The sequence below is a fragment of the Uloborus diversus genome, chromosome 2 (assembly GCF_026930045.1).
Source record: "Uloborus diversus isolate 005 chromosome 2, Udiv.v.3.1, whole genome shotgun sequence".
In the NCBI taxonomy this organism is placed as follows: domain Eukaryota; kingdom Metazoa; phylum Arthropoda; class Arachnida; order Araneae; family Uloboridae; genus Uloborus; species Uloborus diversus.
Window position 1 is genome coordinate 13,529,442 of NC_072732.1, and position 144,179 is coordinate 13,673,620.

The window sequence follows — 144,179 nt, forward strand, 5'->3', positions numbered from 1 at the left end:
TCAGTGCAAAACTTCAGCCCCGTAACATCTTTCATTTTAATGAATTTAAACAACTGAATCATGTCCCCTCGGTCTCTTCTTTGCTCAAGACTGTACATTTTTAGCCTTCTCAGCCCGGAATCATAGTCCAAAGGAGGAAAAGTCCATTTATTAGCCTTGTAGCCCGCCTTTGAACCCTTTATAGCATTTCTTGGCTAAATATTTCAGAAAGCCAAGACTGACCACTTTTTCTTTTGATAGAAGAGATTAAAACTCTTTCCATATATATATAAAAGTTTGAGAGCAAAAGTAAATATTTAAAGGTCAATGAAGTGTGAAATATCTATAAAGAGCATTTTCTACATGTGACGAGTTATTTTTTTTTTTCAAAAAATAGCTGCTATGGCTACCTATTTTAGTGGTTTTCCATCTTTGGGGGGTCTTAAGTGACGATAAAGTTTGAAATTCATTAGCAGACTTGACATCAGCTTGTAAAAACTGGCTCTTCACAATAGACAATCAAATATCGAGGTCATTTTTGCTCGAGAGCATATAAGGTAGCTTACAAACATGCCGAGGTTCGTCTTTTGTTGTTTAGGGGCGTGGGGGGGATGTTGGAGCATTTTGTGCGGCAAGTTGAAATTTTTTTTTCAACATGTCCCTGCCAAAGTGTTTCAACATGCTCCGTATGTTTGTTTATTTGTTATTTTCGATCCCATATAACTGTGGCAACATGAAAATATCTTCCATGAAAGAAAAGAGACTGTTTTTCAAAGAATAAGACAGTATAATTTCAGATCAGATTAATATCATATTTACAAAGTAAATCAATATTTTGAAGAAAAAAAATAGAAAAAAAAATTAATTTGAATTTTGACTTCTTAAATTCAAATTATGTTTTCCGCCATCATGAGTGTGTGTGTGTGTGTGTGTATGTAGGCGTGTGTATTTATGTGTGTGGGGGTGTGTGTGTTTGTGTGTAGGCATGTGTGTTTGTGTGTGTAGGTGTATGAATGTATGTGTTTGTGTATGTGTGTAGGTGTATATATGTGTGTAGGTGTATATATGTGTGTAGGTGTGTGTATATGTGTGTAGGTGTGTGTATGTGTGCGTGTGTGTGTAGTTGTGTATGTATGCGCGTGTGTGTAGGACATGGACGTAACCTGGAGACGGCTTTCGCTATAGGAGCAGCATCGTGAGGAGCCGGTCGACGGCGATGGTGCGGAGGGTGGCAGTGGGAAAACAAAATGATAGCACGCCAAAAACAATCAAATGAGAACAATAAGCAATCGTGATTGCTCAAAAAACCTTGCTTCAAATTAAAAATGCGACCAAGTTGAAGACCTATATTTGGGGCGAACTTAACCTGCCAGCGTTGTAATGTTGTGATTTGGATCTGCGTACCTTTTCAATGCTTCCAGATTAGGTTTTTCCCAACCATAGAATCCTCAAAACAACAGTGATGCAAGCAATACTTCAGTTACATCAGATAAATAAAACCAGAATTATCTGCTGCTTTGAAAATTAAATATTTCAAGATGCCCCCACTCTCCCCTACTTAAACCGTCAACATGTTCGTGGATTTTCCTGCATTTCCCTATTTTGATTACGAAATCATTTACTCAATTGACATTAATTGTCTGTAAAATGAACTACATCTTTAAAAAATACAAAATGCGGCCATTTGAAATCCAATTGCTTTTCTTAATGAATTTTGCAATGAAATTTCGAGTAATGCGTCAAAACTGTTTACTGCAACATTGGAGCATAAGCACAAATAAAAAGATTTGGATTATTCTTTGAGGTTTTCACTATAACTCTTATTGTAAGGAACATTTTCCTTTTTCTTTTTTTCAATAAATCCGTTGCAATAAGGAAAAAAGAAAGCATTTTGTTTTTACCAAAACCTAATTAACCTTAGCTGAAACAATTATTTTTAAAGTTCTCCTAGAAGCTAACATTTTTTCAAAGGTTTATCTGAAAATAGACGCCGAAAAAAAAAAGAAAAGAAAATACTTTGTTAGTGCAAATCTTTCATTTTCAATCAAAAAAAAAAAAAAAAAACAGTGAAAAATATGGATTGCAGTTATTCTCTAAAAAGTACTTTTCTGGCTTCGGTGCATTGAACTATCAGGGGTTTTTTTTTTTTTTCTTTTTGTGATTTAAAAGTTAGAAAATGCTTAATCATGATTTATTCACTATTTTTTAGAATTTCTGGAGAATAATTACTCCACTCTACAACACCACTCTACACTCTACAACACTGGTACGCAACCTACGGACTGCGATACTGATCCATATGGCGTGGCCAGTTGTTTTGTTCAATGTTACAAATCAAAAGCAGGAAATTTGGTTAAAATTTCTGACAATGTCACAAATTTTAACCAAATGTTCGGAAATTGGGTTCTGAAAAACATGCATAAAGTTAGCATCGATTATTGATAACAACAATTTTTGGTTTGTTATTTTCTTTCCTTCTGCACAATTTTCGATGTTATTTATAAAAGAATAAAATATTTTGAAATTTTATATGTGTTCTAGTCAGCTAGAAAGATTTTAATATCAGCTGCAGCTTTCGGCTAGAAAAAAGATGAGCACTCCTGCTCCACAACATGTAATTTTTAGAGGTATATTAACTGGTCAAAAAAAGATCCTCGTATTTTTAATGCTACCTTTATATTCATCGACGCAAAGCATGTATTTGAAAGATAGTTAAAAAAATACCTTAATATGTACAAAAATAAGCATGATGTACATTTGTAATTTTTATGAACTTGAATAAAAATATAATTTTTACTTGTCTTGTGTTTTTTGTTTGAACTGCTCTTTGAGTTTTGCGACATACATACACACATAGAAACATACGCGCATACATACGTACATACAGACGTCACGAGAAAACGCGTTGTAATTAACTCGAGGATCGTCAAAATGGATATTTCGGTTGTCTGTACGTTCCTAGGCACATATCCACGTGTGGTCGGGTTGAAAAAAAACTCAACATTCATTTTGGGGTGAGTAAAATGGAAATTAAGGCCGATTTTTGGGTGAAAATTTTTTCGCGAATACAATACTTCCTTTTTTGTAAAAGGAAGTAAAAATGGACCTTCGATCCAATTAAGTATAAACAATGAAACCACCCAAGCCGAATCAAATAACAACGTTGCAGGTATTAATATTAATAGATCACAATTTTCGTCATAACTAATCACAATTTAATCATTAATTAAGCACAACTTAATTTTGATATTAATTATTTAATATTAATTTAGTAATCACAATTTGAGGTCGCGCTTGCCTAACTGATAACAGACTAGCACAAGGTGCTGCAATCTTTTAATACGGACAAGTATTACGCTTGATTGGAAATGCTCAGCCAGTACTTCGCTCCGTTATTTTATTTGTGACCTACCTTCGAGTTAGAAGTGGCAAATTCAAATTTGGATATGCGCCCTTTTGATATGAAAGTGAATGAGTGGGTACCGACAAATAAGGGATAAGTTCCACTTTGCTGTAAAAGACTTGAAGAGAAATAAGGGGAGGATATACACCGTTTAGGTGGTAAAACCAATATTTAAGCATTTTTTAACAGTTAATATATAAAAAAATCAGGGGTGTATAGGGCTTATATTAGAGATTCTGAAAACGAAAAAAAAAACTTTTTTTCATCCCTCTGCCGGCTGCTTGGTTGTCCGACAGAAGCTCGAATCGGCTGGTGTATGTGATTGATGCGCCAATAAAAGTCGTACCTTCTCGGAAAATCAAAATATGATTTTTACTTTCTTCTATATCTAATATATAGAAGAAAGTATTGGATTCGTGCAAATTTTCGAATTTCGAATTTTGACGGATTCGAACGTTTTGAGGTGTGCTGAGTCCATTTCGACCATTTTTGGAAAATGTCTGTCTGTCTGTGTGTGTGTGTGTGTGTATGTATGTATGTGTGTGTGTGTATGTGTGTCACGTCTGTGTGTGACCAGTTTTTTGTGGCCGCTCTACAACAAAAACTACCGCATGAAATCGAACGAAATTTAGTACACATATGTGCCCCTATGTGAACTTGTGCCCATTAGTTTTTGGCGCGAATTCCTCCAAGGGGGGTGGAGCAATGGGACGTTTTTCGAGTTACGCGTGCTTGCTATTCCTCAGGAAGTAACTGGCGGAATCAAACAAAATTTGGTCCATATGTTGGTATTAACAGGAACAGGTGCTGATTCAATTTTGGTGTCAATAACTCAAACGGGGGTTGAGCTATAGAACGTTTTTTGTCGTCAATTGTGACTGCTGTATCTCAAGAAATAATGAACGGAATGAAAGAAAAATTTATCGGCAAGCAGCCCTTAGTGGGTATAAGAACTGATTTTATTTTTGTGTCAACAGCTAAAAAGGGGGTAGCGCAATCACCCGTTCTTTTTTTCCATTTTGAGTGCCCTATCTCAAGAAGTAATGCTACGTTCTGGTTGAAATTTGGAATATATGTGAATCCATATGTAAACAGGCTTTGGTTCAATTTTGACGCCGATCGCTCCAAGAGGTGTTGATTTTTTTTTTTTTTTTTTTGCGAATAAAAATATTTTTATTAATGCAACAATAAGAAAGATAAATCGTAATAGATTGTCGTCTGCGTATTTCCCGTGATTTTAATTGTATGGAAATGATCGGAAATATTATCTCAATGATTTAAAATTTTTAACTGTTGCCATCTTATGTTTGTTAACAAATAAAATATTTGTAATTCATTCAAGCAAGGCTTTTAAAATAACTTTCAGTTTTCGCTCTTTGCTTTACTTTTGCAATAATTCAGACATTGGGATGGTCGTCAAGTTTTTGCATGTGTAATTTTGTTTTTGTTGGGAATATTGCTTCCTCGTCAAGCATGGGGAGGGATCAGAAAAAAAAAAAAAAAGAAAAATATAGAAGAAAGTTTCGTGATGGCCACAACATACTAGTTTGCAATGGTATGACAGTCTTCTCCAAGTTTCTTTTTAAGCAAGGTGTGTTTTTGGAATAGGCAAATTTATGAATCTCTTGAAGGGCTTGGACCAAGTCCAAAAATTTTGTCTGAAATCATGTAACCAAGAATGGCTTGATATATTTAAGAGAAAAGGAGCATTTAACATTGCTAACATTCAATTTCATGACTGAGGAAAAAAAAATCTGAGTTTTTAGCATAATCTTGATTTTTTCCATGAAAACTGACTTCATCTAAGTATTTGTGTCATTTTCCCATTATATGCAGTTTTAATGTGATTCAATAGTTTACTTTCTAAATATCACCAACAGTGGACAAATTGAAACCAGATTTTAAAAAAAAATTAAAATAAAAATAATTAATTTGAATTTTGACATCTTGAATTCAAATTATGTTTTTCGCAATCACGAGTGTGTGTATGTAGGCGTGTGTGTTTGTGTGTGTGGGGGGGGTGTTTGTGTGTACGGGGTAGGTGTGTTTATGTCTGTGTGCTGGCATAAGTGTGGGGGGTATGTGTATGGGTGTGGGGGGGTATGTGTATGTAGGCATATGTGTTTGTGCCTGTGTGCAGGCAGGAATGTGTGGGTAGTTGTGTGTATGTGTGTGTATGTATGCGTGTGTGTGTTTGTATGCGTGTGTGTTTGTGTGTGTATGTGTTTGTGTGTGTAGGTGTATGTGTGTATAGGTGTATGTGTGTATGTGTTTGTGTGTATGTGCGCGTGTGTGTGTGTAGTTGTGTATGTATGCGCGTGTGTGTAGGACATGGATGCAACCTGGAGACGGCTTTCGCTATAGGTGCAGCATCGTGAGGAACCCGCCTGTCCACGGTGATGGTGCAGAGGGTGGCGGTGGGAAAAATCAAAGGAAAATCGCCAAATTTTTCGCCAAATTGTCGACAAAACTTGGCGACCAAAAGACTGGTGACATATCGCCAAGTGTCCGCCAAGTTATAACACCACTTGAGTTTACTTTGAAATTAGCAATGATTTCCACACAAAAAGGGGCAAAAGACCCCCTTTGGAGCATCCGAATGCAACCAAACTAGAGGTGCACAACTAGACCCCACTAGGAGTCTAAGTACCGAATTTCAACTTTCTAGGACATTTCGTTCTTGAGTTATGCGACACACATACACACATACGCACATACATACGTACATACAGACGTCACGAGAAAACTCGTTGTAATTAACTCGAGGATCGTCAAAATGGATATTTTGGGCGTCTGTACGTTCCTAGGCATATATCCACGTGTGGTCGGTTTGAAAAATAAACTCAACATTCATTCGGGGGTGAGCAAAATGGAAATTAAGGCCGATTTTTGAGTAAATTTTTTTTCGCGAATACAATAATACTTCCTTTTTTGGAAAAGGAAGTGAAAATAGTCCTTTTTAAAACTAACTTTGTAGTTTTTTCTATGTCTTTAGCACTAAAAAGACGAACGAGGCCTCTGTGACTCCTTTGGTGATTTGTTACTTAATAAAGCAAATAATTACCAGAGAAACTTAATGCAGCTTTCTGACTTTACATAATGTAACCGTGTTTGAGTGCTTATTTAAGAATTTAATTATTAACCTCATCACTGTGTACATATTAAACCTCACGCTTAAAAAGGAAGGAGGGTGCACGATGACCTCTATACTGCCGTAAGTTAGTCAGAAACAAGTTGCAGATCTAAGACAGCCAAATGGTACGTCCCACAGCGTATCTTATCGATCAGCAGTTGATATTTCTGCGCAATTACACACAAAATTTCTCATGTGTTTTGCATAATACGTCATTTTTACTTCCTTTTACAAAAAAAGGCAGTATTGTATACTCGAAAAAATTTTCACTCAAAAATCGACCTTAATTTCCATTCTGCTCGCCCTTGAATGAACATTGATTTATTTTTCAACCCGACCACACGTGGATATATGCCTAAGAATGTATAGATACCTGAAGAATCAGTTTTGGCGATCCCCGAGTTAATTACAACGAGTTTTCTCGTGACGTCCGCATGTACGTATGTATGTGCGTATGTGTGTATATATCTCGCATAACTCAAGAACAGTACGTCTTAGAAAGTTGAAATTTGGTACATAGACTGTAAGTGGGGTCTAGTTGTGCACCTTCTCTTTTGGGCTGCATTCGGATGTTCCAAAGGGGGTCTTTTACACCTTTTTGGGGTAAAATCATTGTTAATTTCAATGTAAGCTCAAGCGGTGCTATAATTTGGCAAATACTTGGTAATATATTATTGGAAATTGGTTCATAATATATTACCAAGTATTTGCCAAATTATAGCACCGCTTGAGTTTACATTGAAATTAACTCAAGCGGTGCTATAATTTGGCAAATACTTGGTAATATATTATTGGAAATTGGTTCATAATATATTACCAAGTATTTGCCAAATTATAGCACCGCTTGAGTTTACATTGAAATTAACTCAAGCGGTGCTATAATTTGGCAAATACTTGGTAATATATTATGAACCAATTTCCAATAATATATTACCAAGTATTTGCCAAATTATAGCACCGCTTGAGCTTACATTGAAATTAACAATGATTTTACCCCAAAAATCATTGTTAAAATATCGCCAAGCTTTTGGTCGCCAAGTTTTGTCGCCAACTTGGCGATGAATTTGGCGGGTTTTTTTTTAATTTATTTTTATTTTTTTAATCTGGTTTCAATTTGGCCATATTTAGAGAGTTAACCATTGAATCACATTAAAACTATCAATGTTGAGAAAATTTATCTGTATAAAACGTTTTCTTAGCTTCGGTTCGCAACAGACTTGGGGTGAAAATATTTAAAGTGTTTCTTTGCTCACTCCGAGGCACTATTATCTTTAAATTGGAGTAAAAGGAAGTCACGTGATGCACACATCAGCTCGTTTAAACTATCATCCAATATTCAACCTTGAAAACATGAATACAATAACCACTTGTCTATTATTTCTAACTAGTGGCACCCGCACGGCTTCGCCCGTAATAGAAAAATTAAAGGTCTTTTGGTTTGCCTGTATATTTACAAAATAATGTATGGTGAATTTTCTCGCCAATTGGCTTGTACCGACGTTACAGTTCCGCGTTATGATCATTTCGTATCTCGCCAATTGGCTTGTGCCCCTGTTACGGTTCCACGTCATGATAATTTCGTAATTTATAATAGTTTTTTTTCTTAAAATTGGAATAAAAAAAGAACCACATCGAATTTTCGAAAAATCGCTTCGAGGTGCACACCCCCATGCTACATACTAACTTTGTGCCAAATTTCATGAAAATCGGCCGAACGGTTTAGGCGCTATGCGCGTCACAGACATCCTACAGATATCCAGACATCCAGACATCCTCCGGACAGAGAGACTTTCAGCTTTATTATTAGTAAAGAAACTACAGGATTTTATTTAGAACTAGTGGCACCCGCACGGCTTCGCTCGTAATAAAAAAATTAAAGGTCTTTTGGTTTGCCTGTATATTTACAAAATAATGTATGGTGAATTTTCTCGCCAATTGGCTTGTACCGACGTTACAGTTCCACGTTATGATCATTTCGTATCTCGCCAATTGGCTTGTGCCCATGTTACGGTTCCACGTTATGATAATTTCGTAATTTATGATAGTTTTTTTCTTAAAATTGGAATAAAAAAAGAACCACATCGAATTTTCGAAAAATCGCTTCGAGGTGCACCCCCATGCTACATACTAACTTTGTGCCAGATTTCATGAAAATCGGCCGAACGGTTTAGGCGCTATGCGCGTCACAGACATCCTACAGACATCCTACAGATATCCAGACATCCAGACATCCTCCGGACAAGACTTTCAGCTTTATTATTAGTAAAGACAACAAATGAGGAGCACCAAAAGTGCATATAAAAGCAAGCATGACTTTTCCGTGACTGCAAAAAAAATGTGATTTGTTAAACCGAAAGGGCTGTTGTCAAGGTCTAAAGACGCATTAAAACATCTTAATGACTCAGAGAAAGCCGCTAATCTTTATTCAAAACTCTATTTGCGTGACATGGGCTTTTATCTTATAATATCCATCAAACCTTCAGCCCAGGAGAATCCATGCGTGACGGAATGACATATCTGACGAAAGAAAAAAGTTTAGGTTATTACAGGGAACTTATTTTACATTAAAAATCATATTCTTTCGTTGTATTTCATCGTTAACATATAAAATATGGGAAAAGAAACAGTAAAAGAAAAAATAATTGCTTAATTTTTATTTATTTATTTATTTATTTATTTATTTTATTTTTTTTTTATTTTTTGAGCAATCACGATTGCTTATTGCTTTCATTTCACTGTTTTGGCGTCCTATCATTTTATTTTCCCACCAGCACTTTCTGCAGCACCACCGTCCGTCGGTCGGTTGCCTCACGATGCTGCTCCTCTAGCGAAAACCGTCTCCAGATTGCGTCCATATATACTACACACACGCGCATACACACATACACACACACACATACACACATACACAAACACATACACACACATACATACAGACACCTACACAAACACATACACACACATACATACAGACACCTACACATACACACACACAAACACATCCACACACATCCACACAACTACCCACATATTCATGCATGCACACAGACACAAACACACATACCCCCCCCCCCACACACACAAGCACACACGCCTACATACACACACACACACTCGTGATTGCGAAAAATATATTTTGAATTCAAAATGTCAAAATTGATTTTTGAGCAATCACGATTGCTTATTGTTCTCATTTGACTGTTTTTGGTGTCTTTTGATTTTTCCCACCGCCACCCTGCGCACCATCACCGTCGACGGACTCCTCACGATGCTGCTCCTATAGCGAAAGCCGTCTCCAGGTTGCATCCATGTCCTACACACACGCGCATACACACACACACACACAAACACATACACACACATACACCTACATACACCTACTCACACATACACAAACACATACAAACACACAACTACCCACACATTCATGCCTGCACACAGACACAAACACATATGCCTACACACATACACATACCCCCACACACACATTCATACACACAACTACCCACACACTTATGCCAGCACACAGACACAAACACACATGCCTACACACATAGACATAACCCCTACACACAAACACATACCCCCACACACAAACACACACGCCTACATACACACACTCGTGATTGCGAAAAACATAATTTGAATTCAAGATGTCAAAATTCAAATTAATTTTTCTTTTTCTTTTTTTTTTCTTTTTTTTTTTTAAACATCGTGACGGAATGACTTTCTTGTCACCAAAGTTTTCGAATTCCTTGGTACAAAACGAAATTTCTCTAAAGTTTGTAAAAATTCCTTCTTCCAACTGATACTTTCAGAACTTAATTTGAACGATTTTTCACGCAGTGGATTAAAATAATTTAAGTACATCCGCGTGTGTGTGCGTTGTCATGGAATGACTAGTCCATTTATTGCAATAAAAGTTACCATTATTTTTGTTGAATAAAATAAAAAAAAAACTTTCTACATTTGGCTCAGATAAAACTACTGAATGCAGTAAAGGGAATGGAATAATTTTTAAACCATTCCAATAAAATTAGAAAAAAAAACAATATTTTCATTAAAAAAAAGTTGCCATTCTCATGGAATTGTCCTTAGTCTAAAAAGATTTCAAGGTCTAAACACTCATCAAAATCTCCCAATGACCCAGCAGAAGCAGCAATTCTTTCCGTAAAATGTCCATTAGCGTGGCTATTTTATCTTTTGAAATCCGTCAAAAATTTAGCACGCATTGTTTCCTGCATCATCGTGTTTAAGGACAGCAGATAAGATATTCATTGAACGCGTCTTCGCTTATCACCGCTGCTTCGGTTCTTTGATCTCCTCAATTTTTCCCGACTTGAATGAGGAATACTTGATTAGATTATTTGGCAGTTTTCAGTGTAAAGGAAACATTAAAAAAAAACTTGGAAAAATGGAGCGCTGGCAGGGTCGCGTGGCTTTGGTGACTGGGGCGTCTGCTGGGATTGGTGCCGGAATTTGCAGAACCCTTGTCAAGCATGGAATGGTCGTGGTGGGTTGCGCGAGGAGCGCCCACCGAATTGAAGCCCTCGCTCAGGAAGATGACGTCAAAAGTGCCCCTGGAAAGTTGCATGCTATCAAGTGAGTAAAATTGTGCTTATTTTTAACTTAATTTGGTATAAAAGCTAGCTTAAAAGAGCAATTTTTCAAAAATAAGTTTGAAATTTTTGAAAAGCACGAAAAACTGCATTTTCTACGGAAATATAGGGGGAGAGGAAATTAAAAAATATTTAAAGATTGAGTTAAAGGGGCCGTCACACATTCATTGTGTTTTCAAAAACAACACAAAAATCGTCAAATTTTGCTTTTTTTTTTTTTAAATCGTGTAAAACAGTCGTTGCCAAAATTTAAGCTCAGGTATTTGTGTTTAGATTTATGAACCCACCGAATTGAAGCCCTCGCTCAGGAAGATGACGTCAAAAGTGCCCCCGGAAAGTTGCACGCTATCAAGTGAGTAAAAATGTTTCGAACTTTGACCTTCTTTGTTACGAAAATTCGTTTGGAAGTACAAAATTACGAAATGAGCTTATTAACTTTCAAAATTGCAAAAGTTACTAAAATTTAATCATTTTTCTTGACTTTGTACTACTTGAAAATATACCATTAGGCTTAGAGTGAAAAAAAATCAGTTTTGAAGCAAATTTGCTGCGCACCAGCTTTCTCAAAGAACTTTTTGATAAAAATAGAGCTCTAAAAGATTTTTACGAAGAGAAAAATATTGATTTGATCATTCTTAAGTTACCTTTGAATGTCTCAGAGATTTAGCTTCAGCAGGGAAAATTTGTAGATATTTTGCGAGTGGAAAACATGCCCCTTAACTCAAGTTGTCTCGTATCATTTCAGGTGCGACCTGACAAAGGAGTCCGAAATCCAGCACATGTTTGAGGAAATTCGCGAGAAATTCGGTCGCATTGATGTCTGCATCAACAATGCGGGATTCAGTTACAGCTGTCCGCTACTGACTGGAGAGATGAGTCAATGGAGGGAAATGCTCGAGGTACGAAATGTTACATTTTTCTTAACCTTGAACCAATACAAATAAAGTATTGCCAGTATTAAAATTTATAGTTCAAAACTTAATTCCTAATTTCTAAAATCTAAAATAAAAAAATTGCCCTCATTCTGACATTTATTTCGAATAGATAACTTTTTATTTGAATTATGACCACTTTAACCCACCAGACCCTAATATATATAGTGGAGCATCGAAAATTAACTTAATACATCAGTTTAAGTGTGTTTGTTCTTAAGAAGCTCACCTTGGAAAAAATGCATAGTGTCACAATCTTCATGAAGTAAAATAATTGCTCTGTTAGATTTAGTAGACTTCAAGTGATCTAAAAGAAATGCGCATGCGGATAAGAAGAAATAATCTTTCAGAAAACGTATCTTACGTATATATGTATAACTCAAAACTCTAAGAATGTAAACTCACTTCCATTAAAATATGTTCTTAGCCGGAAGTTTGAACTATTCTTTCTCAAAAATGAAATCATTGCATACAACGGTTGCCAATCAAAGTAAAGGCTTCAAATTCAGCCATTTGAACTGCAGATATATATTTACTACGCATTACTGCCACTTTGCGATAAAAACCAAAATTAATTCTACTTTTTGGAGGAACTTAAACCTTAGGAACACTGGCCATCTTTGATTCACCAACCTTATGTCTTCAATAGAAGTTTCCGTCGAAACTTTCTGATGCATACCTAATAGTCCATAGTTTGTTTTTGTCTAAATGGCGACAATCTGCAAACCAGCAACCATTTATGTAGGTGGAGATGCAAAATCGAAGAGACAGAAAATGAATTTGAAACGTGATTGGCTAAGCAATGGTGCCCAATATAAAGTCCGGGGGTGACATCCGGCCCGTGATACGTGTGGCCCTTTGATTTGCTCTGTGTTACAAATCGAAAGCAAGATTACTGACATCGTCACAAATTTGGAACCAAATAGTCAGAAATTGCTTTCTGAAAAACATGTATTTAATAAAATGAGCATCAAATAGTTGATGACAACAACAACTGGTTTGTAATTTTCTTTCCTTTTCCATATTTCCCTATGTAATTTGAAGAGAATTAACTATTTTGAAACTTTATATGCGTTCTGGCCCGAGAGAATGATTTTAATATGAGGTGTGGCCCTCGGGCAGAAAAAGATTGGGCACCCCTGGGCTAAAGAATGATAGTAAATTCCGCAAGAAGTTACACTTGTATTCACTCATTTAACCACCACAGCAGATTATAAACACAAAACCTTTAGTCTATCGCAATTTGACAGAAGTTAAGAGATTAAAACACTATGTTAAAGAGAAGGAAATAAGCCATTGAGAATCCCATTAAAGTAACTGCTAAACATACGAATGTATCGTTTCATTAATTTAAAACAAATTATCACTATCCGGTAAAAAAAAAAAACTGCAAAATGCTTCTGACTAAATTGCTGCTGATTCTTATGTAAAATAACTCCCTGGATCCAAACATGACCACCATTCCACAGCCCCCCCCCCTACACGTACCACTTTTTGGAAATAGCGCCCCCCCCCCTTTTTCTTTTCAGTTTTCGACAGCTATTATTTTTATTTGGAGATAAAAGTACAGTTATTTTAGCCATTAACACTTTTCTGAGGGACTGGGTAGGGGGCTAAGTTCAAAATCATGAATATTTCGACGAAGTAGGAAGACTCATGGGTTATTCCCCCCTAAAATATTTTTTTAATCACCAAAACAAATATCTTTTTCTAAGAGTTTGTTTTACAATATTTTCACTTACTTTTCGGTATAAAACCATAGTATAGGACTCACTCCTTTCAGCCCCATGTGAAAAAAAAAATCCCGTCGTAAAAATGTTTTGAAAAAAGTACTGAAAACTTCGTGTTTTGCATAGTCAAAGTCGCATCGCAGATCTTCAGTTTTGAACTTTCCCGAAGTATTCAACTTGAACTCCCAGATTTAATTATGATTAAAAATGAACTTAGGTGTGCTTATACTATAGCAATATTGAATATTTATATTTCTGGGGGTGCACTGCTCCCATTGTTTCCCACTATATCAAGACGTAATTAACAATAGAGCCAGTGCAGTCCCAGAAATATAAATATATACATTAATGCTACTATACAAGCATACCTAAGTTTATTTTCAATCTTTACTAATAATAAAGCTGAAAGTCTGGATGTCTGTGACGCGCATAGCACCTAGACCGTTCGGCGATTTTCATGAAATTTGGCACAAAGATAGTTTGTAGCATGAGGGTGTGCACCTCGAAACGATTTTTCGAAAATTCGATTTTGTTCTTTTTCTATTCCAATTTTAAGAACATTTTCCCGAGCACATTATCACAACGTGGAAAAGTAAATTACCAAATTATCATCACGTCGAACCGTAACATGGGCAAGCAAATGAGCATAGCCAATTGGCGAGAAATTCATCATCCATTATTTGTAAATATACATGAGAACCAAATGGCCTTTGAATTTTCTACTACGGGCAAAGCCGTGCAGGCACTACTAGTCATAAATATATCTGGGAATGCAAGTTGAATTAAACGGGGAGGTTCTTTACGGAAGATCTGCGATGCGACTTTGACTATGCAAAATGCGATACTTCCAAATTTTTTATTTATTTTTTTACTATACGTGAAAGTGTTTCCAGACATGGGGCTCAGGGGAGTGAGTTCTATTTATACTCTAGTTTTATGCCAAAAAATTAGTGAAAATTGGTAAAATAAACCACTAGGAAAATTTTTTTTTTTTTGGTGATTTTTGAAATATTTTAGTAACGAATACCCTAATGGGTCTCCCGCCTTGGTCTAAATGTTCATACATTTGAGCTTTGGGGGCCGTGGTAGCCTGATCGGTAGAGTGTCGGATTCGGAGCCGGAGGGTCCCGGGTTCGAACCTCGATGGTCGAAGACCCACCGTCGTCATTAAAGGGGACTGGGCGACGTTAAATATGCTCGTGGTCTCAATGTCCTCCGAGTGAAACGATACCTCTGGGGGTGCTAGTACTAGGTAGCTATTACCTCCTGGACTAGTTCTAAATTCTCATTAACTGTTCGATCCGGTGATGGTGCTGCCATCTATCGGTATATAAAATAATAGAGGCAAGGCACTTAGTATGCAGTCCTCGACATAAATACAGTTGTAGTCAGTTGTGACTCTGAATAGGAATATGAATAGGAATTTGAGCTTTGCCTCTCTCTAGCCTTTCAGAAGAGTGTTAATGGCTACCTTTATGCTCCCTTCCCCTCCGAATAAAAACAATGGCCGTGAAACTGACGAAACTGAAAAACGGGGGGGGGCGCCATTTCCAAAAAGGGGGACGTATAGAAGGAAAACGTTGGTCGTATTTGGATTCGTTTTACATAAGAATCAGCAAGAAGTATATCAGAAGCATTTTAAAGGTTTTTTTTTTTTTTTGCTTTTTTGCCGAACAGTGTTACTGGCTGTTTTAGTCAATCCTAAGATTTCTTTCCCTTCTCCTGTAGAATTTATATTTTATCACTGAATTCCTCTTTAAGACCGTCTCCTCAATTGTTGTTTCTCCGTACATTGTTCAAGTGGATTGATTGTTGGTATGTTGGTGCATGGTTCGTGGAGTGTGGTTCTCTCTTGCCTGATAGGTCAATCTAAAGAAGTGTTTTTTTTTTCCCATAGCAATGCTCAACTGTGTCAGATCTTGTTTCTGGTTTAAAAAATTCGATTTATCCGACTAATCGTCATTCTCGCCAAAAGACAACTATATTGTTCAAGTGGATTGATTGTTGGTATGTTGGTGCATGGTTCGTGGAGTGTGGTTCTCTCTTGCCTGATAGGTCAATCTAAAGAAGTGTTTTTTTTTTCCCATAGCAATGCTCAACTGTGTCAGATCTTGTTTCTGGTTTAAAAAATTCGTTTTATCCGACTAATCGTCATTCTCGCCAAAAGACAACTATATTGTTCAAGTGGATTGATTGTTGGTATGTTGGTGCATGGTTCGTGGAGTGTGGTTCTCTCTTGCCTGATAGGTCAATCTAAAGAAGTGTTTTTTTTTCCCATAGCAATGCTCAACTGTGTCAGATCTTGTTTCTGGTTTAAAAAATTCGTTTTATCCGACTAATCGTCATTCTCGCCAAAAGACAACTATTTTATTCTGGCTGCAGCATAAAAATCAATGAAATGGGTGTTTCATCGATGATATCGTTGAATTCATCCAACGGACGATACTTTTCAGGACTAAAAAAGAATTCGATTGCTTGATGCAAAAATAAGAAAAGTGTTTTTCAGGATGTCAGCTGGACACAAATGCTTAATTCATAGTCTCTGTTCTTACCGGGACCACTAGCGCAGACAGAAATACCTTCTGCAGGATTTTCTTTTTTTTTTTTTTTGATCAAAAATACCATTTGGGAGGAGGTTTTGATCAAAAATACCATCTTGAAGGGGGTTTTGATCAAAAATACCTTCTGGAGGTATTTTGATTCTGGGGTTTATTGATCAAAAATACCATCTGGAAGGGGGTTTTGATCAAAAATACCGTCTGGAGGTATTTTGATTCTGGGGTTTATTGATCAAAAATACCATCTGGAAGGGGGTTTTGATCAAAAATACCTTCTGGAGGTATTTTAATTCTGGGATTTATTGATCAAAAAATCTTCTGAAGGGGATTTTTTGATCGAAAATACCTTCTTCACGAGGGGATTTTCTGATCAAAAATATCTTCTGAAAACATTTTTTGATCAAAACAGCCCTTTCATATGCATAAACTACTGTGTTAGAATTTGCATTTATGTTAAAACCAATGCCCCTGGGGGTGTGTTTTCACCCTCCCCCCCCTTCGCTGCGACACTGACCGGGAAAATCACAATCACAAATATAGCCATTGTTTTAACCAATCAATTCACGAGTTCAGTAAGATTATCGGTAAAAATATCCATCTTTATTGCTTAAACTCTTTGCCCGTTGATAACTAACGGTTATCGTCTGCAGAATAAGTTTAACTAAGTCACTCTCAAAAAAAAATTACAAATTGTTTTTCTTCAAACACTATGTCAACTATGTAACTATGCCATGCCAGTTAATTTGTTTACAGTTATTAATTAATTAAGAGTAAAATTTGTTAGAATTTTTTTCCTACAGGATATGAAAATACTGAACTAAGTAAACTGCCTAAAATACGCAGAATGAGCACACCCTATGCAAAGAGTATTTGTCCTCTGTGTACTCTAAATGTTAAGTTATCACTTCACATTAATAACACTTGTAAATCACTTGTATTTGTATAAGGCAGCCGTACCAAATAGGAAATCAGATTTATTCCGCTTGTTCCACGCAGAACGCGCCAACCATTCGTCGTTGATGAGTCACGTGACTGGGAGTCTTTGGGTCGACAACCCCTGGGAAGGCCGACGCATCCGCCATTTTGGAGCAAGCGTACAACAGGGAAAGCTACCTTTATTGGCAATTATTCGCCATACATTGAACGATAGAGTCAGAGAGCGAAGCTGAACATCGGGGAAATTTTGGAACCGGTTGGCGTCGTTTCCAGGCTGCCAGTCACTTCGCGGGTTATTAATTATCCATTTCTTTTCTCTTTCTGCATCTGCTGGAAATCTGATGAGCTGAAATCCTTTTTTGTAGTTGTTTGCACAATTAACAGCCGAACAACCATCTATTTGACTCAATTTAATCGATGCTAAAGAAATGTAAACATCAGCAGCAATGCTATCGATACGAAGCACTGGATCAAGTTTGCTCAAAATGGCCGATGCGTCAGCTCCTCCACTATAGGGGCCTTATTTGGGTCAGTTTTTTCTAAGCCAATGATTAGACTTGCTACCTCCATTCATTCCTGCTCTAAACCAATAAAGCTAAACCCCTTTTTCTACGAACGATAGAAAAAAATTGCTAGATCGTAGTTTTATCATCATCCGAAAGAATAACTGATGATAAAGCGTTCTCAACAAGCAGTTTATTATAAAAAGACAAAATTGCAGCAACAGCTGTTGAAAAAGAGTCTTGTAAAAATTGACCGATTTTATTTTACAGTAAGTTTTGTTTTCATGGTTCACTAGAGCTTTCTAGCATAAAAAAGGTGTTTGTTTAGGAAAACCGAAATTATGTACCTGACGAATTCTAAAAAAAGAAAAATGTTGCTGTGAACAGTCACTTATTCCTATGATGTGAGAACCCTAGAAAAGTAGACAAGTCGAACAAGGCCATGATTGGCATTATTAGTCCTCCGGTGTCTTTATTAAGGCAGCGAAATATCGGGTGGTTGGAGGTCGGTTGGAGGATATGATCCAGAGCTGCATATGGGCATATGCTGCTGTGAACTTATCTTACTGTTAAGGGGGGTCCGGGACACATTTCGAAATTTTTTTTATTATATACTTTAGAGTTTTTATCTTTTTTCTACACTGATTCACCATCTAATTAATAAGCAAAATCACAACATAAATATGAAAAAAAAAAATTTTTTTTTAATTTAATTTGTTTTTTTTTAAATGGGGTTGCTTTAAATTGCTATAACTTAAAATATTGTTCGTCAATTTTCAATTTTTTTTCAAAAAAGTATGCGCAAATATCTTAGCTTTAATTTTTATTCGGCGATTTTTAAAATATTGATTCAATAAAAAAATTTAAATATTTGAAGAAAAATTTCGAACATTCAAAGATACTTTTTTTTATAAAAAAATCATATTTTTTGCAGTAAACGTTTTTTTTTTTCAAAATCGCCGAATAAAAATTAAAGTAAACTGTTTGAAAAAGACATGCTCCAAATTTCATTACTTTATCTTCATTGGTTCCTGACTTATAAGAGTTTGAATGCAAGAAATGGGGAAAAATTGCATCATGGAGAAAAACGCGTTTAAAGTTTTAAAGTTAAATACACATTAGTTAGGTGCGGCCGACAAAAAGAATTATATCTTTTGTTCTAATAAAGATAGAAACACGATTCAAACGTCCTTTTAAGCAGAAAAACAGAGTAATGTTTTAAATGATTAAAAAAAAATTGCAAAATTTGACGATTTTTGTGTTCCGGACCCCCTTAAATCAAAATTGCTGCATTTTCATCGAATTATAAATTTACTCTAAAACCTTTTTAATCTGATTGTCGAAAGAAGAAAATACATAGTATGTTTTTCCAGGTAAACATACTGGCCCTCTGCATGTGCACCCGGGAAGCTGTAAAACTAATGCAAGAAAATGACATAGATGACGGACAAATAATTCAAATCAGCAGGTGTGTATATTTCCTATATTTATTTTAAGCGTGAGAGAAAAACCAATTTAGTTCTTACATGTTACAGAAATGAAAAGACATACAACATTCACAAACTCTATTGTTCAACTATTGCTTCTGCTATTTTCTTCACTTTAATTGATATAAACGATATAAACGATACTTCACAAAAAAGACCTTATAAACGGAGTGACCTTATAACCGATTCATATATATATTTATTGATAAATAAGGATGTATTTACAAGGATGTATACATTAATTCTTTTCAAAATTTAATACGTTCAAAAACATCAGTCAATTAAATTATAATAGTTGAATCGATTTGAACCAATTGAAATTTTTGGAATTAATAAGAAATTTTAAAATGCTTTTTAAAACTTCCATTTGGAGTAAAACTGCATTCAAATATGCCCAAGCAAAGAACTGATGTGCAACTTACCTTACTTAAAATTACATTAATACAGGACTGACGCGTTTTTTCTTTAGTTTAAGCACAATAGTTTCTAAGTATCTTCTGAAAATTTTCTTCGACTTCTAATGACTGGTAAAAAATTGCAATATGTACATACTGAGTGCCCACGTTACTACTTCATATTTTAGTATCACTGTCGTAAAACTCACTTTCTACTGTTAATTTACTACGTTAATAGGATAAATGACTTTTCACTTTTTAAGGTTAGTATATCGCGGAAAATTCTTGGAAGTAAATCTATTAGGCAATGAAATCTTTTAAAGAAGTCAGACAAAAGTGACCTTATAAGCGATTAATGTATTATGACCTGACCATATACCCGATTATACATAACATAGAATTCCTATTCAGCGAGCCGGGACTTTAGAAAAGTGATCTTATATGCGGGGTGACCTTCTAAGCGGGTGACCATATATCGAGGTCTGACTGCATAACAGAGCTTAAATTCTAGCCCATTAGAAAATATTTTTGTGCAAAAAACACCTCGTTACGCAAAAAAAAAAAAAAAAAAACTTTAAGCAAGTTGAAAATACTTTAGATTTTAGCTCTTACAAAATGCGTAAATAGCACTCTCACACTGTTTGGACGGTTCGGAGTAGCTTTAGTTATCTTATTTGATGACATCTTAGATTGTTTTCCGTTATTTTGATAAGACTTGACTTTAACAGTTTTAACGAAATCAATTTTTCACTAATATATTTTGGTCTGCTGGTCAGAATTGTTACACGGGGCTTTCTTATCCTAAAATTTTATATATGTATCAAAGAATACAAGTTTGAACGAAAAAATTCAACTTAGTGTTCATTTTGCATCGTCGTTCAAAAAGCCTTTTCATTAAAATTTAACAGATGGAATTTTAAAGAAGGTTTAACGCCAAGTTGAGTGAAAAATAAATATTTTTTCTCTAGTTTGTATTATTGTGCAGGGCGATTCAAAACCAGTGGCGGTGATTAAAACATGTACAATTCTAAGAGTAAAAATGGTACAAACGTAAACATTTTTTATGCACCCCACTTGAATTATTTTTAAGAGACTCTATGTGCCCCTTCTTCTTGACAGCTTAACGACAAATTCAGACTCCTGCCATACACGCTGCAGCATATCCGCTGTCACAAAAAGAAATTCTGCAGGGGTGCGATTTTTCAGTTCGTAAAGATCAGTAGGAAAAAGGGATACAAATATCGAATCCTTTACATATCCTCACAGGAAAAAAATATCCCCGCGGCTGGTGACCTAGGGGGCAATCATAAAGTGCTGAATCAACTCCCTTGATGACCTCTCCAATTTTGAGGGGGTGCTGTGATTGAAATCGAGTGCTTGTTCCTCGACATGTCAATGAGGCCCCAACTGAAACTTGCACTTTCATTCAAGCTTCATCAAAGACCTGTAGGTTCAATATACTATAGGTTATATGAAGCTACAGTGAAATCTCAATAAGTAGTCGACCGGTTAAGTGGTCACTCCGTTTAAGCGGTCGTTTTTCTTTGGTCCCGACAAGGTCTCATTCACAATAATGTAAAATGACCCTCCTTTACTGGTCACCAAATTTAATTTTAACCGCTTAACTAGTCACTCAAAAGTTGTTTTCTAAAATTCCTTTTCCTTATCGGATCTTAGAAAATAGTGTCGGACTTAGTTGAAAGGCTGTTTGATATTTATTTTCCTTGAAATCTCGATCCTCGGTTCTGGTCATTCAAAGCATAATTCTTGCTGTGACTCTGCCAAGTGCCGAGAATATGAATCTAACTCTTTCCAGCAAGACAGACAAAATCTAATACCTGGAGGAAGTTAGTCAGTATTTAACATCCGTTCACAAGGAACAAAAAACACAAAATTTAAAGCTTGATGTACGTTAGAAGAGATAGTTCTTTTCCGTAAGCAACAACTTCATCAGTCAACATTGAAGGATTGTATTAATGTACCGTGACTACATTAAAATAAGTTGTTGTTATTAAGTAATGTATAAGTAAGAGAAAACAAAACAAAGTAACTATCATTAGTATTTTCCCCCCTTTTTAAAATTTCCTCTAATTTATAGACATTTCTTACATAAGCTATTGTTTTTCTCACAGAATTCTACTGCTATTCATAAATATTTGTAAGGCGCTTTTTTTTCTTCCTTAATTTCCCACTCCACATAAGTAGTCACTCCGCATAAGTGGTCCAAAATTTTTGGTCCCTTGAGTGACGACTTAACGAGGTTTTACTGTATACAATTATTTTTTAATCATTCTGTATGGCAGCCGAATGATTAAGTTTTTTTTTTTTTTTTTTCAAGCGTCGTACGACAATACCCCACAATTCTTTTTGAATCTCCATGTATAATAGCAGACTAATTGTTATTGTTGTTGTGTTGCCGAAAATGTTCAAAAAAAAAAGCACTAGATTACTCCGAAGCTGTCGAAGACAGCCTCGGCGACCTCTACAGCCTTTTCTGAAAAAACCAAGTCATCCGGATCATCCCGGCCAATACTGAGAAGCCTGGCTTGAATTGCAGGGCAGCTGAAGATATGCTGAGGAGACAGTTGAAAATCAGTGCTGTGTGGGCAGTAAATTGAGTAACTTCTGAGTCTTTCACTATAGATTTTCATGCCCTTTACATGTTTTGTTCGTAGCCTGGTTGTTATCGATGCTATTGTGCAATTACAGTTTAAGGCTGGAATAGAAATTTCAAATTACTGCTGATAAGTCTACTGCTGGTCACAGCATTGGCATCAATTAAAGTTGTGAGGTTCGATGATTGGGGTAGGATCTGGATCCTTGGCGAGCGTATCGACTTTCTCAGCACAGTAATTGAAGGGAATTTTTCTTTGACTGTTTTCCAATCTTGTTGGACAATGTAGGTCCTCAAGATGAGCAGGCATTAAATGTTATAGACCAAAACACCATCTATGCCTAACGGTATAAACTTAATTTCTCAACAGGATTGTACGAATTCAAATAAACGTTACAGTATTTATAACTTTGGTACACTGCAAATTATCAGAGACTTTTCTAACACAAACACTTCCCCCTCCCTCTCGAAACACTTTGAAGTTTTCAAAATACTTCTGAAAACAACTAGTTGGTTCATCGCGCTTTTTTAACACATTTGGGGATGCGTTTGAGAACATTTTTTTTTTCGCACTAACACAAGTCTCTTCTTTTAGAGCACTTTATAACACGCTTTTCGCTACACTTTTCACAGCACTTATAGAACACTCCTTTGAATAAACAGTAAAACCTGTGTAAGTTGACAAATTGCGGTGCCGCACTTTGGTGGTCAACTTAGACAGGTGGTCAACTTATAGAGGGTAGTAATGAAAACTTTATTTTTTTGTCATTTATTGTCCCATACATTAATTTTTAACTAATTGGAATACTTTGAACTCACTTTCATTGTTTAACATTACTTTAAAACAATATAAAAAAATGTTGTTTAAATATTTTTAGAGATTATTTACCAGAATGACTCGTAAAGTATCATACAAATTTAAAATTTCTGTGAATCGATCAAAAAAAAAAAAAAAAACGCCTCATTACTAATGAAAAACAACTTACTTGATATTAACAATTCCTAAAAATTCATAAGTCAAAAGTGACTCAAATTCTTCATTTGATTTTTTCTTGAACATTTGTAACCATGGTAATCTACTTTTCAATAAAATAACACCTTATTGAAGTTTGGCGCATTTTCTGGGACATAACATCAGCCTAATGTTTTTCGATGGAAACATATAGGATTTTCTAAAATGTCTGGTTATTTATTTGAGGCATAACTGATGAAACCTTTAGTACAATCCAATGCTTTTGCCTAGTGGTCAACTTACAAAGGGTTTTTTTACAATACTCCAATCCAAAGCTGGTGTATATTAGAGGTCAAGATAGACAGGTGGTCAAGATAAAGGGGTGGTCAAGTTACAGAGATTTTCCTTCATTAAATAAGATAGGACTCATTCCGTTCCTGACAAAAGCGGTCAAGTTAGACAAGTGGTCAACTTACAAAGGTGGTCAACTTTACAGGTTTCACTGTACCAGTAAGTTTTCTGTTCATTTTACAACAACTTCGCGGTGCAGTTGTCAACCACCGTCGAATAATGAACAGCCTTCGCCCAGGAAAGATGCCATCCTTTTTGACGGCTTTCACGACACCAGACAACCGCGATTCATTGCAGCAAAATTTGTAATAATACAGGGTGTCCGAAAAAGAGTGTACCTTTAAAAAAAATTCTAGTTTGTCTGCGGTACTATTGGGATGTTCTTTTAAACCAGAAGTAAGGTTACCCATCAAATTTTTTTGTTTGTACCAAAGTTGTACCTTATAACGATTCAATATGGGTGACTTTCGTGGCACAGCAGATACCATCCGTCCATACTTGTATTAAGATTTCTTTGTATTTGATCTCTTGTAATGGCAACAAAATCATTGTGTAAGGTAACGTTTAAACGTCTTCTTGTCAAGCGGATCGACCGCAAGTTGTCGCCAAAGATTGCGTTGTACTGTGGTTGTCCCGTTGTACAGGATATTTCAAAACTTGAAGCATCTAGTAGCTTTCAGGCGAACTTTAATCACTCTCTACACACTGGGTACCTATTTTTTCTTTTCAAAGGTACATTCTTTTTCGGACATCATGTATTATATTTAGAAATTCTACTGACTGATGGTTAAAGAAAGCTGTTGTAAGATGTTCGCAGGAAAGAAAGCGATGATTTCCCGAGTGTGCCCAAATGTCTTCCCAATCTGTTTTCAAATGTCTTCGCAATCTGTTCCCAAATGTTCCCTGAATCTATTTTCAAATGTGTTGTTCTTGATGTTACTTATGCCACTCGGGAACCCGAGACCGAGTAGCGAGGCTACTCAATTTGAGGCACATAGGTACGGCTTCCGTTTAATCGAGCACCTAATTAGATGGAAGTCCGATTTGGCTCAGACAACCGGATAGATGGCAGCACCATGTATGAACAGTTTGATAATTTAGGACCAAACCAGAAGACAAATAACTCCTTGCCTAGCACCCCCAGAGGTATCGTATCACTTGGAGGACTTTGTATCCACGAGCACATTTAACGTCGCCCAGTCACCCTTTATGAAGACGGTGGATCTTCGGCCCAGGGATCCTCCGGTAACTTACCGATCAGGCCACCACGGCCCACATTCTCAAATGTGCTCTCAAGTTAAAACTTAACAAACATCCTGTGCCATTCGAAGCACATTGCAGTACACTTGTTTTGACGGAGCACATTCGGCACACATTTTAGCGCACGTTTAGGCAACTGGAACACTTTTTCTGGATTAAAGAGTTCTAAATGTGTACTGGGAATTTGCAACGATTTTAATAACAATTTTATTGTATTCTCTTTCAAACAGCATTGGCGGTCACCGTTTAGTACCTGCATCAATGGCTGCGTTCAACTTTTACTGTGGAACGAAATTCATGGTTCAGACCCTTACGGAAGGCCTTAGACGAGAACTAAGAAGCTTAAAGAGTCACATTCGTGTAACGGTAAGTTAACACTTTTTATGATGCATCTTAACTTCAAGTCCACTTAATTATCACGTGATAAGAAAGACCTCCAACACCCACCAGCAAAAATCTATTTTACTTTACCTTTAAATGCATTTTTTTGGAAACACTTTTAACTATGTCCCTTGACTTTAGACTTCTGCTCAAATCATGAGAAAACAACTTTAAACTAGTATGTTGTGGCCATCACGAAACTTTCTTCTATGTATATGTATTTTTTTCTGATCCCGCCCCATGCTTGATGAGGAAGCAATATTCCCAACAAAAACAAAGTTACACATGCAAAAACTTGACGACCATCCCAATGTCTGAATGATTGCAAAAGCAAAGCAAAGAGCGAAAATTGAAAGTTATTTTAAAAGCCTTGCTTGAATTAATTACAAATATTTTATTTGTTAACAAACATAAGATGGCAACAGTTAAAAATTTTAAATCATTGAGATAATATTTCCGATCATTTCCATGCAATTAAAATCACGAGAAATACGCAGGCGACAATCTATTACGATTTATCTTTCTTATTGTTGCATTAATAAAGATATTTTTATTCGCAAAAAAAAAAAAAAAAATCAACACCTCTTGGAGCGATTGGCGTCCAAATTGAACCGAAGCCTGTTTACATATGGATTCACATATATTCCAAATTTCAACCAGAACGTAGCATTACTTCTTGAGATAGGGCACTCGCAATGGAAAAAAAGAACGGCTGATTGCGCTACCCCCTTTTTAGCTGTTCCTATTTCTATCCAAATGAACGTAGGACAATAATAGTCGGTTAAGATGAACCGGGACCCGCTATCTACCCTCCAATATCCGCAAAATCGACCTTAATGGCGCTGGTGGTTTGGCGGTCTGGGCAGGCATCATGTTGGATGGCCGCACTACCCCTCCATGTCTTTGAGAGAGGCTCTGTGACAGTTGCGAGGTATAGGGATGTGGTCTTGGAACCCTCTGCTCACCTCTTGAGGGGCACTGCCAGCCCTGAGCTATTTTTAATGGATGTTAACGCAAGTCCATATAGAGCTCTTCTGGTCGACGAATTTCTGGAAGGGAGGATGTTCTCTGGATGGATTGGCCAAGCAGACCTCTAGACTCCAACCCTATAGAACATATCTGGGATGCTCTCGGTAGGGCAATCGCAAGTCGCAACACCCCTCCGGGGACCCTCCATAGCCTGAGACTAGCGTTAGTGAACGAATGGAAACAATTGCCCTGGGATCTCATAAACAGCTTCATTTCAAGTATGGAGTCACACTGCGAGGCCTATATGTCTGTTAGAGGGGACTACACCACTTACTTACCTATTTTTTGTTCAATTTTGCAACCGCTGTTTCATACCATTCGACTCTAACGAGTGTTTTTTATGATCATGCGTATGTATTTTAAATTTGTGGTGGTTATTTGTTTTGTATGGTTTCAATGTATGTGCATACCAAATTTCATTAAAATCGGTCCAGTAGTTCTGGAGATAATAGACCGAATCTAAAAATTCTCTTAATTTCTTACACCAGTGTAACTTATGCGACACTACTTTCTTGAAATCTTTTTTGGACTGAAAATAATATTATAATTTCCGTACAATGATTGTGGAATATACTGATGTAATGCTTGCTTTTTCAGGCTGTTGGTCCAGGTATGGTGAAAACAGAGTTTGCAAAGAGGGCCTTCGGTGAGGAAGCTGCTCGAAAATTCTCCGAAGACTACCCACCCATAAACACCGCCCTTCAGCCTGAAGACATAGCAAACGCAGTTACTTACGTTCTATCGACCCCACCTCACGTTGACGTCAATGACATCATCATACGCCCGGTAGAAGGAGAATTCTGAGGCTTAATTTCATTATGTTGAAGAAAGAAGTGTTATTATTAGAAAGCATAAAATCATAAAATAAAAATTGTATTAAATATATATTTTTTGATTTCACTTTCGATTCAACGAGTAATAAGTGCCTTGCATTATGCTTTCTTGCATCATATTCAACAAGGGAGGATCCAAAAGTTTCTGAAAGAGGATTTTCTTACTTCTTACTACGTACCTGCTTTATGTATGCTTAGGGGATGGAGGCCTGGCGCCGTATTTTTATCTAAAACAACTAAAATATAGAGATTATTTAACCAAGGAAGTCACCTAACTTGTTTTTTCCTTTTCCGTGAAAGAGGTATTTTAAAATTGCGATTCGGAACTTCAACTTCGTCATAATTCCGTTGGAATGTTTCAAAACCTGCTCCCCACTAGCACCATCGAAGGTCGCCGGTCGTCTAAAATTGCGCTTTTGGGAACTTCAGTTTCGAAAAATTACTGGAGGAAAGTCACTGAACCCATAAAAACTACTGGATCTCTATAATCAATTTCCCATGTCTATAATCAAGCGCGCTTTTAAGACTTACACCTGCGTTTTAATACTTCGATTCGAAAAAATTTGCCGGTGCAGAGTTCCCCAAGGGAGAGGCTATTTGATGCAACAGTTATTGCAAATACGTCTGCTAAAACTCAGTATTTCAATATCTCTACATCGTTTGGCCCTGATAAGTTGAGAACTGTGACCTTCTCTTCTGAACTTTGACATTTTGAAGTAGAACCTCCGACCTCAGCATTGCTCCAAAACTGCTAAAAACCATCGAGTTTTTGTTTTCCCATACTGTAACATCGAAAAATTGCCCGAAGGAAATTTTCCGAACCCCAACCCTTCTAACTTTGCCTAAGATGGCTTACTGTATTGCGTATTTGAGACTCATTTCGAAAAATTTCTAAAAGTTCCAAACTTTCCTCCTTCCCCGTTCGCTACTGTTGTCTAAGATTTCCCCACAATCGTGATTTGGACTCAATTTCAAAAAACTTTCGTTGAGCATACCGCCCCCCCCCCTAGAACACTCCTTTTTCTAACATCACCGAAAGAAGATTAAAAAGAAAAACATTTTCTCTCATTTCGACAAACGGGGGGGGGGGGGGGCGCAAAAGCTTCAGTTCTCCCAGGGCGCTGAAGATTATTGTGTATACTCCTCTGACAGGAACATTAATTTATTTGTTGAGTTTGGTTGATTCGGGGAGGGGGGGGGAGTTACGAAAATAGGATAAGGCGCCGGGCAAGTGTTTTTCCCGGTACACATTTTGGACCCAGTACGCCACTGCTGGCACTTAGTGCAAAAGGGAAGTTGTGTTGGTGTGGACTTAAGCTAGAATACTTTTGTGAAACTACTACAAAAGAAACAGCGCCAATTACTCTTCTAGTATCCCAAAAAAGAGAAAAACATTGCCACGGTCTTAGCTCAACTAACCAGAACCGCAGTATAATGTATAATACAGTGAAACCTGTGCAAGTTGACTATCTGCGGTGCACTATTTTAGTGGTCAACTTAAACAGGTGGTCAACGTACAAAGGTTGATTTATATGATAAGGGCTAATTCTGTGCCTGAAACGAGCTGATGTGTGCATCACATGACTTCCTTTTACTCCAATTTAATGTCATTTTCCCATTATTGGCAATTTTAATGTGATTCAATAGTTTACTCTCTAATCTAGTCTAAATATCACCAACAGTGGTCAAATCAAAACCAGATTTTTTTTTAAAAATCGCCAAATTTGTCGCCAAGTTGGCGACAAAACTTGGCGATCAACAGACTGGCTATATATCGCCAAGTGTCCGCCAAATTATAACACCACTTGAGTTTATATCGAAATTAACAATGATTTCCCTCCAAAAAGGGGCAAAAGACCCCCTTAGGAACATCCGAATGCAACCAAATGGGAAGGTGCACAACTAGACCTCACTAGGAGCCCTCGTATCAAATTTAAACTTTCTAGGACGTATCGTTTTTGAGTTATGCGAGATACATACACACATACATACATACATACATACAGACGTCACGAGCAAACTCGTTGTAATTAACTCGGGGATCGTCAAAATGGATATTTCGGATGTCTGTACGTTCTTAGGCATATATCCACGTGTAGTCGAGTCGAAAGAAAAACCCAACATTCATTCGGAGGTGAGCAAAATAGAAATAAAGGCCGATTTTTGAGTGAAAATTTTTTCGCGAATACAATACTTCCTCTTTTGCAAAAGGAAGTAAAAAGCGGTCAACTTAAACAGGTGGTCAACTTACAAGGGTGGTCAACTTTACAGGTTTTACTGTACTACATTAAAAGGAACGGTTTTAGGTAGTTAACTTACCTTTCACTCACATTTAGCCTGAGTGTAAAGGGAAAAGCGTTTCTTTTAATGAGCATTTAGCAGACATTCTCAAAATTACCAGACTGTCTACTCACACACAGACAGCGTAAGCGTCTTAGATTCATTGAGGTTTTGCAAAAAGAGCTGTTACGTTCTCTAGTGCGAACCCTCAGCTTTTTATCGATAATCCTCATCCCGGTATTCTTTAAAATAGGTGTAAGTAATACAGTTTGCTCTCTGTTTAACGACGCTCTATTGAACGACTTTCTCTATTTAACGACGGTTTTTCACGGTCCCAGATGGTCCACTACAGTGTCAAAAGCATTCTATTTAAGGACGCTTTCCACTTAAGGACGATTTTTTGTGGTCCCTTGAAAGTCGTTAAACAGAGAGCCACCTGTATTAGGTACATCCCCCCCCCCCTCTACCTTCGGGAAAAACTCTGAACACGTCACATCGTCGACGACGAAGGCGAACTCGGTTCAAATTCATGAGCTTGAGTTGATAGATCAGAGCTGCTTAATCGGAGGAAAAATGACCAACTCCAACTCCTAGAATTTTAAAGGTTTCAACTCCGAATCCTTAACCTCAAAATCAGTCCGAAATTCAGATTCGGGGGGAAAATGTCCGATTCAGACTCCGCAGCGCTGTATGTAACTACCTTCAGCTTCTGCAATCTACAAAGACGAAGTTACGAGCATAGAGTAAGCATAATAATGTTGCCTCAGTGGCGAATGCATCTTATGAAATACGTTTGCTACTAAGCAAAAAGAATTATCTACTGTTTATGAATGTGTTCAAAATTTAACTGTGTTGCATATAAGTACATATAAATAAAGCAGAGGTAAAAAAGTTGCCAATTTTTGAAAGAAAAACCTTAAAGAAAATTTTTGGACCTATTCAAGAAAACGTAGTTGCAAAACTCTGTTCAACCATGAAATGTACAAAAAAATAGCAAATTTATAGTTACTGATATAGTGAGATATAAAATGCCTCACGTATTATACTAAACATACTAAACAAATACTGTTTTACGTAGAAGACTGTTTTGTGTTTTTTTTAATCTAGGTCGCGGACTGCTGAAAAAAAATATGCAACTGGGATTACACTTCTTAAAAGTATTGCCAGGTTCATAATAACTGTATATTTTGTTTCTGGAATAGCTGTAACAGAGTAGACAATACGAATCATAGAAAAAGTTGGTACATAAATAAAAGCAATTTCTTTGGGAACGTTTATTTTTAAGTTATTCTACTTCTTTTTTTAATGCGAAATACATAATTGAACTGATAGTACGCTGTTGTTGCATTCCAGTAAAATTTTACATCACATTTTATGTCCCAAAGTTTGAAGCTGGAACACCAAATTCTCCACTTACTATTTCAAAGCAAATTTGTGTGGGAGCTCACGGGAACTCGGCTCCCACACTTCGTTTCGCTTTTAACTGTTTTTTTCAGCAATCACGATTGCTTATTGTTCTCACTTGATTGTTTTGATGTGCTATCATTTTATTTTCCCGCCAGCACCCTCTGCAGCATCACCGTCGACCGGCTCCTCACGATGCTGCTCCTATAGCGAAAGCCGTCTCCAGGTTGCATCCATATGCTACACACACGCGCATACATACACAACTACACACACACACGCACACACATATACACAAACACATACACACACACAAACACATACACACACACAAACACATACACACACACAAACACATACACACACTCAAACACATACACACACTCAAACACATACATACAGACACCTACACATACACACACCTACACACAACTACCCACATACCCATGCCTGCACACAGACACAAACACATATGCCTACACACATACACATTCCCCACCACACACAAACACTCTACACTGATACACACAACTAGCCATACACTCATACCTGCACACAGACACAAACATACATGCCTACACACATACACATACCCCCCCCCCCACACACACAAACACACATGCCTACATACACACACACGCACTCGTGATTGCGAAAAACATAATTTGAATTCAAGAGGTCAAAATTCAAAAAAAAAAATTTTTCCATTTTTGGCGGAGTTCAGGCTATTAGCACATTGACACGAATTTGGCAGACTATAAAGCTCCTATTCTTCTTTTGTTGGAAAATTAAGCCCCGGGAGGTCATTCCAAGCATTTTCTACCTTCGAGTTCGAAACGTTACGTCAGAGCCGATCACGTGACGAGAAATCTCGCAAAGTGGAATTCTGAGATAAAAAAATTCTTATCACGATGTGGCGACGAGTCCAAGTTCCAGCCGCGATGGGGGAGGAAGAGTTTTTCGCCGGTTTTGGCGGCGCGGGGGAGGGGAGGAGGCACGTGATTTCTTCCAACCAATGGTCTTTAGGCGCAGATACTTTTTGTTTTGCTCCATCCGTGCAAGATAAGGCGCGAATTTTGACGATTGGCACGCTAATGGCTCATACTTCAAAGAATACGTTTTACGTTGCAAAGAATCACATCGAAATAATTTTAGATTTTCTAGAAGCAAATCCAGAATTCATAAAAATAAATTCACCGAAAATTTTACAAAATAGTACACAAAGGAAAAATGAGCCGAGGGCTAAAGGTAAGTCATATTTTATGCATACGAGTATTTCAGTATTACAGTGTCTAAAACAAAAATTGAAGAGGGGAAAAAAGCCAATACATATATGAGAAAAAAAATAACCGTACATTTTGTTGATTTATAATATAAAACCATCTATAATAGTAAGAACGTCTTGTATGAAATATATTTTTCCCGAGAAACTATAATCCAAATAATGATAATAATAATAACTTTAGAAAAAATCATGATATCAAAAAAAAATCTTAACTGTCATAAATGCAGACGAAGAAATATTAATAGTCCGTAATCGGGGATTGTATATTATGTTGTTGTCGTGTCTCGTGTCGAATGCGAAAGGTTTAGCTGCATCCAAAAGTCTTGATGAAAAAATCTGGTAATTCAAATTGAATATAAAACACTAAAATGCAGGGGGGGGGGGCTAGGTTATGGCGCTGACTGCGCTATTGAAATTTTTAGGGGATGGTGGTGGTGTTTTGAGGGGCATTTGTTTATTGGGGGGGGGCTCTTGCTTTTGTAGGGGGGAGTCTTTGTGATATTTGGGGGGAGGGGCACCCCTGCAACATGTAAAAGGTTTGTTGGGCTAATTGAGCTTTTGGGGATGAGAGCAGTCATAACAGAGTATACAATCTTCCATATTAGGATTGGTAATGTAAAAAACCAACCTTTCCCCCCGCTCAGTTGTAACTTGTAATTATAGCAACAATCTCAGTATCAAAGACATATTCCAGTTTTTTTTCTCTTTTTCTTTAAAATTATAATTTAATAAGCATATGCTTAAATAAAAAGTTTTTTTTCTTCATTATTCCTTATTTATTTATCCATTTTTTCTAGGTATTGTTTTCCAAGACCCAATCTTAAGATATCTTCAAAACAGTACTTTTTTAGATTTTCTTTTCAAAACAAGCAACTTGTAACTATGATTACATAATTTCATCTTTATCTTCAAGATTAAAAAGTCAAAACAGCAATCTTGGTTATAAGAGCAGTTTAAAATGAATAAATACTCTGCTTCTGTAAATGTATATTGAAAAATATTCATAAAGGGAGTAATATTTTTTAATCATCGTTTCACTTCAGCTGATAAAGAACTTTAAACGTTCAACCCAAAGGAAAGATTCTAAATTGAAGAAGAAATGAAAAAAGGAGCAATCGGGGCGAAATGGAAAATCAAATTTTGGAAACAATTTCTCAGAAATTACCAGGCTTTGTACTTTTTTGTAATTAGTTAATCAATATCAAATTTCAATAAAGAAAAAAAAATTCTTACAAATTAAATTCAATTGAAATTGAATAATGACAGTAGGTAACAAATAAAGAATTTAGGGGAAAAAAGGGGGAGGAGGATTTTACAGCAAAAGAAGACAGAAAAAAAATTACATTCGTCAGTGGTGTACCTAGCATGGGTGACAGACGGGGCGGTAATTTGTGATGTCACCGCCCCCCCCCCCCCCCCGCCTTAAACGCAAAAAAAAAGGGGGATTGTATATTCTGTGTAAACTTCAAATTCATACAATTTTCAGAAACAAATAGTACTTTTGTGAAACAACTAAATTTTAAGTGGGATAATGTACAAAAGACAAATAAAAATTATGAACGCTTTTTATATAATTTGCCCTAGACGCATTTGTGCAGGCCGTCAAGCGGTCAATTCTTGAAAATGGAAGTCCCCGATCCCCCCCCCCCCCCCCCCGCCCAACGTATTTCCTAAGTGATGGATTTGGTTAAAAGAAAATGAAATCCAGGGAAATAAACAACCTTAGCCGAGAATGCATTTTTATTCATAAACTGACATCTTTTGCATTGAAAAAGGAGCTCTTAATGTCTCCAAAACACGTGTCTGCAATTTAATTCGGATATTTGTGTATTATAATGTTGTGAAAGTGGGTTTAAGTCTTTTAAGCATTGAAAATTTGTTGTAAAGCGAGAAATGTTGCATATATACCTATTTTATGTTTGCAGTTATAACTCTCCCCCCCCCTCTCTACCCCCCTGCACCATTTTTGGGGTTGGGCCCCATCCTAATTCGTTTTCTTCGTACCAATACCATTCCTTTTAGAAAAACCAACTCCCGTAGTTTTATTACGAAAATTTCGCCGAAAACCACTTTGCCCCCCCCCCCCCACCCCTTCTTCCCTGCAAAATGTTTTTGCAAAACTCCCGTTTTAGTGTCACAAAAATTGAACGGAAAACCACTTGCCCCTCAGTGCAATTATATGACCCCCCCCCCCTTTTCCCTGCACCATTTTCAGGGTTGGCAATATCCTAATTCGTTTTCCTCGTGCCAATACCTTTCAGAAAAACCAACTCCCGTAATTTTATCAAAAAAATTCCACTAAAAACCATTTGCACCCCCCCCCCCCCTCTGCGCCATGTTCGGTGTTCGCAACATTCAAATTAGTTTTTCTGAAATGTATTGGCAAGCGGAAAACTAACTCCCGTTTTTGCGGCACGAAAATGGAACGGAAAACCACTCCCCCTGTACAGTTACGACCCCCCTTGCCCCCCTGCACCATTTTCGGCGCCGGCAAAATCCTAATTCCTTATTTGTTATCCTCCTGCCAATAAATACCTGTCAGAAAACTTACTCCCGCAATTGTATCACAAATTGAATAGAAAACCACTGCCCCCCCCCGGGGCAGTTTTAACCCCCCCCTCCCCCTTCCTGAACCATTTCCAAAATTGGCATCATCCAAATTCGTTTTCCTCGATCCAATACCTTTCAGAAAAACAAACTCCCATAATTGTATCACAAAAATCGCACAATCTCACCTACTTCGCGGCAGTCGAGATTTCGCTCGCAAGTAAAAGCGCGAAAAGTCACTTTTCCCCCCCCCTTCTTTTGGAGCTTAGAATACGAACTTGCGAGATTTATACTGCGAGACTGCGATTTTCCTTAAAGCGCCATCTAGTGAGACGATCAGAACTAATCTCGCAAGGTGAAATTGCATGAGAAATCAATAAAAAAATATGTATGCTTAATTGGTGATATGATTTTGAAAAATCAAAAGTTTCCGACATGATTTATACTATTTTCGTGAGAATAATTACTTCTACCCTCAATAAGATTTTTTTTTTTTTTTTTTTTTTGGATGTTACATTATTTTTTTTTTGGATGTTACCTTTGTATATTTCAAAGAACACACTATCTCTACTTCTAAGTGAACAATCAAAATTCAATCAAACACGAAGATAAAAATCTACCTATTATCACTTGATAACCATTATTAAGAGCAACCAAAATGTCATACAAAACGCGTTCCTATGACTAAAATGGTATTTTAATAAAGCGAAAGGATGTGGTCAAGGTCTGAAGGCGTATTAAAATGTCCCATTCAGTCAGTAAAAGAAAAGCTGCGTTTCCTGCCTCAAACAAAAATGACTAGTGTATCACTGGGTTGTCTTCTTTCTTCTCATTAAATAGCTCAATAAATACTGCGTTTTTTTTTTTTTTTTTTTTTTTTTTTGCACTTCTTCCTTTTACAAGCACGCAGCAGATAAGATATGTGCTCCACGATAAAAGCTGACTGATTACGATTGTTATTCTTGCTGTCGTCACAAGCACTTTTTTTGTGAAGATAGTAGAAAAATTGGAAAGATTGTTTCAAGCTTTCTCGATTTTGAAGAGAAAAAAGCACGTTCGAATAATGGAGCGCTGGCAGGGTCGTGTGGCTTTGGTGACTGGGGCGTCTGCTGGGATTGGTGCCGGAATTTGCAGAACACTCGTCAAGCATGGAATGGTCGTGGTGGGCTGCGCGAGGAGCACCCACCGAATTGAAGCCATCGCCCAAGAAGATGACGTCAAAAATGCCCCCGGAAAGTTGCACGCTATCAAGTGAGTAAAATTGTGCTTATTTTTAACTTAATTTGGTGTAAAAGCTAGCTTAAAAGAGCAATTTTTCAAAAAGAAGTTTGAAATTTTTGGAAAGCACGAAAAACTGCATTTTCTACGGAAATGTAGGGGGAGAGGAAATTAAAAAATATTTAAAGATTGAGTTAAAGGGGCCGGAACACAAAAATCGTCAAATTTTGCAATTTTTTTTTTTGAGCAATCACGATTGCTTATTGCTTTCATTTGACTGTTTTTGACGTTCCTTTGATTTTTCCCACCGCCACCCTCCGCACCATCACCGTCGACGGGCTCCTCACGATGCTGCACCTCTAGCGAAAACCGTCTCCAGGTTGCGTCAATATCCTACACTTACACGCATACATACACGCACCTTCACACATATACATATATACACCTATACACATACACAAACACACACAAACACACACACACACACACCTACACATTCACATACACGCAACTACCCACACACTCATGCCTGCACACAGACACAAACACATATACCTACACACACATACACATACCCCACACACACCTACACACAACTACCCCCACACACTCATGCCTGCACACAGACACAAACACACATGCCTACACACACACACACATACCTACACACACACACACATACCAACCACACACAAACACACGCTTACATATACACACACTCGTGATTGCGAAAAACATAATTTGAATTCAAGATGACAAAATTCAAATTATTATTTTTTTATTTTTTTTTAAATCGTGTAAAACAGTTGTTGCCAAAATTTAAGCTCAGGTATTTGTGTTTAGATTTATGAAAAAATTTTCAAAATTGACCAAGAATATTTTAAGTTTTAGCAATTAAAAACGACCCGATTTTTTTAATTAATTAAATTTAAACAAAAATTTTGCTTATTAAATAGATGATGAATCAGAGCAAAAAAATTCAAAACTTTAAACAGTTTAATAAAAAAAAATTTCAAAATCCCGGATCTCCTTAATATGTTTTTAAAAATTGAAAATATGCATTGACAGGACAGACGTTTGCATTATTCTAGTGGTCATCCTCCCCACGCTCTCAAATAACTTTTTTCAGATTCAAAAAATAAATAAATAAAATGAATTTTTAAAAATATCAGCTTGGTGCACGTAAAATCTATACTATACACAAATCATTTTAAAAGTGCTATTATTGTGCTTCTTAAAATTTTGCTAGTTGAGTATTTGTATTTTTAACTCTGAATCTGTAAATGACATCCATTTTATACCTTCTTCTACAGCCAGTAGCGGATTTAAAGGGGGGCCCAGGGGGCCCGTACCAAAATGAGAAATTATTTTCACTCACTCGCGAAAGTCTGGAACGTCAAAATGCAAGCTATCAGAATTGGTATTCCATAGTAAACCCAAGATCTTTAAGGTATCATTACGAAGTTCAGCTGTTTCACACATTCCCTTTTCTTCCCACATTTTTCGAAGTTTTGCGGAATTAGTATTAAATTTCCGCAAATTCATTCCAGCTTCTTTAAAAATATCTGAAGCTGTCGATGATATGTAATACACTTCTTTATCAGATTTCGCACCAGATATCAAATCATCTACATAAATGGATGAATCCAAAATATTAACTACTTGGGGATGATTTTCATATTTTTTAATATGATGCTTGATCGTAGAAGCCAAAATAAAGGGGGAACAGCTTACCCCAAAAGCCGCCCTCGAAAATCTCATAAATTTTAATTCACCCCTTTCGTTACTAAACCATATAAATTTCAGGTAATTCCTGTCCTCTTCCGCAATTCCAATTTGCAAAAAAGCCTTTTCTAAATCGGCCCAAAATGCAACATTATGTTTCCTAAAACTAAGTATTATATCAAGAACGTTTGGATTAAGATTAGGTCCGGGGAATAAACAATCATTCAAAGAATTTAAATGTTTCTCTTTTGAAGAAGCATCAAACACCATTCTAACTTTAGAGGTTACCTTATCCTCTCTTACTACTGGTCTATGAGGCATGAAATAACTATTTTCGATTTTTGAATCAGAACATGGTTCTATAACCCCATTACGTTCCTGTTCCAAAACAATAGCTTTATAACTTTCAAATAAATTAATGTCCTTTTCAAGTTTTCTACTTAAATCGTCAAAGCGATTTCTTGCAATTTTGAAATTATTCGCAACTTTAGACTTATCTTCTGAAACATTTTCCCTAGATTGCATAATCCCGAGTGATTCCAATTCCCACAAAAATCTTAAGCTTTCGAGCTCATTATCAGGGCTTAGCTTGCTACTTACGACTGAGAAACTACAAACAGATTTTCTTTCCCCTTTCATTGATCCATCCTCTACAAAAACGCAAAGCGAGTACCCCAACAAACTATCACACAGAAAGAGTGATTTTGTTAACTTTTCAACCGGTCCATAACAGATTTGGTAAAAATAATCCGCACCAATTAATAACTCGATTTGAGAACCACCTACGTTATCACAACTCTAAAACGTGTATGACACTAGTTTAGTCATAACTTCTTTGCTAAGTGGTGGGGAGTGAATACTAAACACTCAAAATCACATCTGTTACTAACGCTTCAATATGAATACAACGCGATTTATCATCTACATGAGATAACTTCAACTCAACGACATCAAAATTTTTAATTTGCGGTTTAAAAGCTCCAAATGAAAATATCTGAAGTCTTTCTTGCCTTAAAACTGGAGGGTTTAATTCTGAAATTAAATTTTCTGTGACATAAGTTTTTTGACTTCCCGTGTCATAAAGAATAAAAGACAATTTAGAATTCGAATCAGATTCCACCTTAACGCATGAAGTTTGCAAAATTACCTCTTTAGTATTTACATTAGTAATATTTTTTCGACAATGAGAAACTGAAGTAATAATTGATTCTCCCCCAGTGTCTCTGTTTACATTTGCGGGTTTGAAAATTTTATTGGTACAAATTGATGTGTGATGAAAGTTACCATTGCATATTTTGCAGCTCTCAGTTTTAAATTTGCAATTTGAGGATAGGTGATATTTACGAAAACAAACATAACATCGCCCAGTCTTCCGCAATTTTTCACGTTTGTCAGAAATAGGCTTCGACTTGCATGATTTCGAATCATGTTCTGTTGAATCGCAAAATATACAAACACTTTTTGAATTTGTAGTTAATGTAGAAGTCGTGGGAATATCCCATTTGTAATTACTAGTCTGATGTTTATTTTTTTTCTTTTTTACTACTTGAAGAATATTTTTCAGAATTCTGCAGATGAATTGTTGCTTCATGAGATTGAACTTCGTTTTTTATAAATGTTAGAAGTTCGTCGATGTCCATATCTGTCATACTTGACCGTTTACGATTGAAATCCAGGGCCATTTCAGTTGGAATTAATTTCAATAAAATAGATGCAAGCAAGTGTCCGTTACTACCGGCTGTAACACCGAGGGAGTTTAAATTTCGAATTTGAACTTCAACATTATCATAAAGTTCCCTTAAGTCCCTTATGTGATAGGAATTTTTCACTGGTTTTAAATTTAACAGCTTACTCCATATGCGCATTAATGACTAAATCATTTCTACCATATCTGTTTTTCAACAAATCTACAGCTGATTTGTAATTTTCTGCCGTAAGTGAAAATCCTGCAACAGCATTATAAGCGCTGCCACCAAGTAGAGATTTCAAATATGAAAATTTGTCGATAGGAGATATACTTTTGTTTTTATCAATGGCATTAGAAAATTGGCCCCAAAACTCCAACCAGCAACTGCTGTCCCCATAAAACTTAAGTATGGTAAGTTTAGGAAGTTTCATACAACGCTCAATTTTGAAGGATTGAGAATTACTTTCATCTTTCGAGATTGATGACTCAAACAATTCCTTTTGACTTTCAGCAGCACGTTCACTTAAAAACTTAGTAATCTTGTACCGAAATTCTATTATTCTTTCGCTATAATGTTCAGAAGTTTCTATTTCATTTTCAAATTCTGACTCGGCAGTCAGATCTTGGATATCCGAATTTAATTTTTTCAAGCAGTCGTACTTTTCATTCAATTGGTCTTTATAAATACTTAAAAGATCAATTTTCTGCTCTGCTGCGATTTCCTCACTTTCTAGTGCTGTATCTATTTTGTTACACAGTTTTGAAGTCTGTGTTCTTAAACCTCCGCGTTTCTTCTTTAGGATTTCTAATGTACTTGTCATTTTCATTCAATGCAATATTTACAACAGGTATAATAATAAACTGAGCTTACCTGTGTAAATTTCAAGACTTTTCACATTCAGCTGATCACAATATCAAATCCTGTCGCGGACGCCAGATGAAACAACTCAGCAGTTCCAATTTTGGAGGTTTTAAAAATTGTTCGTAAATCTGTTCATTTGGTCAAAATGTTACACAAGTAACCACATTACAACCATCAACTAAAACAAAACTAACATTTATTAACATAAACAAAATAAATTTAAACCATAGGAATGGTTCATGCTGGTATTTCAAGGGCCAGCGGCTCCCTTCAAAATTCACATCAATCGAAATCACAAATCCTAAAGCAATCTTTCAATTTAAACTTAAACTTAGGTTTGCTGTAAAACTGGCGAGATATTTTCTCGCCAAAAGAAACTAAAAGGGAGATTCAACATATCCAGAAGAAAGAGAACGATCTTAAAATGAAACATTGTAATTCTGTTTCCCTTTACCTTATGTCTGTGACGTAGCGAGAAATTTTTCATGGGAGAGGTTCAAATGAAATTTTTCGAAATTAAAGGCAGAAAAGTGCAATTTTAGGCCTTTAAATGTGTGTCCATGCATATAATTTCGTTGCTTCATCTGAGGGGGTATAAGTCCCTATCCCCCCTTTGGCTACGCCACTGCCTCAACTGACCCTACTTACTTTCGCTTCATTATTATCGCATGAGTTTTTTGTTCAATTCAATTCATCTTGTACTTTTCCAGATGTGACCTGACAAAGGAATCGGAAATCCAGCACTTGTTCGAGGAAATTCGCCAGAGATTCGGCCGGATCGACGTCTGCATCAACAACGCCGGATTCAGTCACAGCAGCACGCTACTGACTGGAGAGATGAGTCAATGGAGGGAAATGCTCGAGGTACGGAACTTAATATTGTACGTGGAAAATTTTAGCATATTCTTTACTAATAATAAAGTTGAAAGTCCCTCTGTCTGTCAGGATCTCTGTCTGTCAGGATCTCTCTCCGGATCTCTGTCTGTCAGGATCTCTGTCCGGATCTCTGTCTGTCAGGATCTCTGTCCGGATCTCTGTCTGTCAGGATCTCTGTGACGCGCATAGCACCTAGACCGTTCGACCGATTTTCATGAAATTTGGCACAAAGTTAGTTTGTAGCATGGAGGTGTGCACCTGGAAGCGATTTTTCGAAAATTCGATGTGGCTCTTTTTTTATTCTAATTTTAAGAACAAAATTCTCATAAGATGGGTGAGTAAATTACGAAATTATCATTACGTGGAACCGTAACATGGGCACAAGCCAATTGGCGAGAAAATTCACCATACATTATTTGTAAATATACAGGCGAACCAAAAAACCTTTTAAGTTTCTATTACGGGCAAAGCTGTGCGGGTACCACTAGTGTGCATAAATGCACAGAAATCTTCTAGTATATGTTTCTGGTTTCTCCATTTGCCTGATAATTTCCAGAACTGTACACAATTAGCGCAATTGGTTGCACATTGAAAAGGTACTGTCTTGCCGCCGTTTTTCTTGATTATGATTTATTTATTTTTATTTTTTCTTCCTATGCTTCATTCTCAGCTTAAGTTTCTGCTTTACATTCGGCAGATTCATGCAGGAAGTAATTTTCGTAATTGCTCATAATCTTTTAGCATCTGTTCCCGGTTTGTCTGTGTCCTCCGATAATTTCCTGAATTAAAAACAGCAAGGATAACTGAACAAAAATTTGAGGGTATTTTTTGCTCGATTTTTTTGAATTATTTTTTGACTCCCTCTCCCCTTGAGCCTCCCTCAGAAAAAATTATGTTTGAAGTAGAAATTTATTTTTCTACAGTGTGCTTACGGATGATATAAAGTTGGCAAGTTCCATATCCGGGTAAGACGAATCTATTTCGATGAGGGAGTAAATTAAAATTTGATGCGCGTTCTTCGTCAATTTAATGTGACTCTGCTTAATTTAAAGACAAACACACATTTGCAAAAGCTGGCATCCCTGAAAACTAATAGATGCGTTCATTTCCGCCTCTAAACCGGATGTTTGCCTGTCCATCTCTTTGGTGGTCAGACTGCACTTGAAAAATATTCTTTTGTTCCTTTTCCCTGAGTCTTCGCTTTATTTTTCCCTGTTTGCCGTCTCTGTAATTTTCGCGTCTTCATCAATTTAATCTAAACCGTCTTGAATCTAAAACTGTCAAAGAATGGTAATACAGTAAAACCTGTAAAGTTGACCACCTTTGTAAGTTGACCACTTGTCTAAGTTGACCGCTTTTGTCAGGAACGGAATTAGTCCTATCTTATATACTGAAGGAAAACCTCTGTAACTTGACCACCTCTCTATCTTGACCACCTGTCTATCTTGACCACTAATATACACCAGCTTTGGTTTGGAGTATTGTAAAAAACCCTTTGTAAGTTGACCACTTGGCAAAAGCATTAGGTTGTACTAAAAGTTTAAATCAGTTATGCATGAAATAAGCAACCAGACATTTAAAAAAAAAAAAAAAAAAAAAAACAATGAATACTATTTATGTTTCTATCGAAAAACATTGGGCTTATGTTAAGTTCCAGAAAATGTGCCAAACTTCATTAAGGAGTTATTTTGTTGAAAAGTAGATTACCATTGTTACAAATGCTCAAGAAAAAGCCAAATGAAGAATTTAAGCCACTTTTGACTTGTTATGAATTTTTAAGAATTGTTAATGTCAAGTAAGTAGTTTTTCATAAGCAATTGCGACATTTTTTATTAACACGCTTTTATTAGTTTCACCTGCATGTATGTATGTATATATGTATGTGCGTATCTTGTAACGGAATCTTGCAGCTCAAAATTCGCCCACTTCCTGCGATCGGATTCTTTTGCAATTTGGCACGCGACCTCAGACGCGATGACAATGCAATGTTCTATAATGAAATTAATTAATTAACTCTTTTAATTGTTAGTTTCCTCCTATTTTAATCAATATTTTGGCATAAATCCAACAATGGGAAACAGGAAAAATTAAAAAAAATTCATTAAAAATTTTGGCAAAAATTATTTAAAAATATCTACGAAAACCTTTAATTTTTCTGCATCAGACAAAATTTGTTCCAATGTTCCAAGGTAATTAGAACATGAAATATAATTGTTTTTAACTAATTTCATGCCAAAATTTAGGTGAGCCTTCAATTAGAAATTCATTGCTGATTAGACCATTGTTGAACAAAACTTTTATTCAAATGCATCTCAAATTTTCAAAGTAAATACAAATATGATTTCCGCAAACATACATCGATGACTCACAGTAGCTTCCCATCGGGATGCCCTTGTCTTAACTAAGACTTTTACGAAAAGAAGTAATTGCAATTTTGCCTGATAAATCTCCAACATGAGACTCAAAAACAGAAAAATAAAATAATAGTTTAAAAAACTAAAAAAACACGCTTTCGTAGCAAAATGAACTAAAAAGTAAAAAATAATCTTTGGATGATAGTAGTTGACCAATCACTTAATTTTAATATAATACAAAAAAGCGTGGGGGGCTTCTTATCAGTTGTCTTGAATTTCTTCCATTTGTTGTCCAAGCAAAAATGTAAATACACAGCACCCCACCCTTTTTTGTATTACGTTAAAATTAAATGATTGATCAACTACTATCATCCAAAGATTATTTTTCACTTTTTAGTTCATTTTGCTACGAAAGCGTGTTTTTCTAGTTTTTAAATTTATTATTTTATTTTTCTTCGACCGATTTACAGACATTTTAAATTTGTATGATAATTTACTCGTCATTCTCGTAAATAATCTCTAAAAATATTTAAAAACATTTTTACTTATTGTTAAAGTAAAGTTAAACAATGAAAGTGAGTTTAAAGTAGTCCAATTAGTTAAAAATTGAATGCATGGGGCAAAAAAATGACAAAAAAAAAACAGTTTTCGTTACTATCCTCTATAAGTTGACCAGCTAAGTTGACCACCAAAGTATTGCACCGCAAGTGGTCAACTTACACAGGTTTCACTGTATGTCTCTTCTCTTTCCGTTTAGATTGCTTTTATTTATCCATTCAATTTTCTTTTCAGGTAAACATTTTAGCCCTCTGCATGTGCTCCAAAGAAGCAGTAAAATTAATGAAAGAGAAAAACATCGACGACGGGCAGATTATTCAAATCAGCAGGTAACTTTGCATTCTCAACAATTTAATATGAACATTTCAGATGAAGCAGTATAAATGCATCATGCAGTTGGTACCGGCAAGGCCCGACTAACTAAAAGTGAGGCCATAGGCCCACAATAATTTGGAGGCTCCCTGAAGACTCTATAGCGGGATACGGTGGTTACAGGTTGGACCCCGTCAGAATTCGTTTTTGGTGCCTCCTTATCTATTCCAGAATTACGTAAATCATTAACCATGTACATTTAGGAATCCCTTCAAGCAAACTGCATCATAAGCAATTGCAAAACTTAAGGAACCATGTGCCATATGAACAAAAAGTTCTTACGTTTTTTTATAGTATTCAAGGAAGCGGTTTTTCATGTTCTACACTGTTAAAAATTTTCCGGAAAATTTACGGTAATTGTGACTGGCATCCATGTTGCCAGTAACTATTACCGTAATAAAAAAATTTTGAAAAAAAAATAGAACCGACTTCAAAATTGCTCTAAAAAGTGAAAAATAATTTTATTCTTTAAACACCATCGATAATACTTTTAAACATAATTTTTGAAGTTGGCGCAAAAACGATCGATAAAATCATTCACAGCCATAACTCAACTACAAGTATAAATTTAACCAGGTCCAGGTTCTTCACTACCACATGCATTACGCGTTGATGACAGCATATTTGAGTAACGATATAAATATTTCGTTCCTAACTTTGGATGATTTTTTGATAAAAATATGAACGAAGCATGGTTACAATGGATTTTACTTTTTGTTTTTGCGCCAACTTCAAAAATTATGTTTAAAAGTATTATCGATGGTGTTTAAAGAATAAAATTATTTTTCACTTTTTAGAGCAATTTTGAAGTCGGTTCTATTTTTTTTTCAAAATTTTTTTATTTCATTCTTTTTAGTGTAAATGTAGATATTTCAGTAAAATTAGGAAGTTCGGCTCTATATCACTGTATTGCTTTAGAAAAGCCTTTATTCAAAATTATCATTACAATTACTGTTATATGGCACCAAACTTTTATAACAATGAGTTTCATATTGTCGCGTAGATGAAGATAGCGAAGACAATGTGAAAGCCAAATGAAGCGAATACTCGTTAGTCTCAATTCGAGATCTTTATTCAGAACCACGAAGAACGTTACATCTGCTTATATACAACTTGAGAAAGTGCTGGAACTTTCCAGACTCGGAAAGATGCAGAAATTAATAGAACATTCGAGAAAATAGGAGAAACAGTAGAAAGTAAATTTTAGTAAAATTCACTTCGTCTTAGTCGGGATTTGAACTCGGGTCGCTCGTGTTGGAGGCGAGAATTCTACCACTGAGTCGCCGTTATCCACGGATGAAAAGTGCGAACTTCGCTACGATATCATTTGGAAATTGCATAAAATTTACTGTTTTTTGCCCATAACTTTTTTTCTAAAGAACAAATATGGTCAAACAAAGTAATGGGACCTAAGTTGAGCCATCCCCTATCCATTAAAAAAAGAATCATCAAAATCGGTTCACTAGGTGAAACGCTATGAGTGGACAAACAAAAAAAAAACATACATACGGTATGAACTGATAACCGCCTCCTTTTTGAAGTCGGTTAAAAATCAAATGTTACTGTAAAATTTTACGGTTTCCTCCGTAGGCCACAGCAACCAATTGGCGCTGGGATCGCTTATTTCTCCGGTATAAATTACCGTAGAAATCAGCGATGCGTTAAGTCTGCCATTTTACAGTAACAATTACCTGAAAATCTTCCTGAATTTTTAACAGTGTACAAAATGCTTTTATAAACTCTACCGAGCATCGGGACAAAAATAGTTGAGTAATTCTAATGATGACATTAAATGACTGCAGAGTTAATTCATCGTTTTTTATTTATTTATTTATTTTTACTTTTTGTTTTTGTTTTGTTTTGTGTGGTTGGAATCAATTGCTTGAATTTTCAACCATTCAAGATGATCGGTAAAGAAAAAAAAGAAGAGAAACTTGGATTTTTTTCTTCACCGATTTTCTTCTTCGATAATATTCACTTGTAGTTTTTAACCACACTATCTAATATTTTTAACTAACAACTCAACTAAGTTGTGAGAATCCACTTGCATGGTTGGAGCGCAAATATGCGCAATAACTAGCAATTTTAACTGGAATTTTGTTACATTCTTTCAACAGCACTGGTGGTCACCTTTTAGTGCCTGCAGAACTAGCTTCCTTCAACTTCTACTGCGCAACAAAGTTCATGGTGCAGACCCTCACGGAAGGTCTAAGACGAGAACTCAGAAGTTTAAAGAGTCACATTCGAGTTACGGTAGGCTTAACTTTTTTTTATATTCTGCTGTAAATAGCAGTTGTCTTTCTCGAAAAGAAGAAATGAGCAAAAAAAAAAAGGAAAATTAATTTGAATTTTGACACCTTGAATTCAAATTATGTTTTTCGCAATCACGAGTGTGTGTATGTAGGCGTGTGTGTTTGTGTGTGCGGGGTATGTGTGTTTGTGTGTAGGGGGAATGTGTATGTGTGCAGGCATGTGTGTTTGTGTCTGTGGGCTGGCATAAGTGTGTGGGTAGTCGTGTATATGAATGTGTTTGTGTGGGGTGGGGGGGGGGTATGTGTATGTGTGTGTAGGCATATGTGTTTGTGTCTGTGTGCAGGCATGAATGTGTGGGTAGTTGTGTGTATGTGTTTGTGTATGTGTGTGTAGGTGTATGTGTTTGTGTTTGTGTACGTTTGTGTGTGTGTGCGTGCGTGTGTGTGTGTAGCTGCGTATGTATGCGCGTGTGTGTAGGACATGGATGCAACCTGGAGATGGTTTTCGCTACAGGTGCAGCATCGTGAGGACCCGGTCGACGGTGATGGTGCGGAGGGTGGCGGTGAGAAAATAAAATCAAAGGACATCAAAACAGTCAAATGAGAACAATAAGCAATCGTGATTGCTCAGAAATATTCGACAAAAATAATTATTTGATGAAAGCAATGGGAATCTATTGTTTAACATAAAAAACAAGTTTATATTAAGATAAATAAGATAAATAAATACCTTTGTGCTGAACAGTAAAGTAAGACAAACAAGGGGTTACAGTACCTCAAAAATGATGAAACGATCAAAAAAAAAATTATTGCTTATTTCAAAACTAAAAACTATTCTGAATGCAGGGGAAAAGTTTCATTGCTTTAGTTCAAATATTTAAAAAGTTATGAGTAGTTTTAGGTCATGCTCGCTATGTGTTCTTATACCAAAGAAAAACTTTAAACTGCTTTTTCTCGATGATGGTTTTTTTGTGTCTTCATGTCATTAGAATCCCTAAGGATTTTTTTCTGTTAAAGATCAGCTTTAAAAGTAATACTTTTTGCAATTGAGATAACATATTTGACAAAACTGCATTCGATAAGCATTTTATAAATTACTCAAATGTTTAGAGATTGTTAAACCTTTGAAAACCAAATTATTTTTAAAAAACTTTGATTTTTTACGTAATTAATCACAGAAAATTTTCTAATAAACTCATAAACAAATGAATGCACAGATTTTTAGAGATGATTATAGTGATCGCTTAGCAAAAAACTTTTTTAAATGAGTGCAAAAATACAAAAACCTTAGGGATTTGTAAAAAATTGAAGTTTTTCTCAATTTTTTGAATTTTTAAAAAACGTAGGCAATATTTTTAAATTTTGAAAATAAATTATTGATTAAGAAATATGTATGCATGTTATGGTTTCAAAAAAATAATAAAATTTATTTAAATTTAAAAAAAAATGTTTGAAAGGTACTGTGACCCCTTAAGAGCAGAATTTTAGTTGAGGTCGCAGAAATACGTTACTATTTAAGTTGCCATTTCATGAAAAGGACAAGGAACGAAAATTACAGACATTCAGGGTATCTTCGAACCGAACCAGTCCGGATAACTTTGCACCACTTCTAGTTTTTTATTAGTCAAACAAACTAAGTCCCAGTGATCCATTCTTGCTGTTGAAGTCATAAAATAAGATCTGTTCTTTGTGATTTTAAAATAAACCAAAAGATAAAAAATATGAAAGTTATCTGGACTGGCTCAAAGATACCCTGAATGACTGCAGCTGACAAACTGGGTCATCTCTGCATGGTATAAAATGAAGTCTCCAAAAGAGTCTTTTGGAGAATGAAGTCTCCAAAAGAGTCTTTTGGTGAATGAAGTCTCCAAAAAGCGTCTGTTTCTGTGAACGCGCCAAACTCGAGAAATACCCGGTCAATATCGCTGTAATTTTCAGAGTATCCTTCTTTCAGCACCGGAAAGGTTTACAGACCAGTTCGAAAAGTATTTGATAAATAGTTCCTTTTTTATTCCAATTTAGGCCCAATTTTCATATGAATTCTCGAATATGGGGGTTAAAAATTCCCTGCACTTATTAATATTACATACCGTTGAAAAGGGTAGAATTTTTCGCGTTCTACGCAATTTGTTTCAATGCTCCAACTTAATTACGGCGGGAGTTATTTGCGTTTTTAGCTCGCATTTTTTTTTTTTTTTTTTTTTTTTTTTGGGAATAGCTGAAAATTTGCCACTACTTTCTTCATTAAAAGCATCAATAAAAAGTGAAGTAATCGCCCCACAGTTTTGTTTTTGATACCACTGGAAGAGTGACCTTTTTTACTTCAGATCTATCTCGACCTATGGTCGGAAAACTAAGCTTAACTCTAAGAAAAAAGTTGCAAGCCTCTTCAAACCAAGTTCGAAAAATTTTATATGTATCGAAACCATTTTATTTTCGCGTTTCCACGGTTACGCTTTTTGACTCCATTATTTATTTCTATCTTTCTCATTTTAGTTTCTTAAAGTTATTTTATTTTGTGTTTCCATGGTTACGCTTTTTAAATCCATCTTTCTCATTTTAATTCTTAAAAGTATTTTAATATCTGTCGCCATTATTTGGAAGGGACATTTTATATGATGTTTTTTTTTATATTTATTTAAGCCTGATTGTTGACTATACATCACTTGACACAATTTTTATTTAAAGGTAGACCGAGCAAAGCCGGGCAACGCAGCTATAGTTAGTTATAAAAGGGTAATAATCGCTGCTAATAAAGTTAAGCCATATCATTCATGATATTATGGCTGATGATCTATGAGCAAGAACTGCCAACGCGTAAATATTTTCGGACATCAACCAACGAATCTGAGTTATACGAAAAATAAAAATAATAAACAAGTTTCTTCGAGATGTATATTTTTTTCTTTTTATACAGTTTTACTTTTCTAAAAACTTGTTCTTGAGAACATACAAAGATTGATTATCTGAATAAAATTTTAAATCTTCGCGCTCTATATCTAATGTCAATGTGAAAAAAATGACGGAGTTTATTTCATGGGCAAAGTTAGACTTTAGCCTCTGGAGGGGCTAAGTTCCCATGCCGTCATTTAAGGGAGGGAATCAGAGAGATCTAATCCCCCCCCCCCTTCCCGTATTCCATACAAAAATTGTTATCATGTATTTGTTTATGTATTTTGTTGTTTTCTTCCTATAATATGCATTGAGTACGTTCCATTCTCTCCCCCCCCCCCCCCTCAAGGAAAACTTTGAAATGACAGGTCTGCTTAAACCCCAGCCAAAAAATAGCGCTAAAATTAAAAAATGGAAAGAATGCGTATGTGTGTCAAGTTCGGTAGGACGGTTAAAACCTTTAAAAATTGAAACGGACGATGTTATCCATCTTCCTTCCAGTTCTATATCAAATTTTTTTTACAGAAGAAAAATGAATGGGGTGAATTTTTAAAATGTAAGATAGTTCTTATACGGAATTTTTTAATGTGAAATTTTTAGTGGCATCCGAGGAAGGACGGAGAGGTGTTGGATCCGTTAATACTCCTTTTAAATTTTTCAAAGTTTAAGTCTTAAAAACGCAATTTTAGTCAATAGTTAGCAATGTTTGGAGAAGGGGTTCAGTGTTTGGGTTGGAGGACAGGAAAATTTCAAAAGGGTCGTTAGAAATCGCACTTTTAGGCAACTTTTGGTAATGCTAAGGGAAAGGGGCACCCTAACAGTTTTTTTTTTTTTTAATTGAAATCAATTTTAAGCCATCTTTGGTGACTTAAGTGAGTCGGGGGCTTCTACTGGAAATTTTTCGCTGTTGAAATTAGAAAAACTGAAATGTGCAGGGAAAAAAGAAAACTGTTAAGAAATGAAGTAGTAGATTATAAAGATTTAAAAACACTAATCATAATAACATATTTTAAAGCTTCCTTTGGTGATGTTAAAAAAGGTAATTTTTAGTCATCTTAGACCTTCTTTGGTCGCTTAATGGGGGGGATGGCGGGGGTCAGTTCGGTACTCTCAGGAGGTGCCGCTTAAGGCAGGAATCCCCAGATTCGTCACTGTAAACATCAACGAGCAAAGCTAAGAAGGCATAAGAAAAGATTTGTAGAATATTATTGGTTAAGGTTTTTTCTTTAAATTGTTAGGAGAGTATTATTTTTTGAAGAACAAAAAAAAAAAAAAATGTAGATAGAAGCTTTGCAACCTCTTTTCTTTTTCTTTTAGGGGGCTAATAAACTGTCAAGGGCGGCTAAGCCCCCTTTAGCCCCCCCCCCCCCACCCCTTAACACCACCCATGGTTTACATCAAACTTCCCTTTCAGTTGGGTTTATTACCTTAAAATCCCGGGTTAATTCCCCATACTCTTTTTTTTTTTTTGCATCTCTAGCTACATATACGTTTCAATATTTTAAACCTTGAAATTAATGCCTTGTAAAAAAAACCGCACTATTTGTTTTTTTTTTTTTTTTTCATTATTCGTAAGTCAGTTAATTAATTTTAAGGACTACGAAATTACCGACTTCGAAGCTTATAGTTTTGCCTCCTTCGAACCTTAAACTATTTTTAAAATTATGTTTTCAGTTGCAGTGAAAATATACAAACTGTACTTGTTTTTACAGGCAATTGCTCCAGGTATGGTGAAAACGGAGTTTCTCAAAAGGACCTTTGGCGAGGAAGAAAAGAAATTTAGCGATGATTTTCAAGAAATGGTCCCTCTGCTCCCTGAAGACATAGGAAACGCGGTCGCATACATTCTATCAACACCCCCTCATGTTGACGTCAATGATATCATCATACGCCCAGTTGAACAAGAATTTTAGCGTATATAGTAATGGAGTCGAATCCAGTTTTAACGAAGAATCTGATATAACGAAGGCTTCAAGTTTCGTAACTTATATTAACATAAGGTCATGGTAATTTCAGTGGTATGAAATTTGTTTTCAATGAAATGGCTTCAACAGTTCCTTCAACTTCGTTGAAACTAAAAAGAGTGTTTCCCTGCAAAATGCAAGAAAATGTTTCAAATGTATAAATTAAGCAATGAAATACTTTCAAAATAAAATGTTTAATTAAATTATGAATTGCTGTCTTTGTGTGATACATTTTCTCGCAAATTAAGTAAAATAATTGGCTTTTGTCACACATACATAACTACTATCAATATAACTTGCTACAGATAGCTTGCAAATCCTAGGTTAGACCACAGAGTAGGGGAGAGTGGGGGTGGGGCACAGTACGACAAAAAACATAAAATTCAAGAAATTTGGGTGCTTTGATTCTATAATAAAATGTTCAAAGTGGATTTGTAATGCAACTTAAATAATACAAACTTTTGAGACACAAAAAATATCATTACTATTTAAAGTTTATGAGACAGTATGAAAAACGTCTCACTGTATTCCAACGCATGGGATACAGTGAGACAGCATACGGTGTACAGTGAGACTGATGCTCTATTGCACTTTCGACTGAAAGAAACACCCCCATTTCTCCACTATGCAGTGTTAGAAATAAGCGATCGTCAGTCGCGTTCTGCGACCAAATATTTTGAATTGATGCCTGGATTTTTAACAATAGGTGCCAAATTTGACATCTAAAGTTTTGAATCTCACTGAAGCTATTTTTTCCTAATTCACTGTGATTAAAACCCGTGATTGCCCTGAAGGATACATTCGTAAAATCAATTTTCAAGTACTATCAATTTCAAACACTATCAACTATGGATGTAACTCCCCCTCCCCCCCCTCCCGAAAACAACTGGCCAGCTACGTCACAGGCCTCTACGTTTAAATTACATATATTTCTAATGCTTCCAAGATGCGCGTTGCAAAACGTATTCTGGAACCCAGCAATAGACAACAACCGTATTTTTCGACGATCTTAAAAGTGCAAAAAGTAAAATTTTTGTTCACGTCAATAAAAGAGATGGAGTCCGTCAAAGGACTCAAATCATTTTTGAATGGTATTTTTAAAGTTTGCTTGGGAATGCTGTTTGTCAGATGGAAAAAAAAAAATCACGATTTGAAATTATATATAGCAAATCCTGTAAAGTTGACCACTTAGTGCACCGCAAATGGTCAATTTAAACAGATTTCACTGTACCAGGATCTCCGATGCAGAACATAAGAATTTTCCTCTCCTTCACGAGGTTTGGAGCCGTCGCCAGGGCAGCTTTCAGTACATTTTCATTCATGTGCATGGGCGTATCCAGGGGGCGGGGGGGGGGGGCAAGGTGGAGCAGCTATTCCCTTTCCAAAATGGAAAAGTTTTCATTAAAAATTAAAAAAAAAAAAGAGGATTTTTCAAAAATTGGTTAATAGAAGTTGTAGCTGTGTTTAGAAATTTGAAAATTTAATTTGAAGGACCACTCCCCACCTCTACCCTCGACCTTCATCAACTTCAACACTGGTCTAATCGACTAATATTGTCTTATGAAAATACTTATATGTCAACAAAAAGACAAGAAAAGAGTACAACATGTTCGTCTCAGCAAAGAGAGTGACACAACAGCTCAAAATTTTGGGAAAATGTACCAGCTGTTGATTTAAAATTTTAATTTAATGCTCTTTCTTAACTTAAAACTCACACAAAATTAGTTAACATAACTAAGGCCCCTATATTTATTAGCCGACGCATCAGCTTAAGATCAGCCATTCTGGATTGGAGCACGTGTTCGTGTTTGAGTGGTTGCCCTTTTCTGGCAATCTTCTGGCTAAAAAAACAAAATTTAATTTGAATTCTGAAATTATTGATTCAAATTATTTTTTCGCAATAACAAGTAGCGACAGGACTCTACTCATTGGAGTTATTGCTTCTGGAAACGGCTCCTGTCCCCCCAAGTCTGCCCTTCCTCTTGGGAGGTTTCGTGTGTACAGTTGTGTATATGTAGGCTTGGGTGTGCGTGTAGACCTGATACTTGTATGCACGTTGGCTTGTGTGGAAAGGCGCGTGCGTGTGTATGTGTATGTAAGGGTAAGAAGACGTGTATGTAGCATATGGACCTTACCGACCAGGAGAAGTGGATTCCCCAGGAACGGAGGAGCCGCGCTTGCAGAGGACGGTGGGGTTGAAAAAGGAACTAATGAAAACAATAAGCAATCGTGATTGCTCAATAAATACCCAAAGTGCGAGTAACCAAATTAAGAATTTATTATTCCAGCACTTGATAACAAGTTAATGAGAATTGCTCAAATGTGCACTAGTTTTCGTTTATTTAAACAGAAACTGACGCATGAGGACTACTTTGAGCCGCTGATTCGCACCTCCAATAAACTGTAAGGGGTGCTGTAGCCACTGTCTAATGGCTGATGAAAAAGGTAAAACAAACACATACCGTAACTTATAACTTGCTTTGACGCTTTGTGAATGACAGTATATTTTTTCATCCTGTCTGCGGGAAGGTTTCCTTTGTATTCTTCTAAAATTATATTACACCATAATCTGTCTGAAGCCTGTAATTTACCCTAAAGAAAGCGCGTGGAATGGAATGCTTTACCTTTTTCGGTAGTATTGCCAATCACCGCAAGGTACCGTATTCGAGCTCCGGAGCTGCGAATATCGCAAATCATCACTCCGGTTGCGTTCGACGAACCTCACCGGTTAATCGGTAGGTAACCGATTACTAACCGCAGCGTTCTATGATCAACAGGTTACCGCAGCGGTTACCATTCTAAGCAGTTGATTGGAGCACGTGATCATCTAACCGGACGCTACCGGCCGTGCTCGTCGAACGTAAGCTCCGTCTTCACGCAAACGATTTTCATTTTCAATTTCGTTGAACTGTGACCGTAACAAAATATGTACTAAATGTAAACAAATCACTTTGATATGATGTTATATGAAATGTAAATTTATTTCTTCGCGGCATTCTCTGTTTTGGTTAATTCTTCAAATCAATTTATTAAGCATTCAAGAAACAGATATGTCAATTATCTAACTCTTTGACAATGATTTCTGTATTTTGCATTCTCACAGCAAGAGGAGATAAAATCTTAGAGAACACATGTATCCTTGTTCAAAATATGGAATTTTCTTCAACTAGTTGAAAATAGATATTTTAATATTATAGGGCTTAGATATAAAATTATAGAGCTCTTAAAGGTTTTTTGATTGTATAATTTAATACAAATACTTTCTTTTTTTGTTGGTGACATAGTTTTTCTTATAGATGACAGATAAATGCACAATTTTATTTTAGCTTTTGAGAACAGTTGATCTTATTCTTGATTTTCATTCCTGAAGAGAGTTTTGAGCTGAGTGCGCAGATACTTTAAGTTTTTATCTTACTGTGGGTGTGATTATATTAGTGAAAAATGACCAAATACATAAAAACTCTGTTTCTTCTTCTTTTTGCTCGGGGGAAAAAAAGTCAAAAGTTGGCGTATAAATTAACCATTTTCTTTCTGAAAAAAAAAATCAAAAAAGTTTTGGCTGTGAAATAAGTGTTTATAAAAGTATTAAATGAAATGCAATAAAACATTCATGATTAGATGTGTAATGTTCATATTTTTGAACAAAAAATTTAGTTTGTTGCTATCGCGATTTTTTTAAAGGCTATATTTTTACCATCAAGATTTTTGTAAAGAATTAATCTTTGTGTTAGGCATGTCTGCAAACAGTTTCTGCTACAATTATTTTTGTTAGCTCTTTGCATTCTGAATAAATGTCAATAAAATTTTGCTTTTAATGCATTGTACCGTTTTTGTTCATTCATTTTTTAAAAAACAACTGCTAATTTCCACTCAATCAGAACTATCGTGACTGCAGCATTTCTAGCACTTTTTATCAGGGCTGCGGAGTCGAAAGGAAAACGGCCGACCCCGACTCCGACTCCTGGATTTTGAAACACCCGACTCCAACTCCGGATTTTTTTTGACTCCCTCTCTCCCTTCAGGGGAAGGGGGAAACCTCTAAACAGAGATTGAAATATTAATTCCTTTTTATGAAAATTTCATATTTTGTTTTTTTATTGTAAACTCAAGACGCATACAACGTTAAAAATTCAATTTAAAAATGAAATTTTCCAATAGTTACAAGTTAAAAAGTGAGATGACATAAAACTCCCTTTTAAAAAAATTAAAAAGGATTACCTGTAATTTGCCCCCCTTTAATTTTTTACAAATAGATATTGATCAAATCGTGTGCTTTCAATTTTTGAAAGCTGTATCTTGAGAGAAAAAAAAAGCTCTTTTTCTAAATCCAATTTCTTGAAATTGGGTGGCTTACCCCGGTTGACACCTATCTGGTAGATGACACCCAAAGTTAATTTCAGAGTTTATAAAAAATATAAATATTTTATTTCTGAAAATTTTCGCGAATATATTTTAAATTATATTTCATCAATAAAATGTCAACGAAAATAGGGCACATGTACGTCAGGAGCTATTTTTACACAAAATGCGGCGGTATACAAATTTGTACGAATAGCTTTTACTATGCCTATATTTCTTCTTCGCTAAATTTTTAATTTAAATTTTATTGGCTGCTTTAGAATTAACCTTAATATGAAGACTTTAAGATTAACAGCAATAATTGAGTGTTATATTCAAGAAATCATTTACAGTATTTTGTTCCATACTGTTTAGTGAGAACCAAGCTTGTAGAAATAGTCTTAACAAAGAAAAAAAACATTAGATTATTTCATCGGATCTTTTGGATTCGTGCTTTCGCACCAGAACTTCTTTGAATTTGCCGATCACCCTTAAAAATTTCAACCTTAGCTACGGGCCTCGACTTACTAATTTGTTACGTTTCTTTAACTATTTTATAACTGAGATCAAACAAAACACTATATTTCTATTTTTATTTGAAAGTGAGTGATTACTTGAAAATGTTAGGCAACAAAACCGTTTGCTGACAGTTGCTATTAGTTAAATTAAAAAGCAAGCAAACTAGGGGACGGCTAGTTCGGTGAGCACTCAAGCTAGCTGATTGCCATAACGGTAGTTATTTTCTCATTAGTATCTTTTTATACATTCAGTTTTCAAAAAAATACAAAGAGAGTCAGTAAAAAGGAAAGAAAAAAAAGAAGGTCGGAGTCGGCATGTTTTCCAACGACTCTGACTCCTTCACTCCAAAATCAGTCAGACTCTGACTCTTCGACTATGACTCCGACTTCACAGCCCTGCTTTTTATGCAGTCTGTCTTTTACCGTTAAATAGCAGTATGAGAAATTGTGACAGAATGTTTTACTTGTTTTTTTAGTGCCCTTTGAAAAAGGTTGAAAATGTTTTTAGTTTCTTTTTTTTTTCCAAAGACTGTTTAGGGAAAATTTTCAGAAATTTTGCCCCGTGTATATAGGTCTAGCTCCCTGGTGTGAGTGGTCCTGCTTATATCATTACAATTATGCAATACAAAAAGGCTGCTTTTTTCAGAAATTCGACATTATTTTAGAAACTATTATCTGCCTCTGGTTTCTATTTTTCATACAACAGGCTACTAAAGCAACTTTTTAGTATTTAAACTAACTGGCAGCATTATTCTAATGGGCTTTTTAGTTACTGAATGACCGATGTCTGCATTTAGGTAAAATTGTTCATCCCTTCCCCTGCAGAACAATGAAAGACCAAGAATGTGAACTCCTTCCCTCTAAAAAGATAAAAATACCTTTAAAATCATTTCAATGGCACAATCTGTGCCATCAATCATCCCTCTTGGTCGGCAACACTGTTAAAGGACTGTTTAAAATTGTTTGGCAGTAATTGCAGGGCCCAATACAGGCTGATTTTGCTACCGTTTTTTGGTACCTTCACAAAAATCTTGTTTTGAAATCGGTACTTTCACAAAAGTCAAGAAATAAAATCAGTAGCTTCATAAAAACTTCAAAAATTTCAAAAATTTGTATTTTAAAATATAAAATTTGTTTCTCTGTTTAAAACAAAATTTACTCATAAATTAAAATTCTAAGCAGGTTTATATGAACAATCGCTTAAATAGAAACCTTTTTGTAGTATTTTAACCAATTTTTAGCTGTTTCTCGCCAAAGTGTATTTATGCAATATTATTGCAATCTTTCAACTTCTGTTTTGGGAAACCGTTTTTCTTATAATTTCCTGTATTGTACACAGTACATAGCCCATTAAGCTGAAATTACGATGGTATTTTTTGTACTTCTTAGATTTTTAGCTCCCCCCCCCCAGAAAAAAAAAACAAAACCTGTTAAAAATAATACTAGATGACATTTATGCTTTTGGAATTAAAATTTTACTTATTCTACCTCTTTTACAAAAATGAGGATGCCTCTTTCTAAAATTTCACAAAAACAGTGCTGATGATAAAAAAAACATTCACAAAAATAGAATGATGCAATACTTTCACAAAAATAGGTAGCGAGAAAAAAATCCTGGATTGGTCCCTGAATTGTATTGAATAGTTCTTCAAACTCGAAGTTAATTTGAACCTGATTTTTTAAAGACATAAAACCAATTTGTATTTTTAATATTTCATTGTTTTAGAAATGGTATTCCATAAGTAGTGGCTTTAATTCTTTAGATTCAAAGACATTTATAAATATTCTAATTTCAATAGCAGTATGTGTAACATTTCAATAGAGCATAAAAGTTGTATATGCCCTTAACTCCTTTTCAGATAGAAGTGATATTACAGAAGCACAGCTTAGTGCTGTGTTACAGTCTGGAATAAAATCGAAGTCAGCTGCAACTCATTCTTGTTTTGTATGTCACTTTTCTTTAAGATCCTTCATTTTGGTACTGCATAGCAATAACATTTTTAAGCAGACTGAGACTAACAAATCAAATAATGAAATGTTTGCAATAGTAGTTTTTAATAAATGTTATACTGTATTACTATAATTGTGGTAAGCCTAACATTGACAGCTTCTTAATGCTGTGATTTAGGAAACCTTTACAATGCTGCCAGGTTAGGTTTGCCCCAGCTATAGGCTTTTCAGATTGCTGAAATGTTCGCTCATGTTCCCCCATCTCTTCCATTTTAATATTGTTGACTGATCTGTGTATTTTGTGTTCAACAAGACAAAATATGATCGCTGCTCACTCAGAGGAATGCCCATAGTATCTTATTGTAATTCTATATTGTGGAAAATATTGGAGAGCATGTAACCTTATGACATAATAGCCAACAGGCAAGGCCATCATTTTGGGGGGTCGGGCAGGGAGGGGGGAATTGAAAAACTAATGTTTTTATGAAAGTGGGAGCGGTCTTTTAGTTTTGCGACAAAATTTGCATTGAGTATACACCAAAGGCGCCCACATAGGGGGGCAAGTGGGGCCTCAAGCCCCCCTCCCGCATAGAAATTAGAACTTCCTTGCTTTTAGTATTTTTTCTTTGCAAAAGTGTCGAAACATTTCTTCTCCACCCATTATTAAAAATGTCAAACTTTAGAAACTCGAATCTGTACTGAAATCATTTTCCATGGGGAAAATATCCTGCTAAACCATGGTGAAAGTATCTGAGCCCTTCTTAAAATTTTACGTTTGGGCGTTCAACACTCATACCCTTTAATCCCTAGAAAAATTCAAAATAACGTACCTGTGAACAGGCTGACATTTGATATAACTCATTACCTCTTTAACTATCTTATTGATATTTCCCATTTAATATGGGTCACTTGTTTTAATCATGCTTGACAATTTGTTTATTTTCAAAATTTGGGAAAACAAACAAGTCTGTTGTCACTGCCATGTTTGCACCTAGTTGGAGATGCACCATATATTTTACCAAATACTGAATACCAAACTTTCGGTTGAATACAACATATTTGGTTAAACCTTTTAACTGTATCCTATTGATTACAGTATTTTTTATAATGCTAATAAAAAATAAATGATAAGTCAACAAAAAAGGTAATTGTCAAGATTGAAAATTGAAAATGCACTGAGGACAGTAACTGCAACGGAAAAGTTATTTGTACTGCTTTTTTTTTTTTTAATTTATCCGTTTAAAGTTAAACAATTTTACTTTTATACAGTGCAGTAAAACCTCTTCATTCCTAGTCAGACTAATCTGAACGATCACTAATCTGAACACTGCTCAGATGAAATACATGAACTATAAATAAAATTATTTTAGTGGTCTCTACTATAATGCTGCTTTTATTATATTATGTAATTTTAACTGAATAAACATTATTTTATATTGCAGAACATTTGTGTTTTCTGTAACACTTATGATCCGTTTTAGCCTGTTCAGGCTGTTGTTAACCACATGACCTGTCCGTGGTGCTAAGGTTGGTAAAAAAACCGGTTTTTTTCAAGAAAACAAAAAAAAAAAAAAAAACGGTTTTTTTGGTTTAAACCGGGTTTTTTTTTAGTTTAAATACTATTTGCGAGAAAAAAAAATTTCGGAAGGTAATTAAGGTTCTATGTAATTAACAGTTATTCAATAGTCACATTATACCCAATTTCTTGATTAATTAAAGAGATAAGAACAAAATCTTGTAACTAAATTAAATAATTAAAATAGCTTTCTGCTTCCATTGAACAAAAGGGGGGAAAAACTAAGAATTATCTGCACCCAATAGTCATAAAGCAGCATAGGTGTATAGCCAATTAAAATCTTTTGAGCACACAGAATCAAAAAAAAAAAAAAAAAAAAACACCAATGGAGAGTGTAGTTTATATGTGAAGATTTATATATTTCTCAATCAATTTTTGCACATACATTTGCATTTTGTTCTGGGAATTTAAAAATTTGTCTTTTAATCTTCCTACATTATAATATAAGGAACTATTATGTATCATAATATGAAGTATAAACTTTTTTTTTAATTTGATTCAAAAAATATTATTTGTGTTCACCTGCAGAACAAATCTTAATTTTTAGGTGCAAACAATTAAGTTAGACTGTTGATTACCTTACAAGTCAAAGTTAAAATTCCAGGAAAGTGCAAATAAATGGGCAAAAATGTCACACCCCTGCAACAGGAGTGAGCAATATAATGAATTGCATCTACAAATAAAAGATTCAATCCTTAGTAAATCTTAACTAATCATGCAAATTAAGCATAATGATGGAAGTTGACTGAAATCTGCTTTATAGCACATATATGAAATAAAAAATATATTATTATTTTTTTTTCGATTAAAGCTTGTAATACATTTTGAAGAAGCAACTTTGCAATTTTAGTATTTATCTCTGCAACTTAGCTAGGAACTTAGCATAAATGGAATTTTACATTCTTCAATATGTGTGGGGAAATCAATGTAAACCTGTAAAATGGATTTTTTTTTTTTTTTGACTTTTTAAAAAAAAAAAAAAACATTAAAAAAAAAAACGCATGTTTTTTTTAAAAAACCAATTGGTTTAAACCATGGTTTAAATCAACGTGGTTTAAACCAAACAACCCTGCGTGGTGCAGACAAAGAACAGCTTCTCTCAGTTGACCTGCAGATCTGGGACACCAGAGAGAGAAAACTGATTTAGTCCTGGATATCCCTATTTTAGTCGCCTCTTACGACCCGTGTGGGGTATGTCAGGATAATGACCATAAAAGAACCCTCTCGCTTTTCAGCAGAGTCCCAAGGTCTTCCTTGATGGCCACGGATGTACATTTAATATGGCCTTCCCTGACCATATATTACATTACTCAGGGTTGGTATTTTGTTCACTTGTTTGTAAAAAGTCCGGGACATCGGAAGAAACTGCACGAAATGGAAAAAATGAAAAATCAACTGATTATCCATACATAAATTAATTGTTATGGTGTAATAAGGCTAGTATATACAGTTGGCTCTCTGTTTAATGACTTTCAGGGGACCACAAAAAATTGTCCTCAAATAGAATGCTTTTAGCACTACCGTGGACCATCTGGGACCGTGAAAAGCCGTCATTAAATAGAGAAAGTCGTTAAATAGAGCCTCGTTAAACAGAGAGCCAACTGTAATTCTAATACTTATATATTATGAATTAATCATTTAATTTAAATAAAATGATTGTTTATTTTATAATTTAGTAAATCCAAAAAAAATTTTAATTACACATTGGTGCAACTAATTTCAGATCATAATTTACTTAAAAGTAATAAAATGCAACAATGTGAATAAGATATTAGGCGTGATTACACTATTATGTATTACAATAAAAAAATTAAACTCAATGGAAAAGTCGAAAGAAATGCTTGGAGACATACATACAAAATGAAGATTTATAGACTAAAAACATTTAACTGTTTTATGTTTTTCGAGTTTTATTGATGTCACCCCATGGTAAAATATTTATGTGCTCTGCATGTTTTTATGGATATGTTAATATCATACAAATTACTGCTTTAGAGGATTGTGGGTACTCAGAACAGTATGCAGGAAGAGACTATAATGAGCAAGGGGGTAGATAGCTTTAAAATGGCCATTGATCTTCATCGGGGACTAAAAAATTGACTAGAAACAGCCTCGCTGGGTTCAGAATCTGTTGCTGATCATCACATTTGTATTTGTATTACAAGAATAGATTTCACTTCATGTCAACTATATTTATCATTTTCAATTTTTTAACTAAAAACTTTCAGTTTACCGAAAATGTTTTACGAAATGGACAAAATGACATTTTGTCCGGGACGGTTTTTTCCGAGGTGGACAAAATAGGACAACCCTGATATTACTTGGGTTTCACTAAGGGAGAGGGTTTCCGATATCCTTTGCTGTTCTTGGACTTCCTTTAAATATTTAGATTCATGGAGATTATTCAGGATTGAAAATTTCCTGTCAATAAAATGATAAATACATATATAAATGTGATGACTAGCAACAGGCTCTGGACCCAGCTAGGCTGGACCTAGTCAATTTATTAATCCCCAATGATGGTCAATAACCTGCTTAAAGCTATTCACCCTTTTGATCATTACAACCTCTTTCAATAAGTTGTTCCAAGTGCCCACAACCCTATGGTAAGTAGTAATTTTTCCTAATTTCCAGGTTAGCCTGAGAATTGAATAGTTTTAAACAATGACCCATTCTTCTGCTTTCTGTGTAAAAATTTAACTTACTAACATCATTCTATTTGAGAAATTTAAACAACTGAATTATGTCCCTTCTGACTCTCTTTAATCCAGGCTGTACATATTAAGCCTTTTAAGTCTGGCATCATAACCTAAATCTGAAAGTCCCCTCATTTTGCTTAATACCCCTTCTTTGAACCCTTTCCATCGAGGAAATATCTCTCTTAAAATAAAGAGACCAAAACTTAGCATTATACTCCAAATGAGATTTTACCAAACTTCTATACAAAGGCAGATTGTCTGGTTTCGACAAACTGAGGTTAGTTGCAACAACAGCAACAGGACTTGTTAAAAACAATATGTTCTGTAATCCAGACATATAATTTGATACAGTTCAAATTCCCTTCAGTCTCAATTAATTAAAGAGGTTCTACTGTGGTTATATTTTAATAAGTGTCAATAAAATTTTCATTTATTTAATGCAATCATATTGAACCTGGAAAACTTAGGAAGAAAAATTTTAATTATCCTTCATCAACATTAGTTCTCTGAAAGAAGGCTAAAAATGTAGTATTTTTTCTTACTTTATTTTTCAAAAAAATATTATTTTTTCTGAATGTTTTTAACAATCTTTTATTGTATTTTAAATTATAGGAAGTCAACAACGTTTATGGATTTTATATCAAACGTGAGAAACTTATATACTTGGTTGTTTGTAAATCAAAAATTGCTAATGTTTTGGTTCTGCACTTTTTAGAGAGGTAATTTTAATAAGTAATACTTTTGTTTGTGGTTTTATAAATACTTTAAATTGTTGCAAATGTTCAGCATGATATTTCTTGGACAATATTTGAAAGAGGAAATATAAATCATTTTCGACAAAAGTAATTTTTAAAATGCAGGCTCTCTACAGTGTCATAAAAGCAGAGCTGCCAACTGGGACGAAAAAAATCATAGTTTCTATGAACTACGCTTGCCTTGAACTACGACGCTACAAAAACACGTCAAAAATTAAGATTTTCTTCTTTTTTTAAAACCCTAAAAAAACTTCCATTGATACAGATATTGTCCGCAATAGTAATCATTTAGTTAATAATGCTCTTTTGTGGTAGCTAATGTTCCAACTTTTTGCTTAAAAATAAACAAAAAGACTTCATTATTCTAAATGATAAAATAATCAAAAATTATTTTTTCAAAATTACCTGGCACTTTTCCTAATGTAAGTTGACGGTGAAATCCCAAAAGTGACCATTCTATCTATTATACCCCCCCCCCTTTTAAAAGAAAGTAAGATCATTCTGTAATCCGGTACATCTTTGTAATTTTTGTCAATCTTCTTCATTTGACACTTGACACTCCCTCAAAAAAAAAAGCAATCTATTTTCCAACTATTATTTACCAACTATTTTCAGCTCTGCTTGTCAGAACGTTTTTAGAATTTTTGTTCCCCCCTCCATGTGCAGGTTTTCTTTTCTAAAAAAACAATAGTAAAGCAAACAATATCACTTATAATTTTTTGTTTTTTAAATCATGCAAAAAAAAAATACAATTAGCCAGTTCCAGGGATTCATTCCTTCCACTTTGTCTTGGCCCATTTGGATGCTAGGGCGCCTTTTCTTTTTGTTCATATGTGTTACAAAAGGAACTTATTTTTAATGAACAAATTTAGAACGTACATTAAAAATGAACAAACTCCAGCTTGACACCATGTGGAACACATGTTGTTTAAAAATTGTCGCAAAACTTAGAAATAACCTAATGCTAAAAACAACTTTCAAAAATCTCAATAATTATCCCCCCCCCCCCCCTCCATTTTAAATTTATCAGTTTGGTTTTGAAAATAAGGAAGGAGGTACTTTCTAGATTTTACAGATGGAACAAATTTATTAGGTTTGTTACATTTCTTATTAAACATGTCATCTCCCCCCCCCCCCCGCCCCTCACCAGAAAACTCTGCTACGAATTTAGATTTTCAAAAGTTGACAGCTCGGCATAAAAGTCTCAAATTTGAAAGTGACTCATAGAATTAATGAATGAGTCCCAAAAATTACAATAATTTTTTATTTAAAGTTCCAACTAAGTTCTTTGTTACTTTGTTTCATTTACATAGTTTTGTATCTACTATCAACCTGTGTACGTTAAAGCCTCCTTATCTACAAATTTGACTTTATGTAAAGATTTTTTATGGACCCTTCCCCCCTTTTTGTTGAAAAAAATAGCTCGTACAGAAACACTTGTTTCAAACAACGCTGTTTTTGCTTCCAATAAACAATCTATCAAAAACACGTTTCCCTACTGAGAGTTTTGTTTTCATAATGAGTTATTAACTCATCCCTTGTACCACTGTAATCATCTGAGATTGTGAGGGTTAAAATTTTGAAATATTTTTTAAGAAAACTCTTAAACACAAGAAACTGTAAATTAATTGTTATGATTAATGTTTAAAAAAAGTATATTTCATCTCTTTTTTAACCGACTTCAAAAAGGAGGCGGTTATTTCATACCGTACATATGTTTTTTTTATGTTTCCACTCATAGCGTCTCACCTAGTGAACCAATTTTGATGATTCTTTTTTTAATGGATAGGGGATGGCTCAACTTAGGTCCCATTACTTTGTTTGACCATATTTGTTCTTTAGAAAAAAAGTAATCTTCAAAAAACAGTAAATTTCAAGCAATTTCCATATTAAATGATTGAATATAAAACCCATTGTTAAAAAGTTTGGTGCCATACAATAGTAACATTAATAGCAATTGTAATGATAATTTTGAATGAAATCTTCTCTGAAGTGAGCATCAAGTTTCTTCAGTGTCATTGCTCTATAGTGGTGGTAAACCTAACATGGAAGCGAGGTAATGCACTGATTAGGATCGTGTAGCTTTCACAATGCTGCCAGGTTAGGTTTGCCTCAACTATGTATAGTAGTATTTTTGTCATTATCATTTATACCAATAACAGATGTTCGGGGCTAAGGATTGCATCACAAGCAACTTGTATGCTGTGAAACGTAAATTAGTTTGGGAAAACGTAATATTTAAATGGTTATAATTTAATTAATACACAAATGAATTCCAGACCTGTTAGCAGAAACTGTGAAACATGAGACGTGCGTCCCAGATTTTCCAGTGGCCTGCAGATAATTTTACCAAAGAACAAAAAGAAACAGAAAAAATAAATTAATAATTAAAAAAAAGAAATACAACTTGCCAAAGATCATTTAAAAATCTGCCTTAATTTCCATTTTGCTCACCCCCAAATGAATGTTGAGTTTTTTTTTCAACCAGACCACACGTGGATATGTGCCTAGGAACGTACAGATACCCGAAATACGCATGTTGACGATTCCCGAGTTAATTACAACGAGTTTTCTCGTTGTATCTCAAATCTTTCGGGACGGAAAAAAAATCGAGATATCAAGTTTTTGAGTTATTAAGGTTTTAAAAAAAATTACACTTGAAACTCTCACAGTTACACACACATAACGAGTTTTCTCGTTGTATGTACGTATGTATGTGCGTATGTGTGTCGCATAACTCAAGAATGGTATGTCCTAGAAAGTTGAAATTTGGTACATAGACTCCAAGTGAAGTCTAGTTGTGCACCTTCCTTTTTGGTCGCATTCGTATGCTCCATATGGGATCTTTTGCCTCTTTTTGAGGGGAAATCATTGTTAATTTCGATGTAAACTCAAGTGGTGTTATAATTTGGCGGACACTTGGTGATATATCGCCAGTCTTTTGGTCGCCAAGTTTGTCGCCAACTTTACGACAAATTTGGCGATTTTTTAAAAAAGAATTTTTTTTTTTAATCTGGTTTCAATTTTTCCACTGCTGGTGATATTTAGAGAGTAAACTATTGAATCATATTAAAACTGCCAATAATGAGGAAATGACATTAAATTGGAGTAAAAGGAAGTCATGTGATGCACACATCAGCTCGTTTGATGGGAAAGGGGATGGATGCTTCAGCATTTTAGCTAGAAACAAAGTCGCCATATTTGGTCATTCACAAGATCAAAGTATAAAAGATGCTTAAGTGCCAAAGTTTTCAAAAATGAAACAGAATTTTATGTTTTATTTCGCTGCAAAACTAATGAACATAACTTAAAATGTGCAGCAAATCTTTTTTTTTTTTTTTTTTTTCATTTTCTTGAGAAATGAAAAGTTCTATATTTAAAATTTCACCTTATCCTCATTGCTTCGGATGCAAAAGCGCTAAAAACATTCCAACTAAAGTGTAGTCTCATGAGGATTTTAATTTTTAAATTATTTTTTTGCAACAAATTCAGAAATTTATATCTTAATTTTTGGCGTAGACACCATGTTTGGTCATTCCCAAGATGTTGGTATGCAAGACTCTTTAAGTGCCTAGGTTTTCATAAATGGAATTGCATGTTTATTGCAATGCAAACTGTTGAAAATTATGCAAAGTGTTCCATTTTTTTCTTATAATTCTTAATTATTGTCTATAAAAATGCAAAATTTTATCTTTAGAATATTATCTTATCTTCATTACTTTAGAGCTAATGTGCTAAAATCTTACTATTTCATCTAAATTGTAGTTTTTTAAGAATTTTGAATTCATTACTACTTTTATGTAACAAATTCAAAAATCTATTTATAATTATGAATTTTTCGTGTAGGCGCCATGTTTGGTCATTCGCAAGATGGAAATAGACGAGACTATTACTTGCCTTATTACTTACTACTTGTTACCTTATTACTTGCCTTATATTTACTTAGTTTACAAAAACAGAATTGGATGTTTACCTCAATACAAACTATTGAAGACAACATAAAATATACAATAAATCATGTTTTTTTTTTAATTATTTTCATGGAAAATGTGAATTATTATCTGCACAATTGTATTTGATCTTCATTGCTTTGGAAGCTTTGCTCTAAACTAAAACCTTCATCTGAAATGCATTTTCCTGCCAACTTCTCATTTACTTATTTATTTATTCATTTTTTGAAAAAAAAAAAAAAATCTATTTTAACTTAAATTTTCCATATTTTAATAAATATGTATTGAATAATTGTTTTTCATAGTGTGCAAAGTTCTATTTATTTTTATGAAAGTAGTGAAAACTGCCCCCCCCCCCCCACCTCCACTTTTATACTTTAAAACTCGGGCGACTGTAGCTACCCCTAAGTGTTCAGGGTCTAGTAGCCACTGGCCCATTGGAAAACTTCCGAGTCATGACCTTTACAAGGGACTTCTGTATTTTATGAAAACTTAAAAATAAAACTAATAGTAATGCTGCAGATTATTTTCAACTGCCAAAAATAGTGTTGCAGACTGGCTTTAAAATTTCTGCTACTGGGATTCCAGAGAGGGACAAAGATAAATTTTTAGTGCTAATTGCTTAAAGTTTAAGGCATGTTTATAGTTTTTTTCGTATGGAGGCATTTTTATGAAAAAAAGGTGAAGTTTTGTAATGGTAACTTCTTACTATTTTTGAAATACATTTACACTTAAAAAAGAATGAAATAAAAAAATTTTGAAAAAAAAAAATAGAGACTTACCGAGTACTTGGTAACTACTCGGTACTTGGCCTACTCGACCAATTTGCCGAGTACTCGGTACTCGGCCAACTTCAGATCAGGTACTCGGCCAATACCGAGTAGTTGTGAAAAACTGAATATTGTTCAGAGCAGATTTTACAGTTAATAAAACAGTGCAAGCATATTGTTGCGCGTCAAAGTAAGTTTCTAAATTTAAAAACTCTTACCATCTATTTAACTTCTTCAACGCTTCCAAAAGTCGCGGGGCAATGAAATCATTTGTACTGAAGTCTTCAGATATTCCTTCGTGTAGAAATTGTGACACAAACACTTGAACTTTTTAACTTAGAAAAATTTAATTACAGCACAATAAACTACAATGTTAGTTGCAAATAAAAACTTGTTAATTAATAAACACAACATAATGAAGATATCGGCAACGAACCTCTCGAAAATAATATGTCAAGAATTTTGAATATTACATACTGCTATATAAGAACTGCTACGAGGTGCGCGAGTCCGGCTAATTTATTTAAACTTAACTACTCAGTTCAGTTCAGTTCTTGGGCGTTTTCCACACTCCCCACCTTGAGTTCAGGGCTCGGGACTCTGGAACTCAACTTCAATGCTGTCAGGCTAGGTGATGAACTGGTGGTGGTGGTGCAACACAAATCCTCAAGAACAGTCACAGGAGGGGGTTTTAACTTTTGAAGCTCACAAGATGACACCGCTCCCAACTCCAGAGAACACAACTTTTTAACAGGACGAATGAAGACACCCGTTTTTGTCTTGACTTTAGCAACTCGCACACATCCATCCTTACTTGTGAACACTTCTAGAACTCTTCCGAGTGGCCAGTCAATTCTTTTACAGTTATCTGTCCACACGATAACTAAATCACCAACTTTTAGAACTGGAGAATTATTTCTAGTAGTCCCAGGTTGTCGCAACTGCCCGAGATATTCCACTCGAAATCTCGAACGGAGATCTTTTCGTATTTTCTGTGTATACGCGTGACGTTTATTTAATTTCTGATGATCCAGCACATCTAAGTCTGGAACACCGATTTCTCTAATCTCTTGCAAAAACATAGAAGGTGTAATCGGGGTAAGATCTTGAACGTCATCACTAACGTAAGTCAACGGTCGCGAATTTATGATACTCTCACAGTCGCAGAGGACTGTTAACATCTCTTCATAATCCAACGATGTTTGACCCAAAACTTTTCTTAAAATTCTCTTCAAAACTCCTACTAACCTTTCCCAAAATCCTCCCCACCAGGGAGCAGAAAGGGGGATAAAAATCCAAGCAATAGAAGAAGCAGTAGTTTCATCTTGAATCTTTTTCCAATCAATCTTGCTTAATTGTTTTTTTGCGATAACGAAGTTCTTTCTGTTATCGGAATAGATAATTGACGGTCTGCCTCTTCTCGCGATGAATCTCCTCAACCCCAAAAGAAAGTTATCTGTAGACACTGAAGTCAACATCTCAACTTGAACAGCTCTAAAAACAGCACAGGTGAAAATCAAAATCCAAACCTTTGAGTTATCTTTGAGGATCAAGGGTCCTGCTAGATCTATTCCTAGAATTTCGAAAACTGATGCATCTTTTACACGATTTTCCGGTAAAACACTTTCCTGAACTTCGGGCGGTTTAGAGTTGAATCTTCGACACACAATACAGGACTTGATTGCCTTCTTAATGGTTTTCCGGCTCTTCAAAATCCAGTACTTTTCTCGAAGCGCTGACATAAGCAGTTGTACGCCACAATGTCCTAACTCTTTATGTTTCCACCGAATGAGACTAAGGACAACCGGGTGTTCGGAGGGAAGTACAACTGGAAGCCGAAAATGCATGTCATCATCTCTAAAAAATATCTTCGTTTTCACTCGAATCAAGGCATCGTCGCCTACGATTGTATTGATCGATCTTAATCTTGCGTCAGGATTTCTTCCAAAAGCTTCTGATTGAATTTGCTTTAAAATTACTTGTTCAGCCTTTTGAAGCTCTTTACTGTCAAGAACACCAAATCGTCTATCTTTTTTGGATTTTTTACAATTTTCTACAAATCTGTAAATCCACGCGGTGATTCGTTGTAGTTTAACGTAAGAAGAATATCTGTAGTAGTATTTTCCCTTATCTTCGGAGTTAGTAGCTGTGATTATAACTTTCTTCTTTTCTGCGTTCACTACTTCCATGGCAGGCAGAAATTCGTCTTTCGGCCAATATTCGGCAGATCTCTTCAACCAGTCCGGTCCGCACAGCCATTCCGTACGCAATAGCTTTCCTAAGGTACATCCTCGGGACGGAATGTCAGCTACGTTCATTACTCCTGGTACGAATCTCCACTGTTCAATTTTTGTCAGTCTTCTGATTTCTTGAACACGATTTTCTACGAATGTTGCCCACGGGCCTTCCTTTTTTATCCAAAATAGCACATCCATAGAATCTGACCAAAAGACAGTTTTTACGGCTTCGAGACGTAAGTCGCATATGATGGTGTTTGCTAATCTAGCTCCAATCGAACAAGCTAAAAGTTCAAGACGAGGAATCGTAATCTTTTTTAAAGGAGCAACTCTAGCTCTAGCGGCAATCAAATGACAAGTTACTGGGGATCCAACCTGTTCCACTCTAAAATATATGCACGTAGCATAAGATGTCTTGCAAGCATCACAAAAAATGTGTAAAGTTATGTCTTTAAGAGTAAATGGCAATTTGGATAAACGTCGGGATATTTTTAGACTGTACAATTTTGCAATCTCATTTTTCCACTTTTCGAAACGCTTCACTAATTCATCGGGAAGCCGAGAATCCCACGAAGCTTTGATTTTCCAACATTCTTGTAAAATTATTTTGGGTATCAAAGTTATTGGGCAAGTAAAACCAATCGGATCGAAAATTTGATGTGTAACGGACAAAATAGTTCTTTTTGTGATTGGTCCATCTATTGTTATTTTTCTGACATCGCACGACAGCGTGTCTTCAGCGGTGTTCCACAAAAGTCCTAAAACCGACACCGGTTCACTTTTTTCCAAGTTAGCGATTTCAGGAATTAATGCATTACTCTGCCAACCTCTAAGATCAAATTTTGCGGATGATAAAAGCCTACAAGAATGTTCACGGAAATTTTCTAATTCTGCTACGCTGTCTACGCTAGCCACACAATTATCCACATAAAGAGAATCTCTAAGTTTTTGCGCAGTTTCTTTAAGTTCATCTGGGGCTTGATCGAGATGGTAAGCAAGTGTACCGGCCAGAAGAAAAGGGCTGCAACTTACGCCAAAAACGACACGAGCGTTTCGATAAATTAGTGTCTTTTCTGGATTGCCCTCTGCCCACCACAAAAAACGCAAAAAATCCCTATCGGCTGATTGCAAAGCTATCTGTAAAAAAGCTCGACGAATATCAGCAACCACCCCAAACTTTCCAATCCTGAAACAGTTCAAGATGGTAGGGATCAATTCTATCAAATTAGGCCCTTTCTCGATGCAATCATTAAGAGATAAACCTCCTGGTAAATGAGCGGATCCGTCAAAAACTGGACGAATTCTAGTAGTCGAACTTTCCTTAACTACTGCTCTGTGTGGGAGATAATGAGAAGCAGTTTCAGTTTTATTTTCTGAAATTGGAATTTTTTCTATTATTCCCTCTGTTTCCCATTCACAAAAGACATTTTCGTAGTCCCCTAAGTTTCTTGTATATTTAAGATTTTTTACCGTATTTTTCAAACGTTTTTCTGCCAAATTTTTATGATCATTTAGCAAATGAGGATCTTTTACCCACGGTAAAGAAACAATATATCTCCCATCCTCTTGCCTTCCTATTGTATCTCTAAAATGCTTTAACGCCAATTCTTGGGCTTCTTTTTTATTTATTTTCTCACTTGGATCAAGAATTCCCAAAGAATCTAAATTCCACAAATCATTTATTTTAGCGTCATTAACATGAAGAGATAACAGTAACAGTGAATTATCTACGTTAGCTTTATTTGAGTCTTTTCCCATGAGTGTCCATCCCAACTTAGTTTTAACAGCAACTAAACCGTTCGAAAAATGTCTGATTCCATTCGCGTATAATTTATCCGCTATATCCGCTCCTAACAACATGTGTATTTCATTATTATTTTCTTCATACAAACATGTTTTACTCATTGACGATATATCACTCAAAAATATACCAGCCCGCTTCAAAATTTTAATACACTGACCTGTCTTAGCCTTCGGAATAAAAGCGCAAATTTTCTTCTGATCCATTACTTCAATTTGAAAACTATGCTTCCGATCAAGACTACTCAAGAGCACAGAATAACGATTATGCTGTTCTGTAGTTTCTATCCCTCCAAAAAGCCCATGCTTAACAATTTCAGTTCCCGAACTCTTTAACCCCATTTTATTTGCAGCAAATTCCGAAATGTAACTTTTTTGTGACCCTGAATCGACAATTACACGCAGTAAATGTTCTAAACCTTGATTTCGAATACGCACAATTAAAGTTTGCAAATAAACTTCATTCGACGAAGATTGGTTTGAGAGGACGGAATTTTCAGGAGGGACATTCTTATCTACGTTAAGTTTCTGCTTATATTTAGTAAAACACATTAAAGAAGAATGTTTTCCCTTACAATGCTTACAATTTACGTTTGCTTTACAAAACCGAGAAATATGCTTCCTAATTTCTAAACACTTGAAACACGCTCCCTTTTTCATCAGGATATTTTTCCTTTCTTCTAGCGACAAATTACTAGCGGATTCACATTCAGAACTGAAATGGGTAAATGAATCGCAGAATACACATTTAATTTTTCTGGGATTTTCTATCTCATCTGTAGAAATCAGTTCAGACGCGGTAGCGATTTGTTTCCTATTCTTCCTTGAATCATTTCTAACACGGTTTTCGACAGTGTTTTGCCTATGTGGCGCGAAAGTCTCGTTGGGGGAAATTTGATTTATGTTAACTGACATAATATGCATTGCTCTTTCTCGCGACATCAAAGATTTTGACAGAAAATCAAGTAAGTTTGTCAGATTTGAATGGGTATTACTTTCTAATTTGCTATATTCTAAAACTAAATCCGCAGGAAGGATTTTTAATAGCAGGGGGCATAATACACTAGTGTAATTTTCCGATGACACACCTAATGCTTCTAAACACCGTATTTGCGTTGTACAGTTGTCATAAAATCTTCGAAATGCACGAACATCATTAGAGTCTCTAAGAGGTTGCATATTGATGATATTATTCATATGAGCACTAATTAATAAGTCAGTTTCAGCATATTGGTCCTTCAATGCTCTTATCGCGTTATCATAATTTTCAGCTGTAATTGGAAATCCTTCAACTGTGTTCATGGCAGTTCCACCTAAATATGCCTTTAGGTAGTTGAATTTGTCAACATTATTCAAAAGTTCATTTTTATGTATCGCAGATTCAAAACTGTTCCAGAATGTTAACCATTGGCTCACATCTCCGTAAAACTTCGCGATAGTCAATTTCGGAAGTTTAACTCGTATAGTACTGTTGCTGCTTGTTTCAAAGCTTCTATTTTGATTTTCGCTGATGCGACTGACTTCCAACGAATTCTGACGCATTTCATTAATTCGTTTAGTAGCTCGAAACTTCCAAACAGTCACTTTCTCGCGATATTCTTCCGAAGTTTCAATTTCTTTTTCGAATTCGTTCGGTTCAAAATTAGCTTCTAGTTCGCTATCTACAGCGCTTAGCATTTCAAATTTTAAAGTTAATATTTCTACAAGTTCTTCCACGATGTTTGCATCCACCTCACTCTTTGCCAATTCTGTTTCTAGCTTATTTACTGCTTTTGTTACAGCAGCTCGCATTACAGCTCGCTTTTTACATAAATTTTCTACACTTTTTGACATTTTAAGTTGAATATCTTCATTTGTTTTAGACATTTCAACAAAGTTCTTAACTTTTAAATACAAATCAAATAACTTCACTGCAGTCCCGGCAGGGATGCCATGTTGCGCGTCAAAGTAAGTTTCTAAATTTAAAAACTCTTACCATCTATTTAACTTCTTCAACGCTTCCAAAAGTCGCGGGGCAATGAAATCATTTGTACTGAAGTCTTCAGATATTCCTTCGTGTAGAAATTGTGACACAAACACTTGAACTTTTTAACTTAGAAAAATTTAATTACAGCACAATAAACTACAATGTTAGTTGCAAATAAAAACTTGTTAATTAATAAACACAACATAATGAAGATATCGGCAACGAACTCTCTCGAAAATAATATGTCAAGAATTTTGAATATTACATACTGCTATATAAGAACTGCTACGAGGTGCGCGAGTCCGGCTAATTTATTTAAACTTAACTACTCAGTTCAGTTCAGTTCTTGGGCGTTTTCCACACATATAATATACTGCAAATCATTTACAATTCAAATTTACAAGTAAATTTAAATTTTGAGAATAATGAAGTTTGTTATTATGCTTCAGTGGAGTAAATCTTATATTTTAATGCCACAAAGTTGATGAAACTTATTTATTAAAAATGAGGCAAAAAAGGTAAGTACAAAAAACATGAAATGTTTATATTATTAAATGGATTTTTGCCACTTCCAAAATTATTTATAAGAAGCATAAAAATACCTTTTCTTAAAAAATAAAACAATATTAAAAGCACAAATGTGCAGGAACACGGCAAAAACGTGTTTTGTCATTACAAGGAATGCTTTTTTCAATGCACAAAATGTGAGCTTATAGATTTAAAGACATCAGACAAATATCTGATTTTTTTTTACACTCATTAGCTCACATTTTATGCATTGAAAAAGATGTTCCTTGTAATACAGAAACACGTGTCTGCAGTGCTCTTGCACATTTGTGGTTTTAACGTTTTTTCATTTGCTTTTAAAAATTACTTAAGTTTGCCGGACTAGGAGTGTAGATTGATATGATTTGTTTTAATTCCAACTTGATTAATCCTACCTTTTATGTGTTTGTTTATTTTTATTTAAAAAAATATTTTTTTTTTGTAAAATTATTGACTTAAACAAAATCTTTTAAATAATGCATAATTAAATTTCAGCTGCAATTTTGTTTTAAAAACTATTATTTGGACATGGAGGTCTATACTACTATTCCAATGAGTTCATAATTCGTCACGTGTGTGGGTGGTATTTCTTAAAACGTAATGGGAACTCGGTACTCTGTAACTCGGTACTCGGCCGAGTAGCGAAAGGCTGAGTACTCGGTACTCGGCTACTCGGCCAAAGTGCTACTCGGTACGTCTCTAAAAAAATAGAACTGACTTCAAAATTGCTCTAAAAAGTGAAAAATAATTTATTCTTTAAACACCATTGATAATACTTTTAAACATGATTTTTGAAGTTGACCCAAAAACGGTAGATAAAATCATTCACAACCGTAACTCAACTACAACTATAAATTTAACCAGGCCCAGTTTCTCCTACCTCATACATTATGCATTGTTGACAGCATATTTGAGTAATGATACAAATGTCTCATTCCTAACTTTGACTGATTTTCTGAAAAAAATATGAACAAAGCATGGTTATTCAGTAAATTACCGCCCAATAGCCAGGGCTAAAGCAGAAATACATGAAATACACCGCCAGCTCAGTCATTTCCAGCCGAGGACTGCAATACCGAGGACTGAATATACCATGCCTTGCCTTCAATCCTCGAGTTGAACCAAACCATTGCTTCGGTCACTCCTCTGTCTGCGCTAATTCTATATTAGCTACCAGTTTGTTTGGCACTCTTGACTTCCTTAAGAGGTTTTCCATCTCCAGCTCAGTCACTTACCTATGCCGGGCTGATTCACCTATGCCGGTGTATTTCATGTAAAGCATGGTTACACTGGTTTTTACTTTTTGTTTTTGCACCAACTGCAAAAATTATGTTTAAAAGTATTATCGATGGTGTTTAAAGAAAAAAAATATTTTTCACTTTTTAGAGCAATTTTAAAGTCAGTTCTATTTATTTTCTTTTTTGCTTTGTTTTGCTTATTTATTTAATATTTTGCCATTTATAACATCAACTTAATCTTGTTTAGCTTTTACTCATTGGTGCGAAATTATTGTGGTGGTGCTGCAGAGGATAACATAACCAAAAATTTGGTTCTAGTCCATGAGTTAATGAACGAAAGTGTAGTAAGTGTTAAATGCTTTCTGTTATTTTTTAACAATCTTTCTAGAACATTTATTTAATTTGTTTTTCAGAGATGTTTTGTATAAAATGAGAAAATGTCTCTCTGCTTAAAAGTAACAAGAAGAATCATAATTTTTTTTTTCAATTCAAGTAAGACAACTGAAAATCACAGAAAACTTAGAACAAAGAATAAGAGTGACACCAGTGAATCCATAAACTCAGGGCAGCTCTCGCCATCCAATAACGCTCTCAAATTGAAGTCAGAGGAAGAACAGGGCACTTGCAAAGGTGCAGCATATCCACAGTTATTATTTTTCTTTTAACTGCGAACCTGATTGCTGACCTCATATTAAGTTGAATCTCGTATGTTGGAACATATATAAAATTTGAATACTTTTCAATTTTTTGAAAATGATATGGAAAAGGGAAGATAGCTGCTCCTAGTCTGTCAACAAATATAAACTGGCAGCGGATAAGAATTGTAAGGCATTGAGCTTTCTTTCTTTGTCAGCTAGCACTGAAACCGTCATCAATCTTCTGAATAAAAACTTAGAATTGTATTTGCAATCTGCTATTACAGTTCTTTGTAGGTTGGAAGTTCCAAACAAATACCATAAGACCAAAAAATTTCATTCTTGTGGTGCTACTAATATTTTAAATGTGCGAGTCTTTTTTCAATTTCAAAAACATGAAAGGTGTTAGTTTTCATGGTTTTTAATTAATAACTTTGGTAATTAAGGTCCTACAAATTCGAGACCAGGGGCAGATATAGCAAGGGCCATGGCCCCCCCCCCCCCCAAAACTTTGTGATTATATATATTTTTTTAAGATGAGAAAAAGAAAGAAAATATTATGAGAAAATTTAACGCATGTGTTTTTTCTTCTTTTAAAGAAATTCAGGTCTTAGTTAGGGGCAAAATTATATCCATCTCCTTGAAACAGAACTATTATTTCCAAAATTTTGATCCATCGTTTACATCATTTCTTGATGCCAACTGTAGACACTTTGACGATCTGCAAACCCTGCTGTTCTCAGAGTGCACCAATTGCTCAAGAAACCAAAGAGTGCCTAAATTTGCATTTTTAGGGCTAATTTTGAAATTTTTGTGGGGGAGAGCCCCTACTTCCATGCTTCAATGTAGACAAACACTGCCTAAAAGTGCTTTTTAAGCTCGATATCAGAAGAGCTAAAGGAGCACCCATCCTTTCTCCTACTTTTTTAGCATGTAACAGAATGTTTAGGTTTTACAGTTTCATTTACAAAAACAGTGTGGGGCCAGCCCCCATACCCTTGTCTTTCTGCTAACTCCTCAAATACTAATTGGTCAAAAAATATTTTTAGGACTCCTAGTTTGAAAAATGACACTCTGTCTTTCCTCTGACGTAACTGAAGGCAGCATGAAATTGAGATTTTAGGATTTATAACTTTTTATATCTTTTTCTTTAAAGCAGTAAATTATACATAAAATATTTTTCAGTTTTAAACTTAAGTTTTATAATTTCACCCTATTTCTGTTTTTATTTTAAAATTAAAATATGATATAGGAACTTGAAAATGGGTTTTTTGTAAAAATAAAACAGCATATATTTTTAAGAATTTAGAATGGTCCCTCTCAAAGTGATCGGCTAGAGCCCCCGCCGTTCGAGATCTAGCTTAGAATACTCTTGATCAAATCTCCTTTCAAACAACCATCTGTCCAGGCACTGAGATGTCTCAGACAGACACACTCAGACACATTACTCTGCAAGGGTCCTTTGTTCCTATCACAAAGGTGACTTACCATAGAGAAGCCTTTTAGACACACAAACACGTTTCACTTTTCGCTCCAGGGTCCCCTGTACCTACCACTATTTGTGGTTTAACCAGTTGGATGGGATCCTGAAGACAGCTCTGATTTTTTGATCCAGACCCGAAGCAGAGCAATCCCCGGTCCAGCATTCCCAGAGGTATCGTTTCACTTGGAGGACTTTGTGACCACAAGCATATTTAACGTCCCCCTGTCGCCATTAATGAAGACGGGGTATCTTTGACCAGCTATGATTGAACCTGGGACCCCCCGGTCACAAGTCTGATGCCTTACTGATCAGGCCACCATGACCTTACACACGGATACATCAAACTTATAGCCCCCTTCCTTTTTGCATTGGAGGTTTAAAACGTAAACAGCATTATAAAATTACAAATATGCTACAAACTGCTGATGCAAATTTGAGACAAATGAGGAATCTATTTTTCAATGCAGTACAACCTCCTTTATCTGAACTTACTGGACCATAGGCAATCCAGAGGATGGAAAATCCGATTCATCCATTTAGTATGGGTAAAAAAAACATGCTGCTTTTCGAAAAAAGGGCAGACTTTTCATCTGATTAGTACAAAAAACCTATTTTCTAGCAAAAAAAAAAAAAAAAAAAACAACCAAAGAATTGTTTAAGAGATTAAAATAATATCAGAAAAAATGTCACAGCATTTCTTAACAAAGAATTGGTTCACCGTTGAAGTGTCTTTTAAGCATCTATATGATATAAATGCTTCCTGACTCCAAGATAGCAAAAATGATTTATTTACAAATTTTCAAAACTTATTTACATCCACAAGTTTAACCTTTTATCTTTTCTTATATAGTATCTCCATGTAACTCTGCAACCATATTTTTTTTCAATCAATAATAATAAACTATTGCAATTTATTTTTTAACCTTATCATAAACTTGATGATACAAAAAATTCATGTGACCAAGGCTACCCTACAGGTTGTGTCTAGATCTTGTCCCTTTCACTTGTGAGTACTGTCAACGCCTTCTTAATACTAAATGCCTGTTGCTTTCTCACTTTTAACATAGGGAAAAAATGATCCCAATCAATAAATTTCTATACAACTGCTACTGCCCTCTATTAAAGGTCAAAGGTGTTAGAAATTAATAGCAAAGAACACACTTGGTTAACTTCAAAATTTAAATTTTGAAATTTATGAATTAACAATTTGACTTGAATTGTTTGGATCCATCCCAATAGCAAGCCAGTTAAAGTAGCAAGCCAACAGGTAGCATGCCAGTTGTACCACCAGAGGATCTCTTTTTGAGGCAAATGTGATAGGCATTTAGTATTAAAGAGGCGTTGAAACTATTTCTTTGTTATTCTTTATTTTTGATGAGCACCCATAGGCAAGATTAAAATAGTATTTTATTTAATAGATGAGATTAAACCTGATCTGTTGTCAGGTAACATTATAAAGAAGTAATGATGTACAATAAAATTGTACACAAGTTAAGAGCATCTTAAACAAGAAAAATTAAGAAACTGGACCCCTCTCTTTTTTGGAATGCAAATGAATTTGATATTTTAAAAAGGAAAAACTTACTAAACAGAAAAATTGCTTGAATAATTTTCTTAAACACGTTTTTTATGATATACTGTTTCTCAATTTTTGCAGGATAATGGTTATATTAAAAGTACTAACACTGAGCAGTTACGACCGTTTATCTACAGCGATCCAGTCATTGTCAAAAGTAGCCAGAAATATGAAATAAGGAAGCCAGGTCCCGTAAGTATATTTTAATAGCCCTACTTTTACAAGATGAAATTTAAGATCTGTCATTTTTGTACTTAATCACTTCATAAAAATATATGTATGATCATGACTATGGAGTCGGAGTTGGACTGATTTTGTGGTAAAGGAGTCGGAGTCATTCGAAAACATGCCTACTCCGACTCCGGGTTTTTATTTTCTTTAATGTTCACTGACTCTCCTTGTGTTTTTTAAAAAATTGACTATCGATTAATTTGATTACATGCATAAATACCTACTAACAAGAAAATAACTCATTGTGGCAACCAACTGGCTTGATTATTTATCAAACTTTCTGTAACAGCTACCTATGCTGTCTCCTAGTTTGCTTATTTTGTAACTTTATTTAACTGATAGCAACTGTCAGCAAACAGTTTTGTTGCCTAACATATTCTAAATAATCACTTTCAAATAAAAACAATTGAACTCAAGAAGAAGCCTGTGGATGTTGTTTACATTGATTTTCAAAAAGCTTTCGATAAGGTACCGCATGTTGCTCTAATTAGCAAATTAGCTGATATAGGAATAGGAGGGAAAACTTTCATTTGCGTAAAAAACTGGCTGTCCGGAAGGAAACAAAGGGTAGTTGTAAATGGAAATTATTCTAATTGGAGTGAGGTTTTAAGCGGGGTTCCTCAAGGATCAGTGTTAGGGCCTGTTTTGTTCATTGTTTTTATGAATAATATTCACAAAAATATTTCTGGGAACATGTATTGTTTTGCTGATGATGTCAAAGTTATGGGGACTGTAGAAAATGAAGAACAAGCAAATCAGCTGCAAGAGGATCTAGGTCATATTACGTAGTGGGCTGATAAATGGGGTATGGCTGTTAATGTTGGGAAATGTCAAATGCTACATTTAGGGCATGGAAATAAGTGTACAAGTTATTATTTGCAAGGTTCAGTCATTATTCAGGCGGACAAAGTTACTGAGTTGGGGGTCTTAAACAGTCAGAATTTAAAGTTTAGCCAACAGTGCAGCATTGCTAGTAACAAAGCCAATAAGATGCTTGGGTTTATCAATAGATCTATTTCAAACAAATCTAAAGAAGTTCTTCTGCCCTTATATAGAAGTTTGATAAGATCTCATTTGGAGTATGCTGTTCAGTTTTGGTCTCCTTATCTTAAGAAAGATATTAATGTATTGGAAAGTGTTCAAAGGCAGGCTACAATGCTAATAAATGGACTTTCTCACTTAGACTATGATTCCAGGCTTAGAAAGATAAAAATGTACCGTCTTGAGCAAAGAAGAGACCGATGGGACATGATTCACTTGTGTAAATTTATTAAAACGAAAGATGTTACGGGGCTAAAGTTTAGCACTGAAAACAGGACAAGGGGTCATTGTTTTAAGCTATTTAAATCTCAGGCTAACATGGGTATTAGGAAAAATTATTATTATAGCAAGGTAGTGGAATCTTTTAACAGCTTACCGGAAGAGGTGGTAATGAGCAAGGGAGTAGATAGTTTTAAGAGGGCCATTGATCTTCACTGGGGATTGTAAATTGACTAGGACCAGTCTAGCTGGGCCCAGAGCCTGTTGCTAGTCGTCACTTTTGTATTTGTATTTGTATTATATTTTTTACCTCGATCTCTGTTTTAAAATAGTGAAAGGAATGTAAGTATTACTTGAGCAAGTCGGTAAGCTTCTCAATATGCTTGATAAATTCAAAAGAGTGTTGACACGAAAGAGCAAATCCAAAAGATCTGATAAAATATAAATGTTTTTTTAATTCTAAAAACTTTGTCTAAGAAAGCTTGGTTAACACTGAAAAGCAGAAAATAAAATTAGTGCATGATTTATTGCTTACAACACTCAATAATTGTAGTTAATCCTAAAATCTTCATATTAAGGTTAATTAAGAATCTGCCAGTAAAAAAATGAAAATTAAAAATAGAGCCAAGAAATATAGGTACAGTTAAAGCTATTCATACAAAGCTGTATACCGCCGCATTTTGTGTAAAATTTGCTCCAGATGTACATGTACTCTATCTCTTTCCGCAATATACTGCAATATTTTTGTTGAAATTTTTAAAATGCAATTTAAGACTTATTTTTGGGGAATTTTTTTCAGAATTAAAGTATTTCAATTTTTATAAGCTCTGAAATTAAATTGAGGTGTCACCCACCAGATGGGTGTCACCCAAAGGGGGGGGGGTGCCCCCTCTCATGAAAAGTTTTTTGACTTAGCAAAAAAAGTTTTTTTTTTTTTTTCTGACAAAACTCTTTCTCTCACTCTTCTCTGTGCTTTCAAAAATTGAAAGCACAGGATTTGATCAGCATCTATTTGTTAAACATTAAAGGGGAGCAAAATAATCCCTTTCAATTTTTTTTTTTTTTTTTTTTTTTTTTAATGGGGCTTTTTAGTAATCTCACTTTAGAAATCGTACCTATTGGATGATTTGATTTTCAAATTGAATTTCTAACATTGTATGCACCTTAGGTTTACAGTAAAATGGAACGGGAAATTTTCATAAAAAGGAATTAATATTTCAATCTCTGTTTAGGAGTTTTTCCCCCTTCCCATGAGGGAGGCGATTTGAAAAAGAAAATTTAAAAAAAATTAAAAATTTGGAGTTGGAGTCGGATGTTTCAAAATCCTGGAGTCAGAGTCTACCATTTTCCTTCCGACTCCGTAGCCCTGTGTATGATAACAAATTATAATGTTATTATAAAGAATATTAATCTTAAAACCAGACCTGATAAGAGACCAACCATATTAGCCTTTTCAAAAACTAGAGGCCCAGCCCTTGGGGTAGGGGCTCAGAATAAGAAAGGTATTAGTTTTGTATGATTTGTGACGAGAGGTAGTTTGGTGACTAAACTGAAGAGAGGACAGCTCTCAGCGGCACCGATTAGAATAAAAAAGATAAAGCAAAAGTCTGTTTTTGGTGACCGAGTGGTGCAGCGATGGGGGGGGGGGGGGGGTCAGAGGCATTGGTTTCAACATAAATTCAAATTAAAATACAGTAGTTTATTCATATAAAAGAGCTGTTTTGATCAACTAAAAGAAACCCCTTCAGAAGGTTTTTTTTTATCAAAAAAAAACCCCTCTAGAGAGTATTTTTGATCAAAAACCCATTTCAGAAGGTATTTCTGGCTGTGCTAGTGTACTGACTGAAGCAATATTTAAAAAAAAAAAAAGCTTTATTTCTTATCATCTTTTTGAAATTATGTATTAACCATATGGAGTAATAGTATGTACAATTAGCATGTGTATGATGATTGTTTATTGACTTTTGTAACAACTGAGGATGACTTAGATGTGTAATGCAATTGTCAGGTATTTTTTTTTTTTTTTTTTAATTTTAAATGCAGAACTGACTTTTAAGGCAAAAGTATTTTCTTTTTACTATTTTTTACCATTATTTAAATAGGAGATCATCTGATTTTTTTTACGTTTGTCATTCTTTAAAGTAATGCAATTACATAATTTATTGTTTATAAACAATTATTTACATAACTTTTCAGTGTGTTATTTCCTTAATTTTTGAATAACTAAGATTGTTTTGAAACAAAAATTGCTGTCGATTCTGTACCATTTTAATGCAGTACATTGAAATCAAAATCTTTTTAGAAATATTGATTTATTTGACGAAAATATTTTTAAGCGTTGATCATGTTAAATCTCCGCCCCACCCCACCCCCACCCTACCCGAACCTTGTCTAAGCTTCGATTTCAGAGTAGTATGTTAAAAGTAATGATTTCATGTGCTTTATAGTTAAACAGCAAGGCAAGTAAATATTTTCTCTCTGATAATATTTCTTCATTTAAATCTATCATAATTTATTTTTCTTTAACAATAGTTTGGCATGGAAAAGGTTTTTGTTCCTAGTACTGCTGCAAATCAACCAATTGTAAAATCCAGATCACAACAGGTATGTGCTCTTTTTCTTAAATGTAATTAAAATATTTAAAAATTGAAAATTTATAAACTTGGCCATGAATATTGAAATACTTTTTTTATGGTTCAATGGAGGATGGAGATGGAAGCTTCTGAACTTTAGCATGTTTTTTTTTGTCTTGTCTGAACTCTGCACTATCTGTTTCGAATCTTTTTATTTCGAGCCTTTGTATTATCATTGTTTTATCTTTTAAATACTCATCACCCCCTATCGCCCCTCAAGAATTTATCACCCTCCTGAGGAGCCAAATCGCCCCCAGGTTGGGAAACGCTTAATTATCGTATGCTTGAACTGTTTCATTTTAATGAAATATTTTATTCCAGAGGGAATTTTAAATTTCTGCCGGGAGTTTTACCATTCTTTCTCAGCTAAGATGTGTATTAGTATCAATCAATATGTTTGTTTCATCCTTATTGTAAAATTTTGTTTAGCTGAAAGTTGCAAGTTACTAACAATAGTGGTTAGTATTCAAATGCCTGAATGTAGTGACTTCTATTATTTCTACTTCCAGGACATGAAATGTGCTGAAGTATTTCTTGATGTTATTGAAAAACTCACGGCTCATTTTTCCAGAGAAGTAGGCAATTTATAATTTTGTTTGTCAAAGATTATTATTATTATTATTTATTTATCTATATTATTTCTTTTCATTAAATTTTTCATGAAGATTTTTGCTGCATTTTCTAGTATCTCATTCAGTTATGTTAATTTAGATCTAAAATTTGATCAAAATGAAAAAAGAAAGATAAAAAGAATAAAGCTGTCTTTTGAGATAACGAAAAATTTGTTGAAGTTATTCTATTTGTTTCTGTATTTTTAATCATGTGATATGGAAAAAATCCATTCTTGAATTTTAATGCTTCAGTAAGTAACCTTATTTTGTTATGTTTTTTCAATCTTTTAGGTAAGGTCAAGAGGGAGTTAATGGTTTCTTATAAACTTTCAACTTTATGAAATTTATTAAAATGAGAATCTAAAGAACCTTTTTTCATATTCTAGACAAATTCAATGATAATTAAGGATTTTTTAAAAACAGAATATAGCTATAACTATGTAGCATAAAATAAATTTTTTGTAATGTACTCATTTTTATTTACAAAATCAATTTTAAAGAGCAGTTAACAATTCTCATTTAGAAAAGTAACACTAAATAATCTTTCTTGTAAAAAAAATCATTTATTAAAAATTTATTAACTATATATAAATCTGTGGTCAGATGAAGTCATTTTTGATTAAATTGAGTTATGAAGTTATGGTGTGTCTTCTATGTGTATCTACAAATTATCAACAACTACAATTTATTCTAAATTTTGCATTGATACTCGCAAATTTGATGGTGTAAGAAAATTGTATGATTTTTCCTGGTTCATTAAACTTTAAATTTGCTGTTATGAAAAAATTGAAAAAAGTGACCTTTAACATTTTGCCATCTGACCACAGAAATCTTAGGAAAAAAGTGAGTTTTTCAAAAGCCTCAGCTCTCTTGGACTGCAGAGATTCAGAGGTGGAGGCTTGAAAAACTTTCAAACTTAAAACTTCCCCAAGCTTAAATAATTTTTAAACTGTATTTGCATCCTATTTAAAGAATTATTGTGTGGAGAAACATAGCAAGCTCATATGTTAATCAGCATAAATATGTTCGATGTACCTAATTGCTGCCAGTTGCTGAATTTCTGACGTAAGATGAAAGTCTATAACAATTAAAAAGCTTTACTGGTTTAAAAAAAAAATGGCTTAGCTGTTCTTAATTTCTCTTGAAAAATCAGTGAAATGTCCCTGTATGGTGTATGAGATCAAAATATTCAATGAAAAATCGCACTTAAAAGAAAAAAAGTTTTTATTCATTCATTTTTAATTTTTTTCTTGTGAAAATTTCTCCATAAGTGCAAAATGAGTAAAATACTCCAAAATACACAGAGCCCCTAAAAATTTCATGACCCTTAGTTGGGCGCTCCTGCTAACCGAACCAGTTACTTTTTAATAGCTGCTTTATGCACTAATTTTTTGTCTGTAATAAAGATACTAGGAAAAAAAATTCTAGTGCAGTATTGAGTAAAATAATTAAAATGTGGCGTACGTAAGAGAGCTCATAGCCTAACTTTGCCCCCGAACCTTGAGGTCCTTTTGGTTCAGTGGTTAAAGCACTGGGTTAGCATCACAAAGGTCCGTGGTTGGTTCCAATCCCGATTCGGACAGTCATCGTCCACGTAATGATGATCCGTACACCACAAACACATAACTTCATTAAATGGCAATGATGAAAATAGGCTTAGTTAAAACTTTTTTAGTTAGTCTGATTTTATATACCTCTCATTTATTTCAGGGTCTAGTCCAAAAATTTAGCTTGAATGGAGTCATACAGCTAAAAAGCTTTATAACATTCAATCACCAGTTAAATATCAGCTTAGATGACACTGTTTCTGCAAATGAACCCAGAAAACGTAAGTTCCGATTTCGGGATTCTAACCTTTTTTTCTGTCCACCCCTTTTTTCTTGATAATAATTATTAAAAACATCAGAAATCAATTTCAGAAACATGAAATGCTCTTTGTTAATGAAAATAGTATTGTAAATTTGAACTTAGTTTTCAGTTTGTTTGATTTTATTTGCTTCCACTCATCTATACTTTTCAGGAGTCATGTTCGATCAGTATCATTTTGAAAAATGTGTTGAAGATAAAGATTTTGAAAAGAATTCTTCATTTTTGATCCAGCCTTCCCAAGGAGAGGTTTGTTTCTGAGAATTTTGAACCTACAGTGCTGTACAAATATACATAAGAGACCACCAACAACAGGCTCTGGGCCCAGTTAGGCTGGTGTTAGTCAATTTATCAATATCTAATGAAATTTGGGATTTATTGCTTTCTTCTTGCTTCAATTTTATTTCTTAAAAAAAATATCTTTCATAAAAAATAATTTTCTTTTTGTACTTTTAATAAAAATTTGTTCTAGCTCTTACTTCATTCAAAATAAATTATTACTTTCTGCTCTTTTTTTTTTCCAGTTATGAAAACATTTTTTTGAGAGCAGAAAAATGCATAAATGTTTATTTATTTATTTATCTTTACTTACATATGTTTGCAAATGTAAGATAAATAAATTAAGAATTAAAGTACATTAAATAGATGATAGTAATTAACAAATACATTAAGTCAATGTGTACATAAAGCATGTATCAAATTTAAAATGTTTTAAACATTTTGAAAAAAAAAATTGTTTAAAATAATTTTAAATGTTTTTTGTTAAAAGCATAAATCATCACCTCTTGGCAACAGGTTTTACTGTTGCTCAGATGCAACAAAATGTATATTAAATCATACTGTCAGATATAACTCAAAATATATCCTATTTAAGTTTTTCATAAAACACTTTATTTGCAAAAATTTATTTATAGTTCCGGAAAACGATGCCACATCCTCGTTACAACTCAATTAAAACTGAAACTCTAGGGATCATTTTCAATTTACATTTCTTTTTGTTGTCAAAGCAAGACAATATATATATATATATATTTATATATATATTACAAAATGAACTAAATGCCACCATGGAGCACAACTAAAAGTGACAGATACACTATCAAACATGATGTTGAGTATTTAACATTTTCGTAACTTTTTTGTTTTTAAAGATGCTTAGAGTAACTTTTCTAAAATGAAAAAACCCATAAATATAGATGCGTGCACTGAGGCAAGCTTTATAACTACACGCTTTATAGCGTTAAATATTTTATTGTGTGAAACTTCAATATTTACATAGTTTTGGTAACAATCTTCTTTCCATCCCACACCGTCATATATGCGCATAGCGCAGCATCTAATCCTTATGTTTGTCAACAACCATTCATTTCTATGATGGTCCGACAGTTAAAGTTCTGCTGGTGGTTGCAGCTTTTTGACCAGAGCTGCCTTCGTAGTCAGCCAGATGGCTAATAGTTACAGTTATATTAAAGTTGGGACTGTCAAGGGCCGCACTGACATATTTATTAATGTTTCACGTGAAGTCAGGAGCACATTGTGAAAGGTAAAAATTGTGATACCATGCCTTGGGAAGTAGTTCTTCTTAGTTTTGAGGTTAAGGTGGATATAAATTTATAAAAAACTCATGAAAACTTTCAGAATTCATTTAATTGAAGTTGCTGTCCATTCAATCTCTTTAGTTTTGAAGTGTTTGGTTATTAAATCAAAATAATGCAGTTTTCCTCAGCGGCACAAATTCTGCCAAGGTTATAAAGTTCCAAAGAAATTTCTAAACAAGTTGTCAAGTTATGTGTTTCAACACAAATTTCTATTTGAACATGAGATTATGCATGTCAAGAAATCACGACCAGGAATCTTTCAAAACTGAATTAAAAATTATAAACAAAAGGGCACATTTACATTCTTTCAGTAAATCTTCATGTGTCACTTAATTTGCAGTTTTCTGTGCAATATTTGTTACGTTTGTATTGAAATGTCTCATTCCAATCATCCCTTCACAACATAAAATTGGTATGTTTCCCTTTCAACTGACTCTTCATGTTCTAACCAAAGAAATTTAAAGTTCTGTTATTGACTTTGAAGAACTGGGTTTCACTGTTAGGTCATGTTTACGCTCAAAGCAGCCATGTCATCTTTTCATTGATTCACTTAACGGATAACTTTTCATAATTTCAAGACCACAACATATTTAAATGATTTGCTTTTGGTATATTTAGCTTAAACATTACTTTCTTCTTTTTATTTTGAAAATTTCCCGTATATTTGATCTTGAATAGCTGCTATAAACACTTTAAGTTTCAGTGTCTTTTTTATTTTCAGATCAAAGCCATGCTGTATTCTGTAGAGAATCCAGTCTTGTTGCCTTTCAGACTTTTAGCTAACATTCAGACGTCTGAGTCTAATAGGTATGAGCAATATAATTATAACCAGTTAGTAACTTGTAAGTAAAATTTTGTCATAAATTTTTTTTAAAGTTGAGAAGATGGCAGGTGCTCGATAAGTTTTGGATTTTTCAGGATAATGTTGTTTTTATTCTAAAGTCAAAGCTATTGTTGTGATGTTAAATTTATTTCCATTACAAGTATCCATCTGGAATTCAATTTTATGATTTTTTTTCTTTAAAAAACAACAAAAAAAACTTGTATTAATCTAAAAGCATTTTTATTTGTGCCATGTAACACTTTAGGTACTACTTTGGATGTACCCCAAATAAACAAGCGCCTTGTGCAATTATAAATAATTGGCAAAACAGACCACACACAAAGTGAACTAAAATATCACTGGGCTACTCTGCCCTGGACAGGTAAAGGTCAGCAGTAACTGCAAATTTTTCATTCCTAATTTTTTTGCATTTTTTTTCACCCATTATACTTTAACTTTAATTGTACAAGCTTGCTTATTTGGTTTTCCCTGAAAAAAGGCATGAAGAAAAATGCCTGATTCCGACATTTTCCTATTGTTGTTATTGAATCCAAAACACGTTTCTTCAAATATTTTGAAAAGTTATTTCTGCTGATACTGCCATTTACCTCCCTATCGCAGTAGTAGGACGCAAACCATTAGGACCTGCATGAAATACGCTGCCAGCTCAGTCAATTCCAGCCAAGGACTGCAGTTTCGTGCTTATTAGCACCGGCATAGGAGTGACTGAGCTGGAGGTGGAAAACCTCTTAAGGAAGCCAAGAGTGCCAAACAAACAGGTAGCTAATACATAATTAGCACTGACCAGACGAGTCACCGTATTTCATGTATTTTTTTGCCTTAGCCCTGGCTTTAGGGTGGTAACTTACTGAACATTAGGACCTGATTGCAAGGAGGGCTATTCAGATTTCACAGGGTTCGTACTCAATTTCAGAAATAAAAATGAAGGATTTTTGGAGGAGTTTTGAAGGAGTAAATTGAGATTTTGAAGGAATACTTAATGGGCTGTCCTTAAATGGTGTTGCACTTTCATTCATCGTATTTGACCCCTTTCCCCTTTGTTACAAAATGTCACACTTCACCTTACTACTCCTCGTCACTCACATGTCATAACAGTGTTGTAATAACTGTGTGATGTTACTTTTTATCAATGTTTCTCTTACCCTTGTCACAATTTCATGAACCCGGCTCCCCTCAAGTTATGACATCAAAGATGGATGACCCTTTTTACATTGTCAGAACTGCGATTTACTAAACAATTATTTTCTTTAACACAATTGCTTAATGTAGTACATCTGGTCATGTATTTTTAAATATCTAAATATTAATTAGACAAACTGACTTTTGCCGCTGAGAGTGTGGTGGAGAGAAAAGCAATAGTTATAAAACTTGAAAAAATAGTTAAGCACCATTTAAGCATGTTTTACTTCACTTATGAAATTTCGTAGTCATCTAATAATATTTTCACCTTCAACTTTTATGACTCCTACTAGCTGCGTCGCCCGGCTTTGCACGGTCCACCTCAAAAATAAAAGTTATGTCAAGTGACGCGAGTTCAACACTCAGGCTTGAACCAAAAAAAAAAAAAAGTCAGTGAAATTTTGTGGCAGATTGCGGAAAACCCCCATAAAGTAAACATTTTAAATCCCCTGATTACAGGAAAAGCCTCAAAACAAAAACAAGAATTTTACCTGAGCAAAAAAAATGGCAACAGATCTTTCATCTCAATGATTTTCTTCACGCTCACATACATTTTAATAAAAGCATTGTTGCGGAAAGTTGAGATGAAGCACTGAATAATAATTTAAATGGAGGAAAGCCTTCGAAAAATAGGGATTTGATTTTGAAATCTAAGAGTCATAATTAATAGTTTTTAATTGATATCTCCGCTAATTATTATCGGAGGATTATGTTAAATAACTAAACATGAAGACGGGAGGATTACGAATCCATCGATACCTGGTTCGATGGTCAGTTCACTGTCGTTCGGGAGAAGAAGCTTGGACATATATAGATAGATACTCAGATTTTATATGTATAAGATGCTCAATTTGTAAATCGCATCTTTATGAAAAAAATAAATATACGGAATTACTACATCAAAATCGTAAATATACCTTTGCCCTAGTGACGATGTTAAGTTGTCGAATGAAGTATTTTAAGTCACTGTCATAGAGAAAAAATTATGTAGTCTTGAACTAAAAAAGAAGGAGTTTTGAAGGAATTAAAACCAAAATGAAAGAGTTTGAAGGGCTCTTTAGGAAAATTTCCTGAATGAAGGAGTATTGGAGGAGTTTTGAAGGAGCGTACAAACCCTGTTTCAGCTATGCAGATCATGGATGTCCACTTCCATGGCCAGGATTCGAACCAGACACACAGAGCGGGAGCCTTCTGCTCCATTATTTTCGCTTATGTGCTGCTTGCTTACTTTTGAAAATCCCAATTACGGATTAAGCCAAATATAGATATGTACATTCAATGCTTGGGTAGCAAGCCGAGAGCTATTGCCCGTTAGCAAGAACAAGGCAGACCTACAAACAAATACCAAGCAACTTTTTCTGGATTGCAGGGATTGTAGTTTTTAGAATTACAGTAGAACCTCCATTAAAGGACACTTCCGAATAAGGGACACCTCTATTTAAGGGACATTTTTTCTGGTCCCAGTCCCTTTGAGTAGGAACTTCCATGTATTTACCTCTAATTAAGGGACACTCTGTTTAAGGGACAGTCACAAAACCAAAAAATGCAAAAAATAATGCATAAGCGCAGAAGAAATAGTGAATTTACTGGAATTCTAGTTTCACTTTTTCTCCCAAAAATATATGTAATGAATTACTTCAAAATTATTTCTGTATGCTACAAAACTTTGCCATTACAAAATTTTTGATTAAATTTTAAATAATAAAATAATATAAACTTTGAAATTTGAATAATTATGAATTTTATTTAGCATATTAACAAACATTTTCAGTATTTAATCATAAGGATTAATTGTCTTAGTGTTAATGTTTATTGTGATATTATACCACTTAAGTACATGACATGCTTCAATTCATCCACCTCTGAATAAGGGACTCCTCTATTTAAGGGACAAAATGTCTCGTCCCCTTAGTATCCCTTATTGAGGGGTTCTACTGTATTTGAGGTCATCAATCTAGAATAGCCGCAATTGAGCTGATGGTGGTAAACCTCTCTTTAAAGCTGAGCCAAGTGTTTACCTTCACTTTACAAGGTGGGCTATACCAGGTTTGCAGACTCTTGTTGGTGTGCTAAACTAAGTTCAACTACTAATGTGAAGACAATCTCGGCTTCATTGAGAAGTCTACTGCTTTCAACTGCTATAGATATTCCAAACTAATTATCCTCGATAATAGTGAAACTGCAGTCTCTGAATACAATGAAAAGCTGTTTGTTGTTAGCTTGAAGAAAACACTGAAAATGTTGCCTTGCTCTAGCTATTGTGTATTTTATTCATTTTCCTGTCAATTTAAACTTTGTATTGCTTTATGTTCACCTATGATGTTTTGTGAATGTGACATTTTTTTCAGGGATTGCGATTTGACTTTAAAACTATCATGCAATTTACCAAGCAATGTTGAAGCACTCAATCTTTCTCTCCATATACCGGTACCATCTGCGACTAGAAAGTAAGTTCTCAAAGTCTTAGTTAAAGATTTTAAGCTGTGACCTTATTATTATTATCATTATTGGTATATTGACTTTATTAAAGGCCTTTTTATTTCAATAGTAACTGAATGAAATTTGCAAACTGCACTTAATTGACTGAAAATTCTACTGAATATACCCATTTTTTAAAATAATTGATAACATTCAATAAGAAATGTTAAATTATTATGGGTGCGATTCCTAATTACACTCTAAGACAAAAAAAAAGTTGCACCAGGAAGATGTGGACCGATGTGAATGAAATTTGGAGGGATGGTTCTTCTGCCTAAGATATGCAAATGATTAAATTTCCAGGTTAGGGTTGCGCATGCAACGCGCGCAGGGTGGCCCTAAGCACAGCGCAAGACCAGCTATATGAGGGCGTCCAGTAGAGCAGCAATTTTAATTTAACTCAATCTGATTTGTTAGTTACGTCGTTTAACATTGGATTATGCCTCGAAATAGAGTTCGCAAGCAATTTACGCAACCAGGAGTGTTCGAAAGGGGTCGCATAATTGGCCTCCGAGAAGCTGGATGGTCATTTCGACGGATAGCACAGCACGTTGGTTACACTGATGTTACTGTTGCACGCATTTGGCTGCAGAGGACTCAACAAGGCACCTATCAGCGTCAACCAGGCTCAGGGAGGCCGAGACAAACCGTACCGAGGGAGGACCGGAGGCTCGTAAGGCAAGCTCGTAACGATCCAACCAGCACAGTTGCAGACATCCAACGGGCTGTGGGACCTTCCATCAATCAGCCAATAAGTGGTCGCACCATTTGCCGACGGCTGCACTATGTGGGACTGCGCTCACGTAGACCGTTACGACGACTGCCATTAACAGCATTGCATCGTCGGAAAAGATTGGAATGGTGCCGTACAAGACGGACATGGAGCGTCGAATGGTATCGCGTAGTCTTCACTGACGAGTCCCGCTTCTGTCTTGGTGGAGACGACAATAGAATCCGCGTGTGGAGGCAACGTGGTCAGCGCCAAGATTTACGGTTTATTGTACAGCGTCATACGTCCACGAGACCTGGTGTCATGGTGTGGGGCGCAATTGCATATGATGCAAAATCACCTCTAGTGTTCATTAACGGTGCTTTGACCGGCCAACGTTACGTTCAAGAGATCCTGCAGCCAGTTGCTTTGCCATTCCTGAGCACCCATGTTCGGCCGCTATTCCAACAAGACAACGCTCGACCCCATATTGCTGCCGTCTCTAGAGCTTGTCTTCAAGGCCTAGACAGCATGGAGTGGCCGGCATATTCACCAGACCTGTCCCCAATCGAGAATGTGTGGGATGCCATGGGACGAGATGTCAACACTCCACCCGTACCTCGAAATCTGCCGGAACTCCGTAACAAAGTTAAAGCAGCATGGGATAGACTACCACAGGACTTCATTAAGAACCTGTACGATTCGTTACCAAGACGATTAGCATGTTGTATTCGGAATAATGGCGGCCATACCCCATACTGAATGTTACCCATTTTGTGTATGTTGTTCAATAAATTTTGCTTATATCGTTCTCATTTTCTAATCATTTACTCTTCCATATACACTTAACATACCTTCCAAATGTCATTGTATTCTAAGACTTCCTTCATGGTGCAACTTTTTTTTTGTCTTAGAGTGTACAATGTTTTGGACAAAATCAGACTTTTTTTTTAGAGAAAGTTTCTGACTTGTTTATTTCCATTCATGACTTACCCACAATTGTTCTGTAGCAAAGTTGTTTCTTATACAGTGCATATTGTCCCGTTTTACAGCTTATTCTGCTTTGTGGTCAAAATTTAACTTTTAGTTTATGAATTTAGAATGTACTGCTTTGAGCCTTGCCTTTGATGAACTGAATGAAGTTACAGGAAAAAAATTCTGGATGAACCAAGACCCATAAACACAGAAAACATCAGTCAGAAAAGCTTAAGCTCTCCCATTAATCTTTTTCCTTATAATTTTTGTGATGATACCGTTTAAGAAAACAATAATTCATATTTCTCTCAAGTTTTACCTTTTTAAATTTTAATAGTGAAATTAATATTTAAACATTTTTTTGTTTGAATTTCTATCAACATTACAGCTCAATATTTTTAATCTGTCTTCTATTTCAGCATTATGCAGCAATTTAGTATGCATGAAAACTCTGCTGAGTTTTTGAGTAAAGAAAGAAAAATATTATGGAAAATAAAAAAGCTTACTGGGCAAGGAGAGGTCATTGCTAAATTTAAGGTATTTTGCACTTTTTATTTTTGAATTCAATTAAATTGCACAATACAACGATAGGTTATTTTTTTATTTTCTATAGATTATAAAATTTTAACTATTTTGATTTGTATTACCAATATTTTGCACTCTTCATGATGTGATTTCCTGAATTCTAAACCAAACACTGCAAAGATTCCCTTTTAAGCACTTTTATTATACTCGGCCTGATTATCACGGAGTAATCTGAGGCCTGCTTTTGCTTATATTTCAGCAACTAGATCACTTAGAGACTTCTGGATTACACTAAATGATTCGCTTAATCTTAAAGTATGACTTAATGCTGGAAAATTAAAATTCTGAAATAAAATTATTATTTTGTTTAGGATGGAAAATAGCAAATTTCATGTTCCCCATTAAGTGCTTAAATATATACGCCATTGTTATAAATTTTGTTGCCTTGCAAATATAGTGCTAATAGTAGTCATAATGAAAATTTTGAATCAAGGCTTCGCTGGAGCAAGAATGAAATTTATTCACTGATGTTGCTTTCTTAGGGTTTTTATCCTCATCTATGCCAATAATCGATAACGGGGCTAAGTAAAGAGACATATAAGGATCTTTATCACAAGTAACTTGTACGCTGTGAACCATTCTCTTGCTTATATCTCAGCAACTAGACCACTTAGAGACTTCGGAATTTCACTAAATGATTTGTTTGATCCCCAAGTACAATTTAATGCTAAAAAGAAAAAAAAAATGAAAATCTAAAATAAAATTTTGTTTGAAAATGAAAAACTTTAAAATAACAGAATCTTTTAAAAAATACTAAGCACTTATCATAATGCACTCAAAGGGATAAAATAACTTTTCTAGGTCAGAAAGGACAATTTAAGTTTTCCTGTAGTTTTCAATTATTCCAAGAAAAAGACTTCACAAATGAAGAAAAGTGCGCTCAAGTCATTTCAAGCCGAACTTTTCCCGTTAAGAAAAATATGCATGCTTCAACACTCAAATTTACGATTTGAAAGCTAGATAATGATAAAACATTCTCTACATGACTTGAGCCTCACCTTTCTTTGTTTGCGAAGTCTTTTTCGAAGAATCATTGAAAACTACGGGAGTACTTAAATTGTCCTTTCTGACGCAGAAAAGTTATTTTATCCTTCTGAGTGCTTTATGATAAGTGCTCAGTATTTTTAAAACAATTCTGTTATTTTAAGTTGAATTTTGATATCTTGCTTATACAGTAGAACCTTGTTTATCCGATTCAAATTTCAGGGCCAACACCGAGTATTTGCCCTTGTGCCAAATGCGTGAAAATCATTAATTCAGCAAAAGAAACTCTGATTTGAAGAAAGTATTGGTAAACGAAATATTCTCTAAAATTTTGACATGGGGAGAAAAACATTTTTCTACTGATCCTCAAAATCACTAGAAATTCTATGAAAAAAATAACACCAAATTTCTAACTGAATGTCTTATTCTTAGTTATTTAAGTGTTTTGTATGCTGCATATTTAAAATTGTAAGTACTTGCATTGTATATTTTGTAAAACTATTTCTTTGTTTTCCGATTTAAGTTTTCTGAAAAAAACTTTTTTAATTCGGCATTAAAATTAATTAAAATAGTGTCATTAGCTAAAACTTTTGGAATTTGGCTAAGGCTTTTAAAATTTGGCTGATATCTTGGCTAGCCATTTGAAATCGCTAAAATGGGCACTAAATTTGTAGAGCTTAAAAAATGTTTTTTATTCACACAAATAATGTTTTTAAATTATGGTAGTGAACTGTAAGTCCACTAAACATTCATTTTTAATTTTGATTAAATTTACAACTCCTGAATAGATCGTGCAATAAGTCATAGTCATCAAATAAACAACATGGCATACTCAAAGCGTCATTCCGACAATACTGCAGCCGAAACTATACATGATATAATGTTTGTGGGAAACAATCCCATCTAATTTGGTTACAAAGCATTTCTTTTCTGCTATAATAAATGGTATGTCTGTCTGTTAAAGAATGTACTGCTTATTACTCGTACTCTCTGGATTTTTGTTTATCTTTATTGACTTTTGTTCCAATTAGTCTGGATAAACAGGATTCTACTGTATTGTGCAAAACTTATGCCGAACTCCTATCAAGTCTACCGCATGCTTCTCCCCCAAAAATTGCACCTTAATACATTTTTCATTTGGCTCTGATCCTCAGCTTTCTTTTAAATGTGTTTTTTGAATAAATTTTACTCGGGCATTTTAAGTTCTCAATTTTGCATAATTTTTCTATTTACTTATAGATGTAAAATTACACCTAAAAATATCCTTGCAATACCCAGTCAAATAACATCATTCAAGTTATCATAAAAATTCTAGAGGAAATTTTGCTTGTATGTGTGAATGTACATTTCCTAAAATTATTGAAAGGGTTTACAGGATTTTTTTTAGAGAGTGATACAGCCAATTTTTTATATATATATATATATACAGTGAAGCACGGTTTATACATTTTTGAAGGGACTGTATGAAAAGCGTACAAACAAAAAAAACGTATAATAGGTATAGGTTAATGTGTATTAGACTTTGCAGGGACTAATTTTAAAAACGTATAACTGATAAAAACGTATAAAAGAGAAACGTATAAACTGTGCTTCACTGTACATAAATAACTGTTTTAGAAAGGAAGTTTTTCATGCTTTGGAAAGCAGAAAAGTCAGTTTGTTTTTGACTTTAAAATTAAATCAATGCATAGATGTTTGCTATAAACATGCCAACATGCACTTACTAAATTAACACACATTAGTTATTCTCGCTTCTTGTTTATATATTTCTAATGACTAAACAAGCAGAGTTTTCAATTTACAAAAAGTCTTTTAAAAATCATTCATCTGATTCACTTTCTTCCCTTTTTGCATTAGAGAAATGACTCATTTTCATTACAATTACCATCAGCATCGAGTGATAATCCGGATTCAGAGTTTGACTGATTTTGTGGTAAAGGAGTCAGAGTTGGGAATCGAAGGTTTACAATTCCAAGAGTCGGAATTGTTTTTGGAATAAATGAGTCAATCATTTTTCGTCTGACTCTACAGCCCTGCTTATAAGATCCTTTCGTATTGATCAAATATGTAAACTATCGCTACTTCTTCCTCAACACAAAAGATTTTGCAGTTATAATTTGTTCCAAACTTTTTGCCAGGCAAGTTTTTCTTCTCTATGAGATTGTAAAATATGATCAAGTGCCAGATTTTAGTAAACTCATTTTCCATTTAGTAACCATTCAGTTCTCTCTTTTTTTCTCTCTTATGATATGTTTTGTTATTGGAACTGAGCTAGGGAATTTTTTTTTAAATTGATTAATTATTTTTTTAGTTTTTTTGCAATATTAACCACCAATTATCTGGCATCTGGTTTAAAATTCAGTTTCACCCATGCTGGTTTGGCTCATTTTTTTCTGGCATGGTGTCTAATGTGCAATAATACATCCGTATTTTGCTTTTAAACTTAAAAATTGATATTGAACATCTCTTATTAAAATTTAATTTCTTAATACGAGGCGTGTTTTTAAAATAAGTTCCGTTTTGATATAAAAAATGAACGAGTACAGATAAAGCAAAGAAATTTATTGCACAAAAATCTACCATCTTTACGCTATTTTTTGACATTACTCCCGTGATTTTCCAAGCATTTGTCATAGCGAGGTACAGGTTTTTGTATACCTATTCATAGAAAATTGCCGCTTGTGTAGTCAGCCATGGGATAACATGTTCTCTGAGCTCATTATTGCTGTTGTGCCACAGACCACCTAGGGAAGACTTTAGATGCCGAAACAAATGAAAGATGCTGCGAGCGAGGTGAGGGTAGACCAGAGGATGTTCAAAAACGCCCCAGCCAAAGCCCTGTAAGAGTCCTCATGGTTGACTAAACGGGCGGTAACTTTTTACGAATAGGTATGCAAAAACCTGTACCACGCTATGACAAATGCTTGGAAAATCGTGGGAGCAATGTCGAAAAATAGCGTAAGGGTGGTAGATTTTTGTGCACTAAATTACTTAGCTCTATCTGTACTCGTTCTTTTTTTATATAAAAACGGAACTTACTTTAAAAACACGCCTCGTTTTTTTTTTGTTGAGGTTTTTTGTTCATTTCAAAATGCTGAATGATAGCCACTGAGTTAATTATTATTTTTTGAAGGATCTATTTAAATGCCCTCTGTCATGTTTATTACTGTGGCATATTTGCTTTTAGAACGTTGCCTTAGTAAAACTTTTTGAATCGCTCCACTTTAAAAGAAACTTTGATTTCAATCATTCCCTGTTCAAGCAAAATGTACTTGGATGCATGAATAAACTGCTCTAATACATACATTCAGCTCATAGATTGTTGAGAAATATTTATTTTAGATTTATTGCATCAGTGTTGTTAAAATTTCAAGGTTATTATGTCTAAATAAAGGAAACGTCATTAGCACCACTCAACATTTATTTCCTCCTGCAATGTTTCAGCTGGTGGATGCAATGCAGGGCCCCCCCAGTCGTCTCCAACTGGGTCCCGTGGCCCTGGAATTTGAAGCCTCCAATGTCACCTGTTCGGGCATCGGCGTAAGGAACATCAAGGCCGAAGATCTCTCCAAAAAGCCCATCCCAATACGGAAATGGGTCAGATATGTCACCCTGGCTCATTCCTACGTCTTTCAGATATGAACTTTCTGCTTTGGATGCAAATAAATCTATCCAGGGCCTGATTAACACACGGTCCGGCGGGTCCGCGGACCTGGGCACCACAAATTTAGGGGCACCAAAATAGCTTAGCCTAAATTCACTTACTTCTTTTTTTAAAGCTCATTTTACTTTTTCTCAACTTTAAGGGAGAGGAGGCTCAAATTTTTGTAAAAATCAGCTCAAAACCTCATAAAGTTAAAAACATTTCGCGTAAAGAAGTCGTTGTCCCTCAGCTATGGAATTTCAAAATAATTACTCGGATGACATAGATGAACATTTTCCAGAAGAATTAACACACTTTCAAATTTTTGCAAAAGGTAACCCTTCTCCTGGAGAATGTTTTAAAAGGATAAGATCACTAAACGTTACACATGCATTTCCGAATGTGGATTCACCCCTGCAGCTTCTTCTTACCTTGCCTATGAGCAGCTGTTCCAGTGAACGTTCCTTTTCATTTTTGAAAAGAATAAAAAATCATTTGAGAAGCTGCGTTTCTCAGTATAATTTACAGGCGTTTTCCTTATTGATCATTGAAAATTCTGTGACATCATAGATTTCAATTATTTGATCGACACATTTGCCTCTGTTAAAGCCAGAAAGAAGCTTTCTTAAAGCTTGATGTCAGAATTAGTAAGATTTTTTTTGCAGTTTTAAATTGTTTTTTTAACTCTTCGCCTTAAGAGGCAATTTTAACTGTGATTATAGTTTGGTGACTATCAAGTGTTTAGTATTCAAATCCCAGATTTCCTTTCAAATGTAATAATGTTTCTTTAAAATGTAGTTTCTAGTAATTAGGTTTCTAGTATGAAACATTGACTTTAAAATTGCGCGGATTTTCTCATATGGGGGGGGGGGGGCACCAACATCTACTCAGGACCTGGGCACCAGTTTGGCTTGATCGGGCCCTGAATCTATCCATCAGCATTTGATGATTGTGTTTCATCAAGAGATAATGCAGAAAATCTTCACTCTTACCTACAAGGGAACGATTATGATGTAAGAGGTATTACAGTCGGACCTCCATATATCGAAGTAGCAAATTGCCGGAAAAAAATTCGATATATAGAAATTTCGATATATAGAAACACAATCTTATTTTATCATAAAAATATCCTAAAACATTAAAATTAAAACTAATTTTCGTGCATGAAACCCAACTTCTAATTTAAACGAGCATCGGATTAAATGAAAGTTAATAATTAAAAATTTAACAGAAATTACATTTTTGCTCCTTCATGCCCCTTCATTCTTCGGAAATTCAACTTGAACCGCCACATTAGGGGATTTTCGTGTTAACAATGTAATCAAGAGAAAAGTAAAAAATCAATCTACTTAACTTGAATGATTTTTACTGAAGCTAAAGATACTAGGAATGATAATCAACAGACAAAAGGGATAACTTGACACTGATTTTAGTGTTACTGGTTGCAACTAAGATTTGAAATAAACTTGAGGGATTGTAAGAACTCCAGAACGGAACAACGACCCTATCTACACACCCTTGAACCCCCTATTCCTTATGAATTTCGTAGCAACCTTTAGTGATCATAATTTTCTCCGCTAACCTTCATTTTTCATGAGACATACAGTCTAAAGTGGTAAAAAACCTACGAATGTCTCGCAAAAAATTTCGATATATAGAGACTTTTTCGATATATAGAAACAATTTTTCTATGTAATGAACATAGAAATTTGCTGGGATTTCGATAAATAGAAAATTTCGATATGTGGAAGTTCGATATATGGAGGTCCGACTGTATGTCTTTTTCAAGGTGGTGTCCACTAAATTAAGCATAAAATGTCACGCCATCCCACCGTTCAATCCAAATCCCAACCCCAATTACGATCAGGAAGGGTGATAGGTACTAACTCTTTAGGTATACTTTCGAGTAGTACATTGAGTAAACGAAATATCACTATTGGTTGAAGAATGTTAGCTAAGCAGCAATCGTAACCCTGAAGATTGCAGTGATATTTGAAATATAATTGATAAAATGGTATATGAACAACAATAAAACTATCTTAAATAATTCAGGACTTGTTAACAAATTGTGCAATGCAAAATTAAAAGCAAATCAAATTATATATACGATGCTCAATACTATTCAAAAATAGAGTAAGGACTTTAATATTTTCTTTAATATAATCCTAGCAAAATTTGTAGCTTAAGATGTCGACATTGGAAGTCTAAAAGCTGAATATTATGTGACTAAGAGAGCTAATTCTGAAACAGATAATGGTTATAATCAAAATGAATGCCATCAGAATAGGTGTTTACGGAATGTTGTATTTAATGCCAAGAACGAGAAATGTATCAATAACAAATCTAAAGGAGGTAGAAAGGATTCTGGAAACCACAGTGATGATAATACAGTTGTCTAAAATGACAAAATAATAAAAATTTGTGGAACCATTAAAATTTGTCCCACGAAAATGTGTCACAAGATGTAAATATTACAACTGAATGAGGAATAGAATAGTGTAACTCTCTCTAGCTTTGCTGATGAAACCTCAGCCACACAACATAGAAATGGTGTTGATTCATATAGCGTTATGAATTCAAATAAAGATGTGGGTACTGAATCCTTTTACAAAAGCTATGCTGGTGAGGAGAAATTGGACAAGGACTAATATCTCCCAGAAATCCCCTCGTGATCAAATCCAAATAATGGCAATTATTTCCAGTTACAGTCCTATTAAAGCTCTTGCACCAATAAACTCTATTGAACCAACCAATCAAACTAGATAGGAAAGGGGTATCCACCAATTTGGATAGATGATGTTGCTGATCTTGATGGGCAATTGAACTTATTTCGTCAACTAATGTGTATATTTAACTCCTCCAATTCTTACAGAATTATCTAAGCTTACTTTATTGAAAAACAAATTGGTAACCACACCCTATTCCCCTCTCCCAGAAATCCCCTCGTGATCAAATCCAAATAATGGCAATTATTTCCTGTTACAAACTATCCTATTAAAGCTCTTGCACCAATAAACTCTATTGAACCAACCAATCAAACTAGATAGGAAAGGGGTATCCGCCAATTTGGATAGATGATGTTGCTGATCTTGATGGGCAATTGAACTTATTTCGTCAACTAATGTGTATATTTAACTCCTCCAATTCTTACAGTATTATCTAAGCTTACTTTAATGAAAAACAAATAGGTAACCACACCCTATTATTGCCTGAAGCAAAACATATCAAAGGTGTAATCAGGGGACTTGAAACAAACACTAACTCAGCTTTGATACTTCACAGCATTTACAAATAGGGCTTCTATCCCTCTTTCCAAGCTCAACTCCATAGGGGATTATCACTCCTGGTTTGCTTATTTGAAACTCAAAATAACAGAAGAATATGGAACATTGAATGTATAGGGCACATACACTTTAAACAGCTGCTAGTCATTTAATAATTGATTTAATTTGTTGATTTTTTTTTTGTAGTTGACTCTTTACATTCTTATTATAATCAGAAATAATTTTTCGTTTTGGGATTAACAACACTGACGTATAAGGATTGAGAGATGGAGAGTGGTTTATTTTTCCAACCATGGATTTTCATCTGAAAAGTGAGGTTTTATCCCTGATTTTTAAAAAAATATACAATCTTTAATTAATCGTTTCAAATGCTTATATTATGTTTTATAATTGTTTGTAGAATATTTTGTAATGAAGTTTGTTCGGTATTTTACCGTTTTTGTATATGAAATATTGATTTCAAAAATATAAGTCCGGAATATTGGACGTTCCATAACTCTTTTAATTTTTCTCCTACAAACTCAAAAATTCGTCTAAAAGATAGCCTTTACCATAGTACACTGTGTACCAAATATCAACATTTTTGGTCCAATATTTCTTAATTCCGACTGAAGGGGTTAAGGGTAAAGCCCTTTTTTAAAAGATGCCCCCCATTGATCCCTTAAAAAGCTAAATTGAATTTTTTCGTGCTGAAACTGCCAACAATTCAGTTAAAGCTACCGTGCTGCATAGGCCTGCCCAGTGCACTAGAGGTAAAAATCTACCATTTACCTGCTGTCTATATGGCAGAAATCATGCTGCTAATTTCTTTATACATCCTAAGAGATCATTTAAGCTCAATGACACAATATTAAATTCAACTTTTGAGTTAGAAACACTGCTCCAGAAAAATTTAACAACAAATCTCCTGACTCAAAACCTCCAATTTCTGCCCTGGGGTAACTTATGAAGAACTATTAATATGAAACATTTAAACTCTCCGGTTAGTAATACTGCTAATCAAAACTTACAGAATAAAACACGGGAAACATTAACACTGTCATTTTTACAAGCTCTCCTGTAACATGGCCAATATTTCATTTTGGAGAGAGTCAAATGAAATTTACATGTACTCTAACTCGAGTTTTCTTATGTACATGAGCAGGAAACCGATGTGTGAAAGTAAAAAGGCATTTTCATGTTTAACCCTTACAGGCGCGGGTCATTAAAATTTTAGTAATATAATAAAAAAACACAATGGATGGGATAAATTGGTTATCTGGACATAGATTTTACAGTCAAAATTTTTTTTAATTCACCCCCTCCAGCTGGGTGTGGTGTCCCCGTTTGTGACCACCGCCCTCCTAGAGCAAAAATTGTTTTCTGAAGTGGTTATGCTTACCTCGTATGACAATTGGAGTAATTTCAAATATTTTAAGCTCTTAAGCATTTTTACTAATTATTTCAATAATTTATGCCATTAAGAATATTTAGAACACAAAATTCAATATTTTTACTATAAAAATTCCAAGATAAAGATGAAGTAAAATTCAAGAAAGTTTATATAGATTACATAAAATTATCTAAATAAGCAACTTAAAATGTTAAAAATATTTTTGGCACATTGTTCTTGCTTTATGTGCATTCCTTTTGTGCTATAAAATATTAAATGAAAAAATACGACTGTATTTTTTACATTAAAGAAAAAATAGTTCCAGACCATTTACAGAAAAAATAGTATCAAAGCTGATAATAAAAAAAATATACAATTGTCTGGTAGGAACAGCAGATCTCAAATGTGTGCATTCATGAACCTTCATATTCACCTGTTCTGGGTCAAGAACCCAAAATAAATAAACAAAAGCCCATTGTAAACTATTCTTTTGGTCCCCCTTTTCTGAAATGTATCAAATTACATCTTTCACCCACAACAGTGAGATCAATGCCCTAGACGGGCGGTGTCCACATTTGGGGACACCTGGAAAGAAACTTTGTTTATGCATTCAAAAATGAACTCGAATTTTTTGCAAAATTATCATTGATTAGCTCAGGATTCCTGAGGGAAAATGGTTGACTAATTTAGTTTATGGTGTAAATTTTAAAATCTTGAAAAAAATATTGTATTTGAGCTTGAAAATCGAGGTATTTTAAACAAGAAATTAAGCCAACAAAAAGAGTCATACTTAATAGTGCTGCCATCTGTGTGCATTAAAGAGAAATAAAAGCAACTAATGCAGCGATTTTCGGAGTTTTAAAGAAAAAACTTTTTTTTAAAGAAATTTTTAAAATTGGTGTCCCTTTTTGTGACCACCGCGCCGGAAAGGGTTAAAATTTCTTACTCATTTCCGGAGGTTAAGGACCTCTTGGACCCTCCCCTTGGCTAGTCCACTGAAGCTCTCATTGAGAACTGACTTAACATGCTAAACCACCCTCATTACTGGTTGTCTATCAGATTTTAAGTCCCGTTTGGGAATGGCCTTGTCCTTCATAGTCGCTGGTTTTGTATTTCAACGCTCTTGATTAACTGCCTTTTTCTAGGCAGTAGCACCGAGTTTTCAAATATCTTGAACAGGAGCCCATTATGGTAGACACTGGCCCTAACTGGATCCAGGTAAGCCCCTTGGTCACGCTTAAGGGGTACCTCAAAAATGATGAAACGATCAAAAAAAATTTTATTGTTTATTTCAAAACTAAAAACTATTCTGAACACAGGGAAAAAGTTTCATTGCTTTAGTTTAAATATTTAAAAAGTTACGAGTGGTTTTAGGCCATGCTCGCTATGTGTTCTTATGCAAAAGAAAAACTTTAAACTGCTTTTTCTCGATGATGGTATTTTTGTGTTTTCATGTCACTAGAATCCCTAAGGATTTTTTTCTATTAAAGATAAACCTTTAAAGTAATACTTTTTGCTATGGGATAACGTATTTGACAAAACTGTGCATTGGATAAGCATTTTTTTAAATTACTGAAATATTTAGAGCATGTTAAACCTTTAAAAACTAATTTAAAAAAAAAACTTTGAGTTTTTACATAATTAATCCCAGAAAATTTTCTAATGAACTCATAAGCAAATGAATGCACAGATTTTTAGAGATGATTATAGTGATCGTTTAGCAAAAACAAAATTTAATTAGTGCAAAAATAAAAAAGCCTTATAAATTTCAAAAAATTGAAATTTTCTTCAATTTTTTGAATTTTAAAAAAAAGTAGGCAATATTTTTAAATTTTGAAAATAAATTATTGATTAAGAAATAAGTATGCATGTTATGGTTTCAAAGAAATATAAAATTTATTTAAATTTTAAAAAAATGTTTGAAAGGTACTGTGACCCCCTTAATTCCATTTGTGAGGGGAAAAAATTTGATTACGTTGAAATTTCTAATAAATTGAAGGATAACGTTTTATCATGTGAAGAACTTAATTTCTATTCAGTAAAGATTGATGAAATCATAATGATGCTTATGATAATAATAACAAAGAATGACAATCGAAGAAAACTGCATAATCTTAAAAAGTTTTCTTTGAGCTTAAAAATGCATGCATTTGAATCTATTAGAAATAAAGAAATCATTAAAAATTTAGAATTTGAGGTAAATACCTTAAAAAGCAAAATTCTAGGAATTGATAGTAAATTTGCTAATACTAGTGCTGATTTAACATCAAAAACAACTATTAACCATAAGAATGGGGGCTGACCCCAAACTTTCTACTGTTTGTTTCAACCCACCAAAAACTAAGAAAAAGAATAACAAGAAAAGATCAAATGATAATTCAAACCTTGCTAATGAAAATAAATGCAACAAATTAGCAAAATTAATGATAATGCAACTGCCAGTTGTAGTAATGCAAATAATGATAAACCTAGTACTACTAAAGAAATCACCAAAACTACTGGTGAAAATTCTTCTAGTATTATAAATAATCGAAATATTCCCATTAATCAAAATGTGGACTATGATAATCAGTCGGTTCTCTCGTTTAATTAAAATATTCATTTTTACCTTGACCCCCCCCCCCTCCCAACAATTCTACAAATGTTTGAAAACCCAGTCCCTACCCCTAATGATGAAGGGGAATGACAATTCCAAAGACGTACTGAAAAGAGCATTCCCCCTGTATGGGTGGATAATGTTACCAGAGTTCATACTCAATTTGGATGAAAAAAATTCCATGACTTTTTTCATGACTTCATAAAAATTTTCATGACCTTGTTATACAAAGAGAATAGTACTATTTAATGTCAAACTTGCCAATTATTTCTATGTATTGCCTGACTAAAGTCTTTATTTTCTAAAGCTTTCAACAAATTAAGATAAACTCTGATAAATTTAATGTTTTTTTTTTTTTTTTTTACAAGTGGTTAAAATAAACTCGGATGCAATTAGATTACTTTTTGAGTGGGTGTGGCAAAATCAAAAAAATGCAAGTTCACTACTAAATAATATAACAAACAAAAAGTGCTGAAACTAATGGTGAATACAAAATTAGTGATGTCCCAGCAGTAAAAACTCATTGCAAAAAAAGGTGGGTGGCTATTACAGAAGCGGATGCAATAGGATTCCTAAACTCAGATTTGTTTTTGAGATCATTAAATTTTTGAGTATTAATAGCTTTTACTAGCAACACTGTTAAATCCCTCCAGATTTCTAATGCTTTTTTTAGGTACTATTACTTTATTACTGTCCAAGATATTTTCCAATGACTTTAAATCAATTTCCAGGACTTTTGATGAAAATATTATTTTTCCGTGACTTTTCCAGGTCTGAAATTTGTTAATCTTTTTCCCATGACTTTCCAGGATTTCCATGACCCTTATGAACCCTGTGTTACTGATCCTGTAAATACTCTAAAAAATGTCACTGAAATTGCCGGTTAAAATGTTACCGGCGAATTTATGCACAACAGAAAGCTCATGTGCAAAGTAAAAAGCACAAATACTCATACTCACTGAATATTAAACCATACCTTGAGGAAAATAGCATTGCAAATCATACTTTACTTCTCCCTGATGAAAAAAAATGCTCAAAATAGTCATCAGAGGACTCCCAATAAACTCTAATCCAGCATGGAAAACGTCTGAGCTCAACAAATTGGGATATTATCCCTCCCATTTCGCTCAAAGCACACATGAACCTCTACCATTGTTTATGATCCATTTTCCCCCTATCCATCATAACCAAACTATCTGGAATTTACAATTTCTTGACAATCTAAAAATAAGTTTAGAATCTCTCAGAAAAAAGAATGCTGTTAGTCAGTGATGGAACTGTCAGCAGTTCAATCACAGCTCATTTGGCTGTAATGGACCATCAGTATGTGTTAAACGTGCTTGACCTCATAGATCCAGTAATTGTGACCGAGATGAAAAACCCCACCCTGCAACTTACTTCTTATGTGGAGGCCCCCACAGCTCAAACTACTCTAAGTGCCTTAAAAGGCCACCAAAAAAAAAAAAAAACAAATATTGACCTAATCAAATTCAATCAAAAACCACAAAATGCTCCTATTAAACAAAATTAAGACACCTGGTCCAATACCAGGAGAACAAACAGCATGAAAGCAAACTTAAATAAGTCTCTGGATCCCCCTTGCCCAAGCAGGGTCCTTCAATGCAACAACAAAATAATCAACAAAGAACAAATGAGAACAGTGCTACAAGCACAAATGCATTTAATACTTTAAGTATGACCTTAATTGCTTTTCTAGCCTTGCGTTCGACGAACCTCACTGGTCGACCGGTTATTAACCGCAGCGTTCTATGATCAACCGGTTAGCATTCTAAGCTGTTGATTGGAGAACGTGATCATTTGCTGTCGCGTGATTGACTAACCGGTCACTACCGGTCCTGCTCATCGAACGTAAGCTAGGAGGACTCCAAAAAATGAGTACACAAACCAATTATGGGTAGTTTCCCAAATTTTAAAATAGTTTCCTGGAACTGCAACAGTATTCAGGACCAACTAAAAACTAAAATTACAAAATTAATCACCTTCATTCAGAGGCGGCGGTTTGCCCTTATAAATGCGAGGGCAAATATTTTTTAGGAAGTTGAAGATTATTTTAGGCTATGTTGAGTGACTGGGGAGGGGGAAGGGCTTCTGATGTTTGAAATTTAGTTTGAAAATTAGAATGGTTTGAAATTAAAATCTTAACATTGAGGAAATCTTTGGTGTTGAAAAAGTGCAGGGGCGGTCGCCCCCCCCCCTCTTCCCCCTGAATCGGGGCCACTGCCTTTATTGAAAACTATTCATCAGACATAATCTGTCTTCAAGAAACTAAACTTAAACCTCAGGATAAATTCTACATCCCTGACTATATTGTCGTCTCACAAATGCAAGTGGTGGTAACGCAATCCTTGTGCACAAAGCACTTCAACATAAACAACTCCCCACCATACAAACCACCTATGAAAATACAAAAATTACTTGTGATAATTGTAAGTTACAGGTAGGCTCAATCCACTTAAATGTGCAAATACTGCACACTTACAACAATATTGAAAACTCCCTTAAAAACCCCATCTTAATAGGGGATTTTGACACAAAACACAATTCATGGAGCTCCAGCACGCCGAAAAAGGGCCAAAATTTAGCTCCAAATGATTTAACTCACTTTTACGGTGACAGAATTAGCATAAATGTGATTTCAAGTCACGATTGGGGCCACTAAGGAAAGGATCGAGTTCTAGGGCCGCTTCTCTTTGCCCTCTTTGGCTACGTCCCTATTTTTATTATTTTTAAAAAAAATTTTATGGGAAAACTTCCTAAAGTATTTTTTCCAGTCACATTTAAGACTTGCATTTCTGTACACTGTACAGTAATATTTTAGATTTCTATCTTTTTCTGTTTATTTGTTGAAATACACTAGTTAAAGTTTCGTTTTACTTCCGTTTTACCTTTGAACATTTTACTACTAGTGTACTGGTGTGATTTTTCATGACAATTCTTTAAATCCCCTTCTCTTTCTCCTCTTACCTTCTCTTCTATTAGAAACATACTACTGAGGTCCATGTATTTTTCTCTACTTTGCTGTGATTTTCGACATGGTACAGTGGAGCATCAAAAATCCGCACAAATTGGGAGAAGTGGTTGTGCGGATTTTTGATTTTGCGGATTTCAGGTCACTAAGGAAATAGGTGGGAGTTGTACCTTTAAATTGGAAAAATAAAAACAACAAGGAATAAAAATATAATAGTTACAGTTATTTACATTATTTAATATATACAAGTTTACAAATCATTAGCTACATTTTGAAAACATTTCAGAAATTGTTGCTTGTTTCATATTTTTTGATAGTTTAAGCTTAAGTCTTTTTTGTATGTTGTACAGCATTAGGAGTTCTTGCTCCGACACAATATCTTGTTGTTTTAAAAATTCTAAGTAGTATTCTCCTACCTGCACACCCTCCGAGATTAGAATTTTTTTAGATTCTGCCTGTCCTTCATCCTCATCATCTTCACTTTCCTCTGAGGGCTGTAGAACAATTTCACTATCACTAAGTTGATACTGAGTTTTCTGCTCATCTGGATTATCCAGCCACTCCAGGACTCTCTCTTTGTCCCACAGATCTTGATTGCACACAACTTTGGAATACATAAGTAGCTCCTCTGCTGTCTCCTCAAAGGGATTATTGGGGAAACCATTGAATTCATTGGATCATTTATTTATCCAGTGATTTAGAGCTTAACGGTACGAAATTCGATAGCGGCGGATTATTGATCGAAAAATAGAAGTTGTACGTTCGCAAAAATGATTTTCTGGCAAAATTAAGTTTTGGGGAAAATCGATGCGGATTTTGGATGTTGGCGGATTTCAGGGTGGCGGATTTTTGATGCTCCACTGTACTTTCATCAAAAAATAAGAAATATAAATACAGTAAAACCTGTCTACAATGATACTGTTGGGACCGAAAAAAAATATCGTAATAGACAGGTTATCGTTATAGACAGCTTGATTATTCAAGCTGACATTTTGCTGGGGCCAAAAAAAAAATTGTTAAAGGAAGGTTATTGTTATAGACTGCATCGTTATTTAAGGATTCACTGTATGTCACAGACCTCTATTGAGCTATCATATTTATTTATTTGTTCATTTTTAAAAATCTGATTCGCCATTGGTTTCTACCTCGTACTGAATACATTTTTGTTCTTTAAAACAGTGTTGGAAACCTACATTTTGGCCGTCCTTAGTTTGGTTTTCCCATCGGACATTTGAAACAAGAAATAATCGGCCATAGGCTGAAACGTGTTTTGGGGTTTAAAGAACCCTTTTTTCAATACAAAGTAGTGAGTTTTTGCATATAAAGATGTGTTTACACTCAAAAACTCACTATTTTGCATTGATAAGAGGGTTTCTTGAAGCCCCGAGACACGAATCTGCAGTAATCTGAATATTTGGGCTACAAAACTTTTAATAGTCAAGCATTTGACAGCATACATTCAATTGCAACATTTTTCGAATAAAACATTTGAGAGGCAATTATTGTCCGTTTCCCACGAGAAGACACTTTGCCCGCTTTTTTGGAACGCAGCGTTTAATTTTACATGGGGGTGATCGGTAAGCATATCTTTGTGCTTGTAAATGAGACAACCGGATAACCTTAACTTTGGGTTACATTTTAATGGCCCAAAAAAGTCAGTGTCCTTTACATCACTTGCTTCACCTGCCTTTTGCTACTTTTGTTATTCTTACATTTTAAAAACTGCTACTTTCTCAAAAAAAAAAGCTATGATCCTGATATGCCTTCTGCCAAAAACAGCGAAATAGAATCATCGGATACCATGTGAAGGAGGTAGAGTCAAGTGCCTTCTCATGGAAAACGGAAAACATTTGATTATAAAACCGTTGAGATCATAGGGATGTCCATTCCTTAAGAGTTCCTCCTGCACACCCTTAAAAACTATGGATCCCCCCCCTCCCTCCAAGAAAAATACAAGCTGTAAGCACTTCTGCACAGTCGGACCTGTCATTTCAAATAATTCTAGGAGGGGGCAAGGGAGTACACTCAATGCCATTTTTTCTCGAAAAACAACAAAAAATACTACGCCCACTTACTTAAAAAAGTATTTCCTTTTCAAAGGATCCCACTGACCCCCTAAATGACGGGCTTGCTCCTGCAACTGAATCACTTCAAAAGTCATTCACGTGAAAGGTTCATTCGATTATCAAATCGATCGAGAAATATACTGCTCGAGTGAATGACATCTCGAGAACTCGAGAAATCAGTATCTCAAGAAGTTCATAGAACGAGAACCCGAGCAGCAGATCACTTGAGAACTCGAAAAGTGATAATCGAAAACTCTAGATGTGAAAATCAAGAACTCGAGATACACTAATCGAGAACTCGTGATAATCGAGTTCTCAAATGATCCTGAATAATTGAGTGGTTCACTAATGAGAACTTGATTATGGCCATAACTAGCGGGTACAATGGCGGCGAATCGGGGTGGCAAGGGAGGGGGGGGGGGGCAACTGCCCCCACATCTTTCATCATCAAAGATTGCCTCAACGTTAAGATTCAAATTTCAAAACATTCTGGGTGAGGTTACCCAAACATTAACATCACCAAATACTGTTTAAAGTTTCAGTTTTAAAACTTCAATTTTGAAAATTTTCCTGAAAAAAGTCCTCGAGCTCACTTTCTCCTTTATTTAAATTCAAAAATGACCTAAATTTGTGTTATAAAGACTCCAGTGTGAGGGGGGAAATTCAGGAAGAGAATTCATCTAGATAGCATAAAACTGTGTTTTTAAGACCCCAATTTAGGAAGGAAAAAAACAAATTCAGAGATATTTTTCTGAAGTCCCCTAAGGAAGTTCAGGACTGAGTTCTTAGAATTTCATCAGTTCCAAAAAAAAAAAAAATACTTCGAGAACTTCCAAACCTTTTTCATCCTCCTTCTGAAATAAGGTTTTAAAAGACGTTTAAAAAATGTTTTAAACTTTGCAAAATTTCTCGGAGAGAACCCCAAACCCCTTGCTCTAAGTTTACTAAAGATGGCTTTATTTCCATCTTTAAGACATTAGTTTAAGATTTTTTTCTGGGAAGAGCCTTCATTACCAAAGACAGTCCAAACTTCTTTGTTTTTATTATTAACTAGAAAGTCGGCCATCAAGGTATGATGGGTGAAAATTGCTTCGACTCTACTACATTTGAACAAAGCCATTGCCTGTTTGGTGATATTTTGATGGTTGAAAATGTAACCCTAACTCCAGTGGATTTACCCTGAACTCCAGTAGGTAGCGTTCATTGTTGACCGTTTTTACGTTTCTTCATTCCCCTGAAATGAGTCTTACCAGTAAAATAGTTAAATTACCGGATCGAGTTCAGCCTTTCCCTGCATGTTAAACATTACCAAAACATATTATAAAATTATCATGCTGTGGCGAGAGTTTCATTGTTGAAGCATGCGGGTTACTCGATCATCAGCGATTATTTATTTAAGGATTACACTTTATTTTTAAAGAAACACTACGAGGACAACCATGGAAACTCCTCTCCATTCCCCAAACGTTGACAAAACTCTACCATAATGGCATTTTAAAACTACAATTCCAAAACATTTATGCGAGAGAACATCCAAAGCCCCCCCCCCCAGTCACTTAAGATAGCCTAAAATAAAATAGCCTTCTTTAAAAAAAATTTGCCCCTGCATCTATAAGCCACACTCGCCGCCTCTGAGCGATTATGCAGGTCTGGGCCTGGTACCAGGGCCTGATTACTGCACAGGCCTACTAAGCCTGGGCCTGGGGCCCCCTCTTCTTAAGGGGCCCCAAATTACTTAAAGAATTATGCATAGCATTACAACTATACAGAAAATACACACATTTTTAAAATAATAGCTTTCAGGGGGCCTCCAAATTATTCTGAGCCTTGGGCCTCACTTTTAGTTAGTCCGGCCCTGCCTGGTACTAAAAATGAAGACAAAGTGCTACCGACTTTATTTATGCTTTAAAACTTTTTTTTGCTTAAATGAAGCTTATTTTGCAGGAGCAACTTCAGCAATCCCTTTTTTTCGTCAGGATGTTGTGAAGGAGGAATATACTACATTATTTTCAGAACATAACTTTACTTTTAAGATCATTTCTGCATAACTTTTTCAATCAATTGAAGGCATATTGCAGAACACATTGCAGTGTGGGATTATTATGACATGCTTCTAAAATCACATCAGTAGTTCATTTCTCAATTCCTATACCGCAATAAAAATTTAGAAAGTTTGAAATTTGTTAAAAAGAAGTTTTTTAAAACTTGCCACCTTTGCTGCAAAATATATGTAGCTAAAATTCTAAGGAAGCTGCAGCATTGTATAAAAATCTCAAGCTCATTTTTAGACAACTAAATGCACCTTTGATTTGAAATCTAACTTAAATAATTTTGGCTTTTTTTTCTTTTTTCAAAAATGTTTTAAAAATCTACCATTCTTGAGGTTAATTCATTCAAAAATTTTGAAAGGAAAAACAATATTATTATTTGTTTTACTGAATAGATCCAAAAATTTTCAGAGGAACCAAGAATAGGAAGTTGCAAGTAATACTTCATAAAACAATTTTTGCTAAAATTTGCTTTCAGATGTCGCAATTCAAGTTTCATGGGAGCTTCAGAGTTGCGTGAGAAAACTATTTAAAAAGATACTAGCTTGCACTTCAATTTGATATGTAACTTGATACAAATTTTTGTAAATAAAATTTTCGGAGACTATGAAAGGAACAACAATTAAAGCAAAAGTTCTAATCATTTTTTTTTTTTTTTTTGCAATTTTTGGTTTCAAATATCATAACTCAAGTTTTATGAAAGCTACACAGTTGAATCCTAACAACTCATTTTAAAGAGAATTGCATGCACTTCAAGTTGATACTTAACTTAAAAAGTTTTGATTTTTTTTTTTTTTGAAAACAAAATATGCAATTTGTAATGTATTAATGAATGCATGCAAAACTTTTCTGAGTGGGACCATAAAAGGATTAAAGTACCTGCAATTCTCCTTAAAATGAGCTCTTATACAGCACTGTACTTCAAACATAGAACTTAAAATTTTAAGTAAGTGTGTAAAAAAATTAAGTTTTTTTGACAAGGAATTTCAAAAAATTACTCATTGATTATGAATGACAGATTTTTTTTTTTTACAAAAATATATTTACATTTTAAATGTCAAGGAGCATGAAAATTTGAAATGGTTAAGATGAGAATATTTATTTTTAGGTTGATATGAGATGGAATGACCCTCTCTTAGGACTTGAATTGTTTCTATAAGGACTCAGATTCACAAAAAATTGCTAGTCTTGGAACACAGTATTAATGTCTCAGTGTGTGTGTGGCAATTGTTAAATCACACCATACAAAAATAGAATTACATTTAAGACTTTCTGAAAAAAGCCAGTTCATACAGATGCCTATGTGCAGATGCCAACACAAACCATTCGGTTTTTTTTTATTAAGGATGATTAATAGAAAAACTAATTTACATTCTCAATGCTTACAAATTTCAATTTCATTTAATATATTACTTTTAAATTTGTAATAAATGCTATGAAATTTCATTTATTGTGCAACATTTTGTTAATGTTCCGATACTGTCATTTTCTGGGATATTTCTTATTCAAACAAGGAATATTGATATTAATTTTGCTTTTCTTCAAATCACATTAGTAAAATATTAGATATTAAATAGTCAAGCACTTGTAATTCAAGTTTATGAAAATACCAAATATTGGCAATGGATACAAAATTATAAGTGGACAGATTTTATTGCATTTAGATATTTCATTATAGCTATTTAGCAAACTCCCAACTTCAATCTCAAATGCACGTGTTGAATAAATAATGCAATTCCAGATTTGTAAAAGTGCTTTTAATTTTCTTAAAAGCAAGGTACAAATTGTCATGTGTATAAAGACATATATTTTTCAATAAAAAAGTTAATTAATATACATTATCAAAATTTAAATTATTTTTTCTTTTTTTGCCTATCAATGATTTTATGGACACTTTTACCCTGGAGCAATAAAATTGACAATCATGCTCACATTTTATCAAGTAAATTTTTCTTTATCAGCAAACCTCAAGCTGAAATTTTCACATTGAAAGAGTCATCAATTATTAATTATCATTCTGGAATGTATATCTTTCAATACAGTGGAATACGTTTAACACGAAACTGAGGGGACCGAAATATTTTTTCGTGGTAAAAGAATTTGTGTTAAAAGATTTCTTATAAAAAAGCTTGCTTGAACCAAACCATCAACAGGGCCTGATTAACGCACGGTCCGGCGGGTCCGCGGACCTGGGCACCACAAATTTAGGGGCACCAAAATAGCCTAGCCTAAATTCAGTTACTTACTTCCTTTTTTTTTAAAGATCATTTTACTTTCTCTCAACTTTAAGGGAGAGGAGGCTCAATTTTGTTTTTAAATCAGCTCAAAACCTCATAAAGTTAAAAACATTTCGCGTAAAGAAGTCGTTGTCCTTAGCTCTGGAATTTCAAAATAATTACTCGGATGACATGGATGAACATTTCCCAGAAGAATTAACACACTTTCAAATTTTTGCAAAAGGTAACCCTTCTCCTGGAGAATGTTTTAAAAAGATAAGATCATTAAACATTACACATACATTTCCGAATGTGGATTCACCCCTGCAACTTCTTCTCTTACCTTGTCTATCAGCAGCTGTTCCAGTGAACGTTCCTTTTCATTTTTGAAAAGAATAAAAAATCATTTGAGAAGCTGCGTTTCTCAGGATAATTTACAGGCGTTTTCCTCATTGACCATTGAAAATTCTGTGACATCAAACATAGATTTCAACTATTTGATCGACACATTTGCTTCTGTTAAAGCCAGAAAGAAGCTTTTTTAAAGCTTGATGTCAGAATTAGTAAGATTTTTTTTTTTCAGTTTTAAATTGTTTTTTAACTCTTTTTTTGCCTTAAGAGGCAATTTTAACTGTGATTAGTTTGGTGACTATCAAGTGTTTGGTATTCAAATCCCAGATTTCCTGTCAAATATAGTAATATTCTTTTAAAATGTAGTTTCTAATAATTATGTTTCTAGTATGAAACATTGACTTTAAAATTGCGCAGATTTTCTCATGTGGGGTGTGGGGGGGGGGGGGACCAACATCTTCTTAGGACCTGGGCACCAGTTTGGCTTGATCGGGCCCTGACCATCAAAGCTTTTTCCAGATCTTTGTCTCTTGCAGTCCTCATCCGTTTTCTCCCTGGCTCAAACATTGACGAAATTTGATCCCTGTTATTTTTTTGTTGTTGATAGAGTAGAATTGGCTATGACAAACTCTTTGCAAATTTCTGTTTTAGTCCTGCGTTTTTCATCCACTGCATTAATCAAGTCCATCTTCATTTTTAAAGAAATAGCCGTTTGCTTCCGTTTCTCAGCCAGTGTTCCCGCAAAACAGGAAAAAAAGATTTCAAACAGGAACCACAGAGTTTAGATCTTTGCCAAAATTAATGCGAAATTCAACAGTTTTAGCAACCAACCTAACGAACAGTTCTGAATACGTGTTAAAATGTTTGGGAATTTCTTATCCCCGAACTCATTGACATTTCTTTCTCTGTAGAAGATAAGGATTCTATTCATTAGAGAGGGAGTGGAAGATCCCTGTTGAATGGAGACAAATGCATGGACAAAAAAGGGGCTGTGAATGAAGAGGACCCAGTTCCCAGAAGTTCCAGGAAACTGTTCCATGAAAAAACTCTTCAGTGACTTGTAGCAAATTAGCCACTGAAGATCGAAAAAAAAAAAAAAATATTTCGTGTTAAGCGAATTTTGTTTCGTGTTAAAAGAAAAATAATGTATTAAATTGCTATGTACACTGTCTGGACCTCGATATCATTTCGTGTTAACCGATTTTTCATGTTAAAAGCATTTCACTGTATTCAGAGAAATCTGTAATCTCAAAAAATTAGGCATTTTTTAACAGCACTACTTTATAGAGTGCAGCAGAACTATTCATTTCTTTAAAACTTAGTTTGTAGGAAATGTTTTTATGAAAGACATGGTAAACACAATACTTATTTTTATAATTGGATAATTCAGCTGCAACTTGATTGTTTGTAAAAATTTGAGAAAGATGTACATCAGATGAATTGCTCGACACATTAACTTTGATAAACCGTTTAACCTTGCCCTCTTTTTTCAGCAATAAATCATATGGTTGCCCCTTCTCACCATTTACATTCACCCAAAAAATCTCCATCTTATGTGATTGCCACTGTAATGTGAATACTCCATTGGACAAATTGGATTGTGAATTTGGATACTTAGTTTTGTAGTGGTCTTGCAGAAAGGAAAAGACAAATTTTTCACTCAGCCTATTTATAAAACTTGGTTCACTATCTGTATATTTATATCTTGTGTCCTCCATTTCCCTAACCATCTCATTACCTTTGCTTTTCTTCTTTGCATGTTCAGATTGAGGAGACTGAGCAACCTTGATGTTTTCAACAGGTGTTAGTATATCTGAATTCCTTTCTTCTGAATCAGATAGCTTCTTAAACTGCTCCTCAACAAGATGAAGCTTGCGTGATTCTAATTTTTGAAAAGAAAGCCATTCCTGCTTCTCACTTTCAGAGATTGGAAATTCCATATCAATAACATCTCGTATATCAGCTTCGAGAGCTAATGCTTTCTTTAGATGATCATGAATTATAGTTTTCTTGTTACCCCATTTACCAACAACATAAATGGTTAGGTCATCAAAGTGCTGAGGGATTCTAGTAAAATCACCGAAAGGATACTTTACATCAATTTTCTGACATTGGTATAGCTTTATAGCACATATCTTATCATACAACCGTCTTAAAATAGTATTATCATCCTCATACAAAGTTTTAGATTCTTTAACTACAATCAAGCTCAATCTTTTCAGGTAAATCTCTCGTAAAGTACCATCATATATTTTCTTTTCTGGCAAAACTGCCTGTTTAAATGGTAATATGATAACCCCACATAAATCTGCTAGCTCTAAAGTTTCTTCATGAGACATACCAGGGATTCGTTTCAAGTAGCATGAATCTAAATAGCAAACTGCATCCTCTTCGTGAAAATAATGAAGATCTTTGGCAAGTCTTAATTTATTATCATTAGATAATAAGCTGAGTTGATTCTGTCTGATTTCATTTTTATCTTTTCGCTTTAGTTGTTCTAGCAAAACAGTAAACAATACCAGTGTTCTGTCTTTGCCAAGTCCAGTCTTCCACTCTAGAGCTTTGAGTAATTGCTTAATGCATCTAAAATCGAGTTCCATCTTAAAGCCGAGAAATCTCTCTAGGTCTTCAGGTAGGCTTTTGTGTTGCAGAAGAGGAACTGCATTTGGATTGATCTCACAAAGTCTTTCAAACTGTGAGGAATATATTTCTGTTGAAGGATACCGTTTACCATTCCTTGCTAATAAACAGGGTGAAGCTCTAAGTTTTTGTTGTAAACAACGTAACAACTGGTCTTTATCAGCCGTATTCCTATTCCAATAATTAACCAGTTGAGAGAAAAACCATCTTACATTTTCACGATTGGTCAGATGATCACAGTACTTCTCATAAATATCAGTAAATGTAGGGTTATGTACACCAAGTTCTGGTAGAAGAGTTTTTATACAGTTTGACTGATAACTTGGAGAAACAATTTCATCGGAAGAAATAACAGATCCAGGTATTTTTTCAGAGCAACTACCTTCTCTAGTAGAATCTGACCAATAGCAGGTTTTGGCTGCTCTAAATACATTACTCTTTGTCAAGATAGGAAATCTTTTCAAATCATTTTTTTCTTTGGGTTTGAGACCGGATACACTACTTAGTATACTATACCTATGTTCACCAATGAATTCAAGAATTTCTTTATGATTTTCCTGTGTTATTCTGTAGCTTATCTGATCTTCTTGAATCCACCTAAGAACTGTATGCCGTAAAACATCTACAGGAGCTATTTTTGCGGTGACTCCAATTCGCGACAGGAACTCGTAACAATTCTTAGAAATGTTTTTAGTAGACACTAGTTTATCATTAGCAATCGCAAGTTCTAAACCTTTGATTTTAGGAATGGCAGAGTCAAAATAACAAACTCTGGCACTTTGAAATACTTGACCACAAGTTAAAACAGGCATTTCCTGTAGTTTCTTCTTTTCAGATTCGGTAAGATTATGCTCTAAAGCAAAATAATAGCAAGCAACGTAATCAATAATGGAGTTGTAGTTCTTTATTGTTAATTTATGCCTTATTTCACCGGTTTTAATCCACTCCAGAATACTTTTACGCAATGTATCAAGTGGTTTTACTTTACTATTCACTCCTACCCGAGTGAAAAAATCCTTCAATTTATTGAGGTCATAGCAGGAAGAAACCTTTTCACTGTCAGCAATAACATCTGATAGTTCTTTTACAGAAATCGAATCAGGAAGGTAACATAACTTAGCCAATTTAAACTCTTTGCTTTCTGTAAGGATAATTAATCGTTCTCTTAATTTTTCTGTTTCTTTTCTAGTCAAGTGTTCATAACCTTCAGAAAGATAATTTATAATCCCAACATGATTCTTCATTGTAAGTTTAAGATCAAAGTCACCAGACTCTAACCACTTCAATATACTTTCTCTAAGCACCTGGACAGGTGTTGTCAATCGTTTAGCTCCTAATTGCGAAAGCCATTGCATTATTGAATCAATATTACTAACTGGCAAATAGTCATTATCAACAGGGTTTAATCTGAGGAAATCAGGAATAGGGTTGTCATTGTCTTCCAATAAAGCATTCTTAGGGGACAAGAGTTGTCCATCCCTTGCTCGAAGAAAAGTTATATTTCTCAATTTATTCGTAACCTTGGTATGAAAAGGAGGACCCTTCAACCTTTCATAGAGATAATTGATAAAACTTATATAGGCATTTTTAGTTAATTGAGGGTAGTATTTATAGGGAAATTCTCTAAATAGCTGATCATAAGTAAAACGTTTTACTTCAGCTTCAGATGGTGATAAATAATCTTGATATTTAACATCATAGTTGATGAGATAAGGATATACATTATGATCACGAATATTTTGAAAATTCTGCTTAAAAAACTCTGTTTCATCAGTCCAAGCTTCACCTAATTTAAGCAATTGCAGTCCATAATGCGGTGGTAACCAACCAACTTTGAATTTAGTTTCCTTGAATCCTTTTAAAAAAGCCTTGCTAAAATTACCATAAAGATGGTCAATTTCACGAACAAAAAACTGAATGACATAATTTTTTAAATGATTCACCTCAGCCAAGTCTTTAAGTAAATTGAACTGAAGCGAGCCAAGTTGGTGCAGTAAAAACTCATTCCATTCATTTTCATGTAATTGTGTTCTATCCAAATTCAGTATGAAAAGGCTATTGCTATGGTATGGAAGCATTAAGTACAACTGTGTTGGTAATGTACTGAAACAAAGACCTTTCACCATTAAAACTTCTTGAAGGGCTTCATCACTTCGCAAAGTAAAAGTGAAACACACTTCTTTAGCCCTTTTAATTTTGTCAGGATATATAAATCGACTAGCTCCCCTTACAAATTTTTGTACCTCTCCACTTACCGACCGTTTATAAGTTCTTGACAGCCAGGAGCTTTCTACTTCATTGTTTTTATAGAAATTGATTTTGTTAAAAACACCAAATTTCTCTACTGTCCTCTCCAAAAAAATTTCTTCTTCGTTCAAATTTACACTTAACTTGTTGATGCGATGTAAATATAAAAGCAGCTCAGGTTGATTAATAAGTTCTCTAAGCTGACCTTCTAGCTGACTAGCATTATTAACTCTCAGAATAAAATTCACAGGCTGATTATATGGGTATTTTTCACTCAGAGGCAGTTCATTGTGCCTGCACCAAATTGGAATAACTTGCCATGGTACACTCTCTGGGTTAACAAAATATGTTTTATCGAAACGAAATGAATAGCCGTTGGAAACAATATAGATGCAATCAGACAAATTAAATAAAGACTTAAATCCCAGACCTTTATAACCAGTTTTTCTCAAATCTGTCGCTTTAACTTCTTCAATCTGAGAAGCATAGTCGCATATTCTTTCAACATCATTGAAGTCAAATCCTTTTCCATTATGATGAACAGTGAGATAATTGCCTTGTAAAATAAACTTTATCTCAATCTCCTTATGTTGATCTTCAAAAGCATCATCAGCATTTTGCAAAATCTCAAACACAAACTTACTTTGACCACTTAAAGCAGTTTGAATAACAGTATTGGCGAGATTGGTGAATGATCGTAGAACACGAGTTGGCGTAGTATATTCTTTGAAAATTGAAGTGATATGCTCCTCGGGAGATTTTCCTTCCGCATCAGAATATTCCATATTACATTTCGTTTCTGGCTTTGGAACAGAAATAAAAACTATTCTGCAGACAGCATATGCATGAAAATTTCCGCACGTTATCCAGTTGGTTTTAGTTTTTCTTTCTTTCTTTAATTATTTAGGCCTAGGCAGCGTTGAACTGCTTCGGCTTTGCCCCCAATCATCCCCAAAAGCGAAAAATGGGAATTACAGGATTCCAGCACAACAACACAAAAAGCTAGAAACGATCGCAATCCGCAACAAACTGACATCCAGCTCGAACCAACCGAAAAGACCCCTTATCCAACCTCAAAATTGACACAAAGGAAATAGGAGTTCAACCAAGGGTCTTTCTAAGCAACTCTCTCTGCCTCATACAGACAATAATTGATCCACAGAATCAATTTCCCACACCTAGTGCACAAGGGAGAAAAACCCTATTGATGTTTAACAGGTTATCATATGTCAATAAATTTCTGGTCCTCAATACAGAGAAAACCACATCTTAAAAGTTTTACTTCTGCTTCTGTTATGACGTGACCACTTGACGGTCAGTTTTCTCTACGGGAATTTCCCGCAATGCGCAAGGGTGTTGCCAAATCGTTTTCATGATTAGTAACTTTTTCTTTCGCAGAGCAGAGAGTTCATGGAGAACAAAAGCATATGTCATCCACATAAGAAAACATTCCAAATGGCGTGTCTAATGTCTGAAAGTTTGATAAAGTTTAGAAATTTATATTTTTCATTTCATTATAGCGAAATTCCGTTTTTAAAATCTCATTTTTTCCAAACTTTTAATTTTTCTTATATTGGGAACTGAAAGTAACTAACACGCCATCTGGCGAGAGAATCTAAATAGGAAACGATGTTTTCTGCCTGAGTTTCGTTCTTCTTCGTGTGATGTCTCTTCTTTCCTTTTTATTTTCTTATATGTGTTTCCATTGAATTTGTCCATCCAACAAGATAACCTTTTTAATATGTAAAGTATGACATACGTCTCGCAATATCTAAACCAAATATACGTATTGGAGAGTTGGGACTCTGTCATCCAGGCTCTCATCTAAGTATTGCGCCTAGGCGTCGAAAGAAAGAAAAAAATAGGAAACGATGGCTTTTGCCCGTTGTTCGGCGTGTTAAACTTTTAAGCAAAATCTGCTGCTAAAGCTGTATGAGGCATAGAAAGGCTCATTTGACTTGTCGTTGTTGATGGCGCATCAGTTCGCTTACGTTTTCTTGAAAGCGAATAATTCAATTTAAAATCGTCATCTGTATTTTGTGTGCTTTCTCCTGATTCAAGCTCTGTTTCAAGTTCATTCAATGTAACATGACTTTCCTTAACCCTCAATTCACTCGTGCTGAGTACTGATATGTCTTTCTCATCCGAAGCAACACTTGTTTCAATTTTCTGGCATCTTTTTTCTCTTTTTCGTAGTTTCTGGCTTGTTACCTTATCCACTTTTCCAATAGCCGTTTTTCTTACTGGCCTTTGATCAAGTAGAAATTGTTTTTCTCTATTTGGGACTTTTGCTTTTATTCTGCAATTAGACGAATATAAATCTGCGCATTCGCAGGCACAAATGTCAAACAAAGTCGTAGCCTCTGCTTTAAATATGCCTAGCTTTGATTGTAAAAGTTGCGTCTTTATATTCTTAGTTTTTTTTTTGTGCTATTATATTTGTAATAATAAGATAAAACCATGGCAATCACTCTCCTTATCGAAACAACGGGAAGGGAAGCACGCTCCCAAATATCAATAACTTTCTTTGCAACTACAGAGGCCAGACTTGCAGAAGATGGTTGCTTACTTCCTTCTCCCTTTATTTGCATTCTAGTGATTTGATAGCATCTGATAATGTCCTCATATGCTGGAAGAAATAAAGCATCGGGAGGAGACAAATCTTTTCCATGGATGCCTGCATTACTATCAGCCCCGCTTAATCAGGTAAAATCTCGCGGAACCGAATTCAAAAATGTAATGTTAGAGATCCCCCCCCCCCTAGATGTAATGTCAGAGATACCCACTTAATCGAATAATTTCTTCGAATAACAGAGTAATCAGCTTTCACATATATTTTTGCTGATTTTTTTTTTTTTTTTTTTGAATACGTTAAAACTAAATTAAATAAGAGCAATTACTGACATAAAAACTTAAAATAGCATTTTTCGGCAAACAACGGGAGGGAAAAACAACATTAGTTTTCCATCAAAGCATTTCCACTATTCTATCTAGTTTCTTTTATAGTTACCAATGCCATTCAGGGGCGGATCTAGAGGGGGGCCATGGGGGTCATGGCCCCTCCCAAAGCCTTGTGGTTGTAGGAATTTTTTAAGGGGAAAAAAAAAGAAAAGAATATTATGAGAAGATAACAAAATTTAACACATGTATTTTATTGAAAAAGAAGTATAGGTCTTAATTTCGAGACAAATTATATCCCTGTCCTCAAAATAAAACTTTTATTTCCAAAATTTTTCTCCATCTTTTACATCATTTCTTGATTCCAACGACAGACACTTGGACGATCTCTAAATGCTGCGTTTCTCAGAGTATACCTATTGTTCTTAAGACCAAAGAGAGCATAAATTTTATTTTTTATGGCTTTAATTTCGAAACTAGGAGCACTGTAAAAGAAATCCGTAAAATTTACAGAAAAATACTGTCAGCCAGGACGCCAGTTTTCTTCCGTTTATTTTACAGAAATCTTCCGTATTTTTATTATTTATTCAAGCTGATTTATTATTTTATGAAGATTAAAAAATGATACTATACTTTCATAAATCCATTTCAATATTTACTATACTACTACGAAATACATGTATACAAAGGTAAATTTCCGAATATGCCTCTGTAACAGATGACAAAAAAACATAATAATAAAATATTGATTAGGATGCAATGAAATGGAAGTTGCAAACGATTTAAGACTTACTCGCTTTAAATAAATATAAGATCAAAAACTCGAGCACGAGAACCAAAATCCAAACACGCGCTGGAAATTTCGAAGATTCGAAGAAAAACAAAGTATAACCGGTTACAGATTCAAAAAAACAGAGAAATCCGGCATTTTATTACGAACAGTTTTTTTCTGTAAAAAATACGGATAACTTCTTCAAAATTTACAGTTTTTTTTTACAGTGAGGAGACCCCCCTTTTCCCACGCCCTTTCACAAATGATTTGATATGTAGCAAAAAATTGCATTTTAAGTCTTTTATTTGGAAAAATGTCTACGGAAACTAGCTTATCCAGTCCTTATCACTTAACTTGCTTTAAGGCAACTTAAATGATTTTTTTTTGGGACTTCAATTACAAACGAGTTTTGATAGGACCCCCTCCCTCCCTAGTTTATATCATGATAAGAAAGGAGGTTTTTTGGAGGAGCTCACGAATCTTACATCCCTTTCTAAAATATGTATAAATGTAGTTAAAAATCGAATGTTTACAGCCTCGAAGGCAAAATATTTCCAGGAAGGAAGGATTCTAAGCACCTTCACACTTAATTTAATGTATGCAAACATTACCTAAAGGTGCATTTTTAGGCTGGACGGCTGAAGAACTAGAAGAGCACCCCTCCTCTTCTAACTTCTCAATGTATAATGACAGAATATTTTGGTTTCTAAGCTTTATTTTCAAAAAGTATTTTGGAGCCAGCGCCCGAAACCCGACCTTTCTCCGTACATCATTAAAAATGGACAAAATGCTTTTTTAGTTTCCGCATTTTCAAAAATTACTTGGACATTTAAACCTTGAAACTTTTTTGAGGGAGATTCCTAAATACACCCCCTCACTTAATGTCTCTACCCCGAAAATTGAGTTTTTAAAACTTCATTTTAATAAAATTTCTGGTAGTTATCAGGGCCCAAATTCCCAATAGGCAGAGTAGACAGCTACCTAGGGCGGCAAACTTTCCAGGGAAGGCAAATTTGCTATTATAAAAGACATTTTTTGAATTAAATTGTTATACTTGAAAGTAAAATATTAGCACTCTTTCATTTTCCACAGAGACAATTTTTTCTTGTAATTTAATAATGATTACTTTCACACATCTTATGAAATCAAATGTTTTTCAATCATTGTATTTGCAGAATAAAAAATTTTTTTGGGAGAAAACTGTGATGATTTCATCGGGGCGCCTCAGGATGTGAAACGCCATCATTTCTTCATAAGTTTGACAGATTGAATCTGGGGAACACTTTTTTAGATTTTTTTTAAGTCAAGGATATTTTGCTTCTTTTAGGGGGGGGGAGGGACGGCAGATTTCAAATTTGCCTAGGAGTGGCATGGAGCTAAATTCGGTCGGAAAAATTTGTTCAAAAATTTCGGATGGCCCCTCCCAAAACAATCGGCTGGATCCGCCACTGATGCCATTACCAACAGACAATCGATAAATAAATTTAAAAACACAACAAAATATTAACATTGCAGAAAATAAGAAATTGATAATTATTGATTACGTAAACCGCGGTAATTGAAGTTAGAAAAGTATTCTCAAAGTACCCTGGACAAGGAATCCACTATTATGGACTTTCTCCAAAAAATATGAACTGAGAAAAGGTGTCGAAACAAAGATTTAATACCTCAAATTGTAAGTTGCATATTTTTAATTTTCATACGTACTTGTATTATATACTCTTATAGTTATTATACTATTTTGTTGATTATTACTTAGCTTATTTAAAACGCTTTTTAATCAAAAACATTTTTTTTCTATTACTTAGATATTGATTTATTATTACGTTTTAAGCAAAAGTTGTCAACCAGGAAAGATAAATAAAATTTTCCCGCTTAATCGAATATTTCTTGGAACCGGCGGTATTCGTTTAAGCAGGGCCGACAGTATAAGAGTAGAAAAATAAAATCAAAGGCATGCGTCATTCAACGGTCAAGCGAAAACAATAAGCAATTCATGATTGCTCAGAAACAGTTCGAAATCGAGAAAAAGCGCACCTAGTGTGAGTGATCTAAAGCCATTAACTTTTTAAATAATTAAACTAGAGCGTTGAAACTATCTTCATAAAGTTTGAAACAATCTGAAGTTTCAAAATAAACAATAAAAAAAATCGAATAGTTTGGTCATTTTTGAGGTTATGTAGCCCTACGCCTTTAAGGACTTAAAGCAATGTACCGGATCAAATTGAAATAATTTAGTTTGTTCCGCCTTAGAGTACTACAGAATAGAAAACACATACCGAGAAGACCTATTATACGATTAATACTTATTACTTTCTCCAAATATCAGAACAAAAAAGAAAATTGAATAGATCTTGCCCAATTGAAGTTTTTTTTTTTTTTTTTTTTGTAAGAGTTTCGAACCAATTCAGAACTTTTCTCACTCAAAACCAACTATACGAAAACAAACTCTTCATTCAGAAATTCCGATCATATTAGTTCCAAACAGAAAACTAAATAAATAAAAATATGCACGCGATGCGATGCGTTAGAAGCGGGAGGAACCCATAAAATGGTAAATGCCAGTTTCCAGATACTAACAATCGTTTAAGATTAAAGACAAATACAAAAAGAGGATGGCGAAAAACGATAAGAGCACTTTCTTTCATTCAGTGGGCTAGCCGTTTTTTGCCCTTTTTCGACTGTTGTTTCGTACAAGTGACGTGTGTCAAATCCTTCCCCACCTGCTATTGCTCTTCTACTGTGTTGGGTAAAGCTATTTTTCGGAGGGCTAAGGAGCTGGAGCCCACGCAGCAGAAATCGGAGTGACACGGACTTGCCGTTTTGGTGTCTGGTTGAATCGTAGTGATTGGTTAGGAGCGGAGGTGTGGCAAGTCTGTAGAGGGGCAAACCAGTCGCAGCCCCAAGAATCATTCTCAGAGCTTGCAAGCGCAAACGCTAACAGATGGAAAACTTTTATCAGTTTAGAAGCGATATGCAGAGTGTTAGAGATTTAAAGTATGTTTCATATCCCCCAATTCGTTGTTTGTTTGTTTTTTTTAAAAATTTTCTAGAGAAATACTAAACGTTATTTGGACATGATATACTTAGTTGTGTACAATTTTTCTGGGTGGGCCCGGCCCATAGTGACGAGCCGCCACTGTCCAAATGAGGACTGGACCCGAAAGGCGACCTCTCCCCCTTTTCATTGCCATTCTTCCCAAGACTGACAAGATCTATGAGATCTTTGACCGTTCCAGCATTTGTTATCTACGCATCAAGGTTGAGCGTCTTCGTCCAAAAAAGAACATGATCCAATACTTCCGCTGCCAACGTTTTGACCATTCAGTGACCAAATGCACTCCGCTCTCTTAAACGCGCTCAGGATCATCGCTCTCCCGTTTGCCCATCAAGACCGAAACCCCGTCAGCCAAAACCCGAAAGGACCTTCCCGACCCAAGAAGGAAACGCATGGTTCAAGAGGATTCCTGCTCCTAATCCAAAGTCTCCACTCGATCTCCTACCAAGACCAGTTGCACTTCAGCAGCTCTCTGCCTTCTCCAATCCCGATGACAGCCAGATTATGACGATGATCGCCCAGATCCTGATCCAGCTTAAAGTCCAACAAGAGCAAATTCAAGCTCTCATAAGGGGCCTCGAAGCCCTACCGAGACCATAAGCTTTCTCTCCCACACCCCCTTTTTATTTTCTCTTAGGTGTGCTTCGGCACTTTTTCTTCTACTCTATAACTCACACGGCGTCAGGTAAATAGAGGTTTCCTCCAGGTCTCCAGCTATAGATGATTCTGCTTCAGTGCAGCGTAATATATTTGTGCGAAATTGCCAGAATAGTGAGTTAGGGTGTTAACTTTGCAGGTGACCGGTTATCACGAGGAGAAGTAAAGAGCAATTTTGGAATTCGATGTTCTGTATTAGTTGCCGGTATTCCAGAGGTTATACAGATTTTTAGTATAGTGTGGATAAAAAGAAAAAAAAATGTATGAGCTAAATCATATTTTAAATTGCTATAATTCTGATCTCCCCAGCTTCGAACAAGAAACTAAACTCAAAATAAAAAAAGTCTATTATCAATGGCCTTTGTAACTAATTGAGTTTACTAAAATTAATTCAATTTATGAAGAAAATTTTAATTTTATCTCATTTGTTTACAAAACAAATCAGTTCCATTAAATCTAAAGATGTTTACAGTGCAAATTGTATAATTAAGGAGTAATATATAATATTTAGTGTATAAATTAAGAAGACGAAATTATGTTATGATTCACTTTATTGTTTATATTTTAAAATAGTACTTTATGAGTAAAAAGTTAGTAAACATGAGTAACTAAAATTGATACAATTACAGCTTTTTTGACAGTACGACACACATATTTTTCCTATGTAAATGCTTTGAACAATGTATACAGATACATGTATAGAAATAATAAACAATGTTAAATTACTTTTGCATCATGTTTCCCAACCTCCAAAATACTGGCTGCGAGCATGTTTAGTGCTCGAGAGTTTTACGACAAAATGATTTTTGTAGATACAGCAATTAGATTCAGGAAACATTACAGCAAAGCAGAAGACTCTTTTGATAAAGAGAGTATCTCAGAAGTATTGCACCACCTATTATTCTTCTGACAGGAAACTCCTGAAGAACTAAGTAATTGTTTTGCAAGGGTTCAAAAAGTACACTTCTTTAACAGAAAAATACCTCATCCTGTTCGGTCAGTAGATTAAGCTAAATACGTTTTTGTCTTTGAGACAAAATACTTTTGGACTTACATTTAGACACGAAATTCAAATGTTCCATCGCATGCTTGTTTTTAAACTCATTAGTTTCCATTGCTTGAGCGTAATACCTAATAATACTGGGTGTCCACAAAAGAACTGCAAGGTATTAACAAATCATATCGAGCCTGCAGTATGAGTAAGGTGAAGGCGGTTAATTGGGAAGAAATAATTGGCTCATCAATTTCATTTCGCTGTAACAACTCTAGGATAATCATTTCTGTTGCAAACATCGCACCAGACATATTAGTCAGAACATAAGAAGACTATCGTTTGACTGAGTGCCATGCCACAAAGTGGTCATGCATTGAAATCTGCTAAATTGTATAAACTACCCTTTTCGTTCTGGTAATGACATTACTGTCCGACGACCGATGAGACGAAAATGCTAACATCCAGTTTGCAGACGGATTTGCATCTATTAGTTTTGATTAATGCCAGCTCTTGCTGATGTGTGTCCTGCCATGCTAAGGACAAAAGTCGTATCTGTACTTTTTATCAAAATCGAGTTACGGTCACGAAGTGGTTCTTTGTCACATATCTCACCTAAATACAATTTTTCATGGTCATTTGCGAATGGAAAATATTTTTCAAAAAATTCTGAAAAAGTTGCATTTGAATCAAATACATGAAGGGGCAAAACTTAAAACTGCAATTTCTCATTTTGAACTCAGTTGTAGATATAACTTTTACGCTTAGCACAGTAGTGTTAGTCTCTAAATTAAGCAGAGTCAAATTAAAATAAGCGAAACACGTATATCCAATTTTTATTCCTCCCCCCCTCATCCAGATAGACTTCTTAGCTAGGCGTTTGCTAATTCTATAGTAACCGTGGGCTGACTATCCTAATTTCATTATGGAATTAACATTGTACATCAAGGATGCTGGTCTTCTCAAAGCAAAAAATTGACTGTATCAAAAAATTTTTACTTTTGATTTGCCAAATATATTTGTGGAAAACCCATGGACGCATTTTGAGAACAACCCTTTCGAAAATGCAACGCTCTCTCTTTCTCTGATATTGTAACTATATTGATCAATGACACGTTACGACGTGAAAGAGGCGTGGCTTTGAGCAGTTGACAAAATATTCAGAATTTCTCTTAAACTTTAAAATTAAGGAAACTGAATGCGTATATACTAATGAAAAAAATCTGTCGCTAACATAAAATGTCATTTAAAGTAAGGAATATATTTTTAGAATGTGGTTAAAAGATTCATTTGAAGTAATTTAAGTAACAGAAACACACTAAAAGCGTTCCCTTAATTACAGTACGCTGGTTGGTTATCCAACTCTATTACCAATCGTTGTGGCACTAAAACCGGTTCCGCCAGATAAATACACCAAGGAGAGACAAAACACTAAACCTGAAGGTGGTGCAAAACTTCCGAAGCATCTTACAGGGTGTCCAGGTCCAGCAAAGGACTCCCTGGTTTTAAAATTAAATATCGATAAATAAAACAAAGGATGATATTGGAATAAAATAAACGGTATGTTTATTGTGAAACCCATAAAAATCATATACAGGGACTTGTAAATTAGTTTTAAAATGTTCCAACAGGTGGCGCTGCACGCTGTAATTGCATTAAAAGTCTCCATAAATAGTGCTGCGAAGAGGTTGAACGATAATTTGTCACCTATATGTAAGCATATCTGAGAGACTAAACTACTGCTGAAACAACAAACCTCTTCGCAGCACTATTTATGGAGACTTCTATTGCAATTACATTGTGAAGCGCCACCTATAGGCAATTTTTCAAATTAATTTCCGAGTTCCTATATATGATTTTTATGGGTTTCACAATATACATACCGTTTATTTTATTTCAATATCATCCTTTGTTTTCGAGATATCTAATTTTGAAATCATGGAGTCCTTTGCTGGACACCCTGTTTATGTATATGCATTTATAGGAAGCAACAGTTTTGAGAACATCTTCTCATATATGAAGATTATAACACAGCTTTATAATTTTAGAAATTTCAGTAAATATTGTAAAGAATTTCCAATACAGTTAACAATTCTTAAACTTTAAAGACTTCTTCAACTTGTTACGATGATTTTATGAATGCGTTTCAAACACTTAAATTTATACTACAGGCTAGTTTTCTAGACACGTGCCGGAGTGGTATCATTGATGACAAGTTTTCATTTCAAAAGATTTCAACTTTTTGAAAGTTCCAAGCATTATAATACTACATTGTGACATAGATGACGGCTAACTAATAAATATTTTTGTATAAAAGTACTTTGGAGCATAGCACAATTTAAGAGGAATCTTCAAAAAAAAAAATTGGTTTATAAAATGCTCCTTGTGGTTTTTGCTTACTAATGTAAGAGATACAAAGCCATGATTAGCTGTTGCTGAAATGTATTTTAATTCTGGTTTACTTTGTGTGTGAAGAACACGAGACGCGGAAAATCTTGCGTTTTACACGGATGAGAATGTATGATTATGTTTAAGAAAAAACCGGTACTTTATGCACCTGTAGTAAGAATTGAATATTTCAGACAGTGAAGGAATGATAGACAATGAAGATGCTTTTTAACAACTTTTATTACACTTGCTATATGCCATTGGTGGGACAAGCTTTTTAACCTTTGTTAACAACAAAAAGGAATAATTACTGTTATAAAGTTAATTTTGTCAATCAGTTAGTTCAATCGATTAATTTTAAGGCAGAGCCTAAGCAATCATAGATTTGTGGATTTTGGGCTTTTGAAAGTTTTCAGATAATGCCGGCTTTTTGAAGATATTCTTCATTTAAGTCGCCAGTTCAGAAGCATATTTAAAAGCTTATCATATACTTGATACAATTTTTTTTTTTTGGAAAATATGAACTGTATCAATGCCAAGAGTTGAAATGTCTTATCAAACAAGAAAAATTAATCAAATGCAGTTTTGCACTTAAATTTTTATTTTGACGGGCATATCAAAGTGAAACGGGTGTCGCCTCCTAATGTGTTTCAATTTCGAACAATATATTTCAATTGTCAAAAAATAGCGCATGGCATTTTTATTATTTATAAGATCATATGCGTTATTAACTTTTATTTCTCAGTTTCCGTTTGTAATCTTCCATTTAGACTGTTCGTCAATTTTGTATTCATGTAATGTTTTTTTCATTGCAATAAATGATGTTGAAGTTATCTTCTTTTCAAAGTTAAGTTAGTGGTTAGTCGTAAAAAACAATGTTTCCATTCCAAATCTTATACTTCCTCCTCCCCCTAAAACAATAACGACTTTTTTTTTCTTCTTTTCTTTTTCTTTTTTTTGAGAATTCCTCTTTTTAAAATCTTTTAATTTTGTAAAAAGCATATCAAGATGAATGAAGTGGTGAAATATGCTAACAATTTAAAAACATATGTTCCAAAAAATAATAAAAGAATCTGAAAATCTTTAGTAACTTTTAAAAAGCTATAACTTTGAGTAAGTTCGCGAATGAGCAAATTTTCATAACAGCATTGCAATTTTTAAAAAGTTCAGAAATTTTATGTATTTTTCTATTATTGTAGAGTATAATACTGCATTTGTTATTCACACAGACTGATACAAATGAAGTTGTAACAAAAATACAGACCTTAATTTTACAAACAACTGTTAACTTTCTAGGAATTTTAGAAACATATTTATCTTCACGTTTTCCGCTTTACAGTTTATACATAAGGAAAGATGCAAGGAAGCCACATGATGTACTAATTACATTTTAAGTGCACCAAAATTGCACTTGGAGCTGCGTTACATCTTTTAAATAATACTTTTTATTTTATAACATTGTGTCTCGTGACTTATGTTTGAATGTATTGCCTTGCAAAATTTTTTTTCCCCCAACTATCATTTATTTTCTTCTTTATAAGAAAAAAAAAATGTAAAAGTTTAAAAATAGGCTATTTACATGAACATCATATAGTTTTAATACTCAAGAAAATAATCGGAATCAAGTTAAAAAAAAAAAAGTCACCTACATAAATCATCCTCACAACAAGAGTAGCTTAACTCACAAAAAGCCATAAGTTAAAGCGTGTTTTTTAAGATGAAATTAGAAATATATTTATGCATGATTTTACTCATCCACTCTCACACACACAGAAGCAGTTTTAATTTAGAAAAATCCCCCCCCCCCTTCATTCCACTTTAAGCTATCTACACCCTTGACCATAGCCAGATTTATGAGTGAAATTTTCCGATAACTTTGGAAGGAGGGTCATAATATTCGTTATTAATTCTATGTTAAATGCAATCCCAAGCCTCTCACCGAAATCCACTCATCCTGGGCCTGAGCTTTAAATAGGCCATGGCCTAGGTCCCCCACTTTTTAAAGGCCCCCAAATTGCTAAATTTTCTTTAGCCTATGACTAAAATTATAAGGTTTGACTACAGGGGGCCCCCAAGAAAATGTTTGGCCTAAGGCCTTCCATTATTTTAATTGGGCACTGAGCCCATTACCATTGAATTTGACAAATCCCCCTATGATATCGGCAAAGCTGCCAATTTTTGAAAATCTAAATTCGTAGCAGAGTTTTGCCCAGGGGGGGGGGGGGACAACGCGTTTCATAACAAATGTAACTGACGTAATGAATAAGTTACGTTAGTAAAATATAGATAGTACCTCCCCCCCCCCCAAATTTTACAAACTAAACTGATAAAATTAAGGTGGCGAGCTGGTAGTTATCGATATTTTTTGAAAGTTGTTTTTAGTATTAGGTTATTTCTAAGTTTTACGACAATTTTTAAACAACTTTAAAGTGTTTTCCACATGCGTCACATGTTCATTTTTAGTGTATGTTCCGAATTCGTTCGTTCCAAATAAGTCCCTTTTGTAACACATATGAACAAAAAGAAAAGGTGCCCTAGCATCAGAATGGTTCAAGAAAAAGTGGAAGGAATGAATCCCTGGAACTGGCTAATTGTTTTTTTTTTTTTTTTCTGTAAGATTTTTTAAATTTCTTTTAATATGTGTTCGCTTTACTTCTGTTTTTTTTTTTTTTTTTTTTTTTTTTTTTAGAAAAGAAAACCTGCCCATGGAGGGGGAGCTAAAACTCTAAAAAGGTTCTAACAAGCAGAGTTGAAAATGTTTGTTGTGTATGTGTGTGTGTATATTTTTTTTTTTTTTTGGATTGAGCGGCAAATGAAGGGCAGCAAAAATTACGAGGATGTACCGGATTACAGAATGATCTTACTTTCATTAAAAAATAGGGGGGGGGGGGAGGGTATACGCGATGGATTGATTACTTTTGGGATTTTTCGATAAATTTACATTGGGACAAGTTGCAGTTAGTTTTGAAAAAAATATTTATGTTTTAATTATTTTATCATTTAGTATGATAAATTCTTTTTGTTTATTTTTAAGCAAAAATTTGGAACATTAGATAGCACAAAAGCATTATTAACTAAATGATTACTAATATGGACAATATCTGTATTGATGGAAATTTTTTTAGGGTTATAAAAAAAAAGAAAATCGTAATTTTTGGACATGTTTTCGTAGCGTCGTAGTTCAAGGCAGGCAAGTAGTTCGTAGAAACTACGACTTTTTTCGTAGCCTTTGGCAGTTCTGGATATCGGAGGAAGGAACGTGATGGGGTTTACTACCACTTATTTTCAGCAAATAATTTAAGTACATAAATTACCATTTCCACTCGATGAAATATTTACATTGTCACGAGAAGATATGCAACAGTAAGCTCAATCATTAATTTCTCAATTTTCGTTCGAGTTATAATTCTGCTTGCTTTTTATTAAGTACACATTTACACTTAAAAAAAAAAGGTCTGCGGAAAATTACAGGCTTATTTCATTAAATGTATGACTGCATCATTTTACATCAGTTTTATAATTTTAAAATCCATGCAGGATGACCATATAGACTAGGCGTGGTCTTTCATGTCTTTGGGACTTAATCAAAATCAGCCAAGATTTCTATGGTAAAACATTTTGGATCAATAGTATTTTCGTGTTTTTTGATAAAAGTGCTGGCATTGCTACAACTTTACAATCAAGCAAAAATATAATTGCTATTATTTATTCTCAGTTTATATTTTAGTAACTGACCCATGCAAAGTATCGTCCCTCAATGTTAATTGGAATGCATTTCCGCAGCGAAATAACTTTTACTGGTATTGCTCCTCTCTAAATGGCAGCATAGTATTAAATTCCAGATACGGAATCAGGAGTTCAATATACTTTTTTAAAAGACATTTTTCGAAAAAAAAAAAGAGTGAACTGTTTATTTTTTGCCAATAACTGTGAAGAAAATCTTTAAAACGATGTCTTTTTTATGAAGTTTGATAAATTTTATCAAGGAAGTTATGGCCTATCCACAAAAAATCACCACTGAGAAACGGTGTATTGTAAATATATAACTCCAAATGGTGGTTTTATATTTCTTTTACTTCAGTCCATTTTTGGAACTACAGTAGAGTCTCGAAAATCCGAGTCTCAAAAGTCCTAGGTTTTGCTTAATTCGAGGTGCTTGGTTGATAATTTTAGGGTACACTTTATACGGATAAAAAATACTTCAATCTGAAAATTTAAATATTTTGCTATGTAGAACTTTCCTATTAACATACAATAAGGTAATAACATGATATTGAAAGGTTTAATTCAATAACAGTCGCAAAAAATATTCATTGACCGTTAAAGACGTTTTAACAGATGCCTTGGAGAAAGTAAGAAGTTGGTTGATGCAAAAAAATAACCTGAAATTAAATCATTGTTTTGCCTCAAAGAACGAAAAAACTTGTCTTTTAAAATATTCGATTGCAATTAAAAAGGGAAGTAAGTGCAAAATTTGACTCTGTACGATTCGTATATACGAAATTTTCTCCTTCTATGACTAACGTTTTTGTATTATGTGAGATACATACGCACGCTCACACATAGACACAAATGTCACGACAAAGCTAATCAAAATTCATTCGAGGACGATCAAAGGACAATTTTTGGTTGCCTGCAAATTTACACACAAGCACGTGCAGACATCAAGGAAGAAAAACAATTAAAACTCGCTCAGGGTCAATTAAAACATAAATTTATCTTGAAATTTGAATGATAAAGTTTTCGAGGAGACAATATTTCCTTTTCATAGCGTAAGAAGTAAACAGTTCATGTCCTTATGTAGTCCAAAGATTTTTTCGGATAATCCGAGTTTTCTGTAATTCGAGGTGGCGCGAGCCCCAATTACCTCGGATTTTCGAGACTCTACTGTATAGTCACTGAGTGACCATCAGGTTACCAGCTTTAAATGGAAGGCAAAACGTTGTTCGCCTAATACAGTACAACCTCGATATCTCAAATCTCTCGGGACAGAAAAAAATCGAGATAACAAATTTTTGAGTTATCAAGGTTTTGAAAAAATTACACTAGAAATTCTCACAATTACATACACATACGCTATATGCTTTTATATATGTAATGTGAGACCACTTTGAATTACGATCGATAAAGTAGTCTTCAATATTTTACTAGATTTGAAATTTTATAATTGTCGAAAGTGCACAGGAAGAGATTTTGAAATGAACAACAACTTCAACTTGGTTTTTCACCGAAAAATTCAAAAATCCTTATCTTCAACTAGTAGCTCCCCACATTCAAAAAAGTTTTCAGTAGCGATTTTGTAGGAGTTAAAAAAGCAGAATGATGAAAATGAGGAACGCATTTTCCGTTTTCACTTGAAATCTGACTGGCGAAAAATCAACCCCCTTTCCTCAAAGTGGACAACATGTTCGAGAGAAATGCAAAGATTCTAAACTCTGGGGAAAATACAGCACCCCTTTCATACCAACACTTCCCTATTATCTTGCTTCAATCCCTTAATCTAAGTTTCCAAGAAGAGAGATGAAAACTGGTCCCTGTAACTGGTTTTACTACAAAAATTGCCTAAGAAAAACGACAACTGAAACTTGCTTTTGTGCAAAAATTTCGACATATCAAGGGTTTCGAAAAATAAATTTCGAGATAACTATGGAAAATACATAGGGGTTTTTATAGAAAATGCAGGGGAAAAATGTTTTTTTTGTGACATCAAGGGTTTCGAGATAAGGAGGTTCGAGATATCAAGGTTCGACTGTAATTATCAAAGCATGGCGTGGAATGGCGTTCATGGCCCTCATAGATGCAGATAGGAGAGAGGAAATTACATTTTTTCTGTCTAAACAGTTAGGGATTGTCCACAGTGGATGTCACGCTTTGAGGGGGAAGGGTTTTTAAGAAATTGAGACAGTTTGTGACAAAGAGGAAAGTTGGGGGGGGGGGGACAACTAGAAGAGTGATGTCTCACATTTGGGTTGAAAATAACATTTTTTACTTCAATTTGTTTATTTAATATATTATTAATACATTATTAATAATATATTAATTTATTATTTATTATTATATTAATTCATTATTACTTAATATATAAATTTGTTTATTTATTATATTGCATATCAGTTTGTGACACAGATTTGGAGGAATCAAATATGTTGAAAAAACTTGTGATATCATTTGTGAAAAGCCCCTTACAAAATTTTTGATTGTTTCACAATTCAAACATTTTTATAAATAGATCTTTAGAGTTATAAACAACCATCATACATACCTAACATAACATCATAGGTATTACATTTGTACTCTAATATATACAGGTAAACATTTATGCCAATTTTTCATTCAGTAAAGTATTTATAATGTATGTATTAAATAATTTAGAATTTATAGTATTTTTTAAAAAACATTTTCAAGTTTTTTATGTACGTTTTTCAATAAATTTGGTATGGAATAAAAAATGATTGTTGAATTTTAACTCATAAACAGTTATTTTTTAAAATGCTATAAATTCTTTTCAAAAATTGTAATCAATATGGACCACTAGACATTTAAATATTTTAGTATTAAATATTTTATCTCTTTTGTATTGGAATCTTTTTGATGCAGAGCCCAACCCCCCCCTTAAGAACATTTTATGGCAGTATACTTTAATTTTTTGATGCTGAGACTTTTTTATAATCATTAACATTTTGTGTAAATGTTATTGAGCATACAAAAACAAGCTTCTGTAACAACTGGCATATACTTTTTTAAAACTGTTTTAAAATATACGCAGTTCGGCTCCTTTTTAAGCATTTTTCTATTTTTTTAAAAGTTTTATCACATTGCATTCATCTGTTATCTTTTTGCCTTTCTATTTTCAAAAATTTGTATCACATGGCATGTCCGTAATTTTTTTATTTTTTTTTCTCCTCATGTGACTGGCTGAAAACAATGAGGGAAAAAATGGAGCTGGAACGAGAATCACCTTGATTATTATAATGCTTCCTCGGTGCTTCACCACAAAGCATTTACTTTGTTTAAATTTGTTTAAAACGAGTATAGAATATAGTACCCATGATTCTTTTGGCTACTCTGCATCGGTTTTAATACTTCAGCTCGATACTTTTTAATCATTCCACTTGTAGGGCGGAAATTATCTTGATTGAATATTCAGCAAAACAAAAAGTAAAAGATAAAACAATATTTTTTGTTGCTATGTATAAACGCAATAGAAGATTTCGTGGGAAGGTCTCTATGGGTTTTCTTATTTCAGCAGCTCAATTCCGTGCAATATTTCCACTCGTATTCTGAAAAGTGTTTTTAATGAACAGTCAACAACAAAGTAAAAGATAAAACAATGTTTGTTGCATGTTCAAACAAAGCAAAAGATTGCTTTGGTAATTCTGTATCGGTTTTATTATTTTAGCAGCTCGATACTTTTCAATAATTCCACTCGTATTACAAAAAAGGTTTTGATTGAACATTCCTCAATTTTCTTTTCTGCTGGAAACAATAAATAAAAAAAAAACATGACTAAATGAAGGTAACCAATCACATGTACTTCATTTCATCTTTGTCATAAGGAATGTGAAATGAGTTCCCCGTTATTACATTGTTCCATGTTCGAATATTTCGCGAACTTGAGTTTAGATTCGATTAGATTTCATGTCATATGGAACTTAACATCTGTATCATAAAGGCAGAAACTAGAATTTGGCGTAGATTTTTTTTTTTTTGCATTCTTAAGTACTTACGTACTTATAACTTACGTAAGTTACTTATTTTGTAAGTAAAGTTTACGTTCTAAGCGTTGTTTCTGATTAAGTTAAGTGTGTTTTTTCTTTAAAATTGTACTGTTGTGCTAAAAATATTTTGATGATGTGTGGATGTTATTTTAATAGAAATAAACCTTTTTCCATTTGACAACATTGAATATTGATGAGCTATTTAGTTGTCATTATTTTTTGCTGTCATGTGATACTCAAAAAAGGAAAATTCATCGTCGTAAATTGGTAGATATTATAAATTTGCTTCCTAAGCTTAGTTTCATTCAAAATATTCAGAAAATGAATATGCTAGTATCGCTTCCAAAATCAGCTAGATATATAAAGAGACTGCTTTTTAAATAATATGGCTTCTTAAGATGTGCAACCAACATAGAGATCTCAATCTCTGTTGGCAAAACAGAGAAAGAAGATTAGTTTCCAATTTTTTTTTTAAATTAATTAATTTATTTTTATGATTGAATTGATGATTTTTAAAAAGCTTTTATGAATTTCCCAGCTACCTGTCTTAATTTTCCTTAATCGCAAAAATCTATATACATTACGGGCAAATTGAAGCTATAACGCATTTTAGTTGTCCATTTCACTGGCTCATAACCCTTGTTTAATTTCCGACTGTCTCGCTTCCTTATTGGTGGGCGTCGTAATTATAGATGCTGAATGAGTCTTAGAGACTTGTGATTGACCAGATGTGCCAGTAATATATTCGTAATCACTCCTATCGTTTCGAAAATCTTTAGCCATTTTGTTGAAGAATTGCTCGAATCCGCAGAAAATTCCAATCTTCTGAGAAATCAATGAATACTTTTTATTTACTATCCATGCTTCTATGTTAACATGCATGAGAGCATAGGAAGATAATGTTACGGAAGTATTTCGAAACAAAACTTGGCGAAGTCTTACTGGTAACACTTCGCAAAACAATGTTCTGACGAGAAAAGAATAGTCTATGGTACAAAGATTTCGTATGATTCGCTTAAAAAAATGACTCTTTCTGTACAAGATATATACACGACAGCAAGGAAGAGAGGCAACACTTCCGTTCTGACACTTCCGCTCTGTGGGCAGCTACGGAATTCGAAGACAGAGAACTATTTGAACGTCACAGAAGCGTCCCTTTCTGGAGAACAGTTCCATTGCTCGGTTATTCAGCAGGACAATCGAAGAGGGGCTTGCCTCCTCCATTGCTTCAACTCTTTGTAAACACGAAGAAATGCTGAAAGATGAGAGATTGTGCTTTTTACTATACAGCAACGGTTCATTAAAAGTGTCAGACTTTACATGATTAGAAATATTAAACTGCTGCGTTTAGTACTTGCAAGACTTTGCTGCCTTAAAAATTGCTCCAGTCCAAATTAACCTTTACAACTTGGCAATCTCCATCTCTGATAATTAGAAAATAAATATTACTCTTTTTGAAAGCATGGAAAAGCTATTTATTTTATTAAAATGTTCATCAAATAAAACTGAAACAAGTGAAAGAAGCCCAGGCACTACCTTTGACCCATAATTAGGACAGTTTAAAAAAAGAAGCACATAGCGTTTCTTTGAAAAAACGTTTATTGCTGCAACAAAACCATGAAGCATAGTATTCAAACGTATTAGGCAAATGACGAAATCTTATTGAGCAAATACATTGACCAAAATATTTTGCTTTTTTTAAAATAGCACTAACATACTGAAACGAACAAATTATAAAGAGAAATAGCTTGAAAATGAAGTGATTGCACTAAAATACAAGCAGTACAAAAATACTTTCATTCAAAGTTCATCAGTTTAAAAGATTCTGAAATAACTGGCGTAGACAACTCTTTCACTAAACGTATAATACAATAGAACAGACATCGTCGGTAGCATGGAAAGATCTGTGAAACAAACAGAAAATACACACTGGTGGACAATTGCTAAGGACGGATGGCAATAGTAGTGTTAGCAACCACAAAATGGAAGGCAAAGGAATATGGAAATTAGCATAAGTTCGGGACACACTAAGACGGGTGAGTATTCAAATTTTAGACACGACGTTGCTGGACACGTGATAGTGCTGACAAGCGATATAAACGATTGGGCGCGTGATGACCATTGTTGTTCAAAAGTAAAGTTTGGCGGAAAAGAATCAATTGACGAACTTGCATTTTTCGGTATGTGTTTCCGACATTATGGGTGGCCGTGTGGTTGGCAACATCGAAGAAGGGCAGAAAAATTTAGATGCTGCCAAGGAGTTCGACGCCAGCCATAGGGTTGTTTCTAGAATTTGGAAATCATTTCAAACAAATGGAATGTGTAGCAAATGTCACGAGAGAAGTTGGGTATGCAATACGACGTCAGTAGAAGATTGGCACTTAGTGATAGCAACGAAAAGGAACCAGTGCAATACAGCTACTGAGGTTTCAAAGCGGTTTTCTGCTGCTACTAGCAAGCAAATATCTCGAAAAACTGTTGCCAGACATTTGAATACATTAAGGCTATACGCCCTCCCCTCTCCTTTTAGGCTGGTTTTGTACATCCCATTGTCTACAAGTCTGTGTTTTGCTCGTTTGTAATGATGTCTTCAGCATTTGGAGAGAAGTTGACTGGGCTTGTGTACTATTCTCGGATGAAAGCAGGTTCAGTCTGTCGTCTAATGTGGACGACAACTAACCTGGCATGAGAGTGGTACAGCATACAAGCCGACAAACATAAAAGAATAGGACTAGTATCCTACAAGATGTGTCATGGTATGAGTAGGATTAAGATCAACGGCAGTACGTCGCTTATGTTCTTCCAAGACTATGACGACTAGTGATATATTAATGTTGTTTTACTTCCTCATTTCACGTGTTCTGTGGTGCTTTGAGCGATGAATTCGATTTCATGGATGGCAAAGTAACATGTCATTAACAATCGCCGTCCAGGAGTGTCTAGCTCACTCAAAATATTAAAACCATCGGATGGCCAGCACGTTCTATAGATCTGAATGATATTGAAAATGTGTGGGATGCTTTGGGAAGCAGTCTTGCCTGGTTGCCAACGATCTCCAATAAGCAAGGACACCCTTATCCGTAACTAACTGAAGAATGGGAAAAATTACCCCAACAGCTGATGGATAACGTTGTGTAAAGCATCATATGACGTGCGGAAGCTTGCATCGCTCTCCATGGTAGCCATATCCCATATTGCCATCTTACGCCGGAACGCCTGTTCACTTTTACGTTATTCACTTTTACGTATTCAGCCCAAAAGACCGCTTCGCCCTTTGAACACTTTCCAACGCCTTCTGGATTTCAGAGCACAATAAAATATCATCATTGCAATGTTTTAGAATTCTGGCATTGGTTTATTTCATTTGGCATCGAACTACACTTACTTTTTTACGCGCTACGTAGCCCATTTGAATCTGTCCTTAGCAATTGCCCACAGTGCAGTGCATGATTAGCAATACATGGATGCCTCACTTGCCAAATCGACTAACTCATAAAACAAAAAGTGGAGACTAGTTATGAAGAAGATATTGTTATCCAGAGGAGTAAATAGGCCCTCGTGTTACATTTTCTGCCATCACATGGTCAGAAATGTGTACTGAACGAATACTTTAATATAAATTCACATGCTAAGCATTGATAAAGCACTATTGAAGCAGAAATGAGGATTTTCTTTTAAAGTGGAGTTAATCAATTTGGCAATTGAGGCATCAATATCTTGCATCAGCAGTATTTCTTACAATCTTGCGCGAAGCGTTCTTCAAAGTATATGCTACAAGCTGTAGGCTTTTGATCACAGATATTAATGAAATTTTCTATCTTAAGAATCAAAAATGGCACTTTTATTAAGAATATTCTGAGAACTTGCAAAAGTTCCGGTAAAATCAAGATAATAACGCAAATTTCAGAGCAGAATGCGGACATTTTCAAAATCGGGACAAGTTCCTGAAAATCGGAATATCAAGGGCACCCTGGACAAGTATCATAACCAACTTTAATGGCACTAATCGATATTTGTAGGAAGCACTATTTCTCCCACTGTGTTGGGTCTAAAGTTTTGTTTGTTCAAAACTTGTGTTGATCCTTGTACGTATGTAGACCTTAACAAAGGGTATTGGAATTAAATACCTTTTTGTTGAGGTAAGTTTGGAGATTACATCAATGTCACTTATGCAAAAGCGCAAAAATGCTTTGAACTCTCAGTTCATATCAATGTTCAAATTAACTTTTGTAAAGTTAATACTGAACGGAAAAAAAAACATTCCCGTTATTCCGTGGGGATTAAGATGCTATGCACTTGCGTTATACCTAGAAAAACTGAAAATTATTGTTGCCCAACTTTGAAAATATTGAGTCACAACTAACAAGTATTCTGAATAAAATTCTAAGAACTGTGGAAAACGGGATGAGCTACAAATAATTAACCCCCCCCCCCCCAAAAAAAAAGGAGAGGAGGGAGGAGCAGATAGATTTTAAACCAGAGCATTCTTTCAAGTCATAAAATTGATTAAATTGGAAGATCATATTTAAAATCTAGCTCTTATTAAATCGCGACAAAAACAAATTTCGCATGTACTTTTGATTGGTTAAATGCACTGAAGAAAAATCACTGAAGAAACGAAACCATTTTGAACTAAGTACATTTCTATGGAAAAAATACCTAGCCATTAAATATATATCGGAATGTAACATAAATTGTTTTGAATGCACTCTTTAGCTTTTCGTATCATTATATTTACGTTTAGTTTTGCTTGAAGTACAATAAACATTAAGTCTACTTGCTACTCACCTCATATCAGAAGATTGCTGTTTTAGTGTGCTAGGACGATGACGAAGTTTGTTCCTTCTTCGCGCTGAAAGAAATCACTGATCGGATTCCTTTCAC

General features: G+C 34.6%; 3 protein-coding genes across 6 annotated transcripts in view; 2 read left to right on the forward strand and 1 right to left on the reverse strand.

Moving 5' to 3' along the window:
• The first annotated feature begins 10,854 nt into the window (after nt 1–10,854).
• Nucleotides 10,855–51,575, forward strand: LOC129217739 (dehydrogenase/reductase SDR family member 11-like). Of its 3 annotated transcripts, none has more exons than XM_054852076.1 (5): nt 10,855–11,117; nt 11,880–12,033; nt 19,167–19,261; nt 25,083–25,218; nt 26,860–27,118. In XM_054852076.1, exons 1-5 carry the CDS (start codon nt 10,930–10,932, stop codon nt 27,064–27,066), a joined length of 780 nt encoding a protein of 259 aa, XP_054708051.1. In that variant the 5' UTR covers nt 10,855–10,929; the 3' UTR covers nt 27,067–27,118. The 3 variants fall into 3 exon arrangements, with proteins under 3 accessions (XP_054708051.1, XP_054708053.1, XP_054708052.1); XM_054852078.1 differs by lacking the exons at nt 11,880–12,033; nt 19,167–19,261; nt 25,083–25,218; nt 26,860–27,118 and adding exons at nt 40,814–40,967; nt 44,126–44,220; nt 46,381–46,516; nt 51,120–51,575 and having other exon boundaries at nt 10,870–11,117; XM_054852077.1 differs by lacking the exons at nt 10,855–11,117; nt 11,880–12,033; nt 19,167–19,261; nt 25,083–25,218; nt 26,860–27,118 and adding exons at nt 35,525–35,862; nt 40,814–40,967; nt 44,126–44,220; nt 46,381–46,516; nt 51,120–51,575.
• Nucleotides 51,576–54,344: 2,769 nt separating this feature from the next.
• Nucleotides 54,345–117,133, forward strand: LOC129217738 (AP-4 complex subunit mu-1-like). 2 transcript variants are annotated; one of them, XM_054852074.1, is made up of 13 exons: nt 54,345–54,504; nt 58,087–58,172; nt 63,065–63,171; nt 75,962–76,058; nt 79,490–79,600; nt 83,432–83,503; nt 84,042–84,107; nt 85,854–85,971; nt 86,164–86,258; nt 88,329–88,414; nt 91,979–92,077; nt 94,212–94,329; nt 116,838–117,133. In XM_054852074.1, the coding sequence occupies exons 1-13, from the start codon at nt 54,447–54,449 to the stop codon at nt 116,883–116,885; spliced, it is 1,161 nt and encodes a 386-aa protein (XP_054708049.1). In that variant the 5' UTR covers nt 54,345–54,446; the 3' UTR covers nt 116,886–117,133. The 2 variants fall into 2 exon arrangements, with proteins under 2 accessions (XP_054708049.1, XP_054708048.1); XM_054852073.1 differs by lacking the exon at nt 116,838–117,133 and adding an exon at nt 98,806–99,030.
• A 23,074-nt stretch (nt 117,134–140,207) lies between these two features.
• LOC129217740 (regulator of G-protein signaling 7-like) overlaps nt 140,208–144,179 on the reverse strand; it is a gene marked incomplete in the record, with an annotated part of 284,423 nt that continues 280,451 nt past the window's right edge. Inside the window, 2 exon segments of the mRNA XM_054852079.1 lie at nt 140,208–140,550; nt 144,084–144,179. The exon segment at nt 144,084–144,179 is cut by the window's right edge and continues 6 nt beyond it. Coding sequence (XP_054708054.1) covers nt 144,114–144,179 — 66 coding nt within the window.

Coding starts and splice junctions, on each gene's coding strand:
- LOC129217739 (XM_054852076.1), top strand. CDS start 10,930: ATGGAGCGCTGGCAGGGTCGCGTGGCTTTGGTGACTGGGGCGTCTGCT. Junction 11,118..11,879: donor GGAAAGTTGCATGCTATCAA/GTGAGTAAAATT, acceptor GTATCATTTCAG/GTGCGACCTGACAAAGGAGT. Junction 19,262..25,082: donor CAAATAATTCAAATCAGCAG/GTGTGTATATTT, acceptor TCTTTCAAACAG/CATTGGCGGTCACCGTTTAG.
- LOC129217738 (XM_054852073.1), top strand. CDS start 54,447: ATGATTTCTGTATTTTGCATTCTCACAGCAAGAGGAGATAAAATCTTA. Junction 54,505..58,086: donor TAAAATCTTAGAGAACACAT/GTATCCTTGTTC, acceptor ACTCCTTTTCAG/ATAGAAGTGATATTACAGAA. Junction 84,108..85,853: donor CGGCTCATTTTTCCAGAGAA/GTAGGCAATTTA, acceptor CATTTATTTCAG/GGTCTAGTCCAAAAATTTAG.